The 129,800-nt window shown below is 47.7% G+C and overlaps 2 protein-coding genes and 3 long non-coding RNA genes across 17 annotated transcripts; 2 read left to right on the top strand and 3 right to left on the bottom strand.

The window, feature by feature from the left end:
* Positions 1-8,535: 8,535 nt before the first annotated feature.
* LOC309623419 lies at positions 8,536-12,080 on the bottom strand. Its single transcript, XR_014241369.1, has 2 exons — positions 12,004-12,080; positions 8,536-10,660 (listed from the first exon to the last, which is right to left on the bottom strand). It is a non-coding gene; the product is annotated as an uncharacterized lncRNA (long non-coding RNA).
* LOC309623417 lies at positions 10,654-27,333 on the top strand. Of its 2 annotated transcripts, none has more exons than XR_014241365.1 (3): positions 10,654-16,849; positions 17,423-17,745; positions 27,202-27,333. It is a non-coding gene; the product is annotated as an uncharacterized lncRNA (long non-coding RNA). The 2 variants fall into 2 exon arrangements; XR_014241366.1 differs by having other exon boundaries at positions 10,654-17,379; positions 17,629-17,745.
* Positions 21,615-72,640, bottom strand: UBE2QL1 (ubiquitin conjugating enzyme E2 QL1). Of its 11 annotated transcripts, XR_014241359.1 has the most exons (4): positions 69,877-72,637; positions 54,201-54,250; positions 27,897-29,205; positions 27,350-27,448 (listed from the first exon to the last, which is right to left on the bottom strand). XR_014241359.1 is itself a non-coding variant. In XM_082380338.1 (3 exons), the coding sequence occupies exons 1-3, from the start codon at positions 70,663-70,665 to the stop codon at positions 21,793-21,795; spliced, it is 945 nt and encodes a 314-aa protein (XP_082236464.1). In that variant the 5' UTR covers positions 70,666-72,639; the 3' UTR covers positions 21,615-21,792. The 11 variants fall into 11 exon arrangements, 7 of the variants coding, with proteins under 7 accessions (XP_082236464.1, XP_082236463.1, XP_082236466.1 ...); XM_082380338.1 differs by lacking the exons at positions 27,350-27,448; positions 27,897-29,205; positions 54,201-54,250 and adding exons at positions 21,615-21,848; positions 22,843-22,942 and having other exon boundaries at positions 69,877-72,639; XM_082380340.1 differs by lacking the exon at positions 27,897-29,205 and having other exon boundaries at positions 26,074-27,448; positions 69,877-72,634.
* Positions 72,641-93,313: 20,673 nt separating this feature from the next.
* LOC309623418 lies at positions 93,314-120,785 on the bottom strand. 2 transcript variants are annotated; one of them, XR_014241367.1, is made up of 4 exons: positions 120,271-120,785; positions 119,339-119,535; positions 98,625-101,265; positions 93,314-96,120 (listed from the first exon to the last, which is right to left on the bottom strand). It is a non-coding gene; the product is annotated as an uncharacterized lncRNA (long non-coding RNA). The 2 variants fall into 2 exon arrangements; XR_014241368.1 differs by lacking the exon at positions 93,314-96,120 and having other exon boundaries at positions 100,708-101,265; positions 119,339-119,510.
* Positions 120,786-120,885: 100 nt separating this feature from the next.
* Positions 120,886-128,686, top strand: MED10 (mediator complex subunit 10). Its single transcript, XM_082380345.1, has 4 exons — positions 120,886-121,088; positions 122,236-122,319; positions 125,941-126,043; positions 128,253-128,686. The coding sequence occupies exons 1-4, from the start codon at positions 120,967-120,969 to the stop codon at positions 128,349-128,351; spliced, it is 408 nt and encodes a 135-aa protein (XP_082236471.1). The 5' UTR covers positions 120,886-120,966; the 3' UTR covers positions 128,352-128,686.
* Positions 128,687-129,800: the final 1,114 nt, after the last annotated feature.

Here is a 129,800-nt window from a genome sequence, read left to right as displayed (position 1 = left end):
CCTAGAAATTAGATCTGCTGGCATTTTCTCTTTTCTGTTAAAGAACAGGGGAAAAATTGCCCGCTGGTGCCCCCAGTGATCGTCTATCTTCATTAAGCCAGTCCTAGAGAAGAAGGTCGGAGAGCTGGGCTTGGGTCTTGCCTGTGGCCCACACGTTTTTCTTGGGGAGGGTGGTGAAGGAACGCAGAACGCTCACGCTGTCGGATTGCCACCTGGTGATGGCAGAGGAGGCTTTGCCGTGGCTCGGGGGCCCATCTGTCATCTGACCCAAAGCCCAAGTGACGGAGCTTGTTCAGAGGCCCTGGACAACTTGAGGACTGAAGGTCCACACCTTCGGACAGAGGGCAGGAGAGGAGTCGGCCAGCCCAGGTGTCACTGGACACTATTCTGTGGTAAAAGGTCCAGGATAAGGAAAACCACAGGGCTGGTCTTTGCCCCTGGATATTCTCCAAATGCCCACTCAGTGCAGTGGCAGCAACTCCAAGTGAAGGTCTCCGTGAAGGCTGTGATGCCAGCCGAAGCCCTGGGTTAGGAGACCCGTGGAGGGTGAGACCAAGTGCCCCAGCTTCTAGCCCCCAGGGGGCGGACAGGGATACACTTGCCCAGAGACGTACCAGGTGGCTCCAGAGTCTCAGGGGAGAAACTGTTTCCTCCTGACCATCAGAGCCAAAAGCAGCTCCAGGGGGGAATCGAACAATGGGCTGTTCTAGGCTTGTGACCCCAGGAGAAGACAACGAGGGCACAGTCCCACCCTGTCTTGGCCTGTCCCAGCCTCCATCATTGCCTCCTGCTTGATTTTCCAGGTCCCACCTGGCAAAGACCTGCCAACAGTGCCCCAAAGGGACCAAGTGTCCCAGGTCACCCACAACCAGAGGTGGGCTGGACACAGTGGGAGCTCAGGGAGTGTGTGGGGGGAGGAGAGATTAGCGAGAAAGCCAAGCAGATGGGTAGGAGAAGCACGAGAACCGGAAGAGTCTGGTCAGAGCTGGGGCAGGAGGAGGGGACGCACAGAATGGAAACCACAGCGGCAGCCGGGACGGGTTCCTGAAAGGGAGGTAGCCGGCGGGGCTGGAGGGACCAGGCGCCGCTGGCTGCACCTGCCAGGACCCAGCAGTTCTGTGTGGAGCTGACCTGCAACATCGTGTTGATTTATCTTTTGTTCTTTATTCACTCGTCCATACTGTCCCTATGTCTGCTGATTCGACAGTGGTTTCTCTTTGACAATTAGTCCCCAAAGCATGGGCCCTGGGTTAGACTCAATCACAAACCCATCCTACTCAAGTAAACATGTATGTTTTTTACTCAACCCAATTTCAAAACCCAATTTGACAGGATTTTTCACTTCTGAATGGCCCCAATATGTTTACCGCATTCTTTTGAGGACTCATCATTAGTTTATGCATTCAGTAAATATTAATTGAACATCTTTGCACTGTGCTTGGTGCCAGCGTGATAAAAGGTGGGTCAAGCATGGATTCTGTCTTTTCCAAGGAGTCAAATACATGAGTAACTTTAACACAAGACCAGTAATTACAAATTATATGATCATCTTATAAGGAAAACCAGGAGAGTCAGCAAACGATTATAATGAGAAGAAAGTTTAGCAATGTTGATGGGTATCTAATTAAGTTTTAAAAATCAACAATGTTTCTTGACATCAGAAATAATCAACATAGAAATATAATTAAAAAGCAAAACATTACTCACAATAACAAAAAGTGTGTAGGAATCTTCTAAGCCCATAAGAAACATCTATGGTTAACACTTAAAACTCTAGAAATGGATCTGGAAGTTGATATGAATTAATAGGAAACAATCCACGCCCTGGGAGGGGATGAAGACATTTCTTCCTAAATGAAGCCCAATCACATTTGCCGTTAAATTTTTTTTTTTTGAGGAACTTGATAAATTTACTCTAAATTTTGTGTGGAATCTCTAAAGTCTTTGAAAAAGAGCAGAAAGAGGGAGGACTTGTCCTACTAGATATCAGGACACTCTGCGAAGATGTAGTAATAAAAACAACATAGTGTTTTTGAAGGAAAAAAAAGAATCAATGAAACAAGACAGAGCCAGAGCCAGAACCTTGTACATGTGGGAATATTATACACAGTAAAGGTGACAACTCCTTAAAGCAGTAGAAGAGAATGTGAATGGGTATCTTAGCAATACAGAGGGGGAGTGGTCTTGTTAAATAAACTTCCCGAACACTATAAGACAAAATAGACTATTGATGAATTTAGGGATACCTCGATAAAGATTTCTGTTTAGTGCTTATTGAGAGAAGATGCTTCTCATGTCTAAAACTAGTAGCTGAAAAATAAATTATACAAGGAAACATTGAAATTGACCAACAAAAGTTAAGAACCCCAATAGAAAAATGAGCAAAACGTACAAAGAGGCAATGTACAGAAGAAGAACCTTCAAAGACTTAACAAAAACAAGAGTCTTTTAAACCCATTCATAATGGAAGAATTGCAAACTGAAAAACACTATGGCTTTCCACCCATGAAAACTATCACTTTACACCCATCAGACTTGCAGATGCCCTTTGTGCCTCGGGATGCAACCCTCCTGCACTTCTGGGGGGAGCACAGCCACTCTTTAGCTCAATCCATCAGAGTTTAGTAAAATTAAGTATATGAAGAGTTATGGCCTAGCACCTACACCTGGATCCTACAGAAACTGTCACCAAGATTCCTATGGGAACTCCTGTGAAGACGTTCGATGCGGTGGGAAGGGGAGGCGTCGGGGCGTGTCTCCAGGGCTGGGCTGGGCAGGGTGCCGAGCAGGTGCCAGGAAGTTTAGTTTTGTGTGTTGGCTGGTGGCACAGAGTTCATCACACACTATTCCAGTGTTACAGTGAAGGAATTCGGTAGACATGATGAGTGTCTGTAACCAGTTTACGTTAAGTAAGAAAGATTATCCTGGATAATCTGAGTGGCCCTGATTCAATCAAAGACCTGAAGAGCAGAGCTGCAGCTCCCAGAAGAGGAAATTCTGTCTGCGGACAGACAGCAGCCTCAGCTGGGCCCGGAGCTCCGGCCTGACCTTCCTGACACCCACCCCACAGCCCAGCCCCCCACAACTGGGCATGTATGTACGTATCTCCTGCTGCTTCTGTTTCTCCGGTGGAGCCCTCTCGGATACACACATCGTCAAGCACCGGAGGCAGCTAGACCCACAGAGTATCCCTGCACATAGTGATAGGTCTTAATAACATAGGGCTGGTTGGAAAAAGTAAGAAGCAGCACGAGACCCACAGCCAAACACACTTAAGTAAATTACGTAAGAATGCATGCGCCCAAAACAAACATCCACCATGTTTTACGGGAGTCTACAAGTGAAGGATGTGCATCACTTATACGGGACTGGCTGCCTGTGTGTGTGTGTGTGTGTGTGTGTGTGTGTGTGTGTGTGTGTGTGTGTGTGTGTGTGAAGGTTAGGATGGGAGAGGAGGATAGTCAGGGATAAATAAACTCATAGAGCAGGACAGGTACCTACCTGGACCAATGATGGAGAGAGTGAATCAGGAGCGGATTTGTACCTGAGATCCATGGTGTGGGCTTGGGTGGGAGGTGGGAGTGGGTTAGAGGGAATGATGGATGGGAAAAGGGCAGGCAGGTGCGGAGAGGAGAGGCCATGAGGCTAGCCAGGACTCGGTGGAGTCATGTCATATCTGCGTGTCCAGTGAAACAATGCAGACGGAGAAAGACAGACAGAGAGAGAGAGAGACAGAGACACACACACAAATAATTTTTGCCTGCCCTTTTTCCACCCCATGGGGTTCTGCTTAGGTGGGAGACATACCTCTCCTGTGCATGACCAGGTATAGCTTTGTGCCTGCTTCTCCATGTCGGCATCTAACTGACTAGCTGTAACTCTAATCTTTACAGTTTACAGCTTTTTTTTTAAAAAAAACCAAAGCCCTTAAGTGCAAGCTGACTACTTCATTTTGATACTCAGTTGGAGAAAAGTGCTTTGTTGTGGCCACAATGTCTGATTGCTTCCCTATATCTATTCTCTCCTTCTCCCGCAGTAACAGACCCTGATTTTGTTTGGGGCATCAGTAAAAGACAAACATTTCCAACTTCTGTTGCAGTCAGGTCCTGCACAATAAGACATAAGTTGAAGTGTTGTGTGATGTGTCCAGGGGCTATCTTTAAAGACAGAGAACCTATCCTTCTTTCCTCCCATTCTCTTTCCTGTCATCTGGAATATGAATGTGATGGCTGGAGCTCAAGCAGCTATTTTGGATTATAAGGTAATGTACCGAGAATGATGGAGTAGCTAGAGCAGCCTGGTCTCTGACATCCATGGGGTCACCATATCCATCACCCAAATAAACCTCTGGCATGAAAGCTCCAGACTTTTAATGCCAGAAGCTAAGTCTGGACTTCTGCCAGAGACTATACCTCTGAGTTTATTTTACATAAGAGAATGAAATCTCATTTAATTTCTGTTGTTTGGAGGTTTTTCGGTTATACGTAGGTGAACCAAAATCCAAACACACTTGGAGAAGGGAGATTAAAACTAATGGTGATACATCCTGGTAGCACAAGACACAAGTCTTGACGACTAATTGGTGTGGGAGGTGTAAGGAAAAGAGAGAGAGGTTTAGATGACACTCAGGTTTTATGCCTGAGGGCTGGGTAGACAGTGGGAGGAGTACATTAGGAAAGATCCCGAGTTTGATTTTAGGCAGAGAGCACCCAGGCTCTTGGAGTTGGGGGCTTAGATATTAAGAGATAGGCCTGGGGTAGAGATTACATCAAAATAATAGGTAGAACCATGATGAATGAGAGGACCCAAAGAGCACAGAGAACTTGAGAGGGTAACCATTGCAGCTAGCAAGCAAGAAGGGGAAGCTGGAGCGGGAGGCAGAGAGGTAGGAGGTGAAGGGGCAAATGGGATAGGGAGCCTGATGCCCCGATGCAGGGACTGGGCACCTGTCAGTGACACGGGGTGCAGCCGTTGTCCTAAGCAGTGGCCTGGCTATCTCACTTTTTTTTTTTTCCTAGCAAAACTCCAGAGCCAAAGGGAGTTGTAGACAAAAGAGATGAGTATTGCAAAGCAGGGGAAGCCTCAAAGCCTCCGAATTGCTGTCGAGAGCAGAGTTCAAAGGTCCTGGGTGCAGGTGGGAGGGGAAGGAGGAGGAGCCCAAAGTGGCCCAGGGGGAGGGCGCCTGGAAGGGGCAAAGTTCGGGCACAGGGAGCCGTGAGGATGGGGACCAGGGTCCACGGGAAGAAAGGAGGCAGGGGTGGGATGGGGGCTGGTTCCGAGTTCCAGAGCTTAGAAGTGGACCCCGGTGTGGATACCCAAGCCCAGGGCCGTCCCTGGCACCGAGGACGGTGGCCTCGGAGAACTCGCTTCTTTTTCATTTCCTGTAGGTCAAGCACATTTGCAGGGATTGTGCACCCTGTCCTGGGATTAGGGGCAGGCATGCTTCTCCGTGGAGATCCCGGCCATGGTGGTGAAGCCGGGGGCTCCTCCAACGCCTGCCCCCCATCTCCACATATCGGCAGCAGCAGTTTATACAACTGAAAACCATTTTTCCAAACCTTATTTTATGGAAACATCGGTGCATCATAAAAGAGATGAGAAGCGCAGCTCTGGTTAAAATGTGGTTGGGCTTAGAGTCCTGCCCCCCTCCCCCCTCCCCCCCCATCAAATCCTGAATGACGTGAGGGGCTCACGCATACCAAGTCCCCCAGCTTTGTGATTCGCAGTTTGGAAGACGCTGAATCCATGGGCTGTGTGTGACTGAAGCAGGAACAGATCGACTCTGAGAGACTGTGGAAGAAACAGCGCATATCTTATTCTCTCCTTTGTGCCCCAAACTGGGCTGCCCCTCAGCTCCCTGCCCCAGTCTCTCTGCCCCTCTCTTCCCTAGATCCCCATGTCACTCTCATTCACTCATTGCCCCAGCTCACTTACGTCCTCTGTATGCATCTCACCATGACCCCTGTGCTCTGACCACTGAGCTGCACTCCCCAGACCGGTCCTGCTGTCCAGTGGGCTTCCCCAGCTGGACCTGTGACCCTATGACCTCAGCAGGCTCCACGCCAGAGCCAGCCCGTGCCACACCAGGCACTGACTCTGTGTGCTCTCGGTGGGAGGGCTGGCATCTTGACTCTTGATCTCTGACAGGATCGCAGGGGTGTGGGGTGCTACCCGGAGGGCCAGCTAGGCACGTGCTCAGTGCTGTGGCACCGACGTAAGTGGGAGCTGTGGCTGGAGTCCTTTTCAAGAGATATCTGAATTGAGCTATAACCCACATGCCACACAAGTCTGTCATTTACAGTGTACGATCCAATGGTGCGATGGACAATTTTCTGTGTTAACTTGGCTGGGCCACGGTGTCCAGGTATGTGTGTCTGTGACGGTGTTTTCTGGATGAGATTAATGTTTAAGTCACTTGAGTAAAACAGGGTCTTTAAAATAATTCTCTCTTTCTCTCTATATTCACATCCTATCGGTTCTGTTCTCTGGAGAACCCTGACTAATGCAAGTGGTCTTGGTATATTCACAGATATGTGCAATCATCACCACAGTCGGATTTAGAATATTTCATCATCCCCAAAAGAGATCCTGTACCTTTAACTATCACCCCTTCAAGTTCCCTAATCCTCTCCCAGCCCCTGACAACCCCTCATCTAAATTTCAGTCTCTATAGGTTTGCTTATTCTGGACATTTCCTATGGATGCAATCATACATGTGGTCTTTTGCAGCTGGCGTAATGTTTTCAAGGTTCACCCATATTAGAGCATCATCAATACTTCATTGCTTTTTGTTTGCTGAATAATATTCCATTGTATGGATATACCACTTTTTAAATTCATTCATCATTTGGTGGACATTTGGGTTGTTTCCACATTTTGGCTATTAAGAATGATGCTGTAAAATTTTTCGTGTGAACATATGGTTTCATTTCCGTTGGGTATACACCCAGGAGTGGAATTGCTGGGTCACATGGTGACTCTGTGTTTCACTCTTTGAGGAACTGCCAAACTGTTTCCCCAAGTGGCTGCATCCTTTTACCTTTCCACCAGCAGCTTATGAGGCCAGACTCTTAAGCCAGAAGAGGCCCTGGGGATGCCTTCGGGTTTGAGTGTCATTAAATGACCCCTGAGAACTCCAAAATGACCCAGGGGTGGGGAGGAGCCTAGGCCGTATGTGTGTGTGTGTGTGTGTGTGTGTTGGGGGTGTGTGTGTGTGTGCATGTTCATTCTCTGGGGACCTCCACAGGTGTACTGGATCAGGCCCTCTAGGGTGGTGACCCAGTGACTCAGGGTGGGACAACTGATGAGCCGGCTGGCCTGGGCTGTCCGGGAGGCCTGTGCCGGATCTCCTCAGGGATCCCAGGCCCCGACCCAGCCTGCAGCCCTCCTGGAGCCCTGCAGGATCTCCGCTCCTGTCTGATGCATCACTCTCCTGGGGGCCCCACACGATGCTGACCAGGTGAGGCTTGCCCTCTGCACACGCCCCTTCGTGGAGCTGAACCTGCTCCAAGGTGAGGCCAGGCCCCCCACCATCAAGGAGAGAAAACCAGAGTGGGGATGGACTTCCGACAGCCTCCAGACAAGAGCATCTCAGGTGGGAGTCTTCATTGACTGCTTTAAAATTACAGACAGGGTGGACCACCTAATGCAGTTTAATTATCTCATTATAACTATGACACCTGAGACCTCAGAGATGCTTGGGGGCCACGCTCACAGAGAGGCGGCTTTCTTGCAGCTGAGGGGCTGCCCCAAAGCCACGGCTGTTTCTCACGCTCCACCTAATGGCAGTGCTGTGCCTGGGTCGCCTCATCACTCTGGGAACCAACTTCTTCCTGATCAGGGCTGGGTCTGCCCCATTAGCCTGGAGAATTTAACCCCAAACAGGGCAGAGTCCAAAGGCCAGAGACCAGAGGAACTTGTGTTCTCATGTGAGGTCCGGTGGAGGGCTGTTATTAGTCAGCTGTCACTGCGTAACAAATTTCTCCTAAATGTAGTGGCTTTAAGCAACATGCGCTTATTCCACGACAGTCTCTGTGGGCCAGGAATTGGGGCCCCGCTTGGCTGGGTCCTCTGTTGCCATCAAGGCATCGGCCAGGCCTCGTTCATCTCAAGCTTGAAATGGAGAAGGATCGGCCCCCACTGGTGGTGGTTGGCAGGGTCCAGTCCCTTGAGGGCTGTTGGCTGGGGGCTGCCTTCAGGGCCTTGTCATGTGGGCCCCTCCAGAGCCAGAGGGAGAGGCTGACAGCAAGATGGAGTCACTGGCTTTTGTAACCCCATCACGGAAGTGGCTTTCCCTTAATGTTGTCGTGTCCTTGTGGCTAGAAGCAGTCACTTGAGGGGAAGGGATTACACAGGATGGTGGGTGCCAGGGGGTGGGCATCCTCGGGCCATCCTAGAGGCTGCTGCCACAAGCCTTAGAGTAGCGCTGTCCATCAGAAATACAATGCAGGCTGCATATGTGTAATTTTAAATTTTCTTTAGCCATGTTAAAATAGTAAGAATAAACTGATAAAATTAATTTCAATAATATATATATTTTTTTAAAAAAATTTATTTATTTATTTATTTATTTATGGCTGTGTTGGGTCTTCATTTCTGTGCGAGGGCTTTCTCTAGTTGCGGCAAGCGGGGGCCACACTTCATCGCGGTGCGCGGGCCATTCACTATCGCGGCCTCTCTTGTTGCAGAGCACAGACTCCAGACGCGCAGGCTCAGTAGTTGTGGCTCACGGGCCTAGCTGCTCGGCGGCATGTGGGATCCTCCCAGACCAGGGCTTGAACCCGTGTGCCCTGCATTGGCAGGCAGATTCTCAACCACTGCGCCACCAGGGAAGCCCTCAATAATATATTTTATTCAATCGAATGTATCTAAAATATGATTTAAACATGTAATTAAGATAAAAATCATTAAAGGGATATTTCACATTCCTCCTGGCACACTCACATTTTGAAATCCGGAGCATCTGAGTTTGGACTGGCCGCGTGTGGCCCATGGCTGCTGCGTTGGCTGGTGCAACTTACACCAGGCTTCTTCCAGGGGCTAAGTGGTGAGTGGGCTGAGGCAGGGCCCAGGGACGCAGGAGGAAGCCTAGGTCCTCACCCCCGAGGGGCCCTCCCTGGGAGAACTCACTCCTGACCTCGGCCTCTGGCACCCAAGCCAGCCACGCTGCCATGAACTCACCTGGCAGGTGCTCACCTCTCTCCCTATTTCGGACTTTGTGTCTTTGGCCTAATTGTTGCTCTTTGCTGGGTGGTGGCTCCCTTCCTTCCAGCTTGGAATCACCTAAGGTCAAAGGAGTTCCTTGTGACATTGGGACCCCAGGAAGAGGGTTTGATTTCAGTTTGCAAACCTGCTTGGGCGGCCTGGTCTGATTTACATTTCAAGAAAAGGCCAGATGTGGTTCTTAGTTAAAACACCGATGCATTTTCGATGGAGGTGACAGGATGCCACGTATCTGGGACCTGCCGGCTCTTCCTTCTCCCCCCCCACCCCCCCAGGGGGCCAAGTTCACCTCTTCTGTCCAAGGTGAGTCCCCATCAGGCCACTCCGGGGCGTCTGTCGTGCTGCTGCTGGTCGGCGCCTCGTCCTGCAAGGCATGTGCTGTCGCTTGCCCCGGTGCTCACGGTTGTTGTGGAGTTTGGCGAATGCCACCCCAATATTTACTTCATTGTGCCCGCCTCTCTGGGAGATCCTTAACACTCACCCGACTGGAGGACGTCATAGCTCTGGTAACAAACAACCCACCTTCCTTGGTGTCACCTGCAACCCAGGGTGACTCTACCGGGGACCCTGGCCCCAAGTGGGGCAGCCACCTACCCTGACTGGCCTTTTTGCCACCCGTTCTACCCAGATTCTATCTTCCTCAACCCCTGTCTACACTGACCTTCTCACCAAATTTAAGAGAAGAGTGTAAAATTCAAACCCTAGGAGCAAAGGCTCCAAAACCCAGCATTTTCTGGTCTCTGCAAGGGAACCCACCTGTCCTAATGCACCCAGGACCTAAGACACTTTGAAATCCCCGGAGTGGATAAATGCTGTTGAATGGGACATAGGGGGAAATGAAATCTCCCTAAGACTCCAGGTATGTTCTTTTTTTAGTAACATAAAATCATCTTTCACTCGCTTTCTGTTGTAGGATGTGACTATACATCACTAACTCAGCAATGATAATGTTTACAAAATTAAATAAGCAGTTTTCTCTTTGACTGTTTGAGTCCGAGTGAACAGTTAGGCTGATTTCCCCCCGGAGTCGCCCAGCCTATGGACCCTTGGTTGTAGCGGCCTCTCCTTCTGTCTCCACCTCCACCCCTGCCGTCGTCCCCAGCTGGGTGCCCCTCCCCTGGTGGGGGTGATGCCCTTCCCTGAGTAGAGACGGCTGGCCCGAGACAGAACACCGTGGGATTTTTTTAAAATTTATTAAAAAATTTTTTGTATACAGCAGGTTGTTATTAGTTATCTATTTTATACATATTGGTGTATACATGTCCATCCCAATCTCCCAATTCATCCCACACCCACAGGATTGTTCCAACACACTTCTCTTCTCCAAACCTTCCATGACAGTGACGCGACGTGGAGATTCTCACCATCACTCGGTACCAGGTCGAGGGGGCAGGTACAGAACAAGGAAGACGGATCAAAACCTGTCCGTAGATGCGCACTTTGGTGGAAGAAAAGATCCTTTCAATCCCGTGAAACAAAGGTAAACAGAACTGGAACGAGCCAGGCTCACACGTGCCCCATCAGCACTTCTCCGCTAAGCTGCGTCGAGGTAGAACTTACAGCCGAACCTGAGTGACTACACACCCCATCAGAGACAAGTGAGGGTGCTGCGGGGGCAGGACAGAGGCTCTAACCGGGGCGCCAACGCCGGGAGCCGACGGGGTCCCGAGCTCCATTACCCTCTGTGGTCCTTGAAGTATCTGATCAGGTTTATAGAGTGCTCTGGGAAGCCTCGCATGCCCCCCACTTAGAGACAGGCGTATGATCAGGGGTCTCCAGAGAAAGAGACAACACTCAAACTCGGGGGAGAGAGTGGATGCTGCAGTCCTGCGTCTGCACCCCGCAGGGCAGCAGGCTGGACACTCAGACAGGGCTTCTAGGTTATAGCGTTTTTTTTTTTTTTTTGGCTGCTGCACGTGGCTTGTGGGATCTTAGTTCCCCGACCAGGGATCGAACCCCGGCCCTCGGCAGTGAACACGCAGAGTCCTAACCACTGGACTGCCAGGGAATTCCCTCTATGTTGTAGTCTTGAGGCCAAATTCCTTCTTCTCAAGGAGGAAAAATTCCAGTCTTTGCTTTTGAGGCCTTGCATTGACTGGGTGAGGCCCACCCACACCATGGAGCTTGATCTGCTTTACTCAAAGTCCACTGCCGTAAACATTAGTCACACCTAAAACACCAGCAGTGTCGCATCTAGTGTTTGACATAACAACTGGGAACCGCGGCCCAGGCAAGTTGAGTCAAGCACAGGCCGTTTCTAAAGCCTCAGGGTTTCCATCCATCACCTCCTGTTTTCTGCTCTATTTCTGGCTCTGCAGGCTGCTGGGACCATGCAGGTCTAACTGCTACCTGGACCTGGGTCCCAGCATCCCCTCTCTCACTCACCATCGCCTCCTGCATCAGCCCTGCCAGTGAGGCTTGGCTCCCACTTGGAAATACCCTCTACCGTCTGCTGATCAATCCTCTCTCTAATAATCCCGTCCTCTGTGAGCCCCACCCTGAGCCCCATGTTCTCTGTGAAAGAGACTGTAAACGGACTCGTTTGTGAGACCTCCCTAAGCCTGGACATCACCCCTCTTGTCTCCCATCCCCAGGCCTGCGACCCCTGCCCTCCCAGCGGCTCGTGATCCTGCCCCTTGGTGGTGGCTGAGACCTCAGGCCTACAGTGGAAATCCCCCTGACCTGGCACTCATTGCTCGGCTGTCCCCCATGATGCCCAGCCCTCCCCCTCCAGTGCCCTGGGTGACCACCGCGCATCTGCTGGCTGGCTCTGCTCCCCACCTGCCCGGCGGGACCCTGGTCTCTCTCCTCTTGCCACCCGGCATGTGTCTCTATGTCGATCATTTGCGTTTTCCTCCTTCACCTATAAGTGGAGCTGAGTCCTTCGGGTGTCCTGTAAAAAAGTATGGGGGGTGTGTCACTAAAAGCCTGTGTCCTATCGCCACATACCCAGACACACGGACACCTCTGGGGACAGGAATCACCGTGTCCTGGATCAGCCTCTGGCCTCAGGGACCCCTAACTTCTCGGGATTCGGGGTCCAGGCTTATTTGTTTCTTTTTTTTTTTTTTAAATTATTATTTATTTATTTATTTATTTTATTTATTTATTTTTTTGGCTGTGTTGGGTCTTCGTTTCTGTGCTAGGGCTTTCTCTAGTTGCGGCAAGCGGGGGCCACTCTTCATCGCGGTGTGCGGGCCTCTCACTATCGTGGCCTCTCTTGTTGTGGAGCACAGGCTCCAGGCGCGTAGGCTTCAGTAGTTGTGGCTCACGGGCCCAGTTGCTCCGTGGCATGTGGGATCTTCCTAGACCAGGGCTCGAACCCGTGTCCCCTGCATTAGCAGGCAGATTCTCAACCATTGTGCCACCAGGGAAGCCCTTATTTGTTTCTTCTAAGAACTTTCCTTACTTTCTCATCTGTTCACTATGAATTTAAACATGAACAAAATTTTAAAAATATATATAAAACCCAGGCTTTATAGGTCCATTGGAAAGGCAGGATTTTCAGATTTCTCACTTCTCCCAGATTTTGTCAAGCAGAGAAGTGTGGAGTCTGGAATTAAAATCATTTCGCTTCTTGTGGTCCCAGCAACGCCCACATGGCGGCCGTCCCCGGACAGCCACGGATCTAAACGAGGCCGCCTGCATTGCCGCTGGTGGCAGCAAGTGTGTCACCGTGTCGAATCCCGGATCCTCTTCTTCCGTGAATTACAGAGAAAGCCTCTCTGCCTCTATCTGTGTAACCCGGATCCAGGATTCCACAGTGGTGTTTGTCAAATTTCACCTAGCTTGTTTTGGCGAGCACTTCAGCCTGCTGACTTCGCCTGTGGGCCTTCAGTCCATGATGTGTGGAATCACTTTCCCTCCTGACTCCGGCCTTCTGCAAATCTCATAAGCATTCCAGCCATAGCTCACCCCGGCCACCGGCCAAGATGCTGGCCAGGGGAGATACTTGCAGAGGTGATTCTCAGGGCATGGTTCCGTCCACCCCTCCAGGTGTCCAGGGCTCATCCTGGCGTTGGGATGGAGAAAGGTTCCGGGGCGCGGGCATCTCAGCTGTGGACAGCTCGCGTCGGGTGGGCGTCTCACCAGTGATCAACACTCTCGGGGGACGGTCGTCCAGTGGTTTGAATCTACGGGACGATGCTACTGCCCGCTCTGGATTCTGTAATTGTGCCCACGGGACATGGTGAGAGGCTTGGGAACGATGCCCCAGAACCAGATGTGCCGCGCTGGCCTCTGCTCTGCCCCGGACGCATGTCCCCTCGAGGAGAGGAGGCCGTGTTGCCCTGACACGTTGCTGGTCGACCGCGCTGACCTTTGGGAGATCAGGCTCGACGGTGGCAGGGCTGGTTTCAGAACTGTGCTCTGGACCTGCAGGCAGCCGTTTGCAGAACGTAACTGGGGGACCTGAGGCAGGGTGCCCTCAGCTTCTCCCTTTCCGGACGGCCTCTCCCGCTGCTCCTGATTCTGGGGAGTTCCCTGAGCAGCACGGAGGCTCTTTGGAGACCCTCGGTCCCAGGGTGCTCCGGCAGTGTGAGGGTCCTGCTGGGAGGCCTAGGCTGGCGGGAGACCACGCTGGGCTAGGGGTGTGGGGGCCGTGGGGGAAATCGCAGCCCCCCTGGGCAAGAAGAGACTCAGGCTCTCCGCTGCTCTGCTCCCCAGACGCTGCCGAGGGCTGGGTTTCCTGTCTCCTGCCGACTTCCAGGGCTGGGGGTCTCCGGCGCTCCACCGAGGGCAGGCACCGCGCTGGTGCTAACTTCTGCTCCCTCGCCGGCACTCCGCTCCAAGCGTGATGAGTCAGACACGCCCCTGAGTCATCCACAGCCTCGTCTGAGAAGCACTTTCATCAGCCGCATTCATTGGAAACAGAGGCTGGGGACTTGTCACGAGTCCAGTTTCTAGTGGCGCCTGTTTCCCTCCCTGTGACCGCTTCCAGAGCGATCGGCTTCTGCTGGCGGGCCTCACATCTCCTTCTCTGGCTCTGACCCTCCTGCCTCCCTTTTATAAGGACCTGTGATGACACTGAACCCACCCAGATAGTCCAGGATCATCTCCCGTCTCCAGGTCCTTCACCGGATCACATCGGCAAAGTTGTTTTTGCCGCGGAAGGGAGGTCACGCGGTCACAGGTCCAGGGGGTTAGGACGCCCATTCGATGTCTTCGGGGGCCATAGGTCTGCCAGCCACACTAGTTCAGGCCTAGGTTTTCACCACCTGGTGCTGGCTCTCCATCTGCGGGCAGGTCACGCCTGACACGTGGTGCAGGTGTGTCCTCTGCCAAGCCCCAACCCCTCCTGAGTGAGCCCAGCCCCCGCTCGTAAGCCATCTTGTCTGATTCGTCCTCATGGCTGAGTTCTGCTCCTGGGTCACCTGAAGGCACTGCTCCTGGGTCAACGGGGCACTGAGACCTGTGGGCCCTAGGCCGGCCTGAGCCTTCAGTGTGGGATCTGAGGAGACACCCCCGGGTTGACCGCACGCCCTGAGAAGGGCACACAGAGAGGCGGGTGTGGGCGCCCTGGCTGGAGGCTTCCTGTCCGTATGCCCTGGTCCCACCCCGTCCCCAGCCTCCAGGTAAACCCGGCGTCTGCCCCCTCGATTGGCCTGATGTAGTCACAGCACCTTAAATATTTTCATTTCTGCCCCCTCTTCTTGCTCACAGCAACTCTCTCTGACCATGCATTTCCCTTTTCATTCCTGCTTTCTCCTCTTTTTTCTAAGTAAAGATTATAGGAAATATATGGCTTTCCCTCCCTACCAAGATGGAAAAAAAAAATGATAAAAAAAGAACCCACACAAATAGAAGGAAGCTTAGGAAGCTCGAGTGGGCAGTTTGGACCAATCTGTGCGAATTCTATGCCTTCGGGGCCCAAGCAGGCCACCCCCCAGCCCCCAGCCCGCCGAGGCCTCTTTGTTCTGATGGCCCCGCTGGGCCCACTGAAACGTGGATCCTGGCCAGGCACTGGGGCAGGACAGGAATCTTTTATTGGTGCATCTCCTAGTTCCGTCCAACATTCAGAATTATGGGGAAGGGAAGGAAGTTCTTGCAAGAAAAAAATATAGTTCTCCCCATGACAGAGAAAGTAAATTACAGGGTGAACTCCAGACGGACATTTCTGTGCAGGTCCTGCCTGGGTTGCTGGTTGGTGTCCTATTTGTGGTTGAGAAGTGCCAGTCTTCTGTTTCAGGCTTGGAATCGGAAGGGACAAGTCCTCCTGCAGGCTCATCTCACCAGCCGACCCCCGAATCCTTTGCAGCAAACTCGCCCCTCAGACCCCGGGGCTCTGAGGGGGCCTGGTCTCCAGGATCATCGGTTCCAGTGGAAACCGTCAGAATCAGGTCCAACTAATCCCCGTAGAGAATCTCGTCTGAGTGCAGATTGATTATTTCGCACACCGCTTGGTGTCTCACTGAGTCCCAGCCTGGAGGAGCTCTGGAAGGGAGAGGAATTACATCGCGCGGAACCCCGCACCCGTTTGAACCTGCCGTTCAGAAGCTGCCAGCCCGGAAAAGGGGGTGACGCTGAGCATCTAGTCTCTGTTCCCCATCTTCCTCTAATTAAAACACTCTCTCTTTCTAGTTAAGCCGCCAGCAGACCTTACAGCCTCTGCTCTGCACCAGTCAGACGCAGCAGAATTGGGGCTGAACCGTTGCGGCTCAGGCTACAGGAACAACCAACACGGGGAAGTGTAGTGCTGGGGGTAACTCCCATACAGACTCGTTCCGGAGAAGTCTGAACCTCCAGCCAATGGAGAGAGCGGAGGGGGTACCCCAGGTGACCAGGAGAAGCTGAGGGAAGGGCGGGGGGCTTCCTCTGTCGGCTCCAGGCAGAGCTGCTTCCCAGAGGGTGGTGGTGCCTCTTCACAGTTGTTGGTGATGAATTTACAGGGCTGGGGGTTTCCCTTCCTGGAGAAGATTTGCCTTTTTATCCCAAGACCAATCTTCCCTTTCTCTTTCTCATGCTCTGTGGTCCCGGAAGACGTCCATCTGTTCTCAGCCGGGAGGGCGGAGGGCGATGAGTCAAGACTGCGGGGAGGCGTCTGCAGGACCGGATGGCAGGATGGGTGTGTCAGCGGGTGACTCAGCGCACAGCTCCCCGCAGGTGTTCATTATTCAGCGCTGACCTGAGAGAGGAAAATCCAGTTCAAGGGGAAAGGTGCAGTTTGCAGGTTGTGACTGCCTCTCCCAGAGGAGTCAGCACGGGGTTTCCTAATGAGATGCGCTGACCCGGAGTTGTCCTCTGTGGATCCGCAGACCAAGCGGAACCATGGCGGCCTTCCTCTCGCTTTCTCCCCAAGGTCTCACTTGGAGAAGCAGCGGACCCCTTGTCCCTCCCGCTGCAGGGCCTTGGGTGCCCTGGCCTGCCAGCTCTGCCCCCGTCCCCTCCCCCTCCCCAGGCCCAGGACGCTGAGAAGAGGGACCCGAGAGCTCCGGCTTCCAGTGCCGAGTGTGGGCTGATGGAGGAGCAGGCAGGACGGTGCTCTCGGGAGAAGGAGATCCGCAGGCTCAGAGGAGGGAGGCTGTGCCCCAGAGTCAAGGGCAGACAGAGCTGGGATATGGCGTGCGTGTGAATTTCAGCATCATGGGCAGGGAAGCCTGGAGCGCGTTTACTGGCAGCTCCCCAAAAGGTATGTCCGTGTCCTAACCCCTGGTACCTTATTTGGAAAAAGTGTCTTTGCAGGTGTAATTAAATTAAGGTTCTTGAGGTGAGGAGATCATCCTGGATTATCTGGGTGTGCCCCAAATCCAATGACAAGTGCCCAGATAAGAAAAGGCAGAGTGGAATCTGGCACAGATAGGGGCAGAGATTGGCAAAATGCAGCCACAAGCCAGGGAACGCCAGGAGCCACCAGAAGCTGGAAGAGGCAAGAAGGAGCCTCCCCAGAGCCTTCCGAGGGAGCGTGGTCCTGCCAACACCATGATCTTGGACTTCTGGCCTCTAGAGCTATTAGAGAATACACTTCTGCTGTTTTAATCCACCTACTTTGTGGTGGTCTGTTATGGCAGCCCCAGGAAACGACGGCGATGCCCAAGGGCCCCAAAGAAAGCATCACTTAACATCTGGACACGTGCAGGCCCGCTGTCCTCTACCAGAACCTTCCGTTCACCACAGAGTTCAACGTCTCTCAATCGGGGAAGAGGAGGACAAAAACGTGAGGTTCGCCTGGTATATTACCTTTTTATTGCTGTTTTTATTGTAGGTGTTCGCCGTTAAAATAACATACGTCTGTCGTCTCAACGTTTTGCGGTGGTGCGGGGTCCAGGCAGAGCTGGGCTTGATCCTGTGCCCGGCGTCTCACCAGTTTGCAATCAGGGGTCAGCCAGGCCGTATTCCTTTCTGGAGCTGGGGGTCTTCCCCCAAGCCCAGGCCTTGCAGCTGTAGGACTGGGCCTCTTGTTTCTTGTAGGTGTCAGCTGGGGGCCGCTTCCAGCTCCTAGAGGCCCCTGTAGTCTCCCGCCACGAGGCACCCTCACAACTTGGCAGTGGACTTGTTCAAGGCCAGCAGGAGAATCTCCGCTTTCAGGTAAAGACTAGACTCCACTGCTTCATTCTTGCCAGGGAACGGAACGTAATCAGGGGCTGTACCCCGTCACCTCTGCCATGTTCTGTCGGTCTGCCCCACCTCCACCGTGGGGGGGGGGATTGTACAAGAGTGCGACTCACTGGGGGGTCGCCTTCATGGGTGGCTGACGCACCTGGAGCGTCTTCCTTCCTGGGTCTGCTCTTCGCAAGCTTTCCGTTTCTTTCCCGCTTGCTTCCTTCCATACCTGCCACCCCGGCACCATCACACCACTGTGATCTTTGCCCCCGAGGGAAGAGAGTGCCGATGTCGTGAACGTCGTGGCACTTACATTTTCAGAGATTTAAAGAGAGAAGCTCAAGGGGACGGCTTCTAGTAGGACAGCATCTAATAATCTGGCAACCCATGAAGCCCAAACGTGGGTTTGGTTCCTCCCGGAGGCTGTGAGGGAGAATCCCTCCCCGCCTCCCTCCTGGCCTCTGGTGCTGCCGGCCAGGCACGCTCGGCATTACTTGGGCGGTAGAGTCAGCATTTCAATCGCAGCCTCTGTCTTCACATCACCCCGCCCCCGTCCCCGCCCCGTGTGTCAGTTTCTCAAATCTCCCTCTGCCTTTCTCTTATAAGGACGCCTGCCATTGACTTTAGGGTCCAGCCTAAATCCAAGGTGATCTCATCCTGAGGTCCTCAACTTAATTACATCTGCAAAGACTTCAGATAAGTTTGCATTCACAGGTCCTGGGGGTTAAGGCTTGGGCATATCTTTTGGGGGACCACTATTCAACTCACCACTACATATATATTTATATATATATATATATTTTATATGTCTATAAGCATATATATATTTTTTTATGTTCCAAAACAATGCCTAGTTCTTAGATGCATCACACATATGTGCGAGTGTAGATATATTTTGCACATCTAAGACAATACGACCGGAATAGCAAGGCCCTCATCTCTGGTCCCAGCTTCACGATGTGTTGGACGAGGACCTTCACGATGCTCTGAATTTAACTTCCGGTGCCTTAAAAACACCCTTCTGAAAAGTGAGGTCCCTAGGTTACACTTCTTTTGTTGTAAAGAGTCCTTTCACTAGTTGAAGTCATTGGGACAGGCTAGTTTTAAAACCCCCTATGGGGCTTCCCTGGTGGCGCAGTGGTTGAGAATCTGCCTGCCAGTGCAGGGGACACGGGTTCGAGCCCTGGTCTGGGAAGATCCCATATGCCGCGGAGCGGCTGGGCCCGTGAGCCACAACTACTGAGCCTGCGCGTCTGGAGCCTGTGCTCCGCAACAAGAGAGGCCGCGACAGTGAGAGGCCCGCGCACCGCGATGAAGAATGGCCCCCACTTGCCGCAACTAGAGAAAGCCCTCGCACAGAAACGAAGACCCAACACAGCCATAAATAAATACATAAATAAACCCAAAGTTAAAAAAAAAAAAGTTGTGCCATTTAAAAAAAAAAAAAACCCTATGTGATCGGAGGGAAGTGTTTGAACGGGCTCTGAGCTGAGGACTCAGCCTGGGGCCGACTGAACCAAATTAAATGCCGGAGTCATTCCCAGTGACCGCTGAGGTCCTTTCCAGTTCATTTATTAAATAAATGATTGGCATGAAGATTAGAATTCAGAGCCTTTGCTTTTATTTCCAACACTAACTTTCTAGAGTAAATATGAGCAAGCTCCAAGCTATCATTTACTAAAAACAGTTTCTTTTCCCACGATTTGAATGTGGGAAAGTTGGACCCTGGATGCCACGAAGTCCAGGTCTCTGAGGACAGCCGACAGAGGACACAAGCCCCCCGGCAGGTGAGAACGGAGACCCCCAGAGGCTCCAGATTGTGGAAGAGAGGAGGTGGCGGGGCATGGAATTGTGTACTGTTTCAGAAATTAGCATGTTTTATGGAAAAGCAACACCATAAAATGGAGAAACTAGAGTAAAGGAAGAAGAAAACCTGTGAAACAATGAGAATAAGATTACATAAATCAGGTGCATGTGTGTGTGTGTGTGTGTAGACACACAGAATTTGGTAAAAATAAGAAGTACTGTCTAATGCAAAATGATCTGTATCATTTAAAAGCAGTAAACTTTGGAAAGTTGTAGCTAGAAATATCCTTTGAAATTAGAGATTTAAGAGTTGCTTTAGGATTAACTTAATGTAATGTTTAAGTGACACAGGAAAGTAATTGACCACGTTTAAGTAAAATCAGACTAGAAAAATCAATTAAGCTTTTCACCCCTGCTTCCTATCTGTAAGCCTGGCATAGTACTGCCTATAAATCTACCTCAAAGTGTTGCCTAAGGTGATGATATGAGAAGATAGTTCTAAAAGGTCTTTAAGAAATTAAAAACTTTGCGAATGTAGAAGAAGAGGAAGGAAAAAAAAAAAAGGAATAGTTCCCCATGGGAAAGTTTATTCACGTTGTTTAGAATTATTTGATTGGATTTAACCTTCAAAATTATTTATTAAAGAAACTTTTCATGACTCAAAAAATATTTTAAAAAATGCTATGGGACAAGTTTAAACAAAAAAGTTTTGCTTTCAAAACTTACCATATTCTGACCCTGTTGCTTCTATAAGGACCAATCCTTGCAAGATTATACACAATCCCTACACCTGAAGGCTGACCAGACTAAACACGATTGATTTAAACTTCATTTTTGCCAACAGATTGTGTACAGATCTACCTCAATATCTCTACCTTATCCTTGTGTTTAAGTAAAAGTAACTTGTTTCCATTAACATGTAACAGTTATTCTAGCATGGAAATAGAACTCAAGACAAAAACCTAAGTGACAAACATAGCAGAGGTCAAGAGCACGCATTTTATGTAGTTTTGACGAGCCCCTATCCTACGGACACAGACCACACCTTGACGTCTTAGGGTGATGGGTCAGTTGCAATCCTTCTGGGTCTTTAACTTTTGCTTTAAGGAAACCGTGTCCCTGGACACAGGTTACCCAGGCCACCGCAGTCAGCTCCCCCACCCGCTGGGGTTGGATACGCTTCAGGGAAGGGTGTGACTGGACACACGTCCATCTCCGTTGCCAAGAGAAAGGCAGAGCCAGTGCCCAATTGATGGAGGACCTTCCATGCCTTTGCCCAAAGGAAAGGGTACACATTTACTTGGGATGAAGTGAACAACTTAAAGTAGATCCTAACAGCCAACTCAAGCTGTCAGCTCGACCGTACCAGATCAATCTCTTTGTTGTTTCCAAAAGAATGTATTGAGTGTCAGTTACCTGCCAGGCACAGGGCTTCAAGACTTGCTGCTTGTCTCATCACAGCAGCCTCAGCTGTAAAGAGTAGCTTCATAATTTTAGTTTAGAAAGTGGAAACAGTGTCTGAGTGGCCAAGTTCCTTATCTACACGTGATGAGAGGCAGACGGGATTCAAGGCTGTTTGATTCCAAAGCCCGTGCCTATTCAACACCAAAATAGTCATATTTTCAGATTTTAAAAGAAAAGTATGCTCTTGATTGGAAAACAGTTCCAAATATTGACACAGGGCTGAGAAGTTTCTCTGATAAACAGTATAAAATAAAAACTGAAAGCCAACTAGTGTGAAAAGTTGGCTGAAGTATCTTTTAAATTGAACTTAGGTTATGTGAAAATTGTTGCTTTCCTGAATTACTACTCTATAAGAGTTTTCCAGAGAAGTGTCTCTGTAATTCAGTATTAGTTTAGGCTACAGTATTGTGCTAAGCACACAATTTCAATTATGTTGAGAAACTTTAATGGGAATCATCAGCAAACATGTTTACAAATCTTTTTAATGCATATGGCAGCTGAAGGAGAAATCTTCTAAATCACACGAATGCTTAATTAGATTTGGTTCAATTACATTTCATTGACTTTTTTTTTTTTTAAAGATTGATTGATTGATTGATTGATTGCTATGTTGGGTCTTTGTTTCTGTGCTAGGGCTTTCTCTAGTTGCGGCAAGCGGGGGCCACTCTTCATCGCGGTGCGCGGGCCTCTCACTATCGTGGCCTCTCTTGTTGCGGAGCACAGGCTCCAGACGCGCAGGCTCAGTAGTTGTGGCTCACAGGCCTAGTTGCTCCACGGCATGTGGGATCTTCCCAGACCAGGGCTCGAACCCGTGTCCCCTGCATTAACAGGCAGATTCTCAACCACTGCGCCACCAGGGAAGCCCTTCATTGACTTTTATAGAGAATACCTGTGACATGCTTTAAAGTTTTCATTGGGCAAACCACAAATAAATCAAAGCAAATCAGAGGGGACCACGTGACAGAGAGCTGCCCACAGTGGACCACAGAGGATAACACATATGGAAACCCAGAGAAATTCCGACAAATCCTGAACACAGACTATGCAAGAACACAACAAACATTCCGTGGAAAGACATTTATTGGTTTTAAAGTCTTTTCAGCACCATTGTTTTCCCCACGAGGACAATGCCTCTAGATTCTGTGACCCGTGCATTCACCTCCTTTCAATAGTCAATATTTCTTTCCTATTTATTTTACGGCACATGCAATTCCACCCACCCTTTTGAGCATCACAGACTAGGACAACTGTGGTGATAGTTTGAAAGTTTCCAGTAGCCTACGGCATGTAGATTAGCATCCTACCATGGTCAAAATGGCGACAACGTTCATGAAAAAAATCACTTCGGTAAAAGAGACAAGCAGGAAGTGAAACCAAGCATAGCAGTTTACAACGGTTCTATTTTAGCTCAGTTAGTGTCATCACAAGTGATTGCCCAAGATCTAGAGATACAAAGTGATTGCATGTCTACAAAGCAGGACAGCCAATTTACCTCCCATAGAAGAAATGGGGAAGCACCTCCTTGTTTTAACTCTGCAGGACAAACAGGGTGAATCTGCAGTGAGAAGGAGTACAGGTATTTATTTTCTCACCGCATACTGCCTTCATGACCCAAGAGGATGACCTTGGAACCAGACTCCTCAAGGTCCACTCTACTATTTGTTTAGCACTATTATGACCTTGTGATAAAATCTGGGTTACTTTTGGATCTACACTTTTTTCAAATACTCTGCCTTGATTATGTCTCTTTGGCCAGCACACTTTGCTCCTGTGTTTCTTCTGGAACAGAGCTAGCATTGCTTATTTCCTTACCTATGACAACAGTGTTTGGCTCTCCCAGTTCGTTGGTCACATACTGCAGGTCAGATGGGCCCTGGCATTGAGTGATATTCAATACTATGTAAACTGGAGGCTGCAAAAATCAGACAGATAAGATAGAACATAGCATCATAGCATAAAGTTAAGGAATGAAGCTGTACATTATTTTAATGTCTTTGGAGGGAAAAAAAAGTATTGATCGTGGCCACATGGGCTGAGCTTCTAAGCCCCTCGCCATGGCTTCCCAAAACAGTAGGGAGTGGAAACTGCCCTTTGCACCAAGTTGCTTTCAACGCAGAGTGGATGACTTTGGGTGATTCCCAGCCAGCTTGGAAGACCTGTGGATCTTCTGACCCAACAGTGGGCTAAAAGGTGTGCGCTTGGATGTGGTCCATGTGAATTGCCAAATGGTCCATAGGAAGCATCAGGGAGGACCAGAAAGCACCACCCAGACAGTGGGCTTATCTTCACCTCTCCAGTTGACTTTGGAAAAGCCACTCAACCTCTCTGGGTTTATGGCCTCCACTGTAGGGTGTATGAAGTTAGACTAAATGTCTCCTAGATTCAATGGGTCTGCCCTCACTGCAGTTGGAAAGCAGCCCTGCTTCTCTAGAAAGAAAATTCCATGAAAATTCTGCATGCTCTTAGGAGGGTTCAGATAAAACACGGAAAATCCAATTCTTAGGGAAGGGGCCAGCCCCACAAGCCATGTTAGGCTGTGGGGTTGGACTCTGTCCTGCCTCCTGAAATCAGATCTGTAGACAGGGTCCCTGCATGGGAGAAGTGACAAGTGGCTGCCCAGTTCCCCCCTCCAGAGCCAGTGTGGATGGAGACCGTGTCCGACTCCTGTCCTTCCCGCTCCCCCAGCCATAGCTCAAACCTGACTCACTCTGAAATCTTCCCTGGTTATCAGTCAGGGAGCCTCTGGCCTTGCACCACGTCGACAACTGCTGCAATGTAATTTAGCATTGAGCTGTCTGTGTGTTATTCTTGTCTTATGAGTTTCTCCAGGAAGGAGCCATGTCTTTAACTTCTACATTCCCTGTATCTGAGTGGGTAGAGAGATGCTCATTAAGTTTGGTTGATTGACTTAAAGTAAGGGATTGGGGACAGAAAGCCAGTGTAGGGTTACAAGATAATTGTATTTGAACCATTGTAATTGCTCAATCTGAGTCTTTATCCAAGTGTGTTCTAGTGAAATCCTGTTGTTATTATAATTTCCTCATACTATAAAAATGACACATAAAGTTCATATGACAATTTTTGGTGCCCAAGCACTTTCTCTCATTGTTTAAGTCAATTCTCACGCCAACCTGGTAGGAGTTTACGGCCAAGGAAACTGAGGCTCAAGCAGGTGACGTGACTTGCCAGTATCACACAGACACTGTGGGCATTTGTCTTTCTATACCGCGTCTTTCTCACGAGGCCACGGATTTTCCTCTCATGAGATAAGGCTGAATTGTGAAAAATGGAGTAAATTTGGGGGCTGAAAAATTGAGGCCTACTTTGGTTTTGAGTAATGAATTTTAGGTATTGTGAGTCTTCCAGGCACTGTGTGTGTGTGTGTGTGTGTGTGTGTGTGTGTGTGTGTGAGTGTGGAACCTTACTGCTCACGGAGAACTTCCTAAGCGGAAGTAATTCTTGATCTTCATGGAGCCGATGAGCCACGTGCAGTCCCACGCACAGCCCTTGGCCCGCTGTGGAGGGCACACCAAGGAGCAAGGGCAGTCAGTCCAGGAAAACCGCTGAATGGAAAGGAGACACCTGTGAGTTTGTACTTTTCCCTTCCCTTGGTTCTGTGGCCACTGGCTGGATTCAAGTTCCTGTCCATAAGCGGGCGTGTGGAGCTGGTGGGCCGTGGACATCTGCAGGCCCGTCCAATTACTCCCCTGCTGTTGGCCTGGAGAGGGATGGATTTCTTGGCCTGTGTGGGAATGTGAGCCCAGCAGGACCCACATGCGGGGTCATCGGGAAACTTCCATGGCCAGCGGGCTCTGCTGTTTGGCCAACACTGCCATGTTTTTCTCCAGCCCCCAGAAAGGGAGTTCTTGCTTCAGACTAAGAGTCAAAGCAGTAGTTGAATTTTAAATTATTCTCTGCTGCTTTTAAAATAAGAAAGTCTTACCAATTTCAGTGAAAAATAATATTTCTTTTACTAGAGTATTTTTTCTATAACTTCCAGTTTCTAAAAAACCTATTGGAAATGCCATGGAAAAAAAGTCAAGTTTAGGGTGTACAGAGAGGTTGGAATTGAGCCAACGGTCTCCCTTCCCCTTGCTGTTGGCAGTAATCTCTCCCACCCTTAGGTTATAAGTCACCTCCTGGCTACACCTGAACCAACTCTTGGCCAAGCTCTTCAATCAGCTAATAAGCAGCACTGAAGTGACCCAGCTTTGGATATACAGACATATGTCCAAATATATACATACATTTCTAAAAGAAAGTTGTTTTTATTTTAAAATTTGGAAGAGGAAACTATCTGGAAAGAAAGAAACTCAGGTGCTCTGCCGAGCCGGTGTTTCTGCCCTAGATCTTCAACATCCACCGTGTAATTCCATTACAACCAGGAGCCCAGGGGCCCAAAGACCATGGGTTAAACGTCAGGTTTCCAGGATGGAGAATTCCGCTGTGGAGGATCAGGTGAATGGACAATTTAAGTTCATTGTCATCAAATTTCATGACTATTATTACTCACAGGGAACTTGAGCAGGAGGTCAAGCATTTTGGCTGCATGCACAGAACTGCATGTGTATCTGGGGCACATCAGAACGTTGTAAAAAAAATAAAAGTAGCAATAAAGGGTAGATTTAGGGGAATGACCAAACCTGCTGGAAGGAGCTGACCCCCGTCCTTTGAGGCGTGGTGTCTCAGATCTCTGATCACCTGGGTGAGTGAACAGGTCTCTGAATACCCAAAACTGCCTGAAGAATTTAATATAATCAGCAAAGAAAATTCCCCTTCCTTCATAGTGGCAAAATACAATTGGCAACATCCAAGTTTGGCCAAATCATTCCCTTAATGCTTCCAGTTAGTTTCTAATTGTCTCTCTGGTTGCTTCTGGGGGAGATTTTAATCCACTGGATTTTTGCAAAGACCATGGGTTCCTAAGACTCTTTTCCTGCACCTTGTTGCAGAATGCTGTCGTGGTATTTGTAGTATTTGAAATATTAAATTTTGAAAATAGATTAAATATTTTAAATGGAAGGATAGCCCACAATGACTGGATTCAGGTATGCATGATTTTATTTAAAATGTGTCCAATAAGATTTTTCCACTTGGAATGAACATTTTAACCTCTTTCCGCATATTATTATAAACAGTGTTTCCTCAATTCATGGTGTTTCTTAGAAAGTTCTAAGTAACTTAACAGAAGAGAAAAATGAAATTGTGGGGAGTTAAATAACAGAAGTTTATATCCTAGCAAGGGTGCTCACGCATCCCAGCCTCGGGGACACACAAGTGACTACTGGGCCATGCAAATCATCGTACGGTCACTGGGTCTCCTTTGGCAGTTCTGGCATTCCCTGTCACGAGCACACAGAAGAAAATGAGTAAGGTGACTTCAGTGAATGGGACATTGTCTTTTGCTTTTGGTGGTGGGTTGACCAGCAGAGAGAAGACAGGAACACAGATGTCGTAGGAGCATCTCAGGATATCGGCAGAGACTGTCCGCATCTCACCACCGTTGCTCTGAGCCCCAGGGAGGGCGCCCCTGGCGTCTGCACCGTGTGTGCCCCATCATGGCCACAGCACGCCCGGCTTCACCCACGGGCACGGGCTGAGCTGTGGACAACACACACACACACACACACACACACACACGCTGCAAAATCAGCATTGGGAGCACGGTTTAACCAAGTGGGCAGTTGTTGTTTTAAATCACTAGAACCTGGCGATGTTAAATTTTTGTTTTCATGAGCCAAAGGTCATAGCACAAATGAGGTCTACATGTCATGACATGGGGCCACAGGAAGACAGGTCTTCAAGTTATGTTGACCTGCCAGGGAGAGAAACAGAGATACAGAGCACAGCAGACAGGTACTGGTGATGCAGGGCGTCCCTGTTACCTACGAACGGCGCCTTTTACATGTAAACGGGTCGAGCGTGGGGCACTGAGTCTCCTGCCTGCTCTTCGGAGGTGCTGTCATGGAAAGAAGCTAAGGGCCAAAGTGATGGGGCGGGCGGAGGGGCAGGAGGGCTGGGGAATGTCACCATCTTGACGCTTGTTCTAAAGTGACTTAGAGATGATCATTCATTTATAATCGAAACCTAATCCCGAAGAGCGTTGGCTCCCTCTTTCTCTCTGTAAACACATCTGGTCATAAATAACTTAAACGTCTCCTTGGCATTCAGGATTCAGTTCCGGCTGGAGTGAAAAAAGATGAAGGATGCTCAGCGTGGAGGAGGAGATGTCGGGTATCCGTGTGTGTGCAGAGGCGGCTTAAGCGTCTAATGCACGTTGCAAACATCAGCCATCAGAGACGGGCGGGGTGACCCAGCCGTATTTTTCATGAGTCTTCACCAAACTCTTAAAGGTAGCTTCGGCTTCCTTGCGACTGAAGGACTTTTTTGATTTGCCCGCTTTTCTGCAGATCCGCCCCTGAATGAGAGGAAAAGATAAACCGGGTTAGGACCCGTCAGCAATCCCGATTCCCACCCGCGTTAAGAACACACAAAGTGGCGGGGATTTCTGATGTCTGAACCAGTGTGATGAAAGGAGAGATACGGAACATCACAGCTTTGTTACCAAATGGATGGAGGAGTCCAGTGGCGGGCAAGCTTTTTGGGGAGAGAGAGACACGCGGGCTGCTGGCGTCCTTGGAACGAGCTAATCCCAGGATGCTGGAAGGCGGCCACTGCTCCAGGTCCCGCGCCCAAGCTGGGAGGACCAGCTTTATCAAAGGAGCATCGATGCAAAACGGAGCCCGTCATCCCGGAGGCAAAATGCTGTTCTAACTTCCCTTCCCTCCCACCACAGAATGCCTTTAATGATAACTTAGAGACACATGTTTATGTATAGATGTGTATATTTATAGATTCATGCACACACTTTAAAACTCCAACTTTTTATGTTCAAGCTCAGCAGCGATGAGTGACTTTCTTGTAATTCATGCCATGAGGGAACCAGTTCCTGAGAAGATGGTAGGGCCATTTACACGGAGGCGGAAGCCTGTCCTCGAGTCCCCAGCGAGGGTTCCAGGGGAGGCCAGTGCTTCCTCACACGATCGCCGGTGGTGGGGGGGCTGGTGCCGGGAGAGGTCCACGCCCCTCGCAGTGACCAGGGGTGCTCTGGTCTGAAGGACGGAGCCTTTGGGTCTGCAGTGACCAGAGGGTCTGCTTCAGCTCAGGATGGACGCAGGCTCTAGACCATGAGCGAGAAGGGACCAGCAGACACCGCCGAGGTGGCCGTGTCTCAGGCCATCACCACCCCTCCAGGGAGCCCTGGGGAATGAGGCTCACTCGGCCTCAGAGGGAATGGGCAGACAGAGGACCACGAGGAGGTGGGCGGGGCTGGACCCTCCATCAGATGAGTCGGCACCACTCTCACTGCTCCCGGCTCAGCCGCTCCCCACGACGCCCCCTCGCGGCCCATCAACGGACACGCTCTCTCAGCCTCTCAGCTACGATTCCTCGCACTTGACTCCCCTTCGCCCGTCCTGGAAGATCTGCTTGTCTTCCCGAGCGTCCCACGCACGTGTTTTGTGGGCGGGATGGAAACACCCTGAGTTTCACCCACTAGCAAATGCGTGCACACCGTTCTCAGCAGTCTCCTGTTGTTTATGAACCTTCGCTAACAATGCTCTCCGGACAGGCCCTCGGCATGTAATATTTTTGTTGCAGCACACTGCGGGCGTGTGCCATCTGTGTAAGGGGACCTGAACGGGACCTGGACCTCACCCCCAGGGCCTGGCTGGGCTACACCGCATACCTGTTCCCTTGCACAGGAACTGAGGGCAGCAGCCATCCCGGTGTGTGTGGCTTGGGGACCAAGGTCCTCCCATCTTAGGTCTCTCTGATAACCCACCCATAACTCCCCTGGGAAGACGTCTTCATTCACGGGGAAAATGGCACCGGATCCCTACAAACTGGGAATGGGAGGCTGTTTCACATATCTAAATTCAGAGCTTATGGTTCCTTTTTAACATTTGTCTTTTCAACAGTGGAGACTCAGAGCAAAGCCCAGTTGGCGGGGTGGCGGGGGGGGGGCGACTCAGAAACCCAGAGCTACTGCTTTGCTCTGGCTGCTCTGGACATCACTCTGGCTGAGCTTTTCCATCCGCTGATCAAGGGCAAGACCACCTCTTCTAATTAGCTGCTTGGTGCACAAGAAATGCGCTGCTAAAGGGTGAAGGAAAACTGGAAAAGAAGACAGGAAACCACCATTTATTGACTTACAGAAACTTCCCCCTGTCTCTCCTGCTTTGCTTATGTGGTGTAGTTACACTTATAAAAAGAGACTATGAAAAGCTAATGCATTTATAATCATCATCATGTGGGTCAAGATCAAAGTCCAACGTTATTTCATTAAACACAGGCAAATGCATCTTTGCAGGAATGTCGGCATCCGTTTTTACATAAGTGGGAGCAAGTATCAAGGGCTATTGTTCTGTATAAAATGCAAATTCTAACCATCTCTATCATTCTTTTCTATAATACTGAAAATTTATGGTATGACTTGAGAATTCTGAACTAAAAGCAGCCAGACAAATACAAGCTCACAATAATCTTGGAATATTCCAACGCTCTTGGCATGAACATATACTTTGCTAATTCTTTGTGAAAGTGTCAATTGTTACAAAAGACAACAGATAAACCCCCAAATGAACAGACCAGTCTTTGTTGCCTCTTCTTCCCGAGAAGAATTATGAACATAAAGCACCAGCACTTGGTCAATTCAGCAGCCGGGAGACAGAGACCCTGTGTGGCACTCGGAGGTCTTAACATCTTCACTGCACTCAGCTGGCCACAAAGCACTCCCCTCTCGCCCCCTGTCTTACGCCCTAGTTTGCAGCTAACAAATATCTTTCCATAGATCACCTGTCCTCCTCTGATGGGCTGTTTAAGCATCACCCAGCGACACACTGGGCTCGAAAACCGGGGCGGCTGAGCTATTCTTGCTGAAATGCCCTTGAGGTGCCCACTGCACCAAGAAGGGGAGGGTCACTCTGTCCACCCAGGGCCTCTGATGGGCCAGGGCCATTCTCACGTTGAACCAACTCCCATTCTTTTTTTTCTTTTTCTTTTTTGTTTTTTTGGCCACGCCATGCAGCTTGCGGGATCTCAGTTCCCTGACCAGGGATTGAACCCTGGCCTCGGCAGTGAAAGTGCCAAATCCTAACCACTAGGTCACGAGGGAACTTCTTTATTTTTTTAATTGAAGTATAGTTGATTTACAATGTTGTGTTAGTTTCAGGTGTACAGCAAAGTGATTCAGTTATATATATATATATATATATATATATTCCCAGAATATGTGTATTATATATATATTCTTTTCCATTATAGGTTATTACAAGATACTGAATATAGATCCCTGTGCTGTACAGTACGTCTTTGTTGATTATCTATTTTATGTATAGTAGTGTGTATTTGTTAATCCCATACTCTTTATTTATCCCTCCCCTGCCTTTCCCCTTTGGTAACCATAAGTTTGTTTTCTATGTCTGTGTGTCTGTTTTGGAAGTAAGTTCATTTGTATCATTTTTTTAGATTCCACATATATAAGTGATATCAGATGATATTTGTCTTTCTCTGTCTGACTTACTTCACTTAGAATGATAATCTCTAGGTCCATCCATGTTGCTGCAAATGGCAATATTTCATTCTTTTTATGGCTGAGTAATACTCCATTGCATATATATATCTATATCTATCTATCTATCTATCTATCTATCTATCTATCTATCTATCTCACATCTTCTTTATACATTTGTCTGTTGATGGACACTTAGGTTGCTTCCATGTTTTGGCTTTTGTAAATAGAGCTGCTATGAACATTGGGGTGCATGTACGTTTTTGAATTGGTGTTTTCTCTGCATATCTGCCCAGGAGTGGGATTGCTGGATTATAGAGTAGCTCTATTTTTAGCTTTTTAAGCAACGTCCATACTGTTCTCCATAGTGGCTGTACCAATTTACATTCCCACCAGCTGTGTAGGAGGGTTTCCTTTTCTCCACATCCTCTCCAGCATTTATGATTTGTAGACTTTTTGATGATGGAAATTCTGACTGGTGTGAGGTGATGCCTCATTGTAGTTTTGATTTGCTTTTCTCTAATAATTAGTGATGTTGCAGCTCCCATTCTTCCTTCCAGGGTACAGTCTCCTAGAGTCTGGATTTCGGGGAAACCTTCAGCCTAACTCCTCTGACTCTCTGTATTTTCCTCTATAAATCAGGGACAAAACCCACTTTACAGCATCATTATGAATGTCAGATAAGATATTGAATTTGAAAACATTTTGAGAATTTTAAGGTGCGTACAACCAAAACTAAGAACAGTTTTTCTTATTTTCCTAACATTGATATTTCTCTCATCTATTTCCATGTAACTAATAGAGAGTCTTTTCTGGAGATTTTCCTTCAAATAACTCTTGTTTTCCCTAAAATACCTCTACTTGTATTTAATGCCAAAGGACCTGATGTGACAGTTTACTTAGCCCACTGTGATAGCTCTGTGCAAGCATTAAGAGGTTAGAAAAGTAAACTCTCTCTCCTGATTACAATCAATCTGTCTTGTTCCAGATTGTAAACGTAGGGTTAAGTGCAACCATAGGATTCTGACCTAACAAATCTTAAAAATCTCAAAATCTCTCAGTAATATTGATGCCAAGCAATTCTAATGATAACACAGTTCTCTGGGGCTGCATCTGTCAAACAAAATCATTAGTTGGTGCTTTGGTTTGACCTTTTTTTTTTTTTTGCTTATAGCTTTTTGGGGGGCCAATCACAATGATCAACATGAAAACATTTCCACACAGCTAACAAGCGACCCCAGACTCAGGTCCTCGGACAGGCCACCTGGTCTTACGTGGCTTTCATTACCCTGTTGTGCACATTGAATTTCAGTCTGGCTCTGTCACTTCTTCACCTCTTGTTCATTCATTCATTCATTCATTCACTCACTCAGTATGTTGGGTGCTGGGTTTAGAAAGACAAAGTGATCCTGGCCCCTGCCTATAGGGCCTTAGAATCATTATGGGGAGAGAATCGGGGGTGTTGTTGCTGCTGAGACAGCAGGGGTACGTTGGGGTTTCTCAGCCCCAGCACTGTTGACAGCGTGGGCTGGATAATTCTTTGTCGTGGGGTGTTCTGTGCACCACAGGATGTTCAGCAGCGTCCGTGGCCTCCGCCCACTAGATGCCAGCAGCACCTCCTGAGCTATGACATCCAAACTGTCTCCAGACATCGCCAAATGTCCCCTCAGAGACAAAATCACTCCTGAATGAGAGCCACTGGTGAATGGAATCAAGACGGCCCAGAGCAAGGAGGAGATAGTCCATCTCTATTCACCGCTACAAGTCCTCCCCGGGTTAGGAACTGTGCTGGTTACTGGGACTGCAGGGCTTTCTAAACTGGAAACGAGTTTGGTCCTCATGGAACTTACAGCTCAGAGGGGAGGATGGATTCTACCTTGCGGGAGAGGAAAAGAGAAGGGGTAGTGTTTGTTGTCTGTGTGGTCAGAAAGATTTCCCCATTTGAAGACACTTGAACTGAGCCTTGAAATACGGGTAGTAAATGTTTATCAGGTCATGGTGGGTGAAGATAAGGGGTCCAAAAGTGGTGGTTGAAATATGCAGCTGTATTCAGAGAAGGATGGACAGACACTTGGTGAAGCTAGGGCACAGTGTGTGTGTGTGTGTGTGTGTGTGTGTCTGTGTGTCTGTGTGTTGGGTGAGTGTACAGAATTCAATAGACCTGACTTCAAATCCCTGCTCCAACACTTCCTGGCTGTGTGACCCTAGGTGAGTTACTTAACCTCTCTGAATCTCAACTTCCTCATCTGTAAAATAAGCATAGTCACAGTATTATATGACACTGAATTTTTATAGGGATTTAATATGTTAAAACGTATAAGATGTTTGGCACAGTGCCAGGGACAGGATGAACACAATAAATGTGGATTTTTATTTTTAAAATTATCACAGAGGATCTCATCCTTATTCTTTGGCAAAGTTAGTTTCATTCTGCCCTCTTGGAAAAAAAAAACACACAGAATTCTCTGTCTTTCGTGCGGATATTGTGACTTGGCTTATTTGGTCCCAAAAATCTTCAGGCAAATCCAGTACTTTGCATTTGTAGGGCTAATTTCTCAGCCTTTTTGATAATGTCATTTTAACTTGTTGACATAAACATATTCATTATTTGTCACTTGGTTAGATTGTCCTTCTCACTGTTTTTTTCCTTTGCAAACATACTTTCATGACATTTTTGTGTTTCACTTGCCCGTGAATTACAGGCTTCTGCTCCTTTAAAACTAGTTAGAATTTCCAGACTACTCATGTAAAATTTTGATGCTCCTCACTCATTTCCTGGGCTGAATTATAGAGTGGCTGCTACTTGTTTTTAAAGTCTTGGAAAGTGTAATTTTTAGTCTAAAAGCACTCACGCACCCTTACCCCTCCGACGCCGGTTTCAGGCCTGTGCTGTGCTCAGTGTGGACCCCCTCCAGGACGCTGCCTGTGGAGGGGAAGCTCAGCTGGGTCACACGCTTGGCTTGAGGAAAGCACAGAAACAAGCATCTCTGAAAGGAGGTCCGCCCGGAGAGACGGCAGTGATTTCGCCTCTCTTTTAAGGTCTGCTGTTCAAAGTAGATCAACTTACACGTTCTGAAGGACAGATAAAACTCCACAACGGATGAGACTACTTCACAGAAACGCTTTCCCAAATCAAAACAACGACTCTGAAGCCACTGACCAGTGAGGGAGGGACTCCTGCTGGACCTCTCCAATGGAGCATCAAACAGAAGCAGTGGCGGGTGGAAATGCATTGATGTGACTCTGCAGCCCTTACCATGGGTCTGAGAATGTGTGTATGTGTGTATGTGCTTGCGTGCATGCATGTTCAGGTGTGCGCATACCAGTGCACACTTGCATGTGTGTGTTTGTATGTACATGAGCATTCGCATGTGCGTTTGGATGTGCACACGTGTGTGTGTGTTTGTGTGCGTGACTGTAGTGTTGGGAGAGATGTGAGGGTCCTTGCGGTGACTGGAACCCAAGAGTAACCTTCCCGAGGGAAACACCAGGCCTCCTACGTCGATTAGGAGGACGGTGAGTTTACAGGGGGGAGACCTGCTGCCCATCAGGGGTCCCACCCAGCACCAGCCAAGGTGGGGAAGGAGAAGCAGAGGGTGTTGAAAGAGCAGGAAGGGGAGGGGGCAGAATGACACGGTGGGGACAGGCCATCAGGCCAACTGAGCGGCTAACGAGCTGGTGTCAGGTTCCGACGTGAAACGCCCTGAATCCCCACGTGGCCTCTGTCCACAAGTGCAATGGCATCTGGTCCACGTCCGGTCACGTCTGCTGAAGTGCTGCAGTGGTGTGGCCACTTTCACACGTAGTATCTCATTAAACTCCCACAGACAACGCTCTACTTGGGCTTGATCATCAGGGCTGGTCAGGAAAGTGGGCTTCCACTGGTCAGCTTAATCCCCCCCAAGCACAGCTGCCTCCTCCAGACCACCGGGTGATGACCGGAGGCCCCTCGAGGTCGAAGGACCAGGGAGAGATGCGTCATGGCCTGTCTTGCAGGAGGCACAGAGCCCGCCAGGGAAAGGGCTTTGCTAGTGGGGGTGGGAGGGGCTTGGCGGGCTCCCCCCAGGCAATCAGTGTGTCCAAAGCCACAGAGGCTCAGCCCTTCCCTGCGTCCCATCCCTCTGCTGGGCGTTCAGGTCCCTGTGCCCTCCTTGGGTTTTAAGCAGAAGCTCATGCTTCTATTTGCTTCCATTATTTCGACATCCTATAGCAAACTTATTTAACGCCATCCCCTCACCCCACTCTAACTATTTGTAATTTAGTTCCAGATCTTGTTTTTTTTTTAAGATTTTTTTTTTTTTGATGTGCACAACTTTTAAAGTCTTTATTGAATTTGTTACAATATTGCTTCTGTGTTACGTTTTGGTTTTTTGGCCACAAGGCTTGTGGGATCTAGGCTTCCCGACCAGGGATCGAACCCGCACCCGCTGCATTGGAAGGTGAAGTCTTAACCACTGGACTGCCAGGGAAGTCCCCCAGATTTTGTTGATAAGATCTTTTGTGAGATACAAAAAACTAAAAATAGAACTACCATACGACCCAGCAAATCCACTCCTGGGTGTATATCTGAAAAAAAACCCAAAACTTTAATTCAAAAACATATATGCACCCCAAATGTTCATAGCAGCATTATTTACAATTGCTAAGATATGGAAGCAACCTAAGTGTCCATCAACAGATGAATGGATAAAGAAGATGTGGTATATTTATACAATGGAATACTACTCAGCCATAAAGAAGAATGAAATATTGCCATTTGCAGCAATGTGGATGTACTCGGAGAGCATCGTGATAAATGAAATAAGTCAGACTGAGAAAGATAAACACTGTATGATCTAAAAAATAAAACAAACTAGTGAATATAACGAAAAAGGAACAGACACAGATATAGAGAACAAACTAGTGGTTACCACTGTCGGGGGGAAGGGCAAGAGAGGGGTAGGGGTTTAAGAGACACAAACTATTATGTATAAAATAAGCTACAAGGTTATATTGTACAATGCAGGGAATATAGCCAGTATTTTATAATAACTATAAATGGAGTATAACCTTTAAAATTGTGAATCACTATAATGACCACCCGTAACATATAATATTGTACCTCAACTATACTTCAATTAAAAAAATCAAACTTCTATATCCTCGTTACAAAATGTTGTAAGGATTCTACTATATATTAAAGGTCTTATTTTTATAATATAAATCACAAAAAAAGACTGTAAGGCAGATTCTAGAAATCATCAACTCAAAATATTCACCTCAGAGACAAAAAGCTAAGTTTATCTTTCTGGAAGTTACACCTTGAGGACACAATGTCTGTTTTATAATTCTGACATTGGGCACTACTTCATAGTCACACACATAAAGGCTGTTAGAAAAGCAAGTTTCAAGACAGACCACTAGAACATTCCATAGGAACAAAGGATGCTGGGGACAGGGCACTTGTGGTGAGGAGCACGAGGGGCCGCACTGCCAGGTAGACAGAATGGAGCCACTCTTGGCTGGTTTTAGGTAGAAAAGGCCAGGATCCTCCATTCAGGGACCAGGATGAAAGCTTTGTGCACATGTACACGTGGATATACCGTCTGCTGGAGAAAGGCACTGCAGTTTCTCCTGAGCAGAAATGTTCTCACAGTGCATCGTGGGCTGCGTGCGTCCACCTGAGGCGGGCAGGGCACCAGCAGGTGATGCTGTGCTTTGGAAAGATGCCTGAGTGAACCCCTGGGGTCACCCAGAAGGAAGCTGTGACTCTCTGCCCATCAGGACACAACCTTTCACTGCACACACATCCAGGGGCGTCACCCTTGTGGTTGACCCATCCTTAAAGACATGCTTGGGTCTATCAAAGTCGTCGACATGGAAGGGACTGTACCCAAGAGGTTAAACGCTTACTTTCTCCCATGGATACCAACAAGGCTGTCTGATGTTACGACCTGTAGCCCAGTTATGAGAAGGGAGGTGATGCGGCGGGCAGAGCTGGGCCACAGCCGTGGGTGATACGGTGCTCCCCACCAGGCCTGGGGTAGACAAGCAGGGAAACATACGATACATCTCCGCAGAAGCGAGTGTTCTCTAGATCAGAGAGTCCCAGCCCGGGCACTGGGGATGGCATCTGGGGATGGATCATTCTTGGTGGTTGGGCTGTCCTGTGCATTGCAGGAGGTCTAGCAGCATCTCTGGCCTCTAACCGCTGCATGCAATAGCAGCCCTGTGCCCGATGTAATAACCACAAATGCCTCCACATACCGCCAAGTGTCCCCGGGGGTCGGGGCAGAATCGCCCCCTGTTGAGATAGCCTGCTCTAGTCTGTGCAAGGAGCGTGCTGTGCGGGGTGCAGATGGAGCGCCAAACCTGGCCTGGGGGGCCAGGCAGGGGAGACTTCCTGGAGGAGGTGGTTCGGGAGCTGGACTCAAGGACAAGTGGAATGATCCATCCAGAACACAGGGAGGGAGACCAGGGGGAGCACGGGGAGTACGTGTCCAGGTGCTCCCGGGAGGATAGAGAGGGAGCAGGCAGGGACGGGAGGTGGGTTAGTTCCTGGGGCTGCCGTAACAGAGTGCCATACTGGCTGCCTTGAAAGGACAGAAATGAATTTTCTCTCAGTTCTAGAGGGCAGACGTCCAAAACCAAGGTGTGGGGAGGGCAGACGTCCAAAACCAAGGTGTGGGGAGGGCAGACGTCCAAAACCAAGGTGTGGGCAGGCCTGATCCGGGAGGCTCTAGGGGAGCATCTGTCCCATGCCTCCCCCTGGCTTCTGGTGGTCTGTTGTCAATCACAGGCGTCCGTGGGTTTGTGGACACATCACCCCGATCTCTGCCTTCAGGTCATGTGACCTTCTCCTTATGCGTCTGTCTCTGTGTCACACTTCCTCTTCTTACCAGGACACTCACTGGTCATGGCATTAGGGCCCATCCTGACCCAGGATGATCCCTTCTTTACTTCTGCAAAGACCTTGTGTCCAAATAAGGACACGTTCACAGGTGGGGGGGGGGAGGTGGGGGAGGGAGGGGACGGGCTTCAATATACCTTTGGGGCACAACTGTCCCCACTGTAGGAGGTAAGGCTGACAGAAAGGTCAGCACCTGCATCTCTCCTGGAGGGGACAGAGCGCAGGGTCTGGGTTTCCTCTGGGATGGGTCACTTGGGAGGTGGGTGGCCGTCAAGTACGGGGTGGGGGCCAGCTGCGTTACTGCCACCGCCCCGAGAAGATGGGCAAGGGCCTGGCCCAGGACAGAGGCAACTCAGGGGGAGGGAAAGGGGCTGAGAGCAGCCGGGTGGGCGACGCCTGCGGGACTGGGTGGGATCTGTCGTTGAGGGAAGGAAGCCAGGTTCTGACCCTGGAGGAAACAAGTTTCCAGGGTAAGATACGAGCCCTTGGGAGCGGGTAGGAGGTGAGGCAAGAGGAGAAGCAGGAAGTGGAGGGCTTAGCAGCTGGACTCGGCAAGGGGACCTCGGGGAGGGGGGCACAGACGGCGGCCCACGAAGGGTGCCTGCGAGCATGAGAAGAGCATCCATGGTCCAGCCCTCAGGAAGCAAGAGTCATCTCAGAAGTGTGATCCTTGCTTGATTCGTAATAAAATCAGAACTTTAAAAACTCTTCTCGACCTTATTTTTTAGCAATCACTGCGTGTTAAAAAAAAATCTGGTTCTTTGGAAAAGTGCAGCTTAGCTATGAGAAAGTCCCAAAAGAGCAACCTGTATTTCCCACAGATTAATAAGTGCCTGCCACGGAACAGACCTCGTGCGGGTTGCTGGAGACACCAGGTGAGGGCAGGTGAGGGAGCTGTCCGGGGCTTGGCCCGGGCCTCATGGGCGGCAGCCGTGGGAATGCATGAAGGAGTAAACACATGAGTGCCATGGGCCAGACTCGCGCTCCCTCCCCGGCAGGACCACAGGCCAGCTTTCCACGGCATTGACGCTCGTCTGGGCGAAGGATGAGAATAATCCCCAGGATGCAAAGCCACTGCAGTCAGGAAGGAATGTTTCCTTGGTGGAACATTCTAGAATTATCCATTGAGAAACCTTATGGAAGGACAGACTCTCTGTGACAGTCTCTAAAATAGCTTCCCAATTATTAGGTGATAAATGTCCTCAGATATTTCCTTTTGATTTTTGTGAACCTCTCAGGATGACAAAGTCAGCATCAGTTTTATATAACCTGGATAATATTAATATTTAATAGAAATTCAAGTGAAACCACATTATTTAACCCAGTAGTCCCCCTTAGACACCGTTTCACCTTGTGTGATTTCAGTTACCCTCGGTTGACCATGGTCCAAAAATATTAAATGGAAAATTCCAGAAATAAACAATTCATGAGATTTAAATTGCACACTGTTCTGAATAGCGAGACGGAATCTCATGCTCAGGCTGATCTTGGAGATATTTCAGGTTTGGTTCCAGACCATCGCAATATATTGCAGTAAAGTGAATCACACAGATGTTCTGGTTTCCCAGTGCGTATAAAACTTATGTTTACACCACACTATATAATTAAGTGCGCAATAGCATTATGTCTAAAAAACAATTTAAACATTTAAAAACAGCATTAATTAAAAAATAATGTTGTTGAAAAAAAATGGCACTGATAGACTTGCTTGATGCAGGGTTGCCACAAACCTTGAATTTGTAAAAGACACATCTATGAAGTGCAATGAAATGAAGTGTGCCTGTCCCACTCCATCTCACCTGGGATGTAAGTCATCCCTTTGTCCAGCATCTCCACGTAGTATATGGGAAAAAACATAGTATATGGGTTCGGTACTACCCGCGGTTTCAGGCATCCAATGGGTGCCTTGGAATGTAATCCCCTGCAGATACGAAGGGACAACTTCATCATCACTAAAAAATCCTCAAGCCACCGGCAGCATCAAAGACATACCTCATGGATATTTTTGATTCTTGCAAAACATAAGCATCTCTTTCTTCTACACTTTAAAGAAAGTTCTAGCAATTATGGAATCTGTTTTAAGACAGATTATATTTTCTTGGAAGAAGCGAGCAGGGGAAAAGGAACTTTTTGCTAAAACTTTAAATTGTATCAGATAATCATTTCAAAATTATATTTTCTGGAGATTCCGCTAATACTTCTGCTTAAGTGGCTGGGTCCCAGTGGGTTCCACTAGCTGTGTGGGGACACAGGCAGTGGCAGCTGGACGTACTCTTTAAAGGCAGTCTCGGTGGTGGTGGCTCGTCCTTGCTGTGTGCTGGACAGTGTTCTCAGGATTGGGCTTGAACAGACCCCTTAAACCCTCTCTGGAACCCCGCCAGCTGGGCTCCGCTACCGTCCACCCTGATTTATAGATGAGGAGACAGACACAGACAAGCCAATCACGTGCTCGAAGCCACACAGGAGCCCCACACAGGACCAGAGGCCACGCTCTGAACCCCAAGGCCAGGTCGCCTCTCAGAACACGGAGAAGGTTCGCAGGTGTCAGCGAGAGAACAAGATACCGACCCTCCACTGCACGAACGCTGCCCGGCCTGGCCCTCCCTCACTGGGTGTGGGCCCCGGGGTCACTGAACCCCTCTACCCCTCTGCACCGCAGACTCCTTTCAACGTGGAGCTCCGGGCCTCCATCCCCCGTGGAAACCCCGAGCCGTTCAGCACCGAATCTGCCTTCAGCACCAAAAGCCTGGCCCTCCGGCCACAGGCGTGTGGACCTCGGGCCCCTGCCCAACCCCGGGGGCCTCGCTCAGCGAGGCCTCCTTCAGCCACGTGCCCTGTTCCCTGGGACGCCGGCCATCTGTGGTTTCCGTTTGCAGGACGCAGGGGGAGCTGCTGGCCACAGGCCGAGCCAAGGACGGCGTGTTCCATTCTCAAGGCTGAAGTGCCTGTTTACCACAACACAGCCGCCGCTTCCAGATTTTCTACTTGCGAGCTGAGTCCAGCCGCCAGCATGTGGCGTTCTGGAAAAGCTCCTGAGTGCACCCTCTGGGCCTTGCCGGACGATCCCCGCGGTGGCGGCCCTTCAGCATGGACACGCTTCCCCACCTGTCTCCACTGACAAGCACGCGGCCACCTAGCAGCCTTCTTACTGGACAGCTCCATGTCTGCCCTGCGCCCGGCGAGTGAACAGGGATGGGTGGTGTTCTCCTACCCAACTGGACTTCTCAGGTCCGAATCCAACCCTCCGTCCTACACAGGCAACCTTCCGAGGGCACTATGTCTTCCCTTCTGGGAACACATTTTGAGAAGGACGAGAATTGTGGTTCATCCCCCCAGCACCCCGCTGGCTTTGGAGTCCGCCTGTCCATTCCCGGCAGCCCCCTGTTCTGGGGGTGGGACCCCACCGACTCCGACCTATGGCCACCCACCCACTGGGGCCCCATGACACGCGAGGCTGCCCCTGTCCGGCCACGTAGCCTTGATTTAAGGGCCAGGCACTGGGGACGCGGATCCTTCCTGCTGCTGCCTGGGGGAGATGCAAGAAGGGGTGCACTGGCTGGGGTGGTGGGGGGGCTTTGTGGGAGAGGCCGGGTCTTCCTTTATCCCGCGGTGGCCAGAGCTCGCGGCTGCCAGCGGGAGGAGACACCCGCTGCCCACGCCTCGTGCCCCCGTGCCCTCCCGAGAGAAAGGGGCCGTGCTGACAAGGGCCGCTCACCCCTGCAGCTTCACCCCACGTGCGCAGGGCTGGGGGGAGAGAATCTGCTTCCAGCCGATGCCCTTCTGGGGGTTCTGCTGTTGATTTTATGACGCTCAGTAAGCAGGTGACCTGGACACTCTCGTTACCCACTCCCGTCGACAGAAGCAATTCTGGATGAGCAGACAGTAGTTACGGCCATGCCAGCGGTGGGAAGTCCAGAGAAAGAAAGGCGACGGAGACTGTCACTAGCAAAGGTGACAGGAATCGGCTCAGGGAATTAACCTGTCAAAACAGAGGGCAGCTGCCTTCTGCCCTCGGCCCTGCCAGCAGAAGCTTCAAGAGCCTGATGAAAGAATCCCAAACTGTGTTGTTCTAGAAAAATTACATCAAGAAGTAACCCAAGACTTTCACAGACAACCAAGGTAACATATGCTTTCACTCTTGGGATGGCTTGATGGTTTCTAGTTTCAGGAGGCACGTCTGTCTTTGCAATTTACGGTGACATCTCCCAGCATCAATGTTTTCCACGAGCAATGTGACATAATGACAGAGAAAGTTCCCACTGCACGACACAGTTGGTGCAGGAACGTCAAAGTGCTAAAGGAAATTCTGCAACATTAAAAAAATAAATGAGATTCTGGAATCACTGGAAGTCGCAAGAGGTATTTTCAGGAAAAATTCAAAGGTGAAAATGTTATGATTTGAGCACAAATTCTCTAATATATATTACTTTTGAGAAAAGTCTGTTTTTGCTGAAAAAGCACAGCAAGACAAAGACTCTGTGTGGATTACTGTATTCTTTGCTACTTTACTGATTTTCAGTAAAGCCGTGGTGTTCAGAAAGATGTGAAATTTCAGTTCTGCCCACTGCAGAGGCCTCATTCCTGCCCTTCACCTGGTTCTAGTAGGACGGGTACAAGAGGGCAGGGTCTGTGGTCGGCTTGGTTTTCTTTCTTGAAGCACTGGGTAAAGATGGAAACGATTGTGATGGGACGTGGATGAAGCCTCGGACAATAGCCCTGAACGCGCAGTTTGTCTCTAAAGAGCCACACAGACTGGTCTCCTGTCCACAGGTCACGGTTCACACATGCCCTGTGCGGGGTCTCTGGAGTCCACAGCTCAGCCTCCCCTTCCCTCCAGATGCCGGTCACTTCCTGCTGGACACGTGCCACAGGCCAGCCGCTGCTGCCTCTGCGTGGACACTGCTAGGATCCAACTCATTACCTTCCTGATTAAAGAATTTTTCTCTAACGTCCCTAGTTTTACTTTTATTTCTACATAAATTAAAAAAAAAATTTTATTGTTCATACCATTTTAAAGGTTATTTTCCATTTATAGTTATTACAAAATATTGGCTATATGCCCCGTGTTCTACAATACATCCCCTGAGTGTATCTTACACTGCATAGCTTGTACCTCACACTTCCCCAATTTGCACAAAACCCGCCAACTTTCTAGTCTACCATTTCTCAAAGTCTGGAACGTCACCCAGAGCCCCTCCCTCAGCCTAGGAGGATGTGACCTGAAACATTATTCCAAGCAATGAAAAGAGCCAGAAAAGTGTCACCAGGAACGAGTCACTCACGGGGCTCCTTTCCTTTCTCAGCATGTCCGCACACACTGGCGTAGGTTTGGGGTGGGTTTTGCACACTTGTGAGATGCATCTGTGCCTCTTCAGGGGGCCCCCAAGTTTCCGTCCCATCCCATAATGAGTCAAAGCGGGGGCCTGCACCCCATCCTTCCTCAGGTTCCGCCTACACAGCAGCTCCCTGACCCCCGAGCACCCCCCATGGTCTTAAAATGGGGTTTTTCAAAATAGACCCACAGACATAGGAAACAAACTTACGGTTACCAAAGGGGAAGCGGGGGAGGGATACATTAGGAGGATGGGATGAACACACACACAAATACTATATATAAAAGAGATAACCAACACGGACCTACTGTATAGCACAGGGAAGCCTACTCAGTATTTTGTAATAACCCATAAGGGAAAAGAATCTGAACAATAATATGTGTAACTGAATCACTTTGCGGTACACCTGAAACTAACACGACATTGTAAATCAACTATACTCCAATTAAAAAAATGGGGTGCTTTCCCCCCGTGGGAAAAGTGGTCAGCTACATGCTGGAAAGCATTTAGTAAGCAAGCACTTTGTAGTAAACTTGAGCCACGCCTGGTGTGTTTGCCCCAGAACGGACTCTGACCGTCTTGTGCACTGGCTGTCAATGCCCTGCTAATGAGGGGCGGGGCTGGGGGCAGAGCCAGTGCTCAGGGAGGCTGGACGGAGGGAAGCGTGAGCGCCACCAACACTCCCCCACCCCCTGCCTCCGAGGCTGCAGATACTCCCCAGATAGCCGAGCAGGCAGTTCCCCACGAGCCACGTCAATGGGTGTGAAGACCTTATCCTAACACAGGAATCCTAGTGCACTTCATCTGAACAGCTACATGTGTTTCATCAGGCGTACTTTCTGGAGGGTCTTGGGGTGAAATGCAGCACCCATAACTGGGGCGGGTGCTGGAAGCCTGTGCATTTCTGCCCCGCGAGCATCCATCACACGCCAGCATTTCACGTCCAAGGCTGGAGTCTACTGCTCCCTGCATCGTGCCCCTGCCTCCCCTGGCTTCCCCCACCCCACCTCCCTACACTGCCTTCCTTACATCATTTTCTTGTTAAATTAAGAAAGCACTAGGAGTAGGAAGAGCCCATTCAGCCATGTGCTATGAAGACCTGGATAGAAGTCAGGCATGCACACCATTTCAGGGCTACATACTGTCATCTGTATTTGCTGGTGTCATACAGGTGTTGGTCCCGGTGCAGAGGAAACCCAACACATGCTTTTTCTGTTTGCGAGAACAGGCAGGCCAACAATATGGCATGAAGTAGCTTGCTCTGTGTTGAGAAACAAGGGGCTGGGGATCTTTCTGGAAAACGTGGTATTCTCTTCCCAGAAAATAGTCTCAAGATTGTAATCAAGAAAGGAAGTGGGTTCTAAATTCAAATTTCTGGTCTCTGCCGGAAAAGCTTAGAAAACTGAGGGGCTGATTTTGGTTGACCTAATAAAAATTAAAAAGTGATTTTCTACAAGCACCTGGGATGGCTATTATTACTTTTAGGTCATTACTTTAGGGATGTTCTGATTTCAGTTCTTGTATTTGTGTAAGGGTGTTGTTACAGAATCTTTTCCTTTTGATGAAGTCAGAATCATAATATGAGTAGAGAAAAGAATTCAGTCAGTGATTTTTATAAACATCACTGGGAATCTTCAAACAACGCATACTTTGTAATACAATATAGGTAAAACTTGTTCCGGTCACAGCTCTGAGGGATTTACATGTATGAACTCGCTCAATCCACACCACAAAGAGATCACTATACCCGCCATCATGATGAGGAAACTGAGGCTCAGAGGTAAACTGTCCAAGGTCACACAGCAGGTAGATGGTGGAGCTGGAATTTGAACTCGCACAGTTGGATTCCAGAGTCCCTGCCCCTCAGTGCTCTGCTGTACTAGAGAAAGCAGCCATCAGTGATGGAAACATAAATACTGGGTGGTTTACTGCAGTGGCTCACCTCCACATATGCCTAGATTATCAGCAGGTTTGCACGATATTGGTCCAATTTTTAATTGAGCATTTCACAATCGTATTTAAATGCTAAATAGAATTTTTAGGCAATATACCCAATTGTGCCAGTCCCTTTAAAAAAAAGATCATTTTATTTATTTATATCAGACTATTTATTTATAGCAGACCCTTAGGTCCTTTCCTAGCCCCACCACCTCCTCTCATCTCAATCAGGATTATATTTGTGTCATTTCATTGTTTCCCCAAATTAATTTTCCTCTTTTGTACGAAGGCCCTGAGCTTTGGAGCCAGAGGAAGAAGTCTTTCCCTCCCTCCAGTCCTTTTCCATGGCCTACGAACCTGCTGTTGCCCGTGACGGGTCGGGGGGCTTGTCTTTTATCAAAACCCGCGTGAGTGCTGAGAACTGCAGCCACAGACCCGCAGGGATGCGTGTGCGACACATCCTGCTGAAGGAGCACGCCAAAGCACAAAGGGCGGGCGTTGTAATGGAGACAGAATTGCCAGGTTGACTTATGATCGACCTGCGGGTTACTTCTGCTTTACAATGCTGTGTAAACGAAACCCGTTTTACAAATTGAGGACAATCCCTACAAAGCTTGCTATGGTTTCTACATCATTTTCAACTGACCTTTCTCATTTGCATCTTCGCTCCTTGGTGTGGCAGAGAGAGCAACTATTACCTTCCGTGATAAAAAGGGTGGAAGTGGGTGCTGGCAGGTGGGGAATGGGGTCACCCCATCAAGAAATGCTGGAGTCAGGCCTGGAGCTGGGACTCCCATCGGATTCCTAAACATTCCTCCCGTATTATCTAAGGCAGTAAGCAGCAGCTTCCTAGGTGCTACCAAACCCCACAGATTGGGGGAATTTTAGAAGTGAGACCAAAAGGAACCTCGGATTCATACATCATTAGCAACATAATCTCAAGGTCAAGACTACACCATGGCAAATCCAGTTACTTTAGTTTTCTTTATTAAGATCAAGTTGGGTAACTATTTGGTCAATATAATTGTACACAATAACAATTAATGTAGCCAAGAAAACTGATTTAGCCACAGAGAGCCCAATGGTGCCTCTATAAAGACACAGCATTAGAGAAAAAAATCCTAGAGATATGTTTGCACACACGATGCATACAAACTGTGTTTTGCAGATACATGAACTCTTTTTAAATGACAGACTTTATATTAAGCCTAATAAAAACTATATAAATTGAGTACCAATATATTCTCAAGACATCTAAAATGTAATAAAATTAAATAATGCAGTTTTTATGAATTAGATTTCTAATTAAACAACAGCATATATCAAATATTTTGAAGATTCTTACTTTTAAGTTTTTGAAACCGAGCTGGACACTGCAGGGCCCTCTGGGGGACAGACTTCTCTCCCCCAGCCCCACCTCTTGTTTATAGAAAAGCTTTAGCCTTCTAGGCCCTCCCCGAGTCCCGAAGAACAAATCTAATCGGAGAAGTGAAAAATGCAGAAACAAAGGAAAACAGTCAAGCAAGACAAAATACTAATAGTTTAGCCATAAAACAAAGTCAAGGACCTTTAGTTCCTTCTCAAGAGCTATAGATAACATCCTGAGCCATATTCCTAAGCTGTTTTGCAGATACTGAAGTCCCCACCAGGTAGAAGAAATTAACTGCATGCTGCCCACAAGCACGTAGACCCCAGACTGGTTGGAACCAGAAGGCTGATGATGTTGACTCCCGAAATACCAGCTGGTTACCTCACCTCCAACCAATAAAAAAATGTCCATGAGCTGATCAGGCACCCTTCGACCCTCACCCTTAACACTGTCTTTAAAAACCCTTCCTCGAAAGCCGATGGGGACTTCGGGTCTTTTGAGCATGAGCTGCCCATTCTCCTTGCTCGGCCCCATGTTGGATGCCTTGGAAAAAACACGGTGCTTTCCTTCACCACAACCCGGTGTCAGTGGATTGGCTTTACTGCATGTGGGTGAGCAGACCCAAGTTTGGTTCGGTAACATTTGTGGGAAGAATGAGAAAGCCATGCTGGCTGTCAGTTGCTAGCCTACTGTAAGTTAAGGGAATTATATTTCAATTTTGGATACTTAATTTTAACCATGGATATAACGTATGGATTTAGTCTCTAAGGCAAATTCAGGTCAGCTATGATTATGTATTTTATTCCCACAGTCACCTGTTTTCATATGCCTGTGAACACAGGGCACAGGCTGGAGGTGAACAAAACCACATCTCATTATGTGTCAGGATGAACATGTGAGGCTATGGCATCTCTACTCACTGTTTTGGGTACCCAACGCCTCAGTGAAAGCATCACACAACTACATAACCGGCACCCAGTGTGTGCACCGGCACACTCCCTGAGGAGGGAATGAGGAATCTTACAGGATTATCAGCACTGATCTGAAGGCTCCTTTACGTCCCAGCCAGAATTCCAAAGAAAAGGTAGTACACGGGTTGCCATTTCCCCAAACCTGTCCCATGCGGTATTTCACACACTGGCTCATCTAATCCTCACCTGGGAGGTGGAAACACTCGTCCTCTGGCAAATGATCCAGTGGAGAATGAAGGGGCAAATCACTTCTTTGTGGCAGCAGAGGTAGTAAACGGCAGTGTGCCTCAGCAACTATTGCTGGAATTAGACTTGAAACCCACGATGCCAAATTTTGCATCGTAGAACCGCATCTGAACTTTCACAAGAAATATCACCATGTTATTGGCTCTAAGAAGTTTTGATGGCTCTGAGTAAGCCGGGATATCCCAACCTTATCTGACCACAGTATACCCCGTTCCCACCATACTGCCCCCTGCTTGCACTAGTTGTTAGTAACAGCCTAAGAACTAGCGTTCCATGCTGGATGGGTGATCTCCACGGAGTCACAGATTGTGGTGGTGGATGGTACCAGCCAGATACTGTGAGCGCAGACCAACATCCATATTAGCCCTGCAGACTCAAAACCAACCAGCGCGCCAGTTCTGATCAGAGCTTTCCAATAGGAATCTTTAACAAAGTCGACATTTTCAGAAGACAAATTTCAAAGTAAAATCTTTCACTTTTACTGAAAGTACCTCATAAAACGGGTTGACATGTTTACAGTCAATCATTTGGGGGAGGGTTTATTTTGGAGGCACTAATCACACGTCAAAGGCAGTGAAGGAGTAAATCAGCAAAACTGCCCTTTTCCCAGTAATGGGAAAGTTAATCCCAGGTATATTTTGCAGTGATATTTTAAATGGTACAAGGGCAATTTTTCAAAACTTCCTGGCTTTGTTATGTAATATTTACGTTGGCTTGTGTTGAGATTCAAATATACAAAAATCAAGCTTATTCAATCTTTCTTTTTTTTTTTGATTGCATTGGGTCTTGGTTGCTGCGTGTGCGCTTCTCTTCTTTGTGGTGCGCGGGCTTCTCATTGCGGTGGCTTCTCTTGTTGCGGAGCACAGGCTCTAGGCACGCAGGCCTCAGTAGTTGTGGCTCACAGGCTCAGTAGTTGTGGTGCATGGGCTTCGTTGCTCTGTGGCATGTGGGATCTTCCTGGGCCAGGGCTCAAACCCGTGTCCCCTGCATTGGCAGGCAGACTCTCAACCACTGCACCACCAGGGAAGCCCAAGCTTATTCAATCTTGATATTTGAAGCGGCAAAAATAGTCGTTTCGTTCTGGCTTTGTTTGCTGCCTCTCATGGTATTAAGAGGTTTTCTGTGCCATGGGATTCTGTTGACCTCATTATTTGTAGATGATACAATTGCCTACACAGAAAATCCTAACGGCTTAGCAATTTTTTTCAACCACTTTGAGGTATGATTGATATGCAAAGAGTTGTACGTATTTAAACATGTACAACTTGGTGAGTCTGAGACATGGCTATTTTTGAGGAACTTGATGTGGTAGAGAGCACTGGTTCTCCAGAAACAGCCACATGCTTCTCCTACATTCCCACCTCCCTGGCATCAGATTGTGGCCGTGTGGCTAGTTCTGGTCAGTGGGCGGTGAGAAGTGGGCATATCCGTTCTGAGTGTGGGCAGTAAGAGCTGCTGGGCTCACCCATCCTCAGCCTCCATTGCTGGGCATCTGTGAATCTGCTTCACGTGCTCCAGATGGAGATGCTACAAGATGGAGAGGGGCGCCAGCCCACATCAGACTGTGTGCAGGAAATACACGTTCATTGTGTGGTACTGATGTGTGATGTGTGACGCTCTCTTGCAGAAATGAGAGCTCACTACTATGATAAAATTCTTGACAAACAATGGAAAACAATTCACAGAGAGCATGAATGATTGACAAAGAGCTGAGAAGAGCAAAGAGGAGGTCTTGTCCTACCCGATGTTAGACAGACTAGGAGGCCGTATTCCTAAGACAGAATAATATTCGTGCAGGAGCAGGGAGATAGATGAGTGGAACGGAAGAGAATGCCATCGGTATGGGACTTGTACACGATAAAAATGGCAAAGAAGTAAGACAGCGGAAGACGGCCAGGTGGTTCTTCAGTACATGAAGAAGCTGGGCTCCTACCTGATGGCACACAAAGCAAACGGATTACACTTAAAATGCAAAAGGTAAAGTTATAAAGCCAATGGAAGATCATATAGGGGTGTAGCTTGTGATAGAGGGTGAGGAAAGGGGTCTTAACAGTTCTTGCCGTGAAAAGATGGATGAATGAAACTACTTCAAAATTAGCAATCATTTCTTCAGTAAAAGACGAGAGAGAGAAAGACTGGTGGGTCATGATTAACCTAATTCTCTCTGCACCTGAGGCAAAAAGAAAAAGTCACAGTAAAAATGAGGTGTAAATTGATACATATCTATGTAAATACATTATGTGTATATGAAAATTTGATCGTTTTCCTATATATTAATAATAAATGTTTAGAAAATGTAATCAAAAAAGGCCATATTGACAAAACCAGCAAGTACTGCCCATCCTGTGATGGGCAGCTTCTAAGTTGGGCCCAATGATCCCTTTCCTGGTGTTCATGCCCCTGTGATCTGAGTGTGGGTAGGACCTGTCACTTGCTTCTAATGAACAGACTATGGTAGAACAGATGGGATGCCCCTTCTGAGATGACGCCTCTGTGTTTTGCGCTCTCTCTCGTTCTCTCACCAGTTCCCTCTGAGGGAAGCCAGCTGCCCCAGAGAGAAGCCCAGGTGCAGGGAACAGGGGAGGCCCCAGTCAGCAGACACCAGGCCCCTGGACGCTGCCAACACCATGTGAGTGATCTTGGAAGCAGGTCCTCGCCCCGTCAGGCCCTCAGATTCCTCAGCTGATCTAGGCCCTAATCTCTAAGTGACTCTACTTGGACATAGGGCCTTTGCAGTGGTAATTAAGGTTAATGAGGTCACTAGACCGAGCCCTAATCCTATAGATCTGGTGTGCTTATAAGAAGAGGAGATTAGGACACAGACACACACAGAGGGACGACCATGTGAGGACACGGAGGAAACACATCTACAAACCCAGGAGAGAGGCCTCAGAAGAAGCCAACCCTGCCCACACCTTGATCTTGGACTTCCAGCCTCCAGAACTGTGGGAAAATAAATATCTAAGTCACCCAGTCTGTGGTATTTTGTTACTGTGGCCCTAGCAAACGAATACAGATGCTATACCTCAATAAAATAAGAAATACATAAGTTTAAAAATAAGATCTGTTTTTGCAGAAACATGGATGGACGTAGAGATTATCATACTAAGTGAAGTAAGCCAGACAGAGAAATATCATATGACATCACTTACATGTGGAATCTAAAAAAAAAAATACAAATGAACTTATTTACAAAACAGAAATAGACCCACAGACATAGAAAACAAACTTATGGTTACCAAAGGGGAAAGGCGGGGAGGGCTAAATTAGGGGTTTGGGATTAACATATACACTTCTATATACCTACTGTATAGCACAGGGAACCATACTCAGTATTTTGTAAGAACCCAGAAGGGAAAAGAATCTGAAAAAGAATATATATATATATATACACACACACACATATATACGTGTGTATGTATATATGTATATATATATATATATATATATATATATATATATATATATATATATATATAACTGAACCACTGTGTTGTACACCTGAAACTAACACAACATTGTAAATCAACTATACTTCAATTAAAAAAAACACAAATACACAGATTAAATAAATAAATAAATAAATAGGGAGGCAGTTAAGTGTAGAGTTTAAGAAAATAAAAGATCTGTTTTGTCAATGAGATTAGGAAGCACGATTGGAATAATAGTTACTGGGGTGTGGGGAGGCTTCTAGTTCATGCTGTTGATGGGATGTAACCTGGCATAACCTTGATGACAGGCAATTTGACAACATTCTCCCATCGGTATGTGAGGGTCCACACCCTGTGATCCAGTGACCCACTTCTGGGAGTGTCTTTCATGGTAGCAGAAGCGCAAGTGAGTGACTGTGATGTACAGGACAGATAAGAGGGGAGGCTGCCCAGAGGACGGACCAGGAATGCACGACTCCACACCCAGGGTGCTCGGTGGCCTTTTATTTATTTATTTATTATAAAGTTATTTATTTTGGGTTGCATTGGGTCTTTGTTGCTGCGCGTGGGCTTTCTCTAGTTGCAGCGAGCGGGGGCTACTCTTTGTTGCGGTGCATGGGCTTCTCACTGCGGTGGCGTCTCTTGTTGTGGAGCACGGGGTCTAGGCACTCGGGCTTCAGTAGTTGTGGCACGTTGGCTCAGTAGTTGTGGCTCATGGGCTCTAGAGCGCAGGCTCAGTAGTTGTGGCGCACGGGCTTAGTTGCTCCGTGGCATGTAGGATCTTCCCGGACCAGGTATCGAACCCGTGTCCCCTGCATTGGCAGGTGGATTCTTAACCACTGCGCCACCAGGGAAGTCCTCCGTGGCCTTTTAGAGTGACCTCGATCTAGATCAGCTGACCTAATATTCAGACATCCACAGTGCACTGGCGAGAAAAGATGTGCAAACTTCAGACCATCACGCAGAGCATAATTCCATTACTGTTTAAGTTGTTACACTGGTGTAATTGTGTGTGTGGTGTGTGTGTGTGAAAAATTATTATTTCTGGCAGGTGGAATTCCTGATCTCTTCATTCTCTATTTTGTACTTTCTGGTACTGCATGAATTTTGTACAATAAGCATGTACTACTTTCTATAATCAGAAAAAACTTAAGAGTTTTACACATTAAACAGAATAACATACAACATTAACATTTTGTACATTACCACAAAATCTATGCATTTCGTGGCCCCTTCAGGAAATCCGGCGCCCCTGACAGTCATGGTAGGAATTGAAAAAATTAATGATGATGATGATGATAAAGCTGTAATAGCATCTGATAACCATCTCACCACAATCCCTGCCTCGAGTGGACACAGGCCATTCCCGGACTGCCCTCTGGGAAGGACAGTCTTCTGAGGGACCATCTTGCATTTAGGGGACAAAGGCATTACACCACGTGCTTCCTTCTAAGGACCTTCGAGTCTCTGGACTCAGCGCTGCTGCACAGAAACACACCTGCACCTCGGCTCCCCTTGGCGTTGCTGGCCTGTGATGGCCATGGACCAATGCGGGCTCTTACCTGAGTCTCTATCATAAAATGTCTCCTGGAGAAAGGAACCCTCCTGCACTGTTGGTGGGAATGCAAATTGGTGCAGCCACTATGGAGGACAGTATGGAGGTTCCTCAAAAAAACTAGAAATAGAGCTACCATATGACCTGGCAATCCCACTCCTGGGCATCTATCTGGAAAAGATGAAAATTCTAATTTGAAAAGATACATGCACCCCTATGTTTATGGAAGCACTATTTATAATAGCCAAGATATGGAAGCAACCTAAGTGTTCACTGACAAATGAATGGATAAAGAAGATGTGGTATATACACAATGGAATATTACTCAGCCATTGAAAATAATGCAATAATGCCATTTGCAGCAACATGGATGAACCTAGAGATGATCATACTAAGTGAAGTGAGTCAGACAGAGAAAGACAAATAGCATATGATATCATTCATATGTGGGATCTAAAATACGACACAAATAAACTTATGTACAAAACAGAAACAGACTCTCAGACATAGAGAACAGACTTGTGGTTGCCAAAGGGGAGGGGGGTGGGGGAGGGATAGAGTGGGAGTTTGGGATTAGCAGATGCAAACTATTATATATAGGATGGATAAACAACAGGGTCTTACTGTAGAGCACAGGGAACTGTATTCAATATCCTATGATAAACCATAATGGAAAAGAATATAAAAAAGAATATATATACATATATATACACATATATATGTATATATATACATATATAGAACTGAATCACTTTGCTGTACAGCAGAAACTAACACAGCACTGTAAATCAACTATACTTCAATAAATTCAACTAAAAATAAAATAAAATAAAGGTAAAAAAATAAAACATCTCCTGGTCTCACTTTCATCGCAGAAGGGCATTTGATTCCAACTCAATAACTGTTGTTAAGTTGAACCGAATTAGAGCCATCTACTTCTCTAATAAATCATTATCATCATGGGGGAAGATCAAAGTCAGCAGCAACAGAGAAAACCCATTTGTTATTTCTCATTTAATTGGCTTTTTTGTGGTTAAATGCATTTAGTGGAAGAAAAAAACCCCACAGATCATTTTAATTATGATCCTGTGAAAGTCAGCGATATCATCCTGAAATTAAAATGTAAACCTCTAAGTGTATGCTGTTTGAATAAGAAAATTACCTTAATACTTTAAACATGCATTTTTATTTTATAAGAAACCTTGGATTATATGTATTAAGGGCTCAGTCTTATGATATTTTGTTAGACTCTGATATTTGTGAAGTTTATGGAAAAATCCCTCCACTCAAGTAACATCTGGGGTCAGTTGGCCTTGGCAATCAATCGTGGCAAAGATGCTGAGTGTCATCTGCAAAGCATTTCGTCTGGACCCACAGAAATAACAAAATTGTGATTGAAGAGATGCAGGAAGGGCTCAAACAGTGTTACTGTCCTCTGTCAAGGCTTGTGATAAAACCAAGCATGTCTTGCTCTACAGAATTCCAGGTTCCAAGAGGACCAGAGAGATAGGAGGGATCGTTTAGGTGGACTGGAGCTGAACAAGAGGAGTTCAAGGACGCTGGAAGGAGACGAGGATGGCTGTGTGTATAAATCACGTTCGCCTCTTCCGGGAATCATCATGAAGGGCTGTCCTAGCCTGTTCTCAGGCTGGTGGAGATACTGTGGGATATTTTAATGAATTCCTCTACTTTTCAATAAAACAAGAATGCATGCACAGTGCAAATGGCAGAATAAAACTGTTCTCCCTTATAAACCTTGCGATCTGAGTATCCCTCAAACTCTTAAGTGCTTGTTTCAGACATAATCAATAAATTTACCCGTGAAGAATTGTTTTCTTACATAACTAAATTGAATGAATAAAATTACCTTAAGAATGGAAATGAGGCTTTCAGAAAGCATCCTACATCTAAAGACATCTAAAATGATAAAAATCACTTTTGATTAGAAAAATGCATCAGCTTGGGTGTACCAGCATAAAAATCAATTGGATTAAAGCACATTCACTATAATTTTGACCTCAACTGGTCCATTAGTGCAGCCTTCCAGGATCACTGAATCCCAAGCCATTGTTTGAAATAATCGTCAACCAAACAGCATCTCTCCCTTTTGGTCCACCCGGCATGTCTACACTGCCTGCCTGACACCATCCCCTCTGCAACGTGGCTTTGCCCAGAGTCCTCTTTTTGTCTGCAGGCCCCCAGGAAAATGCACAGAGCAGAGCATCCCTTTTCTCAGCCACCTGCCCCCAGGGCTGCGATGACTGGGGGGAGGAGAAGGCACAGAACCCCGGTGAAGCAGAGGAGAGGAAACACTGAACCAGAGAGAGGCGAAAGGATGCGCGGCTGGTCCAGTGTGCACGGGGATACTGGAGACAGTGACGGCTGCAAAGAACGGAGAGAAAAGAACACTCCGGTCAACCGTGGACAAACGGGAGGAGCAGCGTGGGGGCAGGAGTGGGGAGATTTATAGGAGCTGTGACATGGAAAGTGGAGCAAAAATCACAAGGCATGCAGGAATAAAGGGGGAGCTGGGGGAGGGCGCCGGAGAAGACGGGGGGCCCCTGATCACTGGCTTTAATAAAAGTAGGGGGAGAAGCCCACAGCAAACAAAGCCAGAAGAAATCCTTCAGGTGGAGAAGAAAAGGAAAGCGTGAAAAAGCAAAGGCAATTGCCGTCTTTGGGGAAAAGTAGAAAAGAAAGATTCTGAAAATGCCAGGAAAAACAAAGAAACGTGGGAAACCTAACATTGATGGGGAGGAACGTGTGGATGCGGCAGGAGGGAAAGGGGCTGCTTAGATGAGAAATGTCTGGTGACTCAGTCAAGGGGCCTGGAGGTAGCCAGATCCCGGGACAATGACGGGAAGATGGGAAATCGGAGATCAATGTCAGGAGAGGAAAACAAATGGCTAAAACTCACACGCTTTGAAAGGAAGAATCTGTTATGGGTTTCATTGTGCCCCCCAATATTTGTATGTTGAAGCCCTAACCCCTCAGAATGTGACTGTTTGGAGACAGGGTCTATACAGAGGTAATTAAGGTAAAATGAGGTCAGTAGAGGGGGCCCTGATCCAGTCTGACTGGTGTCCTTGTAAGAAGAGGAGATTAGGACACAGACACACACAGAGGGATGAACACATGAGGACACATGGAAGAAACGGCCATCCACACACCAAGGAGAGAGGCCTCAGAGGAAACCCACCCTGCCGACACCTTGATCTTAGACTTCCAGCCTCCAGGGCTGTGAGAAATAAATGTCTGTTGTTGAGCCACCCTGACTAGGTGTGAGCCCTCCAATAATAATATAGGCCATTGCAGGCTCCGGTAAGCTGAACGGAAGGAGGGAGACAGGAAGGGAGAGAGGAGAGAATGAATTTACATGGCAACACGGAAACCTCCAATCAGGATAAGACCACAGAGAAACAAAAGAGATGGTTACAGGGAAGCTCTTTCATATTAAAATTACTTGACAAAATAATCACGGAACCCTACGTGTGGACTGACCATCTGAGGGCAGCGGGCATGATCCCTCATCCACTATCTCTTGGACCCTAAGTACCAGCCTCCATCCAGTGTTCACCTGTTGTCTTTTCTGGTAAATAGAATGATGACATTTCAAGGGCACATGATCAAAAACAACACCCCATAAAATGAATTCTCACTTACTAAGACACCAGGATCAATCAGTTCAGTGTTTAGAGAAAAACAAAAAAATTAAATCACTTGGGATGGACACAGTGCAGAGGGTAAAATTATTTTGGTACTTAGCATCAACCAGAAAACACCATCTTGACTGAGTGTCTTTTGCTAAAAATGTCCATTTTCCCAACACTGCAATTACAGTGCACTCATCACTCTTAATCTTTCTTTGATGATTCATGGCCTTGCGGTACCTGAAGGTCATCAACTCAACTTCATTCTACAACAGCTGTGGACTGCCTACTAGGGTCCAGGGCTGGGCTAGTCCCCTTGGATCCCACACACCCCACCAAATTGCTCTCCCCCCCGCCCCAGGAGAGGTGCACCATCTACAGGGAACTGCTGCCCCCATGGGGAGTTGCTCCCCCTGTGGGGAGATGCTCCTCCCGGGGAGGTGCTAGCAACCCACCGGCTGTGACCGGAGGCTTGTGTGTGCACTCGGGGCAGGGCTGTGCAGCCCAGCAGTGAGGCCTGCAAAGTCGGCCTTCCCAGACCCCAGACCCTCTGAGCCCCAGGGAGGACTGGTAGGAGTTTGTTTTCTCTCTGACCTCCACATAACCAGGCCAGTCCAGCTGTAGCTGAGAAAAGCAGCCAGAAGTGGACAAGGGCCCTCACACATGAGAGAGTGAAATCAGCTACTTCTGATAAAGGACTTCAGAACCTTACAAATGAACAAACAAACAGAGAATCTGTGTGCTAAACAGTTCTCCTGGAACTGACCGGGGCTATTTCCCATTTCTTTTTCACTGATGAGACAACTCACCACCTTGACTTTGGAATTTTGTGTGGTGCAGGATTTCAAATCTCTTGTAGCTTCGGTGTTCCTAACACAGGATTTTAAACCATGCTATACTGGGGACAGAATTTGCTTTGCATGGCAAGGAAATGCCAATGTTATCACAGCTCAGTAAGCATCACTGAAATCTGGGTTTATGTGTTTCCCTAGCTCTGCTTAATCCCAAGATTCCACAAATTCGTTTAAAAAAAAAAAAAACCTTAGCAAATTCTGGAACAAAAATTCAGTATAAAATCATAGCACAAATGCTAAGCCTAACTGGGTTTGGGGAGATCTTTGGATCAAGGCCTGGCACCTGGTCTCTATGGCCTGACCATGGCTTGAGGCCCGGGCAGTGTGGGAGCAGGTAATGGCCACACTGCAGGCCTACAATTTTGCAGTCTACACCAGTGCAGAGAAATGGAGGGGCACCCCACCCAAGGCCCAGCACGGAGGAAACACTACCTTCCTCCTCATTGATGGCTTTCTTTTCCCTTCCAGTCACTACTAAACCCGTATTCTTTCTCCAGACTGTCTGCTGCACATGGCTCTGGTTTGTGCAATAGTAAAAGTCTTATTGTTTAAGTAAAAAAATTACTGGAATCACTGTATTATAAATTTAACACATGGTACATGCTCAAGGTTTGCAAGAAATACATTTTAAAGGGTTCACTCACTCAACCTCAGAGTAAACCCTTCTAGAACATTCTAAAATTTTCTAAAATGTTACCGATCTGTAAATACTGTGACTTACTGACTTCGAAGAGTAGCAGAAAGTAGTGGGATAAATGAGACTGGCAAGAAATGAAGAAAATGAAGATTGGGTACAATGCACCAATATTCACTGTAATTATGTAAAGAAAATAACATGAAAAGGAAAGGAAAATACTAAGTAGCAAATAAATGGATGATTTAGACATTCATATGTCTGAAAGGTAAGATTACTTATGAAAAACTCTCCCTTCTTTTTATCACTCACTCAAACTATGCTTGACTTATAAGACTTGTTAGTATCACTGCATTGTTCTAAAGACCAAACAAATTACAAAATTCACTATAAGTTTCGAAGGCAGACATGTCAGAAGCATTTCCTTGCAGCAGAAATCTTAACATTTCCCTCAGCCTTTTGGGGCAACTTAATTTAATGGCACAGTATGTAAGTTTTCTTTGACTCTCTGGGGACTGTCCCCAGGAATTTTGGACGAGGCTCGTTCTGTCCTGAACGCACACTAGCAAGGGCATTCTTTTACCTCCCCGAGTTCTGTAACAAGCTCATTCTGCCCAGCCCTTCAGGGTGGACTGTCTTCTTTCTAGTTAGTGGTCCTTCAGACTTGAATATTTAACAACTTCTACTTAATGATGCTACAGAATGAGACAATAGGGAGAGAAGATGCCCCTTGGAAATTCTCACTAAGCCCCTAGTTCCTACTTGAGGAATAATGGTCTGGTTCAATCACGTTGCCCTTGGGAGCTCAAGAAAACAGGCACTTGCTGTACCCTCCGGGCTGCCAGCCTGCCCTGCTCCCCAGCTGGACTCCCCCTTGTCTCGGACCTCCAGGAAACCACACAAGTAAAGTGCTTTGTAAGCAGCAACAGTGGATGCAAGTATTGCTCCAGGACGGGGGTCTGTTTTGCCCACCTCAATCACAGACCCCCATTCAGCACCTGCTGGCAGCACCCTCACTCCTTCCTCCATACACACCCATGCCTCTTACGTCCTGCCACTGGCTGCATCCTTCATACATCTCCTCCCACATTTGGGTTTAGAGTTCTGGGCCATGGGTGTCTTTCTGGGTTGGGCACTGACCAAGACCCAGTTCTGAAGTCTCCGGGGGTCTTCTGGCCACAGAGATGGCGTGAGACCATCTATCCTTTCTTCAAATGGCCTGAAAGGGTTAAACAAGGGTCACCTGTTCTTGTGCAGCATCCTGGCCCCAGAGGCAATCCGATCAGGTGTGGACAAACAGCTGCTGGGCGCATCCTTATCTGAATGGGGCGACCAGCCAGCCTCTGAGACTCTAAGTGGTACATGGTCAGGGCCAAGCTGCAGACTGAGGGCCTTGGATGTTTTTCTTAGGGTAGGGCGACTGAAATGATCTCAATCAAAAGATTTGATGACAGCCAAATAATTAGTTTACAGGTGGGAAAAAGAGACATACATAAATGTGAAGAAAACAATCTGAGCAGTGCTGGGTAGAACGTGTCTATTTGCTGACTATGACGCTGAAAACTTTACCAAGCTAACGTGGTAGTTATGGCAACACCACCCAGGCCCACGCACTGATTTAGATATTGTTACAGACTGCACTTCCACGAGGAAGATAACACCGCTTCTCAGAATGATACACACTGCGGGCTGAGAACCCCGGGGGACAGGAGGATGCCTCATGTCTCTAGTGATCTCAGAGGTGGAATTCCAGACTTCAATATTGCTAAACTGTGGGGAAATCAGTGAGCGTACCACAAAAACAGCATAAAAATCCTGGAGGACCAATGAACTGTATACTGTTCCCGCTCCTTGTGAGAATGCTGGCTCCATTCATCTAAGTCTTAAGAGTTGGAAAGAACCCTGAAGACATCTAGTCACTTTCTTACCAAATGCGGGAAGCCTTACCCTAGATGCTCAGGGCCTTAACTGCTAAGCAATAAGAGAAGATTGGTGTTCTTTGTTGATTAGCCTCCAATTGTCATAATATCATATATATGTATGTAGGTCAAACATTTCAACTAGATTTCTCTTGAATTTCATTACAGAAAAAAGACTTTCCTAAAGGTTATCAGTCAGGCAAAGGATCACTGACTCAGTGAAATTCTCTTTCAGTTGTACTGAGGCAATTTGTGTTCATTCTGTGTGACCTGTGATAACTGATGGAATCCACAGCATTTGAAAAAAATTTTACGTTTGATTTCTGAACCGGCTTTTCATCTTGAAACAGAATGGTAGCTCAAAAGTTTTCAAGTGGCCACTGTGTTCTGTAAAACAGAAAGAATCTCAACAATATGGAACAGTATCAATGTGTGTGTTGAGAGGTGATAAAGGTAAATGTTTGAAATAATTACATTCTTCTATGTAATTTTCTAACTTGGCAGCAGCAAAAAATTAAGCTAATTTAAAGATACTGCTAACAAATAGGATTCTTAGAGACCAAGGCTGTACAGGTGAAAAAACAGCTCTCAAATCTGTGCTTGGTCAATAACATGATCGCGGTTATTATCTGAAATTGACACCTGATGGTGCAAAATGACTTGACGATGGAGAGTCAACAGAGGTGATGACAAGAGTCCACAAGGAGAGGTGGCAGTTCTGAGAGGGTGAAGAGGAGGCTACCCTGTGATTTTTGTGAATATTTATAAAATTCTGGTCAAGTATAAAAAAATTTTGAGCCAACTGGATGTCAGTATTGCTCTGAAATACTAATAGTTACGAAAGCAGAACGCTTCATGTAATGAATGTTGAACGTAAACCCAATTCTGGGTCTTTGGTCGTACTTTTCTTATGCATTTATTTCAATACAATTCTACTTTTAGAAAAAGAAGGAACACCTATTGATCATCTCCTCTATGCAATGCACCTGCACACATCATTTCCTTTGAGCATCACGACACATCCGTGAAGTGGGTTTATGCTCCTCATCTTCAGATGAGGCACCTGAGGCTCAGGGAGGCGGCTACCTGCCCAGCAGGGAAGCAGGCTTGGGAGGAGGCGTGGTACTGGAGCCCTGACCCTGCTCGAGGTCCACGGCTTTATCCTAACCCCACCCAACAAGATCACGGTAGGACTGAGCTGTATGTTGGGCTCCTAAACCTCGTTCCCAGAGGTTCTGGCCATGAGCTGCATGATAAACTTTAAGTTCTTTCCCAAGACAGCTGTCAACACTTAGAGCTACGTACCACCTTGGGGTTCTTGGGGCCATGCGTCCCCAGGGAACACAAACTTGGATGGAAAAAAAATGTCTTTATTTTCATTAACTCTAACTGTAGTCCAGCACTTCATTTAACTGTGATTGGAAGTAACAAAGCAGAGATTTAGCATTGCCTTGATTTTGTCACCAACAGAAACCCCAGACATTTAAAAAATCATATGACAGTTGTTGTAGACAACTTGAAATGTCATCAGTTCTCCTTCCTATGTCCAGTTAGGGCAGTAACTAGACCTTGATATTAAATGTGTTAATAAAGACATGCTTTTTAATTTCATATTTTAGTTCATCACTTTTTAAAAATAGCAATAACTATTTCTAAGTATGACTGTTTTCCTTTGAAAGCCTATGAATTTTATTTTGTGCGTTTAAAAGCATTATTCTGAGGAGGGGTCTTCAGATGTCCCCAGATGCTGAGGGTGGCCTTTGGGGTCAGAGGTGGCAGGAAGGGGCCTCTGGTTCTTCTCGGATCTGCGAGAATGACCAAGAGGCGTCCATCTCTCTTGTCTATGAAAAGGCAGATGCCGGGATCCTCTTTTAAATAAAATTACTAAAACAAAAATCACTGTAATTCAATCCAGCAGAATTCAAAGTCACTTTTTATTAGATTAGTTTTAGTTATGAATTAAACCAACCTCCTTTAAGCTTTATGTAATTTTACTGGTTGATCCTATAGTCAGAGAAACTTTGTCTTTCATGAGCTCTCTAAGATGATGATCCTTCATAGGATACATTATAAAGGTGATCAAAAGAAAAACAAGCCGTTCTGTGAGGGGAGGGATCACAGTGGCCCCTGTGGGCAGCTAGCTCATCTGTGTCAGTTTCAGGCATTCACTGGAGGAAGGGGCTTCCCCGGAGACCCTAACCCGCAGATTGGCAGGGCTCTGCCTTCCCCAGGCTAAGCGAGCCTTGGTTTCCTCCTCTGTAAAATGGGAATAACAACAGCACTCACCCCATAGGCTGCTGAAAGCATTTAATCACATGACCCACTAAAGTGTTTTGCACAGCAGCTGGCCCACGGTAAGCACCTGGTAAGTTCACAATCTTACCGTATTCCAAATAGGGACAAGAGGAGGGGATGGGGTGTGTGTGCAGTTGAGCAAGTTGCACAGCGGACACATTTATTCAGCACATACAATGTACTGGGCATTGGGCGAGGGAAAGGGGAACCAGAGCCATAAACAGGTAAATGCAGTCTAGCAGGATGAGCGTGAAACGAACAGCTTCCAGACAACGCAGAGGTGTTTAGAGGAGGGAGCCACTGCCCCCACCGGAGGAGTGATCGCGGGGCCTTCTGCAGGACTTAAGGCGGCTCGGCAGGGTTCTGAGGGATGGCAGGGCCCGACTGATGCATGACGGGGTGCTTCCCCAATGGGGGCGGGCCTGTGACCTCAGCAAACGTGGAGGCCTGCTGGTGTGCCCTGGCTGGAGGGGCTGGCGGGAGAAGGGCTTACTGGGGGCTGTGGAAGGTGGAAGCGCCACAGCCAGGCTGGGCAGCGACTGGGCGCTTGGATGTACTCCGTCACCGTCATAACCAAGGGTGTGAGAAAGCCAGGTGTGCATCTAGAGGACCCAGGAAGGTGGCAGCAGGGAGGATGGAAAGGGACAGAGAGGTTGGACGGGGGCATCACAGGGATCCAAGCAGGGGATGACAAGCCTCTAAGGAGGCAGGAGGGCAGGGAGGAGAGGAAAAGCCAGGCTTGGGAACGTGAACGAGGAGGCCCGGTTAGTCCTGCTCCGTGACCACACCTAGGCCTGCCGGGTGGGGAAGGGCACCTTCCGGCCACTCCCCCCGGCGCCCTGCTCCCGCCCCGCCCTCCTCTCCCGAGCCTTTGCCACCTGGTTGGTCCCAATTCTGCTTCCTCCCTAGAGGTTCACGATCTGGGGGCCTTGGTCCTCCCGCTCGGCTTGCTTCCTCCTGCCCTTAGCGGAAAGGACCAGGAGGAGGACCAGGGGTGACACACAAAAGGGGGAAAGGTCGCCACGGGAATGCTGAAGACCATGTGTCTTCAGTGCCCAAGTCATGGTAGACCCTCAGCAAACGGGTCCTGAATGAAGGAGGGAAAGAAGGAATGAAGCGTGTGATGATGGGGAATTAAACAATTAAACCTGGGCTTCCCTGGCGGCGCAGTGGTTGAGAATCTGCCTGCCAATGCAGGGGACACGGGTTCGAGCCCTGGTCTGGGAAGATCCCACATGCCGCGGAGCAACTGGGCCCGTGAGCCACAATTACTGAGCCTGCGCGTCTGGAGCCTGTGCTCCGCAACAAGAGAGGCCGCGATAGTGAGAGGCCCGCACACCGCGATGAAGAGTGGCCCCCGCTCGCCGCAACTACAGAAAGCCCTTGCACAGAAACGAAGACCCAACACAGCCAAAAATAAATAAATAAATTAATTAATAAATTTAAAAAAAAAACAATTAAACCTTATCTTAGGTTGCTGACTCCTTGGGTAGGAAAGCGTAGATGTTATTGGAAATATTTCTGCCATTACAATGACTTCTTTGTCTGTTTTGGGAAATGCCAGATCCTCCCATTTATTAGCAGTGAAACTATGTTCAGAAAAACAGGCTAACCCTCAGTGTTACAATCACGTAACAACGAGCATTCCTGCAATGAGCATTCCTTCTGGGAACGTCACCCAGAAGTTTTGAAGACCCTGCTGACCCCAGGACCCCACCTCTCTCAAGTCCCTGGCACACAGGCAGGCCACTGCCTGGTGTCCAGTCCGCTCGCACCAGTGAACGGGCACTCACCCAAATACTAAGCAAGCGACAACTGCGGAGCTGCCTGCCACATCACAGACAAATATGAGTGGGTTTCACTTTATCCCCACTAGACAGTCAGTTCTCCGTGGCTGGCACCTTCCGTGAATCTGATTCACCAACGTGTGCCCAGTGTGTGCCCGATACAGAGTGGACACTCAGTACCTGTGCTGTGTGAACTAGCTAATTATCCACAGTTCTGGGTGGTCCGTGCCCCTAAGTCCTCACAACTGTGTCCGATCCGGGGGTGAGGAACTCTCTTGAGCACATTTCCTTTTTCAGGGTTTACACTCCCTCTTGGTCCAGGGAGGAAGGACCGGGTTGTATGATGACCTCCTCTACAAAAGTAGGGCTTCCAGAGGGCTAGTCGGGGTGGACACAGGACAGTGAGTGCAACCAAGGTGGGAGGGGGGAAGGTAAGGGGTTCATTACACCCACCATCACCTGAAGCTCCCTCTTCTGGCTGTTGGTGGGAGGATGTACCGAAAATGGTAGACGTGATGAGTAATTCTGGTCCAGGGTGGTTTTTCCAACCCTGGTTTGTCTGCTAGAATCAACGTAGGAGATTTTCCAACAGGCCTCTACCAGGGCCTCATCTTAGCCTCAAGAAGTACGAATCTTCGAGGATAAGGGCCTGGCACTGGAATAATTTAAAGGTTCCCCGAAGCATCTAATTAACCTGGGGCTGAGGACCACCGGCAGAGAGGAAAGGAGTTACCCCCTCCCCATCCTCCGCCCCATCTCCCCACGACCCTATCAACACAGCAAAAATCTAGGATTCAGGAGATTTGAAATGTGGCTCAAAGAACCCACTACTAGTGGCTGCTTAAAACAAAAACCATGAAAGCCATTTGGCTGGTTCCTTAGCTGTCCCCAGAGTGGTTCCACTGAGGCTGCCTTCCTTCTAAACCTGGACTCATACACACCTGTTCGTGAGGATGAGAAAGGGCAGGATTCTGGGTTAAAACAAACTTCCACTTAGTGTTCATGTTGGCACTTTCCATTAAACAAACAAACAACCTCCCCAAACTCTCCTGACCCCTAAAAAGGAAAACAATCCTCTCACACCCTTTACTATAAATCAGAAAAGTAAACAGAAATGCATTTGCATCCTCTTTTTGCAAGTTTACATTCTCAAAGGTTTACAACTCTGGGTAAAGTAAGCCACTACTATTATTAACTGCACCGTCAGCCATGGGATGAGCAGAGTCGCCAGGGAGCGGGCGTGTGGGAGCTTTTGCCAAGTTGGCGTGGGACTATTTTTAGGATGCAGAGTCCTGTCTGCGTCCTCCTGCCCGTCCTACTTGATACCAGAACAAGCTATTTTTTTCTCCGAACAGTCGAGCACATGGAGACCTCAAGCTGCAGACTCATCCTGGGTGGTAATGACCTCCGTCACCTACACACAGGCACAGGACACAACGAGTCACCTACACACGGGCACAGGACACAACGACACGGTGACTCATAAGACTCCTCCACAAATCCACTCTCCTCGGTGAGTCACATGGCAGGACCCACCCCGTGGCTGTCACTGTTCACACGCTAGGTTCTCCCAGCTTCCCTTTAAAGCGGCCACCATCTCTCTATTCCAAGTAGGCCCTCCTGGGGTCTCGTCAGTGTGGTCCTGTGTTCACACGGATGGACATCATTTATGTTACTCTGCAAACCAGCAATAGCCTCGAGAGAAATGAGAGGTTGAACTGGTTAAGAAATTCCTGTTTGGGCTTGTTATAGGCTACACTGTGATCCCTCAAAATTGATACGTTGGAGTCCTACTCCCAAGCACCTCAGAAGGTGACTGTATTTGGAGATAGGGTCTTTACAGAGGTGATCATGTTAAACTGAGGTCATGAGGATGGAGCTCTGATCCAATACGACTGGTGTCCTCACCAGAAGGGGAGATTAGGACACAGACAGGCACAGAGGGAAGACCAGGTGAGGACACAGGGAGAAGACGGCCGTCTGCAAGCCAAGGACAGAGGCCTGGAGCTCATCCTTCTGCACACCCTCGGAAGGACCCAACCCTGCTCTCACCTTGAGCTCAGACTTCTGGCCTCCGGACCTGTGAGAGGTAAATGTCTGTTGTTGAAGCCCCCCAGTCTGTGGGACTCTGTGACAGCAGCCCTAGCACACTCACACAGGGCTTTCAAAAATGTTGTGTGAATTATAATAGTTCAGAAGCCAATAAACTTTAGGAACCCACAGGGCTGTTTATCTTCATTACTTTTTTCTGATAAGACCTGGAGATTGTGTAGCCATAAGGAAAAAGCTATTTCCAGGCCTAGTACTTTGGAAGAGGTTCTGAAGACAGGCTCTGTGTGTGTGTGTGTGTGTGTGTGTGTGTGTGTGTGTGCGCCCGTGTGCAAGATTCTCAGTGACACCCATGGCGCAGAACGCTTTAAGCCCTAAAGTCGACCTCAGAGATGCACTTTATCATCAAACAGAGCTGATCTGCAGAGCCTGTTACTTCTTCATCACACACTGACACGTGGCAACATCCGCCAGTGTTCTGTGCTCAAAAATTCCAGAAACTAGTGCTGTCAGGAAACATAACTGTTCTGGAATCGCTTAGCAATTTTTAATTCAAACACTAAGACCTGAAGGTGTTTTAGTCCTGTTGTTTTCATTCTTCTGCTGACAGCTGACTGTGTACCTGTGCTCTGTGGACACAAATGATGATCACACCGGTCACCGCCAACCACTGGCTGAAGACGGCCAGGGGCTCAGGTGGCCCGGGCGTGACTCTGCCGTCGCTGACTTTTACTAATGTGCACTGGTATTCAAAGCCTCGCACTCATTGCTAGTGTTAGAACACGAGGCTGCATTAATCTCACCTGACCGTGTGGAGCTGAGGTTTCCTCACCTGTACGGTGACCACTGAAACAGTAGAACCAGGTAAGGTTCACACCCTAAGTGCCTCGCTGGCCCAGAGCTTGGCATGGAGCAAACAGTAAATGCCGCTGCTGTTATTGCCACATCGTCCTCATGCCGGGTTGAGGCGCATGGCTGGCACTGAGGGGACAGAGGAGGAGTAAGGAACCGTCTTCCAAGTGTCATCTGGTTCCCTGTCCCTGGCGATGTCTAACTAATTAAAAAGGGGACACTCAGGAGGCGAACTGATGTGAAAGTAGAACCCTGGGTTAGTGCGCCCTCAAGCCACTTTTGGGCATCTTCTGCTCACACAGCTGCAAGGAGAGGGTCTCTGTCGCATCATCTATCATCCCAGGTGCGAGACCTGGTACACACGCCAGTGAACGCCGAGGCCTGGCCTGGGCAGGACCCTCCCAGGTACGGGGATTTTTCATTTAATTGCAGGAACCAAGAGTTACCTAAAATGTCTCTTTGTAGTCAAAAGAGGATTCGGTAATAAACAAATAGGCAAGGTATGTATGTCATTATCTCTACAAAGAATATATCATACAAGAAATTTTTAAGTTAATTTAAAACCACCACAATCCATAAGGTAGCACACGAGAGATTTTGATAACATGGGCCCCAAGAGTCAGGTATAGGTCTCGTGAAATGACTGAATCTGTCACACCGTGAGATAAACGCCAACATTAATACTATACACAAAATGGTTAAGCAGATCTTTTCTTAATATTACCAATGAAACCCTTAAAAGTATTTTATGATTTCTCTAAAGGCAGAGAAACAAAATCAACTTAGGATAGCCCCAATTCAGAAAGTTAAGCTTAGTAGTTGATGAAAGAGGAAAACGAGCCTTTTCTAATCTCATTGCTTAAGAAAAACGAAAGCGTCAACAGATGGAGGAATGCAACTAGAATGGAACGGTTCTGCCTTTTAAAGTAATTATTGGTTTGGTAGCACTCTTGGTTCTCTCTGAATACATAATCAGGTATTTTGATTGCTTTCCCAAAGTCCTTTAACTACCTTTAACTACGGAAATAATTCGGTAACTACAGTAAGTGCAATGAACAACCTGTAGGTAGGAAATTTACAAAAGCAGGAAGGGCACCATAATGCTGAGGGCCCTGAGACACTATTAGGACCCTTTCCTGCACAGAATCGTGAAACACTGCTGAACATTCATTTCTCCTGTTCTTACACTGCGTTTCGAGTTGTTTGTGTATCTCCTACACGACTCTCTTTTGGATGTTGAAGTCAGCATGAAAAGTGCAAAGAAACTGAATTGGTATTTTTATAAATTGCTGAGTGCTCACCTTCCTTTCAGATATTTCATAACTAGACTTTAGAATAGGTGATATAACACAATATGCTAGGTGGAGGGCCCTGAGTTCATCTAAGTAAGATTTTGAAATTAATAAAAAAAATATTGATAATTACTTTCAACAATAAGGTCTCCGACTTGCTGACTGTATGAAGACTCTCAATTTGGATTACAAAGAAAAGAAATGTATACACAAGGACCTGCCTAATTTAATAGAAATGCAGGGGCACCAAGAGAATTATCATTCACAGCATTAATGTGAACGTGGAAAACATTTAACTTACTAAGATATATCTCTTCTAAAAAAAAAAAAGTCCTTATTTCTCATTTGAAATCTTTACTTTCCTACATCTTTCAAAATGCAGGCTGTGGTTGAGGTGACCTCTAGGATCTCTTCCAAATCTAAATGCTATGATTCTGTGATTATAAGGCAAAATGATATTCCTCTGCCCCTCATCCCCAAAGTCATCTCTGTGAAGAATGAAAGAAGGTGAGAGAGTGTTCCAGAGAGTTCTGATTAGCAGTGCTTTCAGAAAAAATAACAGAAGCATTTCTGCAAAATATTTTTCCCCATCACTTGTATAAATCCTGATAATAACATAAACCGGGACCCTCTCCCACCCCCGTGGCTTGTATCAAATCACAGCCTCTTCCCATCAGAGCCAGCGTTGAACCACAGGCTTCAGAGTGAATTTCTGATGTTAAAGCATTAAACCTCACCTTTCTAGAGCCGCCAGGTCCCTCCTATTTTGAACGCGAGAAATAAGCGGAAGCTAAACACCAGAAAAGATGGACTAGCAAGATAGTCCTTGGTAACAACAGCCCTCAGTCAAGAATTAAGTGCCTTTCTCCACTGGAGTCACAATGCGATTTGCTTGGAATCCCAGGGGCTCCACCTCTAGTGAAATTGGCAGAACAAGCATTATTTGATTAGTGTGAAAGATCCTGCCGTGAAAGGGACAGAGGCAGGTGACAGGGGACTGATGGCTTCTGAAATGCTAGCTGTAGAAAGATCAAATCGAGGTCATTCTGGGTCTCCTAAACAAAACAGGGATTCTTCATAAATCTAAAAGACACCCATATAAAATTATAATTGTATTAAGTAATGTTCAATAGCGATTTGGGAAAACATCAACCAACTTGAATGTGATCAGGAGCATATAATGTGGGAAGATAACACCATCATGCCTCTGCCTGCAGCTGGCGGGGGAACAAATTTCAGAAGATTCATTCATTCTCTGCTCTCAAGTTCTCTGGGGTTTCTTTTGGTAAAGCTGCCGTCTGGTGCAATAGGTGAGAAGATTCAGGCACCAAGCCTGCCCCTGATTTCAGTATTTAGTTAAAAATCTTTAGTTCTGATAATGGATTTAACCCCCCGGGGCAGGGGGAACCCGAAGGAAGAAACAGGTCTGAGAGAGACCAAGACCTTGAACAACTACCCAGGAGGTGATGGTCCTGGAAAGAGTCAGGTACCATGCATTTCCTTGAGGGCATCTGGCCTTGTCACACTCACACCACACCTCTGCCTCTCCAGTGAAATTTCTCAAGAGCAAAATTCTCACCTTTGCGCTAGATGCTGGTCAGGAGGGAGCAGAGCAGGGGGGCAGGTTCACCAGCAGGCAGCAGGCCCTCTGCAGAGCCCCCCACCTGCAGAGTACCCCTGAGTTGTTGTTGGGGGGGAACTTTGTGTGTGTGGTGGGGAAGGGGGCAATAAACTGGGCTGGATACTCAGATTCCTAAGTCCACGTGAAGTTCCACCCTCAGGGAGATTATGGGGTCAGGAGGTGGGGAGAAGCCAAGGAAAAGGAGAAGGGGGGAAACGGGAGGGGGGGCAGGAGAGAGCGGAAGCCTGGGGCGGGGGCGGAGGAGGAGGAAAGGGAGAGTGGGAGATGGGGGAAAGGGAGGAGCGCACGGGGACAGCGGGTTAGGAGACAAGGGCAGAGGGTAGAGGGGCAGAGCCAGAGGGGAGAAGGAACAGAGGAGAAAAGAGTGGGTGTGCGGAGAGGGAGAGAGCGAATTCTAGAGAGATGGGGACCGACCGGGAACAAGCGGGAGACCCGCAGAGACGGGATGGAAAAGTAGGGAAAGAAGAGAACGCTCAGGAAAGAGGAGTGGAGGCGCCCGGGAACGTCTCCCCTCGGCAGGCAGGGGCAGAGATACAGCCCCGCGCGCCCCCGGCCTCCTCCCCGCTTACCTGGCCCTTGACCAGGCTGGCGGCGAACTGGCGCATGACGGCCTCCACGGTGTAGGCGCTGGACCAGCCGCGCGGCGTGAGCAGCTCCATGCAGATGGCGCCGCCGTCCAGCACGTAGCCGTTCTCCAGGCGCGGGCTGAGCACCCGCATGAAGGGCGGCGAGAAGGGGAAGTTGTCGGGGAAGGTGAGGTTGAGCAGGATGAACTCGGTGTTGGTCTCCTTCATGTCCTGCCACAGCACCGAGTCCTTGTCCACCTGGTGCAGCTTCACGTTCCAGTCGAAGAGGCTCTCGTCCACCAGCTCCACGGAGATGAAGCGGTCGCTGAGGCGCGCGATGTCCTGCAGCTCCTTCATGAGCCGCCGGCTGCGCACCTGCGTGCAGTGCTGCTGGCGCGCCGCGGGCACCAGGCTGCCGCCCGCCGCCGCCGCCGCCGCCGCCGCCGCCGGGCCCGGCCCCGCCCTGGCGCCCGCCGCGCGCTCCCGGGGGCCCCCGCCGCTCGCCGCCCCCGCCGCCCCCGCCGCCGGCTGCGGCGGCTTGTCGCGCTGGGCCAGCTCCGCCGCGCGCTTGCCCTTGCCCTTGCCGGGCCCGGGGCTGGCGTCGCCCGCGCCCCCGGCGGGATGCTGCTGCTGCTGCGGCTTGTGGCCGCCGCTCTTGGCGCCGCCCTTGCCGCGCAGCGACGCGCTCTGCTGGCCGCCGCCGCCGCCGCGGTGGTTGTGGTGATGCTTGGGGTCCTCGGTGTCCCGGTTGTGCAGGCGGATGAGCCCGATTTTGCGGAGCAGCGTGGCCATTTTAGGCTCGGCGCCGGCGCGGGGCTCCCCTCGGCTCCTGCCCCCGGAGCCCGAGAGCCGGGGCGCGGGGGGCGCGGGGCGGCGGCGACCGGCGACCACTCAGCGGGGCGCGGCGCGAGCCACCCCTGGCGCCGGCGGCCGTGGCGCAGCCGAGTGGGCAGCACGCGCGCTCGCCGGCCGCTGGGTCGCCGCCGTCATATGACGGGGCCCGCTCTGGCTCGGGCTCCAGCCGCCCGGGGAGGGGAAGCGTGGAGGGGACGCGCCGCGGCGGGCCGTCCCCCGGCCGGTCCCTGCGCGCAGACCCCCAGAGCCTGGTGTCCGCGGTCCTTTGTGACCGGCCGCAGCCGGGCTGGCTTCGAGTCCGAGCGCCGCCTCGGGGCGCGCCGAGCCGTCCGCAGCGCCCCGAAGGCAGCGAGGCGGCCGCGGGTTCGCGCCGTGCGCGCCCGCCGGGCCGTGCTGCGCTGGCCGCTACCGCGGGGCCCCGACCGCCGCCGCCGCCGCCGCGGCTGCTGACATTGCAAAGGCGGCTGCTCAGTCTGAGCCGAGCGCGGCGCGGAGGGGGCGGTCCTGCCGGCCGGGGAGGGGGGCGCGGGGCGGAGCCGCGGGACTGCCTGCGCCGCGCCGCTCCCCCGCCGCCCGCCAGCCGCCCGGCTCCCGCGGCGACACGCGCACGGCCGCTGGGGGGAGACATCGGCGCGCGCCGGGCTGCGGGGTAGCGGCGCGCGGAGCCGACCGGCCGGCCGGAGCGGAGCGAGGGTGGGGAGCAGGGCGAGAAGGGGCATGTGTGTGCGCGCGCTGATGAGGGTCTCAGAGGCTCCGGGTCCTTCTGCCCGGATCCAGGCTCGGCGGCCCCCGGCCCGAGCCTCCGACCTCACTTAACCTAGTTGGAGGGGAGGGGGCGTCGGAGAAGGATGGAAAGCAAGCTGTTTATTGATTCCCGTGAGTACCAGGTGGAGCCTGGTGTCCACACCGCAATCCTGGAGCGGGGTCTGCGGAGCCAGTGCTCTCCTAAGGACTGATCGACGAATCAGGGCCTGGGGAGGAGGATGCGGGAAACGTGCTCTCCGCAACCCCCTAAAGAACCCCTCGAGTCCCGACTTTAAAGGAAGACCGTTCCGCGAATTCACCCCTGCGACCGGGCCCGGCTCCTCTCCTCCCCGCCACGCCAGGGGGTCCCTGCGTTCCGAAAGGGGACGGAAGGGACCACGGAGCACTGGCTTTCGAGTCGTTTCCAAGAGGTTGCGGGGAAACGCATCAGACTCTGGCGCCAGCGCGTGCTCAGGGCGCGGGGCGGGCCCTCTGCGGCCCCGGAGTCCCCGCCCGCGGGTGACCCCGGGATTGGCCGCGGAAGGGGTGGGGATCCTCCTTCAACTTGGACGCTCTCATCCCTCCCCTCCCTTTCTGCCTTTAACTCATTGAAACTTATTTTTATCTGGTGAAATTTCAAGCAAAAAGCACTTTCAGAGCCCCAGAAGCTGGAACAACCGGGGAAGCCGTGAAGAGTCAACGTTGGCAGGAATCGCGCTGCCGCGCATGGTCTAGTGTGTGAGGCCCAGCTGCGCAACGGGGAGGGGCGGTGATGATCCCCGCAATATAGGAGGAATCACCCCGAAAACCCAAATGGCCAAGGACTGACTCCACACTTCACCGCTGTTCCTGGTTTGGCTTTCATCTTGAGGAGCCTCTAAATTCATCAGCAGAGCGCGTTCATTCTGATGTCACCGTGACGATCGTTTTTAAACGTCTTTACCATTTTCACTTTTTATAAATTATTAAAAATTTTCCCTGTGAAAAATAACTCTTCAGATCACCGCGGAAGTAAGTTCAGACGTAATGGGCCTGTGGTTTGGTTTTCTAGAGTTGCTTCCCGGTAGAGTGAGGTGCCCGCCAATCCACACCGGTTTGTGGCAAGTGCATGCAACCCTGGGACGTGGTCCCCTGGATCGGTGACTATATATAAAGGTGCCTTTCCCTGGAGGCTGTTTTCCAGTGGGTGGGCAAGACCAGTGGCTGGTGACCAAATCTCGGCTGCAACTGACTGAGATCTAGTTGTCCTGGTCTCATGGGCTTTTTTGTGACCCGTTCTGTCCAGCTCTGATTTTTAAAGAGAGGCTGAGCAGGAAGATGACAACGTCTGTCTGTAAAGTACCCTGAGTTCACTTAACCTATGGGAAGAGGGGATGTGAGAAGATCGGGAGGTGACACTGGTGGGGACAGGCAGGCATTACATGTTTTATCATTTCACGGCCACAGAAGCCATCTCGGGTTTTATCTGACCCATTTTACTGGTGAAGAAACTGTGTTTCAAAGAAGCTCAGCAGCTAGCCCAGCTCAGCCGTGTGCTGGGACCTACATCCCGGTCCCTGTGCCCCCAAGCCCTGTGATGAGGTTGACCAGCTGCCCCAGACAGTACACTGCACTGCAGGGTTTCTGCCGGGGTTGGTTTTCAGTCCCAATCCCGGAGGTGGAGGTGAGAAAGTGTCTGCAGGTGTGATTGCCATCCCCACAGGCCAGCTGACCTAGGGGGAGGCCTTGGAGAAACGTTTCCTACCTGAAGCAGGGGTGTCATCTAGTGTGGTTTGGGAATGGTTTAACTGAAATCCCAGGTAGCCATCTGTAAGGGCTTTAATTCTGATTGGAAGTATTATTAGGGTGATCATTTAATTTATTCTTGGAATGCAGGGCTTTTGTTTTTTTTTTTAAAAGTGAAAGGATCACAGTTAATACTGATGCTGGGACAAGAGGCCAAAGCAGGACAGACTGACAGGTGAGATAAAGATTATCTTAATTATTATCTACCTGTCACACTTTCAGCATCTCTGATCCACTCTTTAAAGGGCTAAAGGCAAATGTTAGTTAAAAATTGGAAACAACCTAAATTTACAACAATAGGGTAAGTGGAAGGTAAATCATACCTAATCCACTTGAGAGAATATTACGCAGCAATAACATTACAGTTATGAAGATTATATAGAAAAATGAAAATATTTATGATGTACATAATAGTTTTAAGTAAGAAAGCAGAGTGCAAAACTGTATACACACTATAGCTACAACTGCATAAAACTATGTGTAGGAAAAAACACTAGAAGGAGGAAAACTGAAATGGTAACAATTATTACGTTGGTACAGGTAGGTATTCTCAACATACCCCCTCCTCAACTCTCCAGTCCATGGACTCAAACATTTGCTTCAGTGACGGGATGCTAGCAGCAGCAGTGAGAAGAAGGGCCCCCTCCTTCTCCTGTCCCAGGAGATTCTAGAAATTTCCACGTCACCAGAGGAATGAACGGGCACCTACCCAGCTTAGTAATGTGTAGAGGTTGCATTTTCTTTTTAAAATTATTCTATTTTATTTGATTTTCAAACACTCTGAAAAAGAATATATTGCAGTTACAATGAAAAACATTGTTAGCAAGTTTTTAAAAATTAGCTTATTGGCGATTAAGTTTACAACATTAAGACAGTTGAATTGAGAGCGTTTAGCAAAATAAAATAATCTCTAAGGACAGCTGTGGGTCTCTATCTCCTCCTCCCTTCGCAAGTAGTGATGAGGCGGGGAGGGGAACGGCTAGGGGATCTCTGCAGAGAGAGCTGAGGCCAATCTGCCATGAAGGGGAGAAAGGCAGGGAGGGAGGGAGGGAGGGAGGGCAGCTGGTTATCACAGCTGTCTGTCTGTCTGTCGTCTGGGAATTGTGTTGTACCTGCCAGTGATGCTCCCATGAGCATTTGAATCAATGGTGCCAGGGGCCAGCTGTCTCCAGTGGCAGTTTTTATAAAGAGATGCAGAACTGGGTTTGCCCATTTATCCTTTGTCTCAAAGGACTGCATCCCACTTTTTTCCAGTTGGTCCTATTTCTTTAGGAGCCCCAGTCTCATAAAGGCATCAACCAGACTAGCTCAAAATATCAGCCCCCAATTCATACACATTGTTTATTCCCTTGAACGAAGGTGTTAAGATCACTATCAAAATTCAAAAACATTTTCTGCTAGAATTCACTGCCAGGAAGCATAGTGTTGATCTCTGAAGTCACCAGGTCACCTGACCTATTATGGCATTCGTTCGTCGATCATCAAAGCCAGTGCTTAGATGGCACTTCATATCTCAAGTGTCATCCCAAGCACTATATATATGTTATATAAATATAGATATTCACTTAATCTTCATAACAACTTCTAAGTAGGTACCATGTTTAGCCTTACTTTACGGAGAAATTAAGTAACTAGTCCAAAGTAATACAGTGAATGTTCAGTGAAGCCAGCATTCAAGCCCAGGCAGTTTCATATGGTGCTGCACTATTGCTCTGTGGGCACTTACTGCATGCAGTCATCACTGCAGAGACAGCAGCGAAGAAACCCTGCCCTCCTGGAGCTGGGGTTCTGGGGAGGATGTCTTTATCACCCTCTGAGCACTCTATAGAGAATTGCTCTAGCAGGCTCTAAAGGAAAGAGCTTGAGGATGTCAAGGAATGTTCCATACTCACCTCTGCACTTGCTCAAGACCCACAGTGGATGCAGATGTATTTTGCTACTTAATTGAAAACTCAGCCTTTCATTTTACAGCACAGACGTCTGAAGTCACAGCAGTGAGGATCTTACCCAGAGTCACAGGAGGTGATGGAGAGGGAGCCCGGAGGCCCAGGCCTGATGCCTCATCCAGTGCTATCACAATGCAGTCTTCAAATTCCATAGGTTGTGCTATAAGAGGACAGGACTCTGGCTGCTTTCTGTCAGGATGCTCGCCTTGGGAACCCAGCCGCCATGTTTTGAGGAAGCCCAACCTTCATTAAAGAGGCCACACGTGTGGGTGTCCAGCCATCAACCCAGCTAAGGTCTCTGCAGACAGCCAGCAGCAGGGACCAGACGGGAGTGAACTTGTCTTCAGACGGTTCTGACCCCCAGCCTTTGAGCCTTCCAGCTGAGGCCCCAGACACTGAGGAGCAGAAACCAGCCACCCCCACTGTGCCCTGACTGATTTTCCCGCCCAAAGAAACCGTGAGGGATGAGAAGGAACACTGTTGATGTAGACCATCTTGTTTTGGGCAACTTGTTACACAATAATAGATAACCAATACAGTACAAGTCTTTCTGATTCTTACTTCCTCGAAGCCAGAAACATGCTTTCCCAGATTCCTTGCAGCCGGGCACAGACAGGGGACCTGGTCTCAGCCAATCCGACGCATCAGAGCAGAACTTCAGGTTAGAAGATGGAGGCCCCATAGAGGTTGGTCCTGGTGAGTGGACCTAGTGACCCAGCTTTCAGGCAGGAGCAACGACTCCTCATGGGGCTTCCGAGCTCAGGGGTCATGGTGCCGTTTATAATGCTTGTTCCCCTGGGGTGGAGCAGGAGGGTCTTGCTTGGGGTGGCTCAGTGGTATAATTTGATATGTCATTCAGGTTGTGAGGCCTCCAGATCAAATTTCTTTATTTTTTGAGTTTTATTGGAGTCTGGTTGACTTACAATGTTGCGTTAGTTCCAGCTGTACAGCAAAGTGACTCAGCTCTACAAATACATACATCCCGTCTTTTTCAGATTCTCTTCCCATATAGGCCATTACAGAGTATTGAGTGGAGTTCCCTGTGCTCTACAGTAGGTCCTTATGAGTTATCTATTTTTCAAATCAAATTTCTGATCATCCTGGAGATTCTTCGAGTGACATCTACTCGTTCCTTTTTGGTTGATGAACTCTGTTGTTTGTTACCAAGAACTCTGGCTTATACAACTTCTCTCCAATGTCGACGCCCCTGCCGGAAGTCACGTCTACACAGAGCATGTGCTCTGTGAGTGCTTGTCCTGACTTACCGTCCATCACTGCCCGACTCATGGGACCCTCATGCTGCTCTTGCTTCTCAAAGCCTTCACTTCAGTGACCACCCCAGTCTGAGGTTTCCATCCAAACCTAACTCAGATATGCCAATGGGTTTTATCTCCTCTCTAACTTGGATCAATGAGTAGGAGTTGCCAGAGGTGCTGCGTTGAGAAGGATTGATTGATGTTGGGCTTAGAGGAGAATGTGGTCATCAATTAAGGATGTCTGCTATAGGGGCTGGGTGTCATCCCACATAGCAGGCCATCTTGGACTTAACTTCAAGGATTCTGGAAGAAAAACACTTCGGTCAAACTAATTCACATGAAAATTTAAGTAATATATAGCAGTGTTTTTATTTTGAAATAATATGTTTTGTATTAGGTAGAGCACTGGTTAGATTGCTTTAACAAAAAGTAATCTAGGGGCTTGAATAAGAAGTTTATTTCTCTTGTATGTAATAGGACAAGACAGTTGCCACATGGCCTCCCTGGTGGCTTCACCTGCTGCCTTTTGCTCATTCTGGATGTAGCTGTAATTAAATGTCCTGGGAATTCCATATACCACTCATAGCCAATTCCACACCCATCTCCAAGGCGGCACGGGAGATGTCGTTTTTCACTGGATAGCATGTGCCAGGTTAAACTCACTAGAAAGAAACAGGGAGGTATGGATTCTGGGGGTCAGGTAGAAGTCCTTATCACCTGTACTTAATAGCTAGGTTAGGAGAGTAAACCAAAGTGAAGAAGTTCAGATCATGTGTGCACATGATCTTTATCGGGCATTTTCTCTAGCCTGCACCTGAGCAGTTCTTCACTCTGCCTTTCGGATTGGGTGTAAGCTCACACTGTTTTGCAATTCCTTTGGAGTACAAGCTCTCTCCTCTTGGGTCAGACATGGCCTTTGTCTTGGGGTGAGCTGGGCTCTGCTTTGGTGGCAGTGAGGGGTGGTGTCTGAGTGTTGGGGAGAACAGGCCTTCCCTTGCAAGGCAACTCCCTTGGGCAAGATCAGTATGGGGTCTTCAGGCAAAGGAGCTAGTATTTTCACTCAGGTGTAGAGAGACTACTTTCACAGGCAAGGAGTGTCAGGGTTGCAGGTTCTCAAAGCATTCTGAGTCACCCAAATGGGCCCGTTTCAGTTCTCAGGGTGCTATTTCTTCCCAATCGATGCTCAGAGTCTCACATCAGAGCGTTGGCAAGGCTGTGAATTCAATGCACATCCTAATTCTGCATCCTCAAGAATCAAATTTGGGGACTGGTCTTGCGCTGTACCAGTCCTGCCGCTCTAAGGGTTACGACAGTCTCATGGGGCCATCGTGGAGTGTCCTGCCTGCTCTGACTCTTCTTGGACCGAGTGTTCTGATCTCTGAGCTTGTTGTTTTCCTTCTGCCAGCTCTCTCTCCACTGCTCAGAGGAGCTCATCTTCCGCCTTTCCGCTGTCATCAGCGCTTCTACCGTCATGGTCAAGTGCAGCAGCTACTTGCTCTCCCCAAACCTTCCTTTCAAGTATGTCCCACATCTCAGGCAACCACAGGTGGTGATCATTACGGAACTGTGATGCTGCTTTACACTAACTACCAATTTTCCATTTTCCACCGGCATCGATTCCATCATTGTACTCGAGGTCAAAGCCATTAGCTGGTCATCTCAATCTTTGGACCCACTCCTGGACCTAAGCCCTGTATTAGTAGGGTCTAATCAGGAACACAGAGCTATGCTAAGTGTTCTCAACAGGAGATATTTAATCCAGATAATTGGTTACAAAGCCACTGAAGTGTTTGAGAAACAAAAGAAGAAACAGGGGTGCTGAGGAAGCCAAAAGAAAGAAGGGTACTGCCTTTAGGTTTTAGCTACTCACCTCCCAGAACTGCCATCAGTGCCAGAAATGGCTGTAGAGGTGCTGTGTGCTGTCCCCATGTGCTGCCTCGGCCTGCTGCTGCTTCCCCTCTGCAGCGACTTTCAGGAGCTATCAGAACATCCTGACCCCTTTGTTCATTCATGACTTCCAAAAGTCAGGTGGTCCAGTCCAAAGGCGGGTCAGCGTGTGGACTGCTGGAGGACCCGTGTGAACTGTCGTCATGACGATCTCTGAAGGCTTCCTCCTGGGCTCTACTTAGCTTTTTGAGTGGAGAAGATGGCTTTTGTAATAACGGAATTTAGATTTTCTCTGGCAGTTGAAGGCATGCTTGACCGATGAAATGAGTCATGCATTCTTTTCTGAAGAAGAAACTGCTTGGTCCTGGAGAGATTTCCAGAGATAATCATCTCGTTTTTCCTGTCCTTTTCATCTTTGCTTGAGGCAAAGACAGTTACTTTCTGGTTGTGTGGAAGTGTGAAATGACAGCTGATATTGTGTGTCAAGGTGGTGTCTCTACTCACTGTTACCTTAAATATTAGGTCTAAATATAGGTCCAAATATAGTATTCTGAGAAAGAAAAGTCAGTTCTGCTTCCTGGCAAGCTGAGAGGTGGTGAGTGAAATATTGTAATTAGGTGAAACTGAGAACATGTATTATATTTATCTCATGAATTTTCAAAGCGTTAGAGTATAATGGAATCTTCTGAACCTTTTTTGTTATTTGTCTTAACAGCAGTGTATGACAATAAATGTCTTATTGCTCTCATGTCAGCTTTGAAAAATATAATTAAAAATGAACTCTGCAAATTTGGTACTCAAATAGTATCTTATTTTCAAAAATTTTTAAATAGAGGATTCATTTACATACAGTGTAGTGCACAGATCTTAATTGCACAACTCAGTGGGTTTTGAAAAATGTATGCACTTGTGTAGCTTACACCTCAATCAAGATATGGAGTATTTCCATCACTCCAGAAAGTTCCCCTATGTTCTTTGAGGTCAAGCCTACCCTAACCCTCCACCAAAGGCACCCTTTGTTCTGATTTCTATCACCATAAAGTAGTTTTGCTTTTTTTTTTGAACTTTATATTAATAGAGTTATACAATATGTACTCTTTTATATCTGACTTCTGTCAATGATATATAATCAGTATATGATTTCATGGTGAGATTCGTCCATGTCGTGTATGTGTCAGTAGTTGTTTTTATTGATCAGTACTATTCATTGCATGAATATACCACAATATGTTTATCCATTTTCCTGTCGAAGGACATTTGGGTTGTTACCAGTTTTGAATATTGTGTATATAACTTCTATGCTCACCGAGGTGCAAGTCTTTTTGGATATATGTTTTCACTTCTCTCAGGTTATAACAAGGAGTGGAATGGCTGTGTCAAAGGCTAGGCATATGTTTAACTCTGCAAGAAACTTCTAAACTCTTTTCCATGTTGATTGAACTGTTTTACACTCCCACCAGCATTACTGCTAGAAAACAAGAAAGAGGATCATTAGTGGACATGAAACTTGGAGGCATCCTTGAAAGACAATAGCAGATTGAAGAAGATTGTCAGAGAAAAGTAGTTCAGTGAACACACACGTGGAACTTCTGCCACAGAGGCTGGAACTATTTCAGACTGAATGAAGACAAAGGACAGGATGGGGACTCCAGACAGTCACTGAGGTGACCCAGGCTGTGCCACAACAGGCAACATTGGAAGATGCACCCAGAGTTAGGAGAAAGCATGGGTGCAGCTGGAGATCCCAGGATGAGTTGGAAGCTGCTTCCCTGGATGACCAGTACCAATTCACTCCTTCTGGAAGCGTGCCCCTCACTCTCAATCATGGAAAACAAATTCAGAATCAGCCTTCCCCAGGGGGTGAGCAGGGATTCCTGAGCAATCCCACATGCACAGAGAATAAAACACCACCAAATGTTTGAGGAAAAGCAACCCTAACCAAAGAACTAACATCCAAGGAAACAAAGCTCAAAGAACAACAGAAGAGATTTTAAGATATATAACGAATATCTACAAAAGCAATGTGAGATAAAATTTATTCTATCTTTCAGTGGATGGCATTTTTTTTAATTTTAAATTTTATTTATTTTATTTTATTTATTTTTGTTTATTTTTGGCCGTGTTGGGTCTTCGTTTCTGTGTGAGTGCTTTCTCTATTTGCGGCGAGCGGGGGCCACTCTTCATCACGGTGCGCGGGCCTCTCACTGTCGCGGCCTCTCTTGTTGCGGAGCACAGGCTCCAGACGCGCAGGCTCAGTAGTTGTGGCTCACGGGCCTAGTTGCTCCACGGCATGTGGGATCTTCCCGGACCAGGGCTCGAACCTGTGTCCCCTGCATTGGCAGGCAGATTCTCAACCACTGCGCCACCAGGGAAGCCCAGGATGGCATTTTTGAACGTATGTTTACTGAATGATCGAATACATGCATAAATGAATTAATCCAGTAATGAATATTTAAATAGGAAAGCCTGTGTTTTGATCAAAGCAATCCCACTGGTGAGACTGCCTGGCTGGAAATGTGTTTGTGCAGTGGTCCTTGTGTAGAAATCCAGGCACTGCCGCATTTCTACTGTCATGGTCCTCTGTGACCCTGGGGGTAATCAACACTGGATTACTCCTAAAATGCCTGGAACTCCCCCACCCCCTTCCTGGGGTCTGGATGAGCCTGGAGGCCACCCCCATCCCAAGCTGCCCAATGTGTCTGAGCCCGAGCTGCTGAAGAGCCTAAACCTTCATGGCTGTTCTTTGCATTCACAAGTAGCTGGGGAGCAAACACTCATAAGACCCCCCTCTGAATCTATCACTCTGCAACCTCATCTTTTCTGAGAAAATATTCTATATTTTCAATGCTGCTTTTTCATCTAGGCAGCAATATTTTTATTTTTTTTTTAAATTTTTTATTTATTTATTTATGGCTGTGCTGGGTCTTCGTTTCTGTGCGAGGGCTTTCTCTAGTTGTGGCAAGCGGGGGCCACTCTTCATCACGGTGCGCAGGCCTCTCATTATCGCGGCCTCTCTTGTTGCGGAGCACAGGCTCCAGACGCGCAGGCTCAGCAATTGTGGCTCACAGGCCCAGTCGCTCCATGGCATGTGGGATCTTCCCAGACCAGGGCTCGAACCCGTGTCCTCTGCATTGGCAGGCAGACTCTCAACCACTGCGCCACCAGGGAAGCCCTAGGCAGCAATATTTTTAAAAGAGATTTTATTCTGAGTGAGACTCTGCAGAATAAAAAATTAGGCAATTTAAGAAGATTAGATATTACTTCCCCCAAACAGATAGCTTAAGCAGATAAGCCACGAGTTGTGCACATATATATATATTTTTAAAGCAATTACCATCTACCTGATAGAGAAGAATAACTCTGTTGGAATTGGAGTTTATTGTGTAGCTTCCTAATTAGGATGCCTCCAAAAAGAATAACATCCTTATCAGAATTCATGAAGAACGTCTTCTAACATTTCTCTTTTATTTTCAGACTCATTATATAAACAATGTTTGGGGTTTGGGATAGAGGAATTTGAATGTAGAATCTTGTCTTGCAGGGCAGAACATTTTTGCGAATATATCTTTCAAGAGGTAGAGGAACCACTCAAGTTGAGGTGTGGATCCTTTTTGGTGGCTATCGGTCATTTCACTCATGTCAGATGTGTATGTTGAACTACCAGCTTCATCCAAGCAGCAGGGCCAGTTCTGAGCTAACGAGAAGCAGGTGGGATCCAGTCCTTATTTCCACCCTGCAGCCCCATTGTCCCCTCCCTCCTGCAGAGTTCCTCCCTGCGCTGGGTTTGGCCTGTCCCTCACTCCACCCCAATTATGTTCTCTGTGCCTGAAAACGATCCCCCCAGCCCCAGAGGCTCACAGCTCCCGGAGACCCCTCAGCTCACCTTCCCCGGTTACCTGTGACCCCCTGGGGCGCCAGTTATTTGAATTAGTCAACTTGAGCATGGGTTGGGGGTGAGGAGAGGTCTATGAATGCCTCAAGACAACCATTCACAATTTTCCCCTGTTATGGACTGAATTGGGTCCCTCACCCCCGCTTCACATGTCAAAGTTCTAACCCCTAATACCTCAGAATGTGACTATATTTGGAGATAGGGCCTTTATAGAGGTAATAAAAGTAAAATGAAGTTATTAGGGTGGACCCCTATCCAATATGACTGGTGTCCTCGTAAGAAGAGGAGATTAAGATACAGATCCCAGGCACAGAGGGACGACCACGTGAAGACACTGGGAGAACGTGGCCATCTATAAGCCAAGGAGAGAGCCTCAGAAGAAATCAACTCTGCCAACACCTTGATCTTGGATTTCTAGCCACCAGGACTGTGAAAACATGGTACTTTGTTACGGCCGCCCTAGGAAAGGAATACACCCACGCCCACACCCTTGAAGAAGCCTGTTGGCCCAATGAGTCCCCATCGTGCCCTGCGCGGAGCGGGTGGGATTCTTCAGCACAGAGTCCTGGCCTGCTCTGCGTGGCCGTGGCTTCTCATTCCAAACTTCTTCTCCAGCTAGTCTGGGAAGCACTGTGTCACCAAGACTCACTTTTAAGTCTGCTGGAGCACACATTTTATTTGTCCCTAAAACACTATCATGTGCAGTGAGCATGTGCCCAGACCGTCGTACAGTGGTCCTCGAAACCTTACATGTGGAATTCCTCCCTGGCCATTCATTCTGCGCCTTTCCTCACAACCCTCAGGCAGACACACACACTTAAGCCCCAACCCTGGAGGGCTCACCCTTTGTGTTTTGCTGGGACCCCTGTAGCTTCCCCTGGGCTCATCCCAGGAGGTGGTGCTGGGGCTCTGGGTGCGACCCAGGTGGGACCTGGGACAGAGGGCAGAGCGGTGGGGGGGAGCTGAGTACTGCAGGACTGCCTTCACCCTGCTGTTTCGAGGCACATCACTTTAACTGATGGCTCTGCTTGTTCTTTTCTCCAAGCGGGTTATGAACTGACCGCCTGTGAGTCGCGACCTCACCTTCTCCTCCGCAGCCCTCAATGCCCAGCAGAGCACCCGGTGCCCATAGGTGCGCACCCGGCACCCAGAGATTGTGCTGACGGAGGCTGTGACCTCAGTGGGGGGTGTGGAAGCGGAGGGGACCTTCCGGCCTCTTCTCCCCTAACGTGGGCAACTGCGCCCAGAGAGAAAATTTCTTCTCTCCCCTGTCCCCCTGCACTGTTGTTGAAGAGAGGAAGGGTCAGGCCTTAAGGGCTCTGAAGGGAAGGAAGGCAGGGAGAGGGGTCACCCTGCTAAGCTAAGGCTGGCACCTGTGGCGGAGGAGAGGCTGGCACCTGTCGGGGAGGGGAGTCAGCTTCTTGGGCCACGAGCTGCTTGCTCCCCCATCTCCCAATGGATGAGCCCTGAAAACATATCTAGTCCAACCCCAGGTTTCAGAGATAAACTCCTACTCGTTGGCCGTTCCTCGTGGAAAGGCTTCAGAGGTGGAAGTCAAAGCAGTGCCCTGGACCTCTGGCTGATGTCGGGGTCCCTGAGCCCTGGGCCGCAAAGGGCCAGGCTGGGTTGGGCTGTGCTCCGGAGTCTCCCACACAGCCCTGCCGCCCCTCCAGCCTGGGAACCTCTGCAGAGGAATGCAGAAGCGAAGGACGAGCCAGCCCAGGGGAAGGACGAGCCAGCCCAGGAAACAGAGTGAGCTATTTTTAAAAGTAATATGCAAAAGCTGTGTCTGTGACATAGAACAGTCTGCATGCAAAGTGGAAAATGTGATTCATCTCATGACTATTTGCAAACATCACCAAGTCTGAGGTCATGAAGACACCTGAGAACTCCCTTGTTAAAGGTCTAGGATTTGTTGGATTTTGTAAAATAGGAACATTTTATAATATTTAGATTTGGGACTAATATTAAAATATCCAGGTATGAAAATAGTGTTAAACTAGGAAAAATATGTAAATAGAGAAAGTCTTGATATGCTTGCAGACATTACCCTGTCTTCAAGGGGAGTTCCTTGAACTGGTAGTTGAGACATGTTTACGTGTTCCTCAACTTAGCTACCCCATGTCTGCTCACTATGCAAGTTGAATTCATCCACTCTCAGTTAAATTTTCTTTCTTTCTTTCTCTCCCATCCTTCCTTCCTCCCTTTCTTTCTTTCTTCCTTTCTTCCTTCCTTCCTTCTTTCCTTCTTTCCTTCCTTCCTTTCTTTCATTCTTTCTTTCTCCCTTCCTTCCTTCCTCCCTCCCTCTCTCTTTCCCTTCCTTCCTTCCTTCCTTCCTTCCTCCCTTCCTCCTTTCCTGTCTCTTTCTTTCTCCCTTCCCCCTCCCTTGCTTCCTTCCTCTCTTTTTCTTTCTTTCTCTTTCTCCCTTCCCCCTCCCTCCCTCCCTTCCTTCCTTCTCTCCTTCCTTCTCTCCCCACTCCCTGCTTTTCTCTCTCTTCCTTCCAGCTAAGAACATATAAACATAGATATTATCAAGTAAAAATCTGTGACCCATTCCACTGAATCTTGTCTTTGACCAGAACATCAAGAATTTCAGACTAATTTGACACACAATTGTTGATTGACTATTGAGTATGAGATGCCGGATGTGGCCTCATCTCAAGGTAGCTTCCGGAAAGAGGTGATTGTCCTTTCTGATGTCAATTTCAGAAATGTGCCCCAAACAGCCTATCTTCCCATGAGAATGCCATTAGTAATGTTATTAATGAATTTATATAGTGTCTGTGGGGCTGTGTTTATGCTTAGCTGGTACTGACTTTTGTGAGTATTGAGTTCCATAAACTTACTCACAACCATGTGAGGCCATCCTTCTTTCAGTCTTAGATTTTCATCTTTCATGCTTTGTTGAAGCTTTTTGATTTGATAAGTAGAGGCATTTTGGTGAAATGGTTGGGTTGATTTTGGAGCATCATGATAAGAGTTACATAATTTGGGGCAAGTTATTTAAATTCCGTGAAACTTAAATTTCCTCATCAATAAAGTAAGGATAATACCTACCTCTGAAGGATTGTGATAAAATTAGATACAATAAATTTTCCAAGTTTCCCAGAACATATTAGCCACTCAGTAAATATCTGTGGACCCTCCCTTAGTGATCTAAAAGACATCATTAATGCTCCTTTTTAGCTTTATTTTCATTTCAGATGCCTAAAACTTCATTGATTCAATCCAGGGTTTTTCTCCTTTGATATTATTAACATTTTTGGCCAATTAATTCTTTGTTATGGGAGCTGCCCTGTGTATCCTGGGATGTTTGGCAGTATCCTGGTCTCCACCCACCAGATCCTGGTAGCAACCCCTACTCCAGTTGTGATGACTAAAAATGTCTCCAGACTTCACAAAATGTCCCCTGGGGGCAAGATCGCTCCTGGTTGAGAACACTGCTTTAACCTAAAAGGACAGAGTTTCTCATTATGGAACATCAGGAATAGAGCAAATCTGGAGGATTCCCCAGATGCCACATCTGTAGCTCCTTCCCTTGTCTCCTTGGTAGCCTGTCTTTGCCAAGAGAAGAATGGGTACTTAGCACAGAAAAGAGACTCCATGGAGAACTACTGTGTGACTGAATTGTATTGTTAGAAATTTGGGTAAAATCATGTGATTTTGAGGCTATGACCACCCCTAAAGAAAATACCTGGTACCGGGAATTTGCTGCATCTTTAATTCCTCTGGGCTCAAACATTTACACAGTAGGAAAACATCCTTCAGAAAATCAAGGCATTGAGAAATAATTTTGAAAATGTGTAAGTAATGAAGGAAAGTAGGAATAAGTTATGTGATATCAACCAATGTAGGAGCCCCGAATTCTTCATGGAATGGTCAGAGGAATTAAAGATCCAGAGCTGAATTTAATGAGATGTTGTTTGTTTGAAGCTTGATAAGTAAGATGTCGTTTAACCAGGTTTTTCCTGTACAAAGAATGAGAAAGTTTAATAAGTTCCAGCATGGCCCTGGCAGCTCACTGCCACGGTCACACTTACAAATGTTTTATTAGAAACTCTGTTTTACTCACCGATTTCCATTTGCTTCCATTTCCCTGGTTGTGGCTTATGTCTGCAACTCTCCATATTTAATCTTATTCCAAAGTCAAATTACTCTTGGTTTATTTGGGTCAAATGAGGTCTGCTGTTAGGTAATTTTGCAGGCATGAAAAATGTGTCATTCACTTTTCATAGAGCATTGCCCTTTTCCTGTCAAATAACAAATTCTAGCGAATCACAGTTTAACAGGAAAGTAACCTTTGTCTTTACATCTCAGAATTGGCAAATCACATACAAACTCTTCCTCTTAACCTGAGGAAGGCACATAAGGCTTCATTCGTTTGTTCGTTCGTTTGTTCATTCATTCGTTCGTTCATTCATTCATTCATTCATTCAAGGAACATTTGTTAAATGTGATAGACTAAGCTAGGCTTTTATATCAGTAATTAAAAGAAATATATATACTGCAACACCATAACTTCAGGGGTTAATATTCTAGTTCAGCCGTCTCAACCTGGCTACACACAGACTCACCTGGGTGAGCATGTGGGGCTGTCTTGGGAAAATCTGATGCCCACTCCTCCAGGGCCAAACATAGAACCTCCTGGGTGAGGCTTAGATCTGGGTAATTTGACAACTCCCCCGGTGTCACGTGTAGCCAGGTTGGGCTTGCTGGCCTGGTGAGACAGGCAGGAAAACATCACCCTCTGTGCCTTGGGCAATGACTTAAATGTCCAATGTTGTGATTGAGTGGCTGGAACCAAGCGTGGCCCCGAGTGGACAGTACTCTCCTCCAGGGCCGTTCACTGGCTCTGGAACCGCGAAGGCACCAAGCTGGGCACAGGGCAGGTTCTGAGAGAGGGACGACTCGTGTCACTCAACACAACAATCACGTAAACTGCTGATGCTGGCGGGTCACCCGAGGGTCACTCCTGGTCTATTCTCCAGGCGTTGGTGGTGAGTCACACACAATCATCCTAGATGGTGTAGAGGGTCTCCCACAGGACTCACGCACCTGGCTGGGGCAGGGCAGTGAGCTACCCGCCGCTGCCCCGGTGACCATGGACCTGAGTCGGGAATTCCACCGAGAAGAAGAAGGGCTGCAGAGATGGCAGCCTCGGGTCGCTGTTTAGAAGCTTCTTGGGAAAAGAATTAATCAGCACTCCCTCCCTCCTCTGTTTTGTCCTAGATGGAAACTGTTGGGCAATTAATGGCCATTATTAAAAAGATGGATAGACACACAAGCGCTCCATAGACCCAACCCCTCCTAGCACACTGCAGGTGAGGGGGTCCGAGGTGGGATGGAGGAGCAGAGCTGTAGGTGACTATAGACAGTAAGGGCTTTCCTGTTTTCCACGTGACCTTCTCTTCGCCCCTCCTCGGCCCTCAAAGTCGGAGGCCATAGTCATTTTCATGACTCACAAAACCTCTCCCCGGTGAGTGCTCTTTCTTAATGGAAGAAGTTGAGCCAGGCAGGTTGGCAATAACTCAGGAAGATGGCTGAAGGAGAGAGGCCGCCGGCCCGCTGGTGATAAAAGTGCCCATGGACGGTCTCCCACTGAGGACCCGGCAGCGTTCTGCCCGGTGCTGATCTGTACCACCGTCCCAGGTCCCCTTCAGAGACTCCACCACCTCGAGCACAAGCTCAAGTGCTGGCTCCTGACAAAACAGCTGGTCAGGAAGCAGTGGGAATATTGTGTCCTGCCCGTAATACTAGGAAATCACTCATTTTCAAAGGAGGTGTTATTTTTGTTTTTGCTTTTGGTTTTAGTCTACAGTGAATTCAGTTTCTTACCACTAGCAACAGTTCTCTGATGAATTTTATTTAAACGGTCGGTACCTCCCCACTGGACCCCAGCTGACTCATAACAGGCGAGGTGATTGGCTGAAAGAAGGAGGATTAGGTCCTGGGGCAGCTGTAACAAAGCGCCGCAAACTGGGCAGCTCGAAACAATGGAAATTTGCTCTGTCACAGTTCTGGAAGGCAGACGTATGAAATCAAGGTGTTGGCAGGGCTGAGCTCCCTCTGAAACTCTAGGTAAGTCCTTCCTTGCCCCCTCCTGGCTTCCGGTGGCGCTGGCGGTCCTTGGCGTTCCTGGGTTTGCGGCTGTGTCACTCCAGCTGCCTCTGTGACCACCAGGTGACCTCCCTGTGTGTCTGTGTCTTCACATGACATCTCTTCTTCTAAAGACACTACTCTTTGGGTTAGACTTGCCCTAAGGGCATCTTCTTAACCCGATTACATCTATAAAGAAGTCTATTCACAAATAAGGGCATATTCACAGGTAGCAGGGGTTAGGACTTTTGGGGGAGGCACAATTCAACCCATAACAGAAGGTGAGAAAAAATAAAATAGCAGTGGATGGAAGGTGGCAAACAATGAATGAAAGAGTAAGAAGGAGATGGTGTTGATGGTGAACAGAATCTTGGGGGCCCGGGAGGGGGCCTTTGTTATATGAACTTGCTGACCATCAGAAGCCCTCTACCTGCTACCACTGCCCCATGAAATACATTCCAACTCCCAGGACAGTGATTTTCCATTTGTCGATATGGTATTATGTCATGGACATAACTTAAATCGGCAGAAGGCGAATGTCTTGATTTGCGGGGCTAAGTACACAGTCTGTCTTCCGAGTCGAGTCACGTTTTGGCTGGACTGGGAAGTGGGGATGGGGCAGGTGAGAGTGGAAACGAGGAAGGAAGAAGCGATGACATCCCCCGCAATCCTGACCTCAGGCACGTTCTTCAAAGTCCGGGCCCTGAGGGCCCCATCCATCTGAGGTCCGTACGACGATGCCCACTGCCCTGGGAGCTTTCCTCACTGGCATCACGGTATGAACGTACCCCCTGGAGTTGTGCAGCGCTGCGTCCTGCTTCAAAGGCAAGAAGTTCTGTCTTTAGAAAAAACAGAAAGCAAATAATCAGATGCAGGCTCTCCAATACCCTAACGACAAGACTTCGAAAAATCACTGCAAAGCTGAAAGGCTGGACTTGTCTCCTATGTGGAAAATATAACATCATGGAAGTGAGTCTCCAGGTGACATGTTAATGACATACAAGGGGCTTCTGGGTTTCTCTAGGGGCGCTGAGGGCTCTCAGATCCTTATAAGAGCTAAATTAAAGCTACCTTACTTTAATTACCAGAATAAAGAGAAGCAATTGGAAGCAGCAGGTTGGACTGGGGAAAGGCACGGCCTTTAGAGTTGGTTAGACACAGTTCTGAATCTTGATTCTGCAACACCCAGCTGTGTGAGTGGATCAGCTGATTTTAGGTGTCCTCTTGGCCACTTTGTACCAGTGGGAATAAATTTAACCTACCCCCTTGGGTTTGTGGAGGGATCAACTCTGAGAACGTGTACAAAGGACTTTGCACAAGGCCTAGTGCTCTTTTGGCTCTCAGCAAACATGTCCCCCCCAGCACATTTATCAAGGAACAAACCAATGCAAGCAGGACCTCAGAATGTGAGCTTATCTGGAGATGGGGTCTTTAGAGAGGTAGTTAAGTTAATGTGAGTTGTCTTAGCTCAGGCTGCTATAACAGAATACTGTGGACCACAACCATTTATTTCTCACAGTTCTGGAGGCTGCAGGGGGAGGTCCAAGACCAGATCCAGTGTCTGCTGAGGACCTGCGTGCAGATGGCTGCCTTCTTGCTGCATCCCCACGTGGTAGAGGGCACAGAGAGAGGAAGCAGCTCTCTCCAGCCTCTTCTTATAAGGGCACGAATCCCATTTGTGAGGGCTCCATCCACATGACCTAATCACCTTCCAAAGACTCCACCTCCTAATACCATCACATTGGGGATTTAAGCTTCAACATATGAATTTGGGGGCAAACATTATGTCCATAGCATGATGTCATTAGAGTGAGCTCTAATCCAATATGACTGGAGTCCTCATAAAAAGGGGAGACTTGGATGCTGGGACAGGAATGCACAGAGGGAAAAGGTGGCCATTTACAAGTCCTGGGGAGAAGCCTGGGACAGTCTAGCACCTTCAGAGGGAGCATGGCCCTGTCCATACCTTGATCTAGGACTTCTGACCTCCAGCACTGTGGGCAATATATTTCTGCTGTTTAAGCCTCCCAGTTTTTGGTACTTTGCTACGACAGCCCCAGGAAACTCACACACAGGTGTTGGGGCATCACAAAAGCAGGGATCAGTCCACGGATTTGGCAGATGCTACCCAAGTTGGGGACTGTTTCCATTGCACCTTCCACATGATGGCCAGTACAAGACAAGCATCACTTCCGTAAACACCATGGCACTCAAGTACCAGTGAGGGCACAGACAGTCCATGTAAAGAGACCCTTTTTAGCAGCTGCCTTGCTATTTCTTTATTTTCATTAGTTAGATCTATAAAATGATTAGAACATCTTGAAGATTGGGAAAGCGTTTGGGTGCAGCTTAGGCACTGAAAAATCCCCCCAAAAGAAGAGTTCTGAGTGAGTCTGTGACATCATGTGCTGTAACAATGTATAATTACATGGGATATTATTAAATTGTAACATGTGAAGCTGGAAAAGTAAGCTCAGTCTCCTGTGGGTATAATTACATGCCTCTCTGTCGGCTGACATTGGATTTACAGGGCAAATGTCATATGGGCTCTTGCCACCGTTGTTAATGTGAGACTCATCAGAAAACATGCCAAGGTGACAAAGTCAGCAAAAAAGGAACACTCGTCTTATTTGGTACCTAATATTTTATTTGCACTATGATGTGATAAGACATTGTTTAAGTTTAATAAATGCCAACTGGAAAGCTGATGGTTACTTATTTCCTTGCTTTCTATTTTCTTACATGACTTTCTTTTGGTCTCTATAATGTAATTATTTACATTCTTCAGCTAATAATGATTGGTTTGGTCGGATGAATCTGGGGTCTGAAAACATAGTGACAACTTAGAACCTGAATCTGTGGGTGGTTGGGACAGATTTCTCAGCATGATCATCCTTGGGGTGGGGTCATTCTTCGGGGGGCTGTCCTGTATCGTAGGACGTTTAGCAGCACCCAGGTCCCCTATCCACTAGATGCCAGTAGCAACCTCCCTCAGCTGTGACAATCAGAAGTGTCTCCAGACATTGCCAAGTGACCTTGTGTGGGGACGGCGTTGCCCCCAGTTGCAAAACTCTGGGTTATAGGAAGAGGGTAAAGGATTTTGCAAGGACAGAAGACTTAAGGCCAACTCTGAGCTACTGATACAAAATGCCTCATGCTGGAGTATTGAGGAAACCAAGCACACATTTCACCTCTGAACAGTTCCACCTTCCAAAGTCAATCATCTTGTTTATTTTCCCATGTTTATATGATGAAATCAAATACAGAGTTCTTGATAAAGCAGAAATGAATAATCCCATATTAGTTTGCTAGGGCTGCCATAACAAAAAAACACAGGGCAGCTGAAACAACAGAAATTTATTTTCTCACAGGTCTGGAGGCTGGAAGTCTGAGGTCAAGGTTGGGTCTGGTGAGACCTCTTTCCTCAGCTTGCAGATGACGCCTTTTTGCTGTGTCCTCACGTGGCCTTTTCTGTGTGTGCTCAGAGAGAGAGAGAGAGAGAGAGAGAGAGAGAGAGAGAACTCTGGTGTCTCTTTTCTTCTACTAAGGACACCACTGGATTAGGACCGCACCCTTATGACCTCATTTAATCTTTGTCACCTCCTTAAAGGCCCCACCTCCAAATACAGTCACATTGGGGGTTAGGGCTTCAACCTATGGATTTTGGAGGGCACAATTCAGTCAAGGACAAATGCTAAGAGTATAATTCTGTCCAGAAATTTCCAAGATACAATCAATCACAGGGAATCAGGAGAAGGAGCCCCAGCTTTGAGTAATGTCTGTCCTTTTTAGCGTCCCCCTCCCCCTGTTAGCATTTATTAATGTCTTGTTTGGGGCTCTCTACCTGCCAAATTATGGCATGTCCCCTGCTTCGTGTTTTTTTTTTTTTTTTAATACAAAAACCTGACTTTTTTTTTTTTTTTTTTTTTATGGCTGTGTTGGGTCTTCGCCTCTGTGCGATGGCTTCCTCCAGCTGCGGCAAGTGGGGGCCACTCTTCATCGCGGTGCGCAGGCCTCTCACTATCGCGGCCTCTCTTGTTGCAGAGCACAGGCTCCAGACGCGCAGGCTCAGTAATTGTGGCTCACGGGCCCAGTCGCTCCGTGGCATGTGGGATCCTCCCAGACCAGGGCTCGAACCCGCGTCCCCCGCATTGGCAGGCAGACCCCCAACCACTGCGCCACCAGGGAAGCCCCCCTGCTTCGTGTTTGATCATTTTGAGCAATAAGACCCAAGATGGAATGAACGAAACCGAGCGGCCCTGCCCGGCTGTACAGCTGGCCCTCCTGAAGTGGCAGCATCCCTCCCACCCCTGGTTTTAAGCTTCCCTGTCGGTGATGAACTTCCCGCGTCCCTCTTGATTTCATGTGCAATGCATCTCGCCTATTTGGAGGAGGCTGCAAGATGGGAGAAAGGACACACGCTCTTTGGAGTAGAAGGAAGAGCTCTCTTTTTCCTTGACGACTGTGCCAGCCACTGGGCCAAACCCCACAGATGCAAGAGAGGGCCACCCAGCTGGCCATGTCCTTAGCAGGCAGAGAGGAATCAATTACCTGGGGATCAATGGCTACAGGTGCTGAGTGACAGGGAGAAAGGTCTACAGAGTCGGGGAGCCCTTGACCAGGGGCTTTGTCTACTTTGGGGGCGGTCAGAGGGGGCTTCCTGGAGGAAGTGACAGTTGAATTAAGATGCTTTTAAGCAAGAATTTGCACACTTGTTTTAGAAATTTAAATGGAGACCTTGATTTCCTCTGGGTGATTCACATCTACCAGGGCACTTTAATTACATTGAAACTGGTTATGTTAAAATGCAATTTGGGATTATTTATTTAAAGGATTTTAATAAAATTGCCCTAATTAAGGATGCCCCTGAATACAAACAGGGGTCATTCAGGGGGAAGATATTAACCTTTCTCGTCTCTCTACAGAAGCGAGGATGCCGTGAATGAAAGAGCTTTGCCGGAGAGGCAGCCCAGGAGGGAGACCCCAGAAGGCGTTTCTCAGGTGTCTTTGATGTTCTGTGATCCCAGGTCTCAGGGCAGGTGCAGGAACCCAAGGCTCATCTAAAATGTCACTCAGGAGAGGTGGTTTGTGAATGACTAAGACCCAAATCATCTCAAACTCAATCGACCCAAACGAAGTAAACAGCACTTTTAATCCACTGTGCTCTGGCGGGAGTTCCCACCTGGCTATTCTGACTCTAGTTGGAATGCGTGGGGCTCCCCGCTCCATGAAGCTATTCTGTATCACCAGCTGGGGCTCCTGCAATTCAACTCCGTTCTAACATCATCTACCTGGAGATAGTGCCAGATCCCACAGGTTAAGGGCTCAGTCTTAAGACCGACACCCACCCCTGCCACCCCACCAGTTCGAATGCCAGGTCACCTGTGCTTCTGACCTACTGGTTATAGATCGGAGGTTCCAATGATCCCCCCTTCCTTGGGTTTGATTAATTTGCTAGAATGGCTCACAGAACTCAGAGAAACATTTTACTTACTAGATTACCAGTTTATTATAAAAGGTTATAACTCAGGAAGAGCCAGATGGCAGAGATGCATAGGACAAGGCGTGGGGAAGGGGAAGGGAGTGTCCAGGCCCCTGAGCACCACTCTCCCTGAATTTTCACCTGTTCACCAGTGCAGAAGCTCTCCCAACCCAGTCCTTTTGGGTTTTTTATGGAGGCCTCATTACATCGGCATGGTTGATTAAATCATTCAATCTCCAGCCCCTCTCCACTCCCCAGGGATCGGGGGTGGGAATGAAAGGTTCATCACCTAAAACACAAGGTTGGGTCCCCTGGTAACCAGCCCTCCTCCTCAGGTGCTTTCCAAAGTCACCTCATTAACATAACAAGAGACAGAAGAACTTCCAAGGGTTTTAGGAGCTCTGTGCCAGAACCAGGGAGAGACCAAGAATCTATTTCTTATTAAAAAACACAGTATCACACCACCCAAGCCCATTTCTGAGCTAATTCAAAGTCTGGTTGGGGAAGGAGAATTCCTACCCAGATGAGAATGGGGGATGTGTCCTTAACCCTTGATTCTTAACCCTTGATTCTTGGTTGCACAAGAGAATGACCTGAGAAATAATAATTTAAAAACAAATAAAAATCTCTGAGACCTCCTCTGATGATTCTAATGTGCAGGAAAATAGTGAGCCCTGTTCTAGAACAATCTTTGGAGAAAAATGAGTATTTTGGACCTAGAAGACACTGCAGGATTCCCTCGGTGCACGAGTTGGGGCAGGACCTGGGCTCAGAGCTTCTGGGTTGTTCCTGACCAGCAGTCCTCCAACTTTGCTGCCCATCAGAATCACCTGAGGAGTTTTGAAAACCTTTGTCCATGCCACACATCATGTTAATGAATCATAGGCTCCGTAGAGACATCAGCTTTTTTTTTTTAATGTACAGCCAGGTTTGAGAACTAGGTAACCAGGGTTGCAGACCAGGGGTCCTCCCCCTTGAAGGTGCATCCGAGCGGCCCTGAGGGTATGTTAACTCACAGGTCACCGTCTCCCTCCCACCCTGAGCTCCTGATTCAGCCAATGCATCTCTAACGCGTTCCCAGGTGATGCTGAGGCTGGAGGCCTGCCCTTGCAGAACAACCTTCTAGGTCAGGTTAAATCTCTTGGACTTCATCCTGGCCGCAGGCTGGTTCTGCAGCCCCAAAAAAGGAGACCAGGGCTTCCCTGGTGGCGCAGTGGTTGAGAATCTGCCTGCCAATGCTGGGAACACGGGTTCGAGCCCTGGTCTGGGAGGATCCCGCATGCTGCGGAGCAACTGGGCCCGTGAGCCACAACTACTGAGCCTGCGCGTCTGGAGCCTGTGCTCCGCAACAAGAGAGGCCGCGATAGTGAGAGGCCCGCGCACCGCGATGAAGAGTGGCCCCCGCTTGCCACAACTAGAGAGGGCCCTCGCAGGGAAACGAAGACCCAACACAGTCATAAATAAATAAAATTAAAAAAAAAACAAAAACCAAAAAAAACCGTGTGCTCTGACATATCTCAAAATGGTTCCTTTAAAAAAAAAAAAAAAAGGAGACCAGAACATCCAAGTGGACAAATGTCCACGGTGCCCTGGATTGGGCAGATGTATGAGAGTGGCCTCCGCTCCTGGAGCAACAGAGTCACAGTCTCACTGTGGCTACAGGGGAAGCACTCCCGTGGCCCCTGGCCAGTGGCTCCTTGGTCACTTCAATCTGTGTTACCTGACCTTGGTTGTGGGCTGTGACTGTTGAATGACCAAAGCCAACAGGACATCAAAGAGAGGACCACTTTCTAGCCATTGATGACCCCCCCCCCCCCGTTTACTCAAGCCCAAGATAATTAAGCAAGGATTAAGTTATTCAGGATAAGGAGGAGAGAGAAATTATGCAACACTTAGTTTGACATTTAGAAAGCTATTTATAAAAATGATCAGTTCTCAAGAAAATAAAAATAGTGAGAAAACTAAAACTTGGCAGTTCTAGCAGAGGGAGCTAATGTTATACAGAAGGCATTTTCAGGGTTTCCTTAAAACATATTTTGGGTTTATTCAGTGTTCCTTCTCCTCACTGACATTCAGCTCTCCCTCTGGCAACATTCCCCAATCCTACATGTTTTTCACCTTGTCAATCTAAAAACTGCTTATTTGTCCAGTGTTGTAGCCACATCCACAGCAGCGCTGGCAGCTTCCAGGGCTGGGTCAGTTCCCCTCGGTCCTCCCCTGGTGCTGGGCAGTGGAGGAGGAAGAAGTGGCATCTGTGTTCCACGAGTGTGTGTTTTGTGGCATTACACTGGAAGTTACGTGGCACTACACAAATGGGAGAACACTTTTTAAGCTCTCAGTTCAAGTAGGAGGTGACTCTCCTCCCTCCCTCCCTCCCTCCCTCCTGCCCCATGCCTGGTTGGTTGCAACCTAACAAGGACACAGCTGATGAAACGTCCCCTGCTGAGAGGGACCACAGACATAGGAAGGTGGGAGAGATACTTGTAGCGTCATGTGGTTCCTTCTCGTGGTTCCTAAGAGAAGGCTGAGAGCACCACGGTCAACAGGCACGGGACCACCAGGCAATGGTACCACTCAACCAGTCCAGACGGTGTGTGGGCGGAATAACATGGATCGCACAAGTCCGGATCCAATGGGATGTTGTCCATCCTGATTTGGGGCTGTAGTTAATTCTTTGAGGCTTCTTACCAGAATCCACGACATGTCATGCCTGGTCGGCTATGAGCTGTAAGTGGTCCGTTAATACACTTCTAATGGCATGGAGAGCCAACACTCAACGGCTTCTTTGGGTTTGTAAAGCTCTGAGCCAAGGTGTCCCTTTGGGTATTGTTAAACACAGGTACCTACCTGGGGTGCCCCTGCTGGATTATTATCCGTCGCTGGGACTGCCTAATGTCACTGTCTGTGTGTACCTGCACGGCAGGTGTAATAGGCTGAGCCCTACACTCACAGGCTTGGAGCGGAGCAGACCCTGCATATGGTCACTGCGCCAGATTCTCCCTTTTCCTTGCCAGGAATATTCCTGTTCCATATCCTTATGAGGATATTGAAAGATTCCAACCAGAGCTTTTTTCTTTCATAAGCTTTTTATTTTGGAATGATTTTAGGTTTATGGAAAAGCTGCAAATATAGCACAGAGAGTTTCCACACGGGGTCACATGTGGCTGGTACGTGCAAGACCCCCAGAGGGGGTCCCTCCCTAAATTTGCACCCAGGTGCCTTGCTCGGCGATGCCTGGTCCTAGCCCCATTCCCATACACCCTTCACCCAGAGTCCCCTGATGTCAGCATCCTACATGACCATGGTGCACCTGCCAGCACTAAGGTTAACACTGCTGCATCACTACTAACCAGACCTCAGACTTTGGATTTCTCGTTTCCCCAGTCCTGCCCTTTCTCGAGATCCCAACCAGGGCTGCACATTGCATTTAGCTATGGTGTCTCCCCAGACTCCTCTGGTCTGTGATGGTTTCTCAGTCTTTTCATGTTGTTTGTGATGACCTTGACAGTTTCGAGGAGTGCTTGTTGGGTATTTTGTAGAATGTCCCTCTATCTAGCTTCTTCACGGTTTTTTTCTCATGTTGATACTGGGGATGTTTTGGGAAAGCATAACAGAAAGGTGAAAGTCCCCTGTAGTGCATCACATCAGGGGCACCTGATATGGACATGACATCCCTGGGCATGATAACCTTGACCATTTGGAGTGAAGTCTGCCAGATTTCTCTACCATAACATTCTCTCCTCTTTCCATATTCTGTCTTTTGGAATCAAGTCATGGAGTCGAGCTCACACCCTGGTGGGGCAGGCATGAGGTTAAGTTCTACCCGCTGGGAGGATATATTTACATGGACCTTTTGGAATCTTTCCTGAGCAGGGCTTTTTATGGGAAGTGGGTCCAAATGTTCCCTGAACTTATCCCTTTGCAGACAACAGGCAATGAAAACATCAGTGGCGCAACAGTTCTTGTTCAGTGATGACCACGACAGACATTGGTGCTTGGTTCCCAGGGGGCCCGTGCTATGGGCACGCCGTGGCACTTGTGCTGATGGGCTTCTTGTTAAAGGCAAGAGGGGGGCTACAGGAGCCTGAGTGGATGGCCTGTCCACCTTGCCCTCTTTTGGAGAACCGCACCGACCAAAGGTTTTGCCCCAGCCTGAGACCTACTGCAAGGCTGGGAAATTGGGAGCCTCCCTGACAACATGGAGACAGTCGTAACAAACAGAGACATCACAGGACAGTTTCCTGAATGAGGGTGGAACTGACAAACTCCTCTTTCAAAGCTATCATTAAAGAAACAGTGGAGAAATGTTATCTTTTCCAATTCTGCACATTCAAACTTATCTGTCACAAACTATTGTTAAACTCTCTCTTAGGTGTCAAAAGCCTACTGCATTTGCTACAGAGCCTTATGACTTTAAAGGGCTATCCAGGTCTGGGGGGCTGGGTTGTGACAGTTCAAATCCACTTTCTGTCTATCAGTTATTTCAGTTCCCCGTGCTGGGAACACTCTTGTTGAAAACCCAAGCTTTATAGGTGTATATTTTTCCTGTTAGGTGTTTGCATGGGATTATCAGCAGCGTTATCAAAAAATGGACTCGGGTCTGGAAGTTATTAATTGAGCTCCACATGGGGAGATTTGGATTTTGTTTCTTTAAAATCCCCCAGTGCAGCAGCTTTTACTCGTATTACTGACTTGATGTTGAATCTCTCCATAGGAGAGGAAGCACTTTTTACCCCCATGGGATCCACATGGCCTTGGCTGTGCCCATACACTCTTGGAGGCACAAAGGAAACAAGGCTGATACTCACTTGGGAGGGTCAGCCCAGGCTTGTGGCAAGGTGGTGATGTCCCAAGCAAGGAGGCAGGGTTTGTACCTCGATGATGCTCAGGGTTGGTGACATTGTGGGTGTCCCATCGTCCTATCATAATTGTAAAGAAACCACGGTGGTGGCTTCGTTCATGCCTGCTTGATCAGTCTTGATAGTCTGGTCTGGCTTTTTTTCTTAAGTGAGGTTGCTCTGGAATTGGAATATTGAGAGGGAACCATTCTAGACACGACCACTGAAATCCTCAAAGGGGCCACCCAGTGGGGGAGAAGAAATGAACTTCTCGGTGAGCTCTGCCAAGTATCTGAAGTTAGAGGGTCTGAGGGGTTTACTTATTCCATCTCAAGGATCACTTTTGTCAAGGAGCTGACGTGTCCTTCTGCCACCCTCCCTACCACATCGTTGCTTTGTCCTGGCCCCGGCCCTGTGGTGCTGCAGGTGAGGGTGCAGGGTGCCCCAGGCTCTGCTGACCGGCAGCCCGTGCGTGAAGGCTCAGAAGGAGACCTGAGCTTGGAACTGTAGTCATTCCTTCACCGGAAAATACACCTTTCTCCCTTATGACCACTGGCTCATTCCCAAGAGTTTTCTGGGCTGATTTTAAAATAAACATTCTTTTCTTTTTAGACCCTCTTTCCTTCTTTAAAACAGGACCCTATGAACACAGAGCAAAATTAAGGCAGGGAGAGTTATAAGTGGCAAAGAAAGAAGGGAGGCCATGGCTCTGTGCTCACCTCTGGCTCCTGCTCGACCTTGCTGTTGGTTGTCCTGTTGAATCAGGTCACTGCCCACAGAGCAGCTGGCTTTGGTTTAACCTGTGTTTTTCCAGGGAAGCTTCTGGCTTAGAATGGGCATTCCTGGGGCCACTGGAGGGGGCAGGAGGCGAGAGGCCAGACAGCCTCTTTGGGAGTGTCCTTGCTGGAGATGAGGTGACCACAGCTATGTGACCTCAAGGGGAGGACGCCCAGCCCAGGGAGTGGGTGTTGTCATGAGCCACACTGTTGTATTTGTGTAACTCAGCCATCACATAGTTGACCTTGAGGACAACTGAGGCGGGCCGTCTATGGACCAGGACTCAGTCAAAGAGGAATCGGGTTTATTACCAAGATCCCCTGCTTACCGGTGCTGGTGCCACAAAACTAAGTCATCATATCAATTTCAAAGTGCTGATAGGAGTGTCTGTGGATCGTGCTTGAGGTTTTTAATTGAACTTACTTATTTAAATAAGATTATCCACCTGTTATGTAACCGGATGTGTGTTCACACTTCTGGTGTTTACAATTCAATGTCAACATCATAATTCAAGATAAAATAGGTTCCTGGGCTGTAGAAAGACTGAAGTTGACATAAATGCTTTTAAAAATATTTTCAGTGCACTTCTCACCAAGACATGCTAAAGTTTCAACTTTTGTGCGACCTGAAATGAGTAAAAAACTCCACAGCCTTCAGTTAAAAACTCCACTGCTAGAGCAGAGAGGACATTTAAATGGCTTGTTCTTGAACTACATTCCATGGGAAAAAAAAAAAAATTTTCATTTGTGATAAAGAAACATGGTGCTGGGACAACCCCCAGGGTTCTTTGTCCCCAGAGCCTCATTGTACAAACGAGCGAGCTGAAGCCCAAAGGAGGCCAAGTGACCCACAGAGGCTGCCACCAGCGAGGGTGGGCTGAGTGCCGCCCTGTGGAGAAGGGCCGTGATGACGTGTTCACTATTTGTACAGGGAGAAGCAGGCATCTGCTGGCCTCAGAAATAGCATCTCGGATGGTTTGTATTCCCACCCCCAAACCCTGTTATTCTCCAGGCTCCCTTGCTTATATCTTGAAATTTCCCTCTCAGAGTTTGACCATAACTAGCCTAAGAATGCTGTGCAGAAATCCATCAGACAGGACAGTCAGAAGACCCATCGCCATGAGCAGCTTTTATCATCACTTTCAGCTAATTCAGTCCTGCTCTGGAGCCACCTGTGCCAAATTGGGACAGTGGGAAGGATCCAGATGGATGGAAAGAGGACCTTATGTGTGTGCCAATTGGCCTGGTAAACAAATATTCACCATCGAGATTCTGAATCCTGATGAACATTTATTTAGAAATTAACAAGAGTTTAAAGTTATTAATGGAACAAATACCCATGTAAATATATTATATAGTACTAAATACTATTACATACGAAATAAATGTTAAATAATACTAAAACTCATTAATTAGGATCTAGCCACATGACTCCTATATAATATTAATCACCCAGAGATTATCTTGACCGCTCACGGTTCTCCACCTTTTTTAAATGGTCCGTGTGTCTCTGGAAGGAACGGTCTTGGGGAATGTGTCAGCGAGTGTTTATCCACACATCTGTATTCTCATGGCTTGAAGCCCTGGGAAGCCCCAGTCCACAGCACTTCTGGCCTCTGCTGTTAACTTGCTGTGTGAATTTGGTCAAGTTAACTTATATGTTCTGTTCTTCAGCTGTACAATGAAGGCATCAGGATGGATCAGCTCTTAGTCTTCTTAGAAGTCTTAAAACATAATGATTCTTCAAATCTCTGACCTCTCTTTGGATCCTTCTTGATTGCTTCTGAGAGCTCCACGAAGAATGTTGGAGAACAATTTGGTTTCCAAAAATTCACCTATGCATTCAGACAATGATGGTTAGAATAGATTCAAGCAAATGTGACTAGGGTCTTCCCTGTCCTTTAAAGGGCCATCTGGAATACTCATCTTACACTTCTCAGATAATTTTGATATTTTCCAGGGTCTGTTGGGATCTAGAACACCCAAAATTTCTGCTACTGGGACTCATGTTCACATATTAACCCACCAGAAACACACCCCAGGCAATGTGTTGGCCAATCCAAACTAGCAAACCTGGATCCAAACCCAGATCTTCTCACTCCAAACCCCATGTCCCTTCTTCTATTGCCTCCCACCAGCTGGTGGTGTGACCTTTAAAAAGTTCCTTGGGTTTTAGTTTCTTCATCTCTAAAATTAGGACTTTAAACTAGGTGACTACTAAGGCATTCCAGCTTTAAGATCCATGCTAGCAAGTAAGGCTACCTGGTTTCAGATATCATTTGAGGAGTGTGGCTATAAAGAAGCAAGGGAGATCTGTGGGTAGCAGAAACATACATCTGAGAACAGACCACACCCCCATTTTGACATGATGGAATAGTTCTGTTTCATTTGGGTACAAATTGTCACACTTTGCTTTTTGTCCCCATCAGGGATGTCTTAGAAATTTCAGCTTCATCATGACCTAAGAAGGTTAGGTCAATTTTCAGTCAGGGTTTGATTCCACTGGTTTTGTTGGCTTCCACAGAAATATCTGATTGGATTCCCTAGTTCCTCAAGCTTAAGGGATTTTGACAAGGTTGCAGGATATGCTGTATTTTTTTCTAAGGATCAAACACTCCTCCAACTCTCAGGAAGACCATCCCATCCCCAGGAATTTATTTCCTAGCAAAAACTTCAATAACAACAGCAAACACAAATAATCCCCATAACCACATCCACCTCCCTTCCCCAAAGTAGAATTACCTTCTAAAGACATTCAGTGGAATGTCTGGGGAGAACTCAGACAGCTAGCTGCGAGACCTGGTTTCTCAAGCAGCATCCTTCCTTTCTTGCATTTAGGGCCCTAAAACACAACGGTTACTCCCCACCATCCCCAGCCAAGCCAAGTGAAAGAGCTCCACCTACACATATAGAGCCCACAGGCAGCTGAGCTCTTGCTCTGCACTTCATTAGGAACAGGTAAGCAGGGACCAACAAAGGAGAAAAGTGCTCTCAGTGACTACAAAGCCCTGTCAGTGTTACAAGCTGTACAAACAGGAAAAGAAAGAAAAAGGAGAAGAAATAGACCAAAGCAAATGGAGCTAATACAGGGAACAAGAGAACATTTTTGTGTGTGTGAAAAGACACCCCACACACACTATTTTGTATTCTCAGAAATTCAAGATGTACTGCTTATGCTAAACAGAAAGGGAGCATAATCAGAGAATAAGAGAAAACTGTTGAAATAAACGCTAATTGCTGAAATTTAAAAAAAAAATCAGTGAAAGGTTAGAAGATGATATAGAGAAAATCTTCCAGACAAGAGAATAATAGCAAAAGATGTATAGGAGAAAAAACAAAAGACCTGGAGAAAAAATGTATGAAGTCCAATACTTGATTAATAGGAATCAATGAAAGAAAACAGAGTGGAAGGAATTATATAAAACAGAGATTGAGGACTTTCCAGAATTAAAGGACAAAAGTTTTCAGATTGAAACAGTCCACTGAGTTCTCAGGGCCATGAATGAGACCAAGGCCCAGACCCACTCCTGGGGGGATTCCAGAAAACCAAGGATGCAGAAAGGCTCTTCCTGGAAATAAGAATCGGTCTGAAATAAGATCTAATGAAATAAGACCTCTTGTTATCTACAGTGGATGCTACAAGAGGATGGAGTGGTTTTTTAAATTCTAAAGGAAAGTGACTTTGAACCAAGATTTCTCTACCCCACCAATCTATCAAAATATAAAATATGAAAGCAGGATGAAAACATTTCAGATGTGTGAAGATTCGGAAATTGTATCTACCAGTGTTCTCTCATCAAAAGTTACTGAAGTTTCTACTTGGGGCTTCCCTGGTGGCGCAGTGGTTGGAAGTCCACCTGCCAATGCAGGGGACAAGGGTTCGAGGCCTGGTCCGGGAAGATCCCACATGCCACGGAGCAACTAAGCCCGTGCGCCACAACTACTGAGCCCGCGTGCCATGACTACTGAAGCCCGCGTGCTCTAGAGCCCATGCTCCGCAACAAGAGAAGCCACCGCAATGAGAAGCCCGCGCACCGCAACGAAGAGTAGCCCCTGCTCGCTGAAACTAGAGAAAGCCCACGTGCAGCAACGAAGACCCAATGCAGCCAAAAAAACCAAAACCAAAACAAAACAATAAAAGTTACTGAAGTTTGTACTTGAGCAAGGCAAGAAAGAGGAAGATGGGGGTCCAGGAGATAGTGAGTCCCACCCAGTAGGAGAGAAGTTCTCAGATGACAGTGGTGTGGCCTGGAAAGTGGATCCAGCCTAGGAGGGTAAGGATGGGGAGTTCCTAGAGGTCATTTCCAGGGGAAGGAGGACTTGACTGAATAGAACAGATAGTGGAGAGGCTGCAGGGGGAAAGGATGTGAAGAAGGCAAATCCTTAAAAGACATTAGAAACTCCAGGAAAAACAATAAATAGTATAATAAAAGAAATGAAATCACAGCACGCTCTCTGGCCATGCATGAACATACTTTCATAGTCTGAGGAAGATACCACTGTTGGCTGCCTTGTGATATTCAGAACTAACCCTACAGATGAGGCATAGAAGAGCTCATTGGGTAGGGGGCTAGTAGCTTATACATTTGAGGGTGGGGATGTGTGGTTTATACCTGATGGAGTTAAGAGATGAGAGGGCATCACTCAAAGTTACTTAGGAACCAACTGGAAAGCTAAAAATAGTGATGTACTTGTTGGGAACAGGTGTGGAGCATTATAAAGCTAAGCCCTCATATGTCAAAGCACGAAATCAATATATAATTCATAAATTGACAGATTGAGTAATGCCAATATGAGCACATTATGTAGAGATAGGGCGGTAGCCACAGGAAGAGGGAACAGCAGGGAGGGGAGGTGATTTGGGAAGCAAGGGGCCAAGGACAGCTGCTCTTTGTAAGTCCTCCTGTACGTTTTGAGTTTTTTATTCACGTAGTACATTACTGGATAGAAGTTGGAAAAGGTATAGAATAAATTAAAAAAACGCAAAGGGACTTTCACCAGGTTGCCTCAGGCTGGGTAGGGAGCAGATGTGGAATCCTCTGCTCTGTACTGGAGATTCTGTTCTGGTCTGAATTCTGGGTTCCGAATTCCAAGCCCTTACTGTCTCTACCCTCCCCCGCCCCAGGAAATTCCCTGCTTTTCCTCCCTCCCTCCCCAAAAAGGTTGCAGGCTGCCCTCAGTTTTGCAAGAGACCATTAATTCCCTGCTTTGATTTCCAGATGTCCCAGGGGTTGATCAATTGGTTCATCACTCTTGCTGTTGAGTGAAGAAAAAACTCTAAAGCTAAAATGTTATTTCTCACCAGAAGTTTATGGCTTACCCTACTCTGAACACGTCCATCGACATACACAGTTGCACGCATTACAGGCACACTCACACACACTCACACACACTCACACGTGCCGGAGCATCCCCAGGTCCCCCAGGACATGACCTGAGGGGAGTTTTCAGAGCAATGTCTGACTTATGTCGGAGGAGGCTGACCGGGGCCCGGGGGTCCCCTGGGGCACTTGCAGCAGTAATTAATCAGCTGTGAGTCTTACCACCTCAGCACTCCCAGAGAGGTTCTGGAAATCTGTGGAGAAAACACTGTTTCTACCCAGAGGGATCCCATAAAGAAAGAGCCCATTACAGAGAAAAGAAAATATAAGAGTGAGACCAAGGAGCTGCACCAAGAATTAATAAAAGAAAAAATGAATTTCTAAAATTAATTACAGTAACATATGTAAAAATGCCTGCCATGGAGTGGTTCCTTAATACTTGTTAGCATAAAAAAAATTCCTGTCACCAATTTAACATCTATAAATAGTACGAAGCTCTCAGAAGTGTTAATTCACCCTCTCAAGGAGTGAGAATTCATATGCTATTTGGAAAATATGGAATTTAAAATCCAGCAATTATTATAGAAGGCTAAAATATAATAAAATATATACCTGGGATAAAATATATACCTTAGAATAGTGGTTTATGTGTTAAGTACAAAAGTCCTTTGATAATTTAGTGGCCGGGTATTTTTTTAGTTTAATTTACTCCTATGATTATGCAAAAAAGTTATTTATGCTTTTAATCAGAACCAAAGCTGGATAATTTCTGCTATAATTATGCTTGTGAAATATATTATACTCAGATCAACAGACTGGAGATTAGCGTGAAAGGGTGAAGGCTAAGAAAACGTAGCTCCTGGGGTTATGATGCTCTGGCTATGGATACATATACATAATTCAGCATAGCAGACGCCACAAATAGACCCATAACACTATTTGTCTGATAGTTTCTTAGCAATTTTACATGGCTAACAAATCATTAGACCCTTATCTAAGATCTGGGAAAAGTATGGTATTGAAATGGACCAACACCCAACTCTTAACTACTAGGGTAACTACCACCGCACATGTAAAAGCCATTAAGGGGATGTGATGTGATAAGTGAGGAGGGGACGCAGTGACCCAGCCTTAGCACCTTGGGCACATTTCAAGTCCCAGGCATGGGAGGCAGGCAGTGGAGGATAACGATGGGTGGGGGAAGCTTGGACAAGTCATCTCCTGCTGTGTGAATTATTTCAGGTGATGAGAATGGGTTTTAAGTAATGGGAGTAAAAGTTGTATAATACAAAAAAGAATGTAGTAGGCATTTGAACCTGAGCAAATTCTGCACTGGGTCACAGCCTTGCTCTTCTTGCGAACAGGTAAGTCAGTGCAAAACCCCACCTTGCCTGAGTTCATAAATCTGATTGTTGTTGGTGCCACATTAGATGCCCCAAAAGTCGTAGGGAGACATTCCAAGTTGAGTGTTTCAGTGTGACATTCCTGTGGCTTGTGGAATTTTAAAATACTTTCTGGAGACCCTACTTTGTAGAATCCCAGGTGCGGTAACAGGAACAGGGATATTTGTGTCTCAGGGTCAGCAGGGAATGAACTCAGCACAGAATCTGGACCGTCCTCTATGATTTTCATGTGTGTTTATTTCCTATTGCCTCCATAACAAATTACCACACATTTGGTGGCTTAATACAGGAGAAATGTATTTTCTCACAGTTCTGGAAGCTATAAGTCTAAAATCAAGGTGTCTGAAGGGTCTAGAAAAGGACCCTCCTTTGTCCCTTCCAGCAGCCCCTGGAGGCTCCAAGGGCTGCTTGGCTTGTGGTCACATCACGCCAATCTCTGCCTCCATCTTTACATGGCCTCCTCACCTGTGGGTCTCTCTCCCCTTCTGTCTTTTGTAAGGATACTTGTCATTGAATTTAGGGTCCACCCAGAAGGATCTCCTCACCTCCAAATCCTTAATTTAATTATATCTGCAAAGACTTTTTTCCCCCAAATTAGGTCACATTCACAGATTCCAGGAGCTAGGCCAGTGGACATGTCTTTTGGGGGCCACAGTTCTACCCACTACAAAGATTATCCAAGTGAAACCGGAAACCTGTGCAGTAGAATCTCTTCCCCACCTGCTCCGCCCGTGCCTGGCAGCACTGCATGATTTAGGAGTTAGCCACTGGCCACACAGCCTCAGGCAAGCTACTCAGCCTCCCTCTGCCTCTGTCCTCTACCTGACAAATGGAGAGAACAATAACACCTATATCCTATATCGTAAGGTTGTCGTGAGGATTAAAGGAATTAAAAGGTGTGAAGTGATTACAAGCAGCCTGACCCATGCTGGCCCTATAGAGTGCTGGCTTCATTTTCAACCACCCAGGATGTGAGCATTTGCTGTGTACGATGTGCATAGTTCAACCCACAGCAAGATGGTTCAAGACCCGGCAAACCGCATCACCCTCCGGGCAAGTCACTGCTCACATGCCACGTGACGGTGGAGGAGACTCCCTACCTGCCCCTACAAAGTCTCACTTTCCCCTCCGGTGGGCGTGTTTCCATCCTGATCTTCCCTGTGGTCCTCTGTCCCTGTGTCCAGCTCCTGCCTGTGACAGTGCCCTGTCTTGCCCCTCCTTCTCCTCCCATCCCTGCATCACTTTGAACCTCTCAAGGTTCCTTCTCTCCTCCCCTTGTCGGGTCTCTTTCCACCCTCCACTGTGCATTGCAGACCCCCAGGTTCCCGCCCTGAGCCCTTTGGTTCTTACTCCACGCTCTCGCCCTTAACTATCTCACCCCGTACATGGCATTCATGGCTTGTGATCCTGGGTCTCCTGAATCCCTCTCACAGTGACCTTGTCACAACCTTGACACCAAGCAGCAGGGCATCTTCTCAACTGTCTGATGGGCATTTCCATTTGGAACCCCACAAGCAGCTCAACCTCAACATGGCTAGACCAACACCGTGCTCCCTTCATTCCTTCCTCGGGAACCTTCCTTAGTGTTTCCTCCTTGCCCTCCCGCCAGAGCCATAGAGCCACACGTGGCTCTTCCCTAGTTCTCTTGTTCAGCCGACTCCACCCCAAGTGTTCTCACAGCCACCCCCCACCTCTCCGGTCGGACTCTTCATCTCACACGGACTCGTGCAGATGCCGGGGACCGCTGAGCACCGCAAACGAGCCCACGTTCACCCCAGCCTCATCCTCAGAGGCTCCTGTTGGGGGCAGGTAAAGGTCCCTGTGGCCTGGTCCTGCCCCTCACAGCTCTCACTCCCTGAGACCCTGTGCTTCTGCTGGACAGACCCATTGTCCGTGTCCAAACCCCTGGGGTGGCCCCAGACCTCTGTCAGCATTCCATTTTTCTGGCTTCATAAAGCACTGTGGTCATGATGCTCAAGTGTATGTGTCAACTTGACTGGGCTAAGGGACACCCAGGTAGCTCGCAAAACATGATTTTTGGGCATATCTGTGACTGTGTTTCCAGGAGAGATTAGTATTTGAACCGGTAGACCAAGCAAAGAAGACCATCCTACCTGCTGAGGGACTGACTGGAACAAAAAGGCAGAGAAAAGGCAAATTTGCTCTCTGCTTGAGCTGAGACATCCATGTCCTGCCCTTGGACATCAGCACTTCTGACTCTTGGGCCTTTGCACTCAGACCAGGACTTAGGCTTTTGGCTCCTCTGGTTTTCAGGCCTCAGACTGGTACTGAATTACACTGCCAGCTGGGCTTGCAGAGAACAGAACATGGGATGGCTCAGCTTCTGTAATCACGTGACCCAGTTCCTTACAATAAACCTCTTTCTATATATCTATACATGTCCTATTGGTTCTGTTTCTCTGGAGAACCCTAATTGACCACCTCCTCCCAGGGTTCACTGCCTGATGGATGTGCAGGTGGGCCTCTGGCCACCCGCCACCCAGCTTTCCCCTCACCCAGCCCTGCATACAGGTAAGATTCCACACGCTTTTTCCTTCCAGCGAGAGCTTGAACAAAGTTTCCCTGCCAGGCTCCTGCTTAGGGCAAGTAATCTGTGGGAGTCAGGGTACAGCGTTGGCTCCGCCAAGGCCCTTAGATTCCAGCCACATGTCACCACCTGTCCCCAGCATCCCTCGGGGCACACACTTAATAAACAGGAATTGATGAGAGTGGTCCCGAAGGTGTCCTCTGCCAACAGCCTGCTGGAGTGAGTCATCCTGGCCAGTCTTTGTGCTCGGCTGAGGCTACAGAGTAACCTTTTTGTTAATGTTGGAAGGGCTGCTGTCCCTGGGGAGGATCTGGGTGGAGGGGACAGAACATCCTTGTTTGGGTGTGCTTATTTGACTGCCATTGGGATTTGATGTCCAAGGGAAGTCTCAGAAGCAGCATTTCAACAGCTGAAGTATTGGGTTTTCAGGTAAACTAATACTAGAGGAGTTATTTACCTATTCAGTCATCCATTCAATAAACATTTGTTGAGAATCTTCACTGTGCTAATCACCAAAGAACAAAAAAAAAATGACAGTCTATCCTTGAGTGCTCACAGAGGGATAACTAAACAGCTGCCTATACTAGAATATGATATGTTCTACAATAATAGTTACAGATATGAGTGCTTAACTTGGACCAGACACTGTGTTAAGCTCTGTACTTGTATAATCTTTTTTTATTACTCCCAAGAACCCTACAAGAAAGAGCCTATTATTCCCCTCATCCTATAAGAAATAGAGAAAACTAAGGCCCAGAGAGATTGAGTTGCCCAATATCACACAAGTGGTAAATGGTGGAGCCTGATTCAAACCCACATGTATTAGTTAGTGTAAAGCTAAGATGCTATAACAAAGAGCCCCCAAATTTCTTAACAATAGCTAACAATTACAGAGGGATATGATATTCTATGTGTTTTACATTCTTACTTCATTTACTTCTCACAACAACTTGAGGCTGTGTACTCTTCATCTCCCCAGGGCAGTGTTGAGAACTGAGGCACAAGGACATAAAGAGACTTGCTCAAGGTCATACAGCTATTAAGTGGTAGAGCTGGAATTTGAACTCACAAAGTGACCCTCCAGGTCATTGCCATAACCACCATGCCACACTATACTAACTGCCCTAAAAATATTGACTTTTTTCCCCTCTCAACTGTTCTGAGTTAAGTAGTCCATGTTGGTGGGGTAAGTCTCCTCCACTGGGCATTTCAAGACTCATATTGCTTCCAAGTCATTGCTTCTCCATCCCCAAGGATTCCAATGTCTGATACAGTATACACTGCTGACAAGGCTATTTTACAATTAAAAGTTTGGTTCCTCAGTTGCCCTAGCCACATTTTAAGTGTCCAGTGGCTACCATCTTGGATAGCACAGATCTAGAATACTTCCATCAACTCAGAAAGGTCTACTGGACAGTCGTTGCCTTGTCCAGGTCCAGCCAGAGAGATGAGCGAAGTGGTCATGGAGAAGACCCACCAGATGTGTTAAGTCCCAGACCCAGATCTGGCAACATCACTTCTGCTCGAACTTCTTAGTGTCAAGGCCAGAGGTAACTTCAAGCAAGCCTAGGAAATGTGGACCAGCCGGGCAGCTATGGGCCTGGCTTCACTTCCATTTCTTTGGAAGAAGGAAGACTGGTTTTTATTGGGATTCAAGCAGTCTCCACCACACTTACCTGTCTGAAGGTGGAGTCTGTGCTTTTAGCCTCTAGTGGATCCACTACCTTTACAGGAGGGAACAGGTCCCAGATGTGCCAGAGCTCTGACCAGGAAGTTATAATTTTGCCTGAAGCAGTGAGTGAAAACGTCACTGAAATGGAAAAGTGAGTTCCCCAAGCATGGGACAAAAGTGTGAAAGGGGACTTCCAAGCAGAAGGAGGAAACCAACAAAGGCAAGGAGGCAGGGACAGCAAGGGTCCTGCCAGACCCTGGGGTGCTGGTCAGTGGGAGGCAAGGACTCGGAGTTCATTCTGAGGACTGGAAACTCTCAAAGGGGAGACGAGGGCTGCAGCTTAACTCCCCGGAGGATGAGAATTTTCAGGCTACACATTCTACTCCTCTGAGGGTCTCATGCCCTCTCCCAGGGTCACATGCACTTGCTCCCCTCCTCCTGCCCCCCTCCTCCTGCTCCCCCACAGAATTGGGGTAATGTAATAGAGCAAGTACGAGGGGCGTGTGGATGGCATTCCACAGAGAGTAAAGTTTAAAAATCCCTGCTGTAAATGGTTAAGAATCTGCCTGCCAATGCAGGGGGACACGGGTTCGAGCCCCGGTCGGGAAAGATCCCACATGCTGCAGAGCAACTAAGCCCGTGAGCCACAATTACTGAGCCTGCGCTCTAGAGCCCACGAACCACAGCTACTGAACCCATGCGCCACAACTACTGAAGCCCGCATGCCTAGAGCCTGTGCTCCACAACAGGAGAGACCACCGCAGTGAGAAGCCCGTGCACTGCAATGAAGAGTTGCCCCCTCTCGCTGCAACTGGGGAAAGCCCACGCGCAACGAAGACCCGACGCAGCCAAAAAGTTTTTTAAAAATTAATTAATTAATTAATCAATTAATAAATAAATAAAATGAGTGATTAAAAAAATCCCTGCTGTAGAAAATGGAAGATGTCAGAAGATTTTAGGCTGAAGAATGACATAACCAATGCATTTTTGCAAGAGTTAGTTTATGGTACGAGAAGAAAAGCTTGACTGTGCATGCTTGGTATAAGCTGATAGAAGGGGACCACATTTGTCAAACGCCTTCTACATTCCAGGTGCCATGCTAGATGTTTCACCAATTTATAGACGTTACCTTGATTCCAGGAGGAGAAAACTAATGACTAAGGTCATTCTTAAAGTCATGTAGCAAGGGCGTACTGGGGCTTTGTCCCTTCCTGGTCACAGCTGAGGTTTTAGACAGTCAGGAGGACTTAAGGAATACCATTTGGGACTGTTAAGGACCCAGTGTGATGATGCGTCATTTGATGGGAAGTGTGACGGTGTCAGAGTCTCAAATCTTGTCACTTATGAATTATGCAGAACACAAGCAGCATTGTGTTTTTTTTTTTTTTAACATCTTTATTGGAGTATAATTGTGTGCTTTACATTGTTGTGTTGGCTGTGTTAGCACTGTTTATATTTTAAAAACACTCAACTTTTTTTGGCTTAACAAGTTCAGTGAAGTCAGTGTTTCTTGTTGAGGAAGCAAAAGTCCTCTCATGTGTTTGCTGTGGTAAGAATATGGGCTTTGGAGCCTAAGGGACCCAGGATTCACTGTCACTTCTGCACCAACCAGTTGTGTAGTCTTGGTAAGGCACTTACCCTTTCAAGCTTCAATTTCCTCACTGAACTTGAGGAACAACCATACCTAGCCTGGAGGGTTGTTTTGACAATTATGTTTAATATGTAAAATATCCAGTGCAATGCTTGGCTCTGAGCAGGCTGTCAGTAAACAGCCATTATTATGATTATGGTTATGATTGTTGTTTGACCTGATGTGGTGCCCATGAAAATTCACCCCTCAGATCTCCAACTGCAGTGGCCAGAATTGACAAGGAGCCCCAGTGCTCTACTCTGAAATTTATTACAGTTTCTGCTCCCTTGGACTGCTTCTAGCCAATGACTGGGTGAGGCAGGAATACTAAGTCATGTTCATCCAGAGAGACCTGGGACTCTGCTGATGAGGGATTTGGGTTTGAGGACTCCGTAGTGGTCTTACCAAACTCTCCTTAGAACTGCACTATAGTCTAAAATGCTTCTAGCCTGACTGCCCACCCGTCTTCTTCCCTCCCCCACTTCCTTGCTCCCTCCCTCCCCGCCTTCTCTACCACCTCTTCCCTCCCTCCCTGCTTCCTCCTTTCTCTCCTTTTCTTGGGATCAGACTTGCATCTTGGTCTTGATTCTCCTGGCCTTTTCTGGTTACCTCCCCATTTTCTTTCACCAATATTTCCTTTAAAAATGTCTTATATGTTCAATCCCATCTTGGGATCTGCTTCTCACAGACCCGGACTAACACAACTAAAGCCATTTTCTTTAGAAGGTTAAGGAGGTTGACACTAGTTCTGGTGCCCATTGTAACTGAAATTGTATAGACCTTGATCATGGCCCCTCTTAGCTTCCATCTTCCATACTGAGAGTTTTGATATATTTTTACTTAGTCTTCTGACACAAGCTGCTTCATATTTACTTATTTCAGGTGTTCTTTTCTGGACAGCATCCTGGTTCTCTTTCTTGATCAGAACCAGAGGCAGGTGTCCCCAGTCCACGTGCACCATGATTTTCTGCAAGGTAAGGCTTTGCTTTCTGGATCATCACAATTGGAAGCGCACACTTGAGCATAATGCATTTCTCTTTGGAGTGTTTAAGACAAACTTAGACTTCTGCTGAACGTCATCAGTTTTTACACAGGACTGAGAGATAACAGGACTTCAGCAATGCACTGAAGGAGCTAGTAGGGTGAAAATTGGTATGAAGTCTAAAAAGTTTATATTTCTGTGTATGAGTGTATAATTGGCTAAGGAGTTAGATATCTCACCTTTTCCCTCTTTCTATAATGTTACCCTGTCCTCTCCTGAATTTGTGACAAACTTTTCATAAAAACAGTGAATGTCAACTGCATGCTTCCATTTCCTGATTGGCTCACATGGCAATCTGTAGGCTATATGTAATCTTGTCATAGGTTCGTTACACAGAATTTCAGGTAGAACCACAGATGTTTCATGTCAAAGGAAATAGAAGAGAGATCTTACTGTTTCTCCATACTAATTAGTGTAAAAACAAGATACAATTTATATTTTTTTACGGCACAAGTCATGCATGCTCACGGACATGTGAACCTAATAGAATGAATGGTAAATCTGATTTATTTGAACATTCATGTGTCAATGTGGCATTTGGGGAAAAGTGATATCAGCCTCCTCTACCAGTTGGAATTATTCTGCTTCTCAATTCTGTATTTAGGGAAGCTTTTTTCGTTTACATTTGACTATGTATGGTGCAAATTATAGTAGCTTCCTCTTAAGGTTATGAAGAATAAATGAAATACTCTTTATAAAATGCTCAGTAAAACGCTAGCTATTGGCATCAGTATGATCATGACCATTGTCATTATCATATCACCATCATCACCGAAGCAACAGAGTTGCAAACCTTCCTTTCTGCTAGAACTGCTAATGCGCGGAAAATCCACAAAGTAAGAAGCAGAAACCAGCTGCTTTGCCCTCTTGGTAGGATAGCTGCATTTTTAAAAACTTAAGCTGAATCTGATTCTCAGAATAAATGAAAATGAATGGCAAAAAATGTTCCAAATGGCATCACTAAGGGCCATGAGTGCTGATCGAGCAACAGTAATGCAAATGAATAAAAAGAAAGAAAGAAAGAAAAAAAATGCCTCCAGATTCCAAGGTCACAAAGCATTAGAAGGCTGGAAATTTCCCAGGGGCAGATCACCTTGACCTCAGAGGGAAACCAAAGCGACACCCTCTACCGTAAGCAGAGCCCTGCAGGCTTTCTGCTTGCAGCGTCCTACCAGGTACACCTTCTGACTTGCTGGGATTTTCCAGCCTAATTCCATTTACATTTGGAGACTTGGGTGTTTAAATCTTAAAACATGTCTTACAAACAAATGAACAATATTTACCATGCTCAGTAAAGGGAAAGCAGCCACAATTTAGCTGTTTCAAGAGGAAAAGGGAGAACCTTCATGAAGGTCTCAGTGGGTTTGAATAGCTTTTGGTTTCATCAGAGAATAGTCAATGGAACAATAAGTTAGGACAACTGGGAGATGAGTGATTTAGAGAGACTTTCAAACTCTGGTGCACTCAGTGGATCTCAATGGCCCTACTTGGGATGGTTTCAAAAGTCAGACTTGAAAACCTCCCATTTCTGTTCTCACTTTAGCCAATGCAAATAGGAGGAGAGAGGAAAGAGAATATTTATGGGAACAATAATTGGAGTTGATGACTAATCACAAATCACAAAAATGTAGGATATGATACCATAATTATACTCAATATGACCTGGCCTGAATTAAATGTCCTGCAGTCACAATACAGAGAGCAAGGGCTGGCGTTCCTGAACAGAAGAGGCAGGTGTTACGGCTTGAATTGTGTCCCCTCCAAAAAGATATGCTGGAATCCTGACTCCCAGTACCTAAGAATGTGACTGTATTTGGAAATAAAGTCTTTGCAGATGCAATCAAGTTAAAATGAAGTCATTAGGGTGGGCCCCAATCCAATATGACTGATGTCCTTATAAAAAGAGTAAATTTGGACAGAGACATGCGCACAGGGAGAACACCATGTGAACATGAAGGCAGAGAGCAGGGTGGTGCATTTACAAGCCAAGGAACACCAAGGATTGCCAGCAAACCACCAGAAGCCAGGAGAGAGGCATGGAACAGATTCTCCCGCCCAGTCTCAGAAGGAACCAGCCCAGCTGACACCTTGGTCTCAGACTTTCGGCCTCCAGGACCGTGAGACAATACATTTCTATTGTGTAAGCCCCCCAGTCTGTGATACTGTGTTGCAGCAGCCCTAGGGAACTGATACAACAGGTAACATGATCCCAGAGCCAGGGTGACTATTATGAGGCAGGACAAAAGCAGCAGTGCAGAACATCTCCATGGAACCTTTTCTATGGCCACAGCGGCTCTTAGGAACTGGCCCTATCATGGGCTACAGACACAAGTACAGGACACAGCAGAAACAACTCGCTAAGTGCTGGAAAAAAACAGGGGAGGGTAGCACAGATGGGGTCATAAGTCAAAACTGAAGAAGCACCCATTTCTCTTAATTATTTGGAAAGCAAGTTGCTGCCAGGGTCTACCCGACAGAAAAGGATGGCTTCCTGGGGAGTTACATCCATGGTGGAAAAATAGGCATTAAGTTTCTTTCTACCACTTTCTTTTGTGGTTTTCTTTTCTTTCTTTCTTTTTTTTTCCCTGTGACCTTCGAATAATCAAAAAATGTTTATTGAGTTAGTTTGAATACAATTGGGACTCTGGGGGATGTGTAAGTTTGGATTCCTCTCCTCAGAATTCCTAAAATATAGCTGGAAGCTAAGGTATAAGATATGAGCAGGAGGGACGTAGAGGTTCAAGGTCAAAAAAGGCAGACACTGGTGAGGACACGGGTAACAGCCAAGTGCCGCTCCCAGGACTGTTTTTACACTGGCCGGTGCTCCAATGCAGTACTGAAGAGTTGGGGTGATAGGGAAGATTCTGGCATGTTCTTGACTTTAATGAGACTGTTTTCCAAAGTTCTATCATTTAGTCAAATGCCCTCTATAAGTTTATAGTATGTATCCTTTATTAGGATCAGGAAGTTTCTATTCGTTTTCTCAGAAGTTCCTTTGTTTAAAAAAACAAAACAAAACCCACGAATCAAGTTGAATTTTATCAAGTGTCTATTATCAAAATCTATCTGAGATATTTCTCTGCTTTAATTCTTTTTTTTTTTTTTTAATTTTATTTATTTATTTATTTATTTATTTATAGCTGTGTTGGGTCTTCGTTTCTGTGCAAGGGCTTTCTCTAGTTGCGGCAAGCGGGGGCCACTCTTCATTGCGGTGCGCAGGCCTCTCACTATCGCGGCCTCTCTTGTTGTGGAGCTCAGGCTCCAGACGCGCAGGCTCAGTAGTTGTGGCTCACGGGCCTAGTTGCTCCGCGGCATGTGGGATCTTCCCAGACCAGGGCTCGAACCTGTGTCCCCTGCATTGGCAGGCAGATTCTCAACCACTGCGCCACCAGGGAAGCCCTCTGCTTTAATTCTTAATGGACTTAGATACATGAAAGATTTTATGATATTCACCATTCTTGCAGTCCTAGGAGAAGCCCAATAGATCATTATTATTATTTTTTTTCAGTGTGATGTTTGACAGGTTGTGTTTTTCAAAAATGGCTTCAAAAGGTCTCACCTATTCTTTCACCTGTTCTTCCAACCAAGTGACTTCTTCCTTCTTCCATTGACAGGTCAGGGTTACGTTCCCTCCCTGGGAATCCATCTGTGCCATGGCTACGGTGCAAGTGATGCTATGGGACTTTGGAGGCAAGGTTCTAGAAGGCTGTGCAGCTTCTACCTGTTTCTCTTGAGCTACGTGCTCCTGGAACCCAGCCGCCACAAGGCAAGGATGCTCCCAAAGTCCGCAGAGACTCACGCAGAGGGGGACTGTGTTCTCTAGCTTACAGTCCAGCTGGGCTCCCGGCTGACATCCACCATCAGTGCGATGGCCGTGTGAGTGAGCCATCTTGAAAGTAGATCCACTAGCCTCAGCCAAGCCACCCAGAGTGACATGGAGCAGGGGCAAGCTACAAATGCCATGCACAGTCCACATTGCAGATTTGTGAGCAAAATAGAGGAAAGTAGCTGTTTCTGTTAAGCCACTAAGTGTCCAGGAGGTTTGTTTATGTAGCAATTGATAGCTGATATGGGATAATTGATTCAATTTGCTAATATTTTATAATATTTGTGATTTTTACATCTACTTTCAGAAGGAAGATTGGCCTATATTTTCTTCCTTTTTTTTTGGACTGTCCTTGTCTGCATTTCCTATCGAAGTTATATAATCCTTTGAAAATGAGCTGGGATGTTGTTTCTTCTTTTTCTACTCTCTGAAAGTGTCTGCTTAAGATTGAAATTCTTTTTTCTTTAATGTTTCATTAAAAAAGAACAAACTAGTGTTAAAAGCAGTCACAGCTTGATGTCTTTTGTTTCTTTGAAAGAGATTTTTGTCTGCTGGCCAGTTTATTGAAAGGTTAGAATCTATTCTGATCTCCTATTATTTTTTAGGTTAACTTTTGGGAGTTTCCTAGAAAATTGTCCACATCCTTCAAGCTTTCAAAATATGAATACAAGTTTCACTGTAATTGAATGATGTTCCCTCATTCATTTATAATATTGTTTATTCTCTCTCTGCCTTCCTGATGGACTTGCTGAAGTATGTATCTTTACTCATCTTTTCAACAGTCAGCTTTTCTTTACTGTTCATCTTTCTAGCTTCTAACGAAAGCAGAAAAAAAAAACTAATGAAAGAGTTTTCGTTTTCATCAGTATCTGTCTTTACCTTTTTCACTCCTTTCTATGTATTTTTTGTGCTTGTGATTTCTCTCTTGCTCCTTTTCATTAACTCTTTGGGTTGAAAACCCTAGCTTATTATTTCCAGGTTATTTTTCCTCAATGTATCACCTTAGAAGCAAAGCAGAAGTTTGATAAGGAGCGCTTCTCATTCAGTTCCAAATATGTTACAAATTCCCCTTTAACTAGTATGGCCATGTAATGTATCAACCAAATTGAGACACCTTTGATAGCGAGTGACAGGAAGTGCTACTAATAATTACATTGGGATGACGGACATCAATCGGGCCTTGCCCATACAAATTCAGATATATGTATATCCATGAATTATTTCAAAGAGTGTGTTTTGGTTTTCAGGTCTCTCTGTGTGTGTGTGTGTGTGTGTGTGTGTGTATGAATGTGTGTGTGTTTGTAAAAAGCAAATAACTTCATTGATTTCTACTGTAATTATACCACTGAAGTCAGAAAATCCAGCCCATGTGACACAATTTGAAATTTGCTGAAACTTCCTTTGTAGTCTAGTGAATGGTCAAATTTTTATAAATATTCCATATGTGCTTGAAAATAATCTTTTCTTCAGGGTTCAGTATTTCTTAAAGATCACAAACATTAATCATATTATTCAACTCTTGCATATTCTTCATTTATTTTGTGCTCTACTTGACATCATTTTCTGATAGAGGTGGTTCAAATCTCTTGTTATAATTATGGAGTTTGAATTTTTCCTCATAATTTGCCAATTTTTGTGCTAGATATTATAAGACAACGTTGTTAGTTGCTTATAGGTAAATATTAGTATAGCCTCTTGGTGGACTCTTTCCTTTATCATTAAAAAAGCCTTTTAACATTTTTATTAATTTTTAATTTCAAATGTTTAATAACTTTTTTTTGATTACCTGTCATATCTTTTTCTATCCTATTCCTTTATCTAAACCTTTCTGTATGTTTGTTTTAGGTGTGCTTTGGAAAAGCCACATAGCTGGATTAAGACAGCAGCAACAACAATAAAACAAAACAAAATATAACACTTCCAATCTGAGAGAATCTCCCTTTTAAACAAGTAGTGAAGTCTGTTTACATTCACTGTGATCACCAACATATTTTTCTTTAATTCTTTTATCTTACTGTGTGCTTTTTATTTTTTATGCTTGTCCTTTGCTTCACCTATTCTCTGTTTTTCTTGCCTTCTATTTAATTGATTGCATTGTCCTTATTCCCTTTCCCCTTTACTAGTTTGAAATTATATTGTTCTACTAAAGAAATAAACTTAAATTTTTAAAATCAATACTAAACAAAGCCTAAGTCCAATCAATATCTATCCCTTTTTTTCCTTATGAAATTGAAAAGGACTAACTTCCTATCCAGCCCTCTCCCCAATCATTTTTTTTCCTTTTGTCTAGTATTTTATTGCCACCTCGTTTTAAAATTCCCCTGAGGTTAACTGCCGTTAAGTTGGGAGGGAGGTATTTTATCTAACATGTCTGTGTATTCAGAGCAGAACAGAGGCTTTCCCCGTCACTTCAGCCCACCACATCAATTGGAGTTCCTGATTCAGTAAGTCTGACAAATCACGTACCTTCTCTGGGTTCCCATTTCTGGCTGCAGTTGGGAGAGGCTTTGGAGATCATCAAGAAAACGGGCTTCCTCATTTTGCCTAAGACTGTGGGAACTGAAAAGGATGAATGGTGGATACTATGATATTCAGTAGAAAAGGAAATCACTGTGGCTTGAGGGATCCAGGCAGGCTACTGCAGAAGCAAATGTCAGTTAGTCCTAGAAGAATGGGCATAAACGTTTCTTAAGCACAAGAGTGGTCAAAATGGAATTTTAGTAAGATCAATGAACAGCAGTTTACAAAAAGCTCTGTGAAGTAGGGGAGGTTATTCTTCGCAGATAGGGAAGCCCCAGAGGGCACTGTTTTATTAGAGCTGGCACGAGGGGCCGAGGACCTGATCTACGAAGATGGCTGGAATTAGGGAAGGAAGAGCTGAGGGGAGATGGTTAGCAGGAAGAGTTAGAGTTGGTGGATGCTAATTACATACCAGAAGAAAGAAGTCGGGGTGCCAGAGCTGACCTCAAGGATTCCAACTGAGGGGCAAGGAGGCTGTCTGTATCGGGTCCTTCATGCAAACTTTAGGGTTTTCAGGTACGTGGGTATTTGTGAAGACGTTGCCTTACGTGGCGCATGGAGGGGACCGAGACCTCTGGTGGGAGGTGGCAGCAGTTAGCACTGGAAGCCTCAGTTGTGACACTAGACCTAAGGTTACCGTGTGTTGTTGTTTTTGCTGCTCATTCACCCCTTTGGGGATGGCAAATCACTACTGGAAAAGTGATGGGCCTGAAGTCCAGCTTGAGCTGCCTTTCAGGGTCAGGGCAGAGGCTGAGTGGCTCCAAAAGGGAGAGGCCAGCCTCCGGAGGAGCAGGTAGGAAGCCTGCTGGACCCTGCACAGCGGCTCGCTGGTGTGGAATAAGAAGCTGAGCAAGCCCTTTGCCCGCAAGCGGTTGTACCTGCCCGTAAAGAAGCGTCGGAAGGGAAGGTCTCCGAGATCTTAAAGATGGCTCATGTCAGGGGGGCAGGATATCAGACGTCTTTTCCCCTTTCTTCATTATATGTTTTTCTTTATTGTTGCAATTATTTACCATAAGTACCTGTAATTTGAATACTCAGGAAAAAAATGTCATTTTCATCATGGGTCAAGCTACTCTTTCCAAGCACTGCCCGCTGTGCTTCAGCCTTACGGGCGTTACCTCCTCTAACTAACCTCCTGCAGCTGTCGGGTCTCATTATCCCGATTTTATGGACGGGCTCAGAGGCTCAGAGGCTCGGGAACTTGCCTAGGGCCAGTGAAGGCAGAGCGGGATCCCCCCACAGGTCCCCATCGCGGGCTCTTTGTGGCCCTCAGAGCACGCGTGAGAGTCCTGAGCACCAACACCTGGCGTGCTCCGCTCACCTGGGCCGCTTAGGGTTGCTGGGGCCAGGCGGAGCTGACGTCCGCCTCGCCCCACGCTCAAACCCCGCCCCCGATGCAGGCCCCGCCCCAGACACCGCCTCGGGCTCCACGCCCCGCCCCGGTGGCCCGCCCCGCCCCACCACCCAGGCCCCGCCCACCCGGCCCCAGAGGAAACGGAAGTGGTGGCGGGCCCCGGCGGAAGCCAGAGGCGCCGGGCCAGGAGCGCGCCCGCGGCGGTGCGGACGGCCGGGCCATGGCCGAGAAGTTCGACCACCTGGAGGAGCACCTGGAGAAGTTCGTGGAGAACATCCGGCAGCTCGGCATCATCGTCAGCGACTTCCAGCCCAGCAGCCAGGCCGGGCTCAACCAGAAGCTGTGAGTGGCGGCCGAGTCCGCCGGCGTGTCCCCGGCGCCAGCGGGGTGGCGTCTGTCTGTCTGGGAGCCGGGATGGGGAGCCTGGAGCCGGCCGAGAGCCGCCGCCTCTCCCCGCCCTGCTCGGGGCCGGGCCGTCCCGGGCCCTCCCGGTCCAGGCTGTGCGCAGGCGGACTGGCCGCCGCCGCCTGTTGCAGGCCCGCCTCCTTCCCGCTTTGCCGCGCTGGGACCTGGTCTTGGGGCCGCGTTTGGACACGTTATCAGTCTCCGTTTGTGGGGCTGTCAGGGGGAGGCGTGCTTCTGAATCTGAGTCTCGCCCCACGCACGTAGGACTCGCTCCCCTTCGGCGGGGGGTTCCGCCCCTGCCCCCCGAGGGGAGGCGGGCTTCACGCGGCCGTGCGGTGAAATGGGCCCCGGGAAGGTGAGGGCTCAGGGACCGCTTGATGCCTAGGCCCGAAGGGAGGAATCGGATGATGGTGGGCGGTGGTGGGGTGCGACGGGCCACAGCACGTTTATGAAGTGACTTTTGGGGCAGCAGCCCTGTGCTGGCCGCGGTGCCCGGCCCTAGGGTGGACAAAAGGCAGATGCAAATCGGATGCTCCCGAGAAGGGCCCACCGCTGTACGGAGGGCACAAGCACCAACCTGTTTGCAAGCCCGCCTTGCGTACGCGGTGCTGCGGGACTAGCCGGCTGATCTAGGAAGGCTCCCGCGGGGAGCTGAAGTTAGACTAGGCAGCCGCGGCTTGCTTTCCCCCAGGCTCTGAGGATGGATGCTCGGACTGGAGTCGCCCACCCCGGGCGTCGTCTGACACCGCACACAAAATCCCCGCCACCGCAGGGTGAATGTTTTTGAGAGAGGGCTCGTATTTTTCATCAGATTCTCAAAGGCTTCTGCCTTTATTCCTATTGGTTCCTGCCCCCCAGTATTGGCAATTCCTTGTTTAAAAAGAAAATCAGGAGATAGGTGAGCATATGATATAACGCCGAAGCTTTCCTAGGAATTCCGTAACTAACCAAAGAGCTGAGAGCCACATGTAGCCTGTGCTTGTGCAAGGAACACGCGTGTGCATCCTTGGTCGGCCAGGTGTGGGTGGTGCTCAGTGCCGTCGTCCCAATTAACCTAACGTCCCATTTTTGCTTTTTCCCTCAGGAATTTTATTGTTACTGGCTTACAGGATATCGATAAGTGCAGACAGCAACTTCATGATATTACTGTCCCTTTAGAAGTATTTGAGTAAGTAGCGTTCTTGATATTCTAATTATTGTTTAGTTTTGCTGTAATCATTTCCTCAACTACCAGTATTTAAGTGTCTGCTATGTGGCAGGCATGGTCTGGGTGCTTCGTGTATGCTAGGGAAGAAAACAGACAAAAATACCCGTCGTCATGGAGCTTATGTTCTAATGGGATTAAACCATTAAAAAAATAAAAAATCTCAGGGACTTCCCTGGTGGCGCAGTGGTTGAGAATCCGCCTGCCAAGGCAGGGGACATGGGTTCGAGCCCTGGTCCGGGAAGATCCCACATGGTGTGGAGCAACTTAAGCCCGTGCGCCACAACTACTGAAGCCCACGCGCCTGGAGCGCGTGCTCCACAACAAGAGAAGCCACCGCAATGAGAAGCCCGCATACCGCAATGAAGAGTAGCTCCCCGCTCGCCGCAACTAGAGAGAGCCCGCACGCAGCAACGAAGACCCAACGCAGCCAAACATAAATAAATTAATTAACTTTAAAAAAAACCCCTCAGTATTGTATTGTTTAAAAAGAGTTACATGTGAATAAAGCCTTTTTAAATATGTGAAGAACATCCTAGGCTCTTAAAATCTTGCTTATATAAAAGGACAACCACATGAATTCCTTTTTTTTTTCTTGAGAAGGAAAAAGTCTTATACAGCTATATTATAAATTTAAAAAAATTAAAGCCAGAAACAACCCGAGAAGTACGAATTTGGTCTGGTATCCCCCCAGACTGCCCTGGCAGTGCTGGTTCTAGGAGATGATAATATCTGCTCTGTTGAAAAAAAAAGTTCTTAGGCCAGGTATGTTTGGTAAGGCTTTTTACCGTTTTCTGCGAGAGAGTTACCTGCACCTGGGCACAGTCCTGGCCTAGAGAACGCCTCTAGGAAATAAACTCTTTAGGTTTTATCCATCCAGGTTTTATCACACTGATTTCACAGGTGAAAGAACCAGTAAGTAACTGTAGTGGCTGTTTAACTAGTCAGTGTCAGAGCTGAGACTAAAATTCTGGACTTCTTCTTTTTTTTTTTTTTTTTTTTAATTTTATTGGAGTATAGTTGATTTACAATGTTGTGTTAATTTCTGCTGTACGGCAAAGTGATTCAACTATACATATATATATATTCTTTTCCATATTCTTTTCCATTATGATTTATCACAGGATATTGAATGTAGTTCCCTGTGCTATACAGTAGGACCTTGTTGATCCATCCTGTATTAGTGTCTGCTAACCCCAAACTCTCACTCCATCCCTCTCCCACCCCCCTTCCCCTTGGCAACCACTAATCTGTTCTCTATGTCTGTGAGTCTGTTTCTATTTCATAGATATGTTCATTTGTGTCGTGTTTTAGATTCCACATATAAGTGATAGCTTGTGATATTTGTCTTTCTGACTTCACTTAGTATGACAGTCTCTAGGTCCATCCATGTTGCTGTAAATGGCATTATTTCATTCTTTTTTATGGCTGAGTAGTATTCCATTGTGTATATATACACACCACATCTTCTTTATCCATTCATCTGTGGATGGACACTTAGGTTGTTTCCGTGTCTTGGCTATTGTAAATAGTGTTACTATGAACATAGGGGTGCGTGTATCTTTTTGAATTATAGTTTTGTCTGTGTATATGCCCAGGAGTAGGATTGCTGTATCATATGATAGCTCGATTTTTAGTTTCAAATCCTGGACTTGTGTTGACCAGGGCCAGTTCTCTGGGCCAAGCGGCCTCCCTCCCGGAGCTGCCTTGGAACAGCAAGAGTATTCTGGGGCTTTTTGCAGTAAAACTACAAATGTAAATCACTAGAGTTCCTTGAACAGTAAAAGGAAAAGTTACCTTTTTACATCCCCAAAGGTCAGAGATGAAAGTCCCAGTTACAGCACAGCTCGGCAGCTGGCCACCAAGTCAGGACACACAGGCTGCAGTTTTCCCAGCCTCAGCTCTGTCCTCACCTGCTGGCCAAGGTGTCACGTGTTCCCAGGTGGGAGCGAAGGTCTGTCTTCTACGTGTGCTGCAGCTCTAGACTCCTGCTCGTGAAGTGCGGCAAGGTGGAGGCTGATTTCCCTTCCTTAAAGGTCCTCATTAGAGCCATTCTGGTCACGAGGGTGTGGGATGAGTATATTGACAGATGCCAAGGAACTACTCCTGGCTTCTGAAGTGGAGCAAATGAGAGGAAACAGATGGGAAAGACTGCTGAAGAGGCGGGGGCAGCGAGGCCTCAGCCAGCACAGCCAGAGCCGGTGGGTGCACGGGCAGCGGAGGCCCCCGTGGGGACCTGGGATGGAGTGGCCTCTGAGCGCCCAGCAAGCAGCAGATCTGAACTGTCGGTCAGTCTGTGCCGAGGTAGAAGGGTTTCCAGGCCCGTTCTCAGGCACGCCGACTGCGTCTGTAGCAGAGATACCAGTGTAAACCTCGGCCCTTCTGCCCGGTGCTTCGGGTTAGTGAGTTGGCAGAAGTGGGAGTCAACCCTCGAGTCTTCAAAGAAGAGCCCAATCCAAAGGACATCACTGTCGAAAGGGGTTGTTTATTTAGGACATTTGGGCCTGTTGGGGTTTTTTTCCCCCCCAGAAATGGATGGATTTTGCTTAGGATTTAACCAGAATGTTGCTTTTTTCATTCCATCGTTTCAGATACATCACAATAAAATGGGATTTCTAGAGCTTTTGATTTATTAGTATTTCTCTATCTGTCATAAATAAAAGCCAGTTTTTATGCCATTAACAGCAACCTAACAGTGTCTTTAATCTGAAGTGATAATTTTTTTTAACTGAAGCATAAAAATGCAAAAATCAGACTTAGTGTAGTGGTGGTGGTTTTTGTTTCTTTGTAATGAGTAATTCAGTTTAGCTGAATGATGCGAAGGTCTTCAAGGTGCAGAAGTAGGCAGGTGGCCTTCCGCAGGTAAAATGTGGTTATTCATCTAGGCAGTACGCTTAATGAAATCTTTGGGAAGATGAAGACATTTTGGGGACACGTGTTGAAAATTTCACGAAACAGTTTTATACTGCTAAGAAATAATTGGAGAGAATCTGTCTCTGTTAAATTTAAGTTACTTAGGTATTTTTAGGAAAGTAGTGTATCATTTCCCCCTCTCTCCAGTTGGTAAACTAGTCTCAGGACAGGCAAAGCCAGCGCTCTCCTGCTCGCCGCTCTCCCCTCACCGACCCTGCAGCCCCGAGGCTCCTCTGCAGAGGACGGGGTGGGCCTGGTGGGGTTGCATCTCGGTGGGCCCCCTGTGTTGCTCAGGCCTGAAGCCCTGGCCCACGCTTAGTTCAGGAGCTGCCTGACCTTACAGGTTGTTGTGAGGATAAAAAGGTGGTGACCATGAAACCTTTTGAAAAACACAAGTGCTAAAAATGTGAACTGGTGTGGCTGTGAAGCTTGCTTGGTTTATAAGTGATCGTTACTCGATTTCATGAGTTATTCACATTAGAAGTAATGTGAGTGCAAGTCATCTATACTTGTATAAACGAAGGAATCCTAATTCACCTGGTTCCTGGACACAGCTTCTTCTAAACAGGGCCATGTGAGGTTACAGATCGCTACCTTTGTTTTTTCCCCATAAGAAAACTGTGAGAGGAGGTATCAGCCATGAATGTTAATTGAGATGTTTCATGTTTCCAGATACATAGATCAAGGTCGAAATCCCCAACTCTATACCAAAGAGTGCCTGGAGAGGGCTCTGGCTAAAAATGAACAAGTTAAAGGCAAGATTGACACCATGAAGGTAAGGTTCTTGGGAACAGAAGATAATGTCAAAACATCAAGGAATGCTCACAAAGCAAATTTGGCTAATAGACTTTGTAAAACATCAGCTACTTGACAACATTACACAATTGAGATTTCTGAAATGCGTAACAGGTAATAAAATTAAATATTATCAAGCCATGTGGTAGCATAATAAATGTAGCGACGTGGCTAGCCTCACGTTTACGGAAGTCTGGGTTAATTTTTGTGGTGTTAGTCGTTGTTGGCTAACTGTGCTTGTTTCCATTTTTACGAGTTTAGTATCTCCAGGTTGCCCTTTGGTGCTTTCTGAGTCCTTCTGTTCGGCCTTTTTCTGTAACTGTGGGTCTTTGGTTTAGAGGATTGCCGAATCCTCCTTGACTTCTCTTTCTCCGGTGGTCGTCTCCAGCTTCCGACTCCAGATCGCTTTGTACCGTATACCCTATTCTCCACAGAGACCCTACTCTTTGTGTTTCTTGGTTTTGATGGGATCGAGAAAACTCTGCATCTTGAACATGGTATATGGAGTGTTTTCTTACCTACCTGCATTGACTCTCGTGTGGCCGGGGCATGGGGTGTGGTTTTCCTTTAGGTGGGTGGTGCCACCCCTTCCTGTTGGCCTCAGACAGCGAGCCCTCCTGCCTCTCCACCCCCGTCCTTCATTCTGGCCCGGCAGCGCTGGCCTCGTTTGCGTTTCTGGAATTCACCAGCACGTCTCCTTCCCGTCCATTCCCCTGCCGTCTCCTCTGCTGGGACTCCTGCACGTCCTCTGCCCACAGCCTGTCCTCCCTGGTCAGCGTGTCGCCTCCTCCGAGAGGCCTTGCGGACCAGCCTTGGCTGATAAGGCTCGGCCCTTCTGTCTGTGTCCTGTGTCCTCTGCCGCAGCCTAAGCTCCAGGATGCGAGGGGCACGAGTGTTGTGTTCCCTCTGCTGCCCAGGGGCACAGGGTGCCTGCTCCGTGTCTGCTGTTCGCGGGGACGGCCACGCGGAGGGCGCGCTGGCGAGGCGAGGGGCCGGCAGAGAGCTGGGGACGGGACTGCCGCGACAGGCCCGTCTCATGCTGCCTGGGCCCTCGGGGTCTGTGCTGATCTCAGGCGACCTGCCCTGGAGGTGCTTTGCTGTGAGGTGCAGTGTGGTGCCCCCGGCCTCGTTTCTGCTTTGCCAGCTTGGCGTTGAGTTGCTCTTGCACTGAGCATCACCTCTGCGGCACGGTAGAGCTTCGGTCGAGAGCCAGCTGGGGTTGTTTGGGCCAGTCTGTGAGTGAGCTGAATCGTCCAGCTCAGGGGCCGACAGGCAGAAACCACCCCGCCCTTCCCCTTGTGAACAGGGTGGCGGCCCCAGGGTGATGCGCTCCGGTTCCCTGCGCTCCTGTTCACCTCCCTGCCTTTGCGCCTGGAGATCGCCTGTTGGCAGTGACACGAGCGACCGTGCTGTTTGTTCAGTTTGCACCCCTTTCTGTTGCCTCTTGGTGTCATTTCCTCTCATGAGATTGTGAACGTCTCGCGGTGCAGTTTGTACGCGTGGTGGGTTGAGTGATTAAACTTGCACGAGTTCTGTCTTAAGTGGTTTCTGTAGTGTTGGCATGTAGCCTTCTTTGAGGATGTGTTCCTGACCTATGTAAGGACCATCTCTTTGTTTCTATCCGCGGTGCTGCTTTTCTGAACAGCTTATAAGAAAGGGTTTTGAGATGCTGGCAGATATTTAGCTGCTTTTAAGATTGGATTAAAACAAACGTTATGCTGATACGAAGGCTCAAGGAGCGTGGTATTTGGAGAAGACAGGTTTCTAGGTGCTCTGAAAGCTTTGATCGAGAGCTGTTTGCACACAATGAGTTTGATGTGGTTCGAATTAATAATTGCTTAATTATTACGTGAAGACTCCTGTTACTTGTGCTCTGTGCAAAACTCACTTCCACCTGTGCGGCTGGCTCCTCACGCGCGGGCTGCTTGTCACTTGAGGCAGGAGGGAAGAAGTTGTATTTGAAGGAACATTCCTCTTTCAGGTAGTTCTCCATCTACCTGAGGTACCTGCAGCACAGTTGCAAGCAGTTACCTGCTGCGGTGTGGCGGGTGTGGCATCAGGGAGATGAGCAGACAGCGCAGGGAAAGCAGTTTCTCTTTTGAGTTTGAGGCTCTGGTGGGCCGTCGTCTTTAACTTGGGTGATGGGTCACAAGCAAAGACATCTTGACCGTGTATATTTTTCTTCTTAGAAATTTAAAAGCCTGTTGATTCAAGAACTTTCTAAAGTATTTCCTGAGGACATGGCTAAGTACCGAAGCATCCGAGGGGAAGACCATCCTCCTTCCTAACTTCCTCCCCCGTCTGTCTGAAGATCCTCCTAGTCATGCACGAGTGGCCGTGACCTTCAGGCAGCCTGTGACTGAGCGGCCCCGATGCTGTTTCCTGGGCCCGTCCTCCCGCCACCTTGTCCTCGTCGTTGGCCTCTGCGGGCGGCAGGGCCTGGAGGGCGTGCGGGGCTGTGCCGCCAGCTGCCCCCTCTCCCTGACGTGCTCTGTTTGGTCCTCTAGCTCTCAGAGGACTGGTGATCACACAGCTTTGAGTGCGATGTGTATGATTCTCCACGGCCAAATAGTCTTGGAAATATTAAATATGATAGGTAAAGTAAAAGTTTAAAAAAATTCTACCTAATAGTGTTCTTTTAATATACTCTTTCTGTTCTTTTTTTTTTTTCTTTCTTTTATGGTGTCAAAGAAAGCTAAACAAAAATAAAAAGGAAAAATTCGTTTAATATAAGTACTTTAAATTCATTTTGTATTTTATATTTTTAAGTATAGTGCATAAAGAATGTGTTCAGTGGAACTGTGTTTCCATACATTTCAGTTAGTCTAATAAAGTCTTTAAGTACTTAAAAGACTTGTTCCATGTAATTATTTCTGTAACATTTTCATAGTATAGTACCTTGTATCTTGTAAACAATTGTCACTTCCCTCAAGTGTGAGGGATATTGGTAAAGTTTGTTCTCCAGGCATTTAGGCAGGAAAAGCCAAAGTGAAATGCAGGATTCTGATTTCCCCGCAGCCTCTTTCACAGAGGACATTGCGGATGTATTGACACAGTTCAGGAACGCTCCCCCCGCCTGTCCCGGGGCCCCGTGTGTCCGCCTGAGGGGGCTGCCAGACGGCGGGGACAGCTGCGCCTTCGGAGTCTGCAGGGCCAGGCAGGCCTTGGGAGGCTGCGTGGCTGGTGAACTTGGGCAATGCTGTCGCCGCACCTGCGGGCTGACTTTGAGCCGCAGGTCCCAGTGCGGTGTTTCTCGAGGGTCACCGCAGACCACGGCATCGGAATGACCTGGACTCGTTTATTGGAAAGGTGGGTCCAATTCAGACCTGTTGGGTAGAGGCTTTGGGCTGGGGCCCGGGAACCCGTGCTGTTGATTTCCTGGCCCCAGTGATTCTGGACCCCTTAGAGCCAAGATCCACAGTTAGGGACTTCAGTCTCATCGGTGTGTGACAGTGGGCATGGTGCGGGCTCCGCTGACTGGCCCGTGTCCGGTGAGGCCGCGGGCGTGGCCGAGTGAAGTGAGGGTCGGAGCCCAGCTCGCAGCGTTCTCCGCTGACCCCTTCCCAGGGACGGGGGCTCGTGTGTGCCCTTGCTCCCCAAGACAGTCTTATATTTGCTAGGAGTTGGGGGCCAGGCCCCTTAGGAAGTTGCTACCTTGTTGTCAGTAGTTCCGTTTTCTCTAAAACATCACCAGAAAAGGATTCCCATCCCGGGCGCGGTTTCCTCTAGATGAGCGC

Source organism: Balaenoptera borealis, assembly GCF_965194805.1.
Source record: "Balaenoptera borealis genome assembly, chromosome: 2".
NCBI classification, from domain to species: Eukaryota; Metazoa; Chordata; class Mammalia; order Artiodactyla; family Balaenopteridae; genus Balaenoptera; species Balaenoptera borealis.
This window is presented reverse-complemented; position numbering and strand designations above follow the sequence as displayed.

Excerpts from the sequence above, each read along its gene's own strand:
- MED10 (XM_082380345.1), top strand. The coding sequence starts at position 120,967 with ATGGCCGAGAAGTTCGACCACCTGGAGGAGCACCTGGAGAAGTTCGTG. Across the intron at positions 121,089-122,235 it reads GCCGGGCTCAACCAGAAGCT|GAATTTTATTGTTACTGGCT; the intron begins GTGAGTGGCGGC and ends TTTTTCCCTCAG. Across the intron at positions 122,320-125,940 it reads GTCCCTTTAGAAGTATTTGA|ATACATAGATCAAGGTCGAA; the intron begins GTAAGTAGCGTT and ends TCATGTTTCCAG.
- UBE2QL1 (XM_082380337.1), bottom strand. The coding sequence starts at position 70,665 with ATGGCCACGCTGCTCCGCAAAATCGGGCTCATCCGCCTGCACAACCGG. Across the intron at positions 22,943-69,876 it reads CCAGCCTGGTCAAGGGCCAG|CCTCCAGTTTACATAGTATT; the intron begins GTAAGCGGGGAG and ends TGATTTTTGCAG.